General features: G+C 28.4%; 2 protein-coding genes across 3 annotated transcripts; one reads left to right on the forward strand and one right to left on the reverse strand.

Annotated features, from left to right (window-relative positions):
• The first annotated feature begins 12,329 nt into the window (after nucleotides 1-12,329).
• Nucleotides 12,330-65,072, forward strand: LOC107438533 (synaptic vesicle glycoprotein 2C). The gene is made up of 13 exons (XM_016050843.4): nucleotides 12,330-12,565; nucleotides 33,266-33,481; nucleotides 37,743-37,890; nucleotides 50,536-50,716; nucleotides 51,743-51,894; nucleotides 55,461-55,594; nucleotides 56,447-56,530; nucleotides 58,396-58,494; nucleotides 58,669-58,757; nucleotides 58,930-59,291; nucleotides 61,383-61,523; nucleotides 62,745-62,904; nucleotides 63,760-65,072. The coding sequence occupies exons 2-13, from the start codon at nucleotides 33,278-33,280 to the stop codon at nucleotides 63,938-63,940; spliced, it is 1,935 nt and encodes a 644-aa protein (XP_015906329.1). The 5' UTR covers nucleotides 12,330-12,565; nucleotides 33,266-33,277; the 3' UTR covers nucleotides 63,941-65,072.
• A 2,971-nt stretch (nucleotides 65,073-68,043) lies between these two features.
• LOC107438532 (venom protease) lies at nucleotides 68,044-113,823 on the reverse strand. Of its 2 annotated transcripts, XM_016050841.4 has the most exons (10): nucleotides 113,548-113,823; nucleotides 98,581-98,669; nucleotides 94,891-94,956; nucleotides 83,116-83,248; nucleotides 77,511-77,768; nucleotides 75,206-75,282; nucleotides 73,705-73,790; nucleotides 72,043-72,323; nucleotides 69,876-70,033; nucleotides 68,044-68,525 (listed from the first exon to the last, which is right to left on the reverse strand). In XM_016050841.4, the coding sequence occupies exons 4-10, from the start codon at nucleotides 83,219-83,221 to the stop codon at nucleotides 68,370-68,372; spliced, it is 1,122 nt and encodes a 373-aa protein (XP_015906327.1). In that variant the 5' UTR covers nucleotides 83,222-83,248; nucleotides 94,891-94,956; nucleotides 98,581-98,669; nucleotides 113,548-113,823; the 3' UTR covers nucleotides 68,044-68,369. The 2 variants fall into 2 exon arrangements, with proteins under 2 accessions (XP_015906327.1, XP_015906328.1); XM_016050842.4 differs by lacking the exons at nucleotides 94,891-94,956; nucleotides 98,581-98,669; nucleotides 113,548-113,823 and adding an exon at nucleotides 85,796-86,480.
• Nucleotides 113,824-144,179: the final 30,356 nt, after the last annotated feature.

Genomic DNA, 144,179 nt, shown 5'->3' on the forward strand with positions numbered 1-144,179 from the left:
TCTTGGGGGTGACCTCAAATATGTTAATTAATTAGTGCTAACTATTAATTAAGTTACGGAATCAGACACAAAAACGTACTTTCTCTGAAGAAACATATAATTTTTTTTACATATTTGGAATCTAGACCCTTGAATTAGGGGGGGTAGACAAAATTTGAAAGAAATTGGGTGGTAAATTGGGCCGCAATAAAGGTTTATATATTTGGCGATAGTCCAGAAAACCGCCAAAAAAAGTCGCCTGCGCAAATAAATATTTTAAGATAACCCATTGACTAATTCAAAAGAGGAGTGCTTAATTTTACTAGGTTGCTACGCAACCACGCTCTGATAGTTAAAAAAATTGAAATAATGTTCAGTGATTGCTCGGAGGGGTTTAATTTATTGTTAATAGAAAATATCTCGAAGTTTCCAGGCCATAAACAATTTTTTTAGGGGATTTCTGTACAAAAAGCAAAAAAAAAAAAAAATTATTTTAATCTCCTTTGAAAAGTAAATTTAAATCGATTTATAAATTATTTATGATAGTTTTTAGAATTTAAGTACTGGATAATATTTAAATCTGATATTATTTAGATTACACTGTTTTTACTATATTTATTCGAGGATTTTATACTTAAAATCAAATGAGCATAACTTATTATAGCTATATACAAAATTTTAGGGATAATCATTTTTACAGCTTTAATCGAGTCTTCTAGGCAAGAAAGTTAGAAGAAAAAAAAAGTGCTTGAAAAATAAAATGTAGATTATATAATAATTCTAATGCACATTCACAAGGTTTTCTATAATTTACGATATGACTCTAAAATTGGCACAGCTTCGGAATCCTTACAAATTTCAATTTTTAGTATTTCCTGCTTAACAAAATAAGGCATTTTCCTGATAACAAATTATACTACAATAATATGTTGGAAATCATGCTAAAGTAAAAAATTAAACTAAATAGTTTAGTATATTATCAGAAAAAAAATCTACTTGGTATCATAAAGAGTAAAAGATATAATGAAATAACTAGTGAATTACACGTGGTCAGATAATTTAAAATTTAATTTCACAACTAAGATAGTAGGACGACATTTAAGATACTGAGATATTTTAAGACACTAAAAAAATTGGCTACGTATTCCTCAGCTTTTTATGTTCAGTATCTTTATCCTCTTTGTAGTGACTTATAAAACATCAACACTATTTTAGATAATCTAACTTGAAGTCACAAGAAACAAAAAAAAAAAGACAATCAATAATATATATTCTTTTTTTAAAAAAAATAGTATGCTAAGTAAATAATCAGCTGTTTTGCATTAAATAATTTTAAACAGCTGAATGTTTTTAATTTCTTAACAAGGTTTTATTCTTAGCTAGCAGACAATAATTCTTTAAAAAAAACTTGACTAGAATTTGAAAAGGAAACCTAAATTAAAGAAAATCTAAATGAAAGTTCTAAAAAAATTATTAGTATATTAATGAAGAAATAATAAACGTAAAATGGTAAAGAATAAGAATTTTAAAATGTTAAAATTTAATTAAATAGTTGGTAAAATAGTTCTGCGATACACTTCCGGAAATTTCTTTTAAGATTAGGACGAGATAGGGTAAACCAACAAATGAAGGAGCATTTCATAGATATTTCTTAGAAATAAGATTTTAAACGTTTCAATTTAGATTGATTGGTAACAGTAGCTTACTACCTAACAATAGGAAGTCATCTAACAATGCATTTAGTTACCTGGTCTTTGAGTCTTCTCTAGAAAAAGTTTTGAATTTGCTAGTATCTGTTCAACGCCTTGTTTCTTTGGCAAAATTATAAGGACAGTGTTTGTTGTTATCCGTTTAAACTACAATTAATTGCATATAATAATGCTTTTTCTTCTCATTGTGAAAAAAAGAATTCAAAATGTGGTCATTGAAGTTACGTTTTATTTATTTTAAGCATCATAACATAAGCAAGTACTGAGATTAGGGGGTGTTTATTAACTGGATTACCGAACGATGAAAAACCAATGAATAGACAAGTGTTCCTTTACTGGCATTTTTTCAAGTTAATGAAAATAAAAGAAAAATTTTAATTTTCTTGTACCTTTTGTCATATTATAAATCAAAATTATGTTAAAAATAAAAAAACAACAACTTCTAACCAGTGAAGGAACAGGCATGTTCCTTCACTGAGAATAGATTTCCCAGTGAATGAATAGTATGTGTGAAATATGATTTTACATGGATAATTAGTAGTTCAGCGACATAGAGGACTCCTAAAATTCAGTTAAATGTTGTATGAAAAGTTCCTATAACAATTTCATTTAAATATACAAATTTAATTGCTAAATTTATTTAAAGAATTATAATAATAATTAATTTATTATTTATCTTTATAAATGTAGTGATTAGTTATTACATCATACCTTAGACTCCTTAATAAACTATGTTTATTAACTAAATATAACAACTAAATATAATAATAAAAGCTTGAATGGAAAATTTCTTTGCAGGATTTTGTGCCAATAATTAGCTAAATTATTATCTTATTGCCGTCTTTAATGTCCTAACGGGAACTGGTAGGAAAAATCCATTTAAAGACAATTATCTAGGTGAAAAATGGTTGAAGTTTTTTTAATGCGACATCCACCGATAACTCAGTGCAATGCGAAGATAATTTCAAAAGGCAAAACTTCCCTTAGAGAATAATATTTGAAATACTGGTTTTAAGAACTTCAGAAGAATCTTTAGGAGGGAAGTAGCCCTGGCATCCTTTTATAAAGTGATTGTATTTAAAATGCGAATGAAACAAGAGTTGAATACTGCCCTTAAACGGGAAAAATCTGAGGCCTTAAAAATTATAAGGATTTATATTCTAAAGTACCTAGGAAAGAAAAAGTACCTCCATTGGTAGTTTTTCCTTACAGAAGAATTCGTTGAGATATTACAGAATCAGTCCCTGCTACATATTTCATTGGAAAAAGCTATTCATGAAATGAAATGATGACCGCAGCAACATTTTACAAAGATATTGCAAATGTTTCTACCCATGGCTAATTAAAAATGCAATCAAATTCCATATTTTGCTTCTTCTGGATAGGTATAAATCTCATATCAATTTGAAACTGAGCAAGTTTTGTTCCTCAAAACAAATTTTCTGGTTTAGTTTTCTACGTAATTCTTGGAAATCTCGTTAGATCTTGAAAACAAAAGAATTGTAAAACAATATGTCTAGAAGATTTTACATCCATTTTTAAATAAGATTTGAGGCATCAACTGATGAAGTTAAAATGCTTTTATGAAATGCGATATTTTTTCATTCGATGTAGAAAACGTTGACTGTAACAAATGCACGCAAAACAGACACCAAGAGTTAATGAGCAAGACAACTTATCAACAAAACGCATGCTTCGAGAGTAACGATGCGCTATTTCTTCAGAAGCTTGAGAAGGAAATCTCACAAGTTATGTTGCAAATTTTTAAAGGAACATTGACAGAAAAGTTTAATCTCCCAAATATCCAATAGCCTGTGCTTTTCTCAATATTGAAGAATTTATTTCAAAAAGAACAATTGTATAATCAAATTTTGGCTCTGAAGCTGAGACAACTAACATTAATAATGAAAGTATCTTGAAAACTGATTTTGAGATAAGTCCTCTTGAGGCATTGTTAGTTGCAAAAACAATTGGTTTCATAAGTAACTACTAGATATAAGTCAATGAGAGATGGGTTTTACTCAAACTTCGAAACTCCTTTTTCTCATTTATTATCCAGTGAGGAATTCTGGAAATGGAACTGGAAAATCAAAAGAAATTTCGAAGATACATTTACATTGGCCAAAAATTTGGAAAAAAGAGGAAGGTTAAATTAAAAGAAAAAAATTACTCATGACGAAGAGAAAAAAAAATACTTAAAAAGATTTTAAAAAAAGCTTAAAAAATATGGGGAAAAGTGTAAACAAAAAAATGATCGAATTATAATAATTATAAAAACATCATCGGATTACACAATGATAAACATTCATAATTTAGAACGGACTATTAAACTGTGAGAAAAAAATGAAATTTTTTTTTTTAAAATTATGTATTCAAACATATTTTACTTTCCATTCCACGACTGAAAAAAAAGTATTATTTTCCACATTAACTATGGTTGTATGTCGTAATTCCAAGAAAAATCTTGTTTTTAGACATTTGTGTGGCCTATGGATTCCTAACGAGCATCAAACATTCTCAATTTTAAGTGTTCATTCTCTGGAAAATTTAGTGTTTATTCACTGGTAAGAACTGTTCCTTCACTTGGTCATCTTACTACTTATTATTTAAACCACCAAAAGCTTAAAACAATATTATGTAAGTTATCTAACTTTTTTTTACATAATTTGCATTTAATAACAAATATGTCGACACCATCATTTAGCTAAAATTACAAATTTTGAAATTTTTATGAATTTTTTTTAAAGGCAAGCTAAGCTTAAGTGTTCCTTCATTGTTTAGTTTACCCTATAAGATGCTGAGAAATTTGCGATGTTGTGAGAGATGTTTAAAAATGTTGACTACGTATTTTTATTAATATTTATAAAATATATATTCAAGAAATTGATAAATATATTATTCCAAATCTATGCATACGTATGTATATTACATTGAAATTGTATCAGTTATTGAAAAACAAAATAAAAAAAATAAAAAATAATCACATTAAATAAGCACAATCTGGTATATTCAATCAGAAGCACGCTTTTTTAAAACTAGACATTTGTTGAATAAAGTGCTTTCTATTCAAAATTCCCTACTAAATTGCAAATAAATTATTAAATGACTAAAAAAGAAACATCGTATTTGGATATTCGTATTTGTGAAAGAAATAAAAATGAAAAGATTAGCAAACGATTATTAGCGAAAAAAATATGAATGAAATTTTACGCTACGCGCGCGAAGTCAAGTTCCTCCCAAGTTTATCACATTTTAATATTAATCGCCCCAATTAGTTATTTCATTATTGTCGCCAAATTATTTTTTTAAAAATAATTAATTTTAATTTTTCTCAGCTTCTAATAAATAAAAACAGTTGAAACTTTAGATTTTTCAATTGAAAAATATGTAGATTAATATGGTATAAAAAAATTCATACCTTATAATTCAATATTTTTTCATCCTCACTTTAATTAAATAATAAAAAGTAATAAATAATTATTAAAAATTATTTTTTGCATGAAATTATCTTTGGGTAAATGAGTTTAATAAGTGGGTGCAATTTTTTTTGAATTGCTTCATTAGTTTTGAAAATATGACTGAAAACGCAAAAAGCGAAATTAACATTAAGGGGTACGAACTTTGAATCGATCTCCTGACCAAACTATGGGGACCACATTTCCCAGATTGCGGCTACCCCCTATATTTTGAAGATAAGAAATCCAAATATGTAAAAAAAAGTTCATGTTTATTCAGAGAAAGTACGTTTTTGTGTCTGATTTCGTAACTTAATTAATAGTTAGCACTAATTAATTAGCATATTTGAGGTCACCCACAAGAACCATTAAGATTGACACTTAGTTCGTGAAAATCCGATCATTAGAACGAAAGTTATTCAGGGTGATTCGTTTTTTTTTTTGCGGACTGTACAGAATAAAATTGGGTATAATAATCATTCATTAAATAAATAAATGACTTTGATTACATCCAACCACATTACAATCATACATAAACTTGGTATTATGTTAGTAATTGCTTGTCCTCTTTACAGTATTAGAGCAGTTAAAAAAATTTCTGGTAGCACTTCAATGTCCTGGAATTCATAAGCCAGGATAATGACAAATTCGCCATTTTATTGCATATAAGTTGACTTCAATATAATATTTTGGCCTGAGACGTTTGCATTTTGCAGAAAACAACAGGATTTCTTAAAATAACTCAGATAAATCTATGTAGTTTATGTTATTAATGATTTCAAGAAGCCAGGAAAATGACAGATTTTCTTGGGACAAACAAATATAATATATATATATATATATATATATATATATATATATATATATATATATATATATATATATATATATATATATATATATATATATATATATATATATATATATATATATATATATATATATATATATATATATATATATATATGTATATATATATATATATATATATATATATATATATATATATATATATATATAAATATATACACTGGTTATCATAAATTAAGGAAAAATCACAAAAATAGCGATAACTCTTTCAAAAGTAAGCCAAACCGTGCAAAATTTGCATATGTTGTCCACTAAGAGTAGCTGAGTAAAATTGCAATATGCAAATTAGTGGCGCTGCACTCGGCTTACGTCATCTGCCTGGAGCATAAAAGTCCAAGTTTGAGAGAAAGCACACAAATTTTACTGTGATTGCGACATTGAAAATCTGAGATAGCCAATTCGTAATAATGACCTCTAGGCATCATTTGCCTGAAGAACTACGATGGAGAGCCATCGGGAGACTAGAGGCAGGGCAGAGTCAATCAGAAGTGGCCAGATGGCTAAATGTGAGTCCATCTGTGGTTCATAGACTTTGGAGGCAATTTCAAACCACAGATTCGGCATCTAGGAGGTTCAGTCAAGGACGGCCAACTGTTACGACCAGTGCCGATGACCGATATTTGACATTAAGTGCACGCAGGAATAGAACCGCTACTCCGACACATCTTAGATCCTCTCTTGCTGCAGCCACCGGAAGGTTGGTGTCAACGTCAACTGTGCGCAGAAGGCTCCACGAAGGTGGTCTGTATGCGAGACGACCAGCCATTTGCGTGCCGCTCACATCACGCCATAGGAGAGACCGTTTGCAGTGGGCCCGACAACATGTCCACTGGACGTCAGATCAATGGAGGCCTGTTCTCTTTACGGATGAGTCCAGGTTTAGTCTAGAAAGTGACAGTAGACGTTATTTGATATGGAGAGAACCTGGGACCCGTTATCATCCATCAAACATCCGTGAAAGAGATGCATACGGAAGAGGCAGTGTCTGTGTTTGGGGAGGCATATCCTTAGGAGGGCGCACATACCTCCATGTCTTTCCAAGGGGAACCGTGAATGCTCAGGTTTATCGAGACAACATCCTTGATGCTTATGTGCGCCCATATGCCGGGGCAATTGGTGATTGCTTCCTGTTACAGGACGATAATGCAAGACCACACAGAGCTCGCATTGTTGATGATTATCTTCAACAGGAAACAATTACTCGCATGGAGTGGCCAGCTCGATCCCCGGACTTGAATCCTATCGAGCACGTTTGGGATGCTCTAGGGAGGCGTGTATCTGCCATCAATCCGCCCCCTCAGACCCTTGCCACGCTTGCAACTGCTTTACAAGAGCAATGGCTCTCACTTCCTATTGAACTGATAGACCGCATAATTGAAAGCATCACACATCGCTGTTTGTGCTGTATTGCTTCTAGAGGCAATCATATTCCATATTAAAGGTACTTTTTCTATTGCAAACCGATACTTCCAATTTGTTTATTTTATACATGTGCTAATTTCTATACTACTATTATTGTCTGATAATTTCTTTTTATGTTGTTTAATACCTTACTATGTGTTGTATATTGTGGGTAAGTTTCATAAAATTCCATGTGTAATTTCTTGAGTTATCGCGATTTTTGTGAATTTTCCTTAATTTATGATAACCAGTGTATATATACATAAACTGCTGTTTGTAGAAAATGCAACACCATGAAAGAATCATCAGAATCAAATGAAATTTAATGCAGAAACGACTTGTACTGATACAAATAAATGATGAAATTTTCAAAACAAAAGAAACAAATTAAGCGTCCGAAATCAGTATTTGGTGCAGCCACCACGCGCTGCAATAAGTGCTGCTATACGACGTGGCATGGAGTCAAACAGATGTTGAATATCTGCTTGAGGAAGAGAATTCCATATCGCTTGTATGCGCAACCAAAGTTCGTCTTTGGAAACTGCAGGACGCGGATCACGAGTGAGACGCCGACCAACCATATCCCACACGTGCTCAATAGGCGACATATCCGGCGAATAAGCAGGCCAAGGAAGAAGTTGCATGCGTTGTGCTGAACAGAAGTCTCTAACAGTCCGCGCAACATGTGGGCGTGCATTATCCTGCTGAAAGATAGCTCCAGGGATGCCTTGAAGGAAAGGAACGACTTCGGGCTGTAGCACTTCACGGACGTATCTGTTGCTATTGAGATTACCCTCAATTCGTATCAAATTGGATCGTCCATGATACGAAATCGCACCCCAGACCATAACTCCGGGTGTTCGACCACTATGTCGTTCAATAATACACTCAGGAAGGCAGCGTTGACCGGCATAACGTCTAACACGAACACGGCCATCATGGGTCCACAAATTGAAGCGTGATTCATCTGAAAAGACAACTTGGTGCCAATCAGCTCGCCAGTCTCTGTGCTCAAGAGCCCACTGCCGACGCAGCCGTCGATGATCCGCCGTGAGGGGAATCCTGTATAATGGCACCCTTGCACGCAATCCACGGCGCAGCAGACGACGACGAATTGACGAAGCCGACAATTGTACACCTGTAGCAGTAGACCAATGTGCTGCCAGCTGCCTGGAGGAAGCTGTGCGATCATTCACCGCCATGCGGAGCAGGTGTCGATCATCGCGCTCTGACGTCACCTTCTGTCGTCCAGTGCCTGTTTTTCGAGTTGTTCGGTGCTCGTCGGTCCACTGCTTCCAAACTCGCATCACTGTGGAACTGTTCCGCTGCATACGAGCTGCTATTGCGCGATAGGAAAATCCTCCTTCTCGAAGGCCGATTATCCTCCCTCGTTCAAACTCCGTAAGTTGCTTGAATTTCTTATTCTTCCGTCGTGGAGGCATACTCAGGTCTCACTAAACGTTTGCCACTAACAAATAATCATAGACTATTTTCAACGTCCCGCTACAGCACTTTATTTATACGCTTTCAGCATCAATTCAGAGGGCGCTGCTCGCGCCACGCACGCGCGATGGCTCTGAAACTTTATTAATTTGCATAATATCCTATAATTGACATTTGCTGCGAATTTCATTTGATTCTGATGATTCCTTCATGGTGTTGCATTTTCTACAAACAGCAGTTTAGATATATAACAGCAAATGAATGTTCCGTAATCAAATTCTTTAACCAATTAAAATGCTCCTATGTTTTTCGAAAGTGTTGCACTTAACGTTTTTCGTTTTTAGTGTTAATAGACAACGTGTTTTTTTCTTTTTATTCTATATTAGTTACGAAGTGCTTGAAACATTATATTTTCCTTTTTTTTGCATGTCTGAATACGTGTATGCTACTCAAATAATTTATTATGGCTAACTAATATTTAAAGTTCCAATTATTTACTGTTTGATTTATTTTAAATTATGGGTCTCTGAAAGCGATAATTAATGTTGATTAATTATGTTGGCTAATCAAAATTCTTAAAATACTTGCTAAAGTATTTAAAAGAAAAATGTAGAAGTATATAAATACTCGCAAACATGTCTGAATAGAACAAAATAGAAATAAAATAGAATAGAATGAAATAAGTCTAGATCAAAATTTTGAAACAAAATTGCATTGAAAATAAAATTTTGCATATATGTGCTTCGGTTAGTGAATTTTTTATTTCATTTTTAGTATCCTAAAACCAAAAAGAACTTTTTCTAAAATTTTAACCTAATAATTTTTCTTATAATGTTTTGCATGACAGAAAGCTATACTGAAAATTATTTTTATGGAAAACGATAGTTTCTCTTCTGTCTGATATTCTGTCATCGATTACAGCAAATCACATGCCTCACAAAGAGCGACAGGTAAATATTTATCCCTTCATACATCACTGGCTGCAAAAAAAAAAATGCTCGTGAAACTTCTAAAGTTCTTGTGCATGTCACGCAAAGAGAAAACACTAATCGATCCAAACAGAAATGATTCATTTTTGTCACGAGATCTCGATATAGGTTTTAATACGAGTAAAAACTCCAACACTAATGTCTAATAACCCTCTCAAATGATCTTTTAGTGATACTTCTCCAGCAGAGTGGTTCTATCTTTAAACTAATATCTATAGACGTAAATGAATATTTCTGAATGAATATTTAATAATACAATCTATAACCCATTCTTAACAAAACTACTTGAAATATTTTAAAAAGATATTAAAATTTTATTTTTAAGAAATCAAAACGTAACAAAAACTTTATCCCACAAAACTCATTGTAGTCTTATGAAAAGTTTCCATCTATTTGTAATATTTTAATTTTTCCCTAAATTAACATATAATAGAGCATTCTTTAGCATCCACAACAGCTCTTATACGTCTGTAACTAGTTTTCTTTTTGTAATTTTTGAATTCATTTCGTGCATCATTATTGTGAAATAAATGAGACGGCAGATTTTTTGGCTAAAGTGGGTGCTGGTAAGCCATTGGATGCACCTGATTCACTAACTTATTTGGAGCTGTTCTCAAGAAATAAAAAAGCTGAAAATGCTTCTTGGACCATCCCACCTGTTCACCAATGGTACCAAAGAAAGTGCCCAAGAGGTGCCTTATCATTCAAGTTCTGTACGCGGAACCAGACGACCATCACTAGGCTTATCAATGGACATTTCTGATCTCTGTCTTATTCCAATGAAAAAAGGTTTTTCCTAAATTGTGTGAAGTATGCTAACCATCAGGTTTCCCCAGAACATATACAAGATTGTTTGGGGCTTTCCAGACAAGATCTTTTCCCAAACCCAATTCTAGTATTAAACTTTCCTAGAGTGACAGATTTCATGAACTTGGTTGCTGTTGTTTAGTTCATTTACGTCGCACTAGAGCTGCACAATGGGCTATTGGCGACGGTCTGGGAAACATCTCTGAGGATCATCCGAAGACATGCCGTCACACTTTTGGTCCTCTGCAGAGGGGATGACACCCCGACACCCCCGCTTCGGTAGCCCGATGACCTGCTCGTCAAGTCGAGCACTTTACGGTAGCACAGTTTAACGAGGACTAATACCGCACACCCTCAGTCCCTACGCAGACTAATTCAAGTGATCATCCACCCGCACACAGACAGCAGCCAGTGATGCTTGACTTCGGTGATCTGCTGGGAACCGTGTCTTAACGATCAGTTCACTGCGGGACTTCATAGACTTGGATATATTCAACAACATTCTATATTCCTATTTTGAAGTGATTGAAACAAATACATTCTTGATTACAAATAGTTGCTGTTTTGTGAGTTTTAATTTTGCAATGCAGAATAAGAAAATAATAGAGTTAAAAGAACTCTTATCAATTAATGACTAAGTTTGGGAAAGGATAAATGTAGCACATTATACTATTAAAAAATATCAGAGTTCATTTGATTTGTTGCATAAGTTATGAATTGTTTGTTACGAATTAAATTTTTTTCAATTAAATAATAATTTTTAATCCCTAGTGTGTATGTTTTTTTGTTGTTTCAGGTTTGATAAGGATTCTCGAAATACATATTAAGAGCAGTCTTTAAGAACACCCTGAATATTGTAAATACATATAATATATTAGATGGTGAATTTATCATGTTTCATTTTAACAAAATCCTTACATCTCTATTTGTTTCATTTCATATGGGTTTTCTCCCAAAAGTTGTAACATTTGCTTTTTCATTGCAACTCTTGATACGTAGATAAAGCCTCTGCTTAAAATGTACTGAAATTCCTTTGCTAAGTATTTATTAGCCATTGAATAATATGGAAAAAAAATCGCTTTTATCATGAAAAAAAAATTGCATCTGAAATTTGGGAGAAAGTTGGGACTAAGAAAGTTAAATTAATGGTCATCAAAAACAGGTTAAATGAAGCAAAAGTACTTTCAGAACTCAAGTATTTCAAAATAAATCTTTCGTATTGAATGTATTTTTTCCGTTCTTTATAGTATAAGATAATACATAATAATTTCGTTATACAAATCATTTGTTGTTCAAATTATTATTTAATAATGAGCAAAATATTTTTGATACTATTTTGTGTGAATTATATGAGCAAGTGAACTACTTTGTTTTAAGTTTCAATTAGTTATTATATTAAAAAAAAAAGAAAATCTGAATAATTAGATTCTTTCGAAAAGTAGAGAAATTAGAAATATATATTTTATAGAGAGAATAGAGAAAGATTTTAGAGATGAAATCATTTTGAATATTGTTTTTATTATGTTTCTTAGTCTATTAGTAAAAACACTGATGAAACAAAGTTTTATGAATCAGTTAACTCTTTTCTGAATATCCAACTGCTCTGCAGGAAAAGAAACTTCAACTATGCCAATGATGTTCTCAAATATACATACTAATCCAACATTCCATCCTAGGCACATAACGGCGTTATTGATGACGTCATGAGCATCGATCCGGCGCATGCGTCTCTCAGCCTAAAATCAGGTGGAATCAATCGCCAAAGCGAGGTAAGGCAGCAGAATTTCCAGGTGTGTCCATTAACTTCTGATGTATAGTGAATATATCAAAAGGAAACTGAAAGATTTAAAGAACATCTGAAGAGAAAAACGCTCCCACTTGTTCTTCGTTTGATATTCATGCTATTAGATTGGTGAGTTTCTGTAGTATGTATTCTTCTTTTGAGAGTATATGGAGGCACATGTTATTCGCTTTGTTTACGTTTTGTGTATCGACCGTAAAAATGTGAGGCAAAGCGTTTAGTTTCGGATCTAAAAATAGCCAAATGATGCATTTTTTATTTGTAAACAACTATTAATTACATTCTTTTTTATGATATCGTTTCTTAGTGGTGTTGTTATTTTGATTATTGAGATTTAAAGTATTATTTCGTACTTAATGCTAATGTTTCATACAAAAAAATATCGATTCGAGTTTCGGTCAAGATGCAATTTTTCAAAATAATTTGAGATATTTGTATTGCATGTTGCCAAATTTTTCATAATCAGTGCAAAATTTATAATTTGAATTGATTAATAATTAATATGGGACTTACCTACATAGTTTAAATTTTCAGTAAAGGTCAATGTTCATATCAAGATAAACAGTTTATAATAGACATTATTTTCATTTATTTTTATGTAACATTATTTTAATTTATTTTTATGTAACATTATTTTAATTATTTAATTATTGTAATAATTCTTTTAATTATTGTAAAAATAATTTACATAACATTTTAGGTTAATTATAACTGAAACACAATATGCCGCTAATATTGATGCAGGGTGCTCCATACAGACTATCCTTAATATCTAATATTTAAAATTCTAGTAAAAGTGCAGCAAAAAATATCTAATCATTAAGGCTCATAATTTAATACTTAAGTGAAGAAAAAAAATCTGAATAATTTAATGCCAGTCTTTTTTACATTAAAAGTTTCAGGTTTTAGGTAAAGTTTTAAGAAGATTGCTAGTGAAAGGAATTTCATTCTCATTAGACAAATATAATAATTTCCGATGATTTTAACTCTTGCATTGCTTTTTCCCATCTCAACAATGATATGCCGAATATTTTATATGTTTTTCTGATATGTTGAAAAATATCACAAATATAAAGTTCGATTATGTTTAAAATTTATCACTTAAAAAGATTATCTTAAATTTATCTTTGAGACTTATCTTAGATCTACCTTCTTTTAAGGTAAAAAAAAAGTGCCTACCAAATAAATTGCTATGAAATATGATTGAATTACTATAAAGTTAAAAGAGAGTTAATTTCTTATGAGGCGTAAATTAGTTTTTTAAAAAAGTTGCTTAAACATTTATTTTTTGAAATCTGTAGCTAATAACCGTATATAAGCATTAAAGCGATAGAGATAAAATTAAGTAACTGCAGATTGTCGCACAACCACTAAATAGACATTTTTTTGCAAATTTCAAAAAACAATTCATGATGTTTTTAAAGATGCACCTAAAGCATTGCATGAGCATTATATTTAGTACAATATATTTATATTTAGCCCAAAAAAATGTAATGTTTAAAGTTATTAATGAGTCCCTACAGAAATTTAGTAGGAGGAAACCGAAAAAGTTTCTATTAATAGCCTCATCTTAATGGCGTGCCCGTTGAGAGAGATTATTAAGGGCGTTTTTCAACTAATTTCATTTATCACAAGATAGTAGATAGTTAATGACATTTCTATGCTTTGTAAAAATGTGGAAGTTTTACATTCTTATTCTTTGTTACAATGAATCAATAAAAACATAATGCCAAACAGTTTTTGATTTGATGCTATTAAATACAGAGTGGACAAATTATTCTAGTACATAGTTTTCGTTTAATATAACATTTTAGGTAAATTACAGGTAATTATATGCAATTAAATTCATAACTAAGTATGCAAAATAATATATAGTAATTGAATAATTCAAAAAATTAATTTTCATATCTTTTTCGATTTATTTCCCAAATTGATTTTCAAAATATTTCTTAATTTTTTTTAGAAAATTAATTTTTGAATTATTTTTTTTTTCACAAAATAGATTTTTAAATCAATTTTGATTTTTCACAAAACTGATTAAGTCGCTTTTGATTTGTTCACAAAATAGATTTTGATATAAATTTTGTTTTGTTCACAAAATTCATTTTCAAATCAGTTTTTATTTGCCCACAAAATTGATTTTCAAAACATTTTAAATTTTTTTTCAAAACATTTTAAATTTTTTTCTTACAAAAAATCCCCTGTGCAGAGGATCGAAACTTTGATGCCACGTCTTCGGATCATTCTCAGGTATGTTTCCCAGATCGTCGCCAATAGCCCATTGTGCAGTTCTAGTGCGACGTGAAATAAGAACCTACCTACCTCAAAAAATTGATTTTCAAATCACTTTTGCTTTGTTCATAAAATTGATTTTTAAATGACTTTTAATTCGTTCATGATATTAATTTCAAAATTACTTTTGATTTGTTCACAAAATAAAATTTAGAAAAAAATTCCTTTCTGTGTTATGCATTTCAACAAAAATTGCGGATAAACTGTTATTATACTAATCATGTTTTTCAATTAAAAATAATTAATATTGTTACCCACGTATCGTATAACAGCTACATCTAAAATGGTATAAACTTATATTTAAAATATTTTCATATTTCTGTAATTTTTCATGTGTTTTTTGGAAATTCATCATAAGACGGTCAGATAATATTTTTTTTTGCTATACTTACATTTTACTTTTGCAAGTTTATAAAAAAAGTGCGTACTACTTTTATAATAACCAATACATTTGATGAATATTATGAAGTTTTTTTCTAATCAGTTTTCCTAATCAATTATGAATTAATTACCTTTTAAATAAATTATTTACTAAATAGACTATTTTTTTTTAAACTTCATCCCAGTGTTAACGAATAATTGTTTCGCTTTCGATTTATTTTTGCAATTTCAGATATTCAGAATTATTTTTTTAAAAAAGAAATATTTGAATAATTTTTTATGAGTTTCTTATTAATCGAGTTTTTCTTCATTTTAATGAGTAAAAAATCTTAAAACGTCATTCTATGGAAAATTTCATATCTATGCGAGCAAAAATTTTACAATATTATTAAAAAATTCATTACATTTTGTTTGTAAAATGATATTAATTAAAAAATAGATTAAAAATAAATTCGTTTTAAATGAATAGTTTGAAATTAATTTTATCAAAAAGTTATTTCCTGAGTTTCTAGTTTAGTTTAAACATTAGTTAATTTATTTTCTATTTCAATTACAAAATATTTAATCGCTGATTTATAAATATTTTCTAGTTAAGTTTAAACATTAGTTAATTTATTTTTCGTTTCACTTAGAAAATATAAAATTTCAGACCTATAGATATTTTCTAGTTTAGTTTGAACACTAGTTTCAATCATTCCTTTCAAAACAATAAAAAGTACCTTTTTTGTAGCCTTTGCTTTCGTTTCTATTTTCATTTTAATAAATTTTTGCTTTTAGAAATTTTGATTATTAATTTTATCTCAGTTTTAGAGTTTTTTTTCGATGTTTTTATTGTCAGGTGACAGAAAAAACCTTCAGTTTAATGTTAAAAATTTAGTCACTATATGAAATGCAAAACCCTGTTTCTAGTTAACCTTTGACTATTTTTGTTTGGAAGCTTTCTGATTTTGAATAATGGATTTTTTTAGTTTCATCATACATAAAGCAAAATAATTCGCTAACTTCGCAAAATATATCACTTAATTCTAAAATAGATTAGGTTTTCTAAAGTATTTCGCATGATATTCAATTATGAAGCATATAAACAGATTAATAGTAATCTGAGAAACATATTAAATTTTTTTAAATAAAAATTACTTCCTAATAATAATATTAAAACTATTTTTCATATAAAATAAAGGGATTGAAGTCTTTTAAATCAAATGAATTATTTTCATGAATGATAAGTATGAGATATGCCATGTCTCTTTCTTTACTTTTCTGCATAGTTGTGATTTCCAAACACTAATCTCTATCAGCAAACAATAAAAATTCAAATAAATTGTAATTTTTACAAAAAACAGTTTTCATAAAATCTATCAATTTTGTATCGTATAATTCGAAAGTAATACAGGCATTGATATTACTAGGTAGAAGAAAGAGTTTTATCTTGTTATTTAACCATTGGATGTAGAGATCTTGCGGGTTTCAAAGTACTTTCTTCCATTAAAAGATTAAATATAGTATTAAAATACAAATATTTAAAAATAAACAATATAAATATAAGAAAATTAATCAAACAGCAAAAATAGTGAAAAATAAGTCAAACTTCATAAATATTGAAAAATTCACAAATAACGTTGGTCATTCTTCTAAAATAGTAATAGAAAAACAATATAAGCACCTTGCTTTTCTTAATTTATATTTTTAAGTCAAAAGTCATTGAATATTTGCTTCACATGAATACATTGAAAATGTATGTTTGGTTTTTTTAATCAAAAGTTAATATTCCAATATAAGTATAACTGAGGCATGTCTTTGGATAATAATTAAATTATCTTTTTTGTAATTAAATATTTATTTACTGATGTTTATATGAACAAATAATAAGAGTAAGTTTTGCTAAACTATGAAAATTTCATAATTTTTTTTCTCCAAAAAGAATTGAAATGTAAGTTTTGTAAAAATTTTTGAAAGCAGTAATAATTCTCTCGTGCGATCTCATTTAACTTAATTATAATTTGAAACGGTTCGACAAACAACATTGTCTGCACTCAATCCTCATGTTAACAAGAACAAATTTAATGCTTTAGTGATTCTGCTTAAAACATTTTTCAGATGATTGACGTTTATTATTTATTTTAAGACTGTAAAATAGATTTTAAAATTTAAAATAAACTTGCAGTAGACACAAGAAAAAACAATTTTTTTTTCGGAAGAAAAATCCTATTTTTCTTTTCACTAAAAGAATGGTCAAAACTAACACAATAGCATAAAATTTATTGTGTTTCTGGCTCCGTGGGTGCACCAACCGAAGTACTTTGGTAATGATTTTGGAATAATTAACAATAATATGTGGTTTTATATTATGTGATAAATTTTTATAAATGTGGTAGAATTTGGCAATTTTATAATGATACCTTAGAGCAGGGATGGGCAAACTTTTTTGGTCGTGGGCCATAACTCTAGAAAAAAAAAGCTTGGTGGGCCTAGTAAGAACTTCTAAAATAAAAATTCTAACTTCCGAAATAAAATACAGTCAATTCATCATTGAACGCATGGCACTCTACATCAACTTTGGGTTTTTTAGTTGCCATTTCGGGGTTAAAAAATTTTACAAATAACTCAAAAAAAGCAGTAGCCATTTTATACATTTAATAATTTCACCATTATTTACAATGACGTTGTATGTGTGCAATCTTTCCATACGCAGTAAATAATGTTAGAACTCGCCCCGGTTGAAAAATTCGCTCGTTGGAACTTAAAAATGTGTAGTCTGCCTCATGTGAAGTACAATTCACCTATATTAGATTCCATATGTCAGCTCCTCGAGAAAGACAAACACTAGTTGGAGCTAATCTACGGCTATTCTATAAGGAACTTCTGCTTTCAACATTTTACCAATTGAAGCTGTCTGTGTTAACTATTTCCATCAATTTATGTCTTGTCGAACAAAAATAGAGAAAGTAAAAAGGTCATCAGTACTTTGTTAAAAAAGAAAGAACAAAAATAGCTTTATACAAAGTAGACAAGAAAATGGACGTATAATGTATATTGTTTATATTCGCCATGGATCGGCAAGTTAAAATTCTGTCCGCGGGCCGGATAAAACCTTCCGGCGGGCCACAGTTGGCCCGCGGGCCGTAGTTTCCCCATCCCTGCCTTAGAGTATAGGGTAAAAACCATTTATTCGGTTAACTTACTTTCCAGTTTTTTGTTTTTTAATAAATTTGTGGTAATAAGAACTGTAATTTTGAAAGTCACAATGTTTGTTAAACCGTTACCATATGAACGAAAAACTTGCCGAATAAATGGTTTAAATACCGTATATTTCTTTTTTAATACTAGAACAAAGATTTTTTTTTTACCAAAATTATCATTACCATAGAGTGCGGTAATTTTACCAGAATTGTTTTTTCCGTGTTTCTAACAGTAGGGGAGAGTGGGGTCAATTGTAACAGGGTACGATTGTAACAGAGCAAAAATTTCGAGTGTCGGGTTCCAGATTTGGTTCCTAGGTGGCGCACAAGGTGTATTTTATAAATCTACATTTACACCCCTGATGGCAACCATTTTTATGTACTTTTGAAAGAGTTACATCACAAAAGATATTTTCACGCCACGCAAGTACTTTTTTTGGTATTAGAATATTATATTGTAACAAAGTAATTTTGTTTAAACAAATAAAAATTAGTAACCGAATATGTAAGTGGACACCTTAATTAACATTTCAATAAAAAAAAGATTAGTTTTGCTAATTAACTAGCATTGTTTTTAACAAATGAAGCTGAAATGGCGTCATGGGGACAATTGTAACAATAAGTAAAGGGACGATTGTAACAGCTGAAAATAAATAATCTTATGTTTATAAACCATTACTTAACTCTTTAAGAACCCCCAATAGTTTCCTATATCATTTATATTATGTTGCATGTGCATTATTTTATTTGTCACCTTTCACAACATAAATTAAAATTTTTCACCCCTTAAAGTTAAAAGTTTAACTCTTTAGGTCTCTGCTCATTATCATTTTTACTCCTAAAATATCACTACTATTTTGATCAATAAAAAAATATATCACAACTATGATAATATGTATAATTAACTATGTTTTAGTTAAATTTATGAACTGTTACAATTGACCCCGTAAGTGGGGACAATTGTAACAAGTGCACGACTGTCAAAAATTGTTAATAACTAATATAATAATATTTAAAATAAGGTATTTATTTTTTTTTCTAGTAGAGGATAGTCTACTTTACTCGTCTGTCAATTAATACTTATAATATATTGGATTTTTGTTAGTTAAAAATAGTTAAGCAAAAAGTGTTACAATTGACCCCACTCTCCCCTATTGATTAGATGTGTACCTATTTTCATGTAAAATACAAAAAGAAAAAATTTAAAAACTAATCACACAAAAATATTCAATTCACTGATTTAAAATGCTCTTATTTTAATCATAAGGTGTCATGTCAACCTTTTTGTGTTACCTTCTCCCTCTCCTGTCACAAACTGACACAATTTCACAAACCCTCTCCCTTCCTTCCAAGCATGACTTCATTTGCGGGCAATCCCATAAAATTCAAAATATTTTGAACCTAAATAACCTCTGGAATTTCTTTCTGTCATTCAATTAAATACTAAAAACAAAAAGTAATTATTTAAAACTATCTTTTTGGGTATACGACTACCAGTGTTCAACTCTATATCCTTGCAATTTCGAATCCAGAAGACAAGGAAACTCCTAGTATTGGGAGAAATTTGCCTTTGTGGTAGATATTTTGAGGGAACTACTGAGCATTTTATTGACATGGTGTGGAAAACCACGAAAAACTCCCACTTTTAGCCTGATGGCAAGGAAACTCTAAGCTCATCATCCGTCTATAACTGAGGATTTTTTACTCCAGCACTGTGGTCAATGCTAGCCGGGGCGGAATTCGTATTGACCTGCCATCGCTGGGATTCGAACCCAGTCACTTCAGTGGGAGGCGAGCGCTCTATCCTCTGAGCCACCACGGCTCAATTTTCATATGTTTTGGAAATGTTGTGATTAAAGAATATAGTGAAAGAAGAACTTATCTATCTTTTGATGGAGCAATTGGAACCATATTTCAATGATTGTAGGATAGTAGGTACCTAGTACAGTATATATTTGAGGATAGTATATGGTTACAATTGTATCTGTCTCATAAATCCAAATCAATTAAACAGAAGAAAAAGCACGCTTTTTCAAAGAAAGTATAATTTTGGGTTTGGTTCACAAATTGTTATGTAATTTGCTTGCTACATAAATTATTATATATTCGAATCTTTAAAATAGCATCGCATTGCTTGAGATTGCGATTATTACATCAAACATTTCTTAGGGGGATTCGTTTTTGCTGGAAAGGAGTTTAGTAAAAGAGTTTAATGAAAAAGTAATATAATAAATGAAAGGAGTGTATTAAATAAATAGTATAAGAAGCAAAATTAAGCAAAATTAAAATATTATGAATAATATAAATAAGTGTTACTGTAAAGGAAATTTAGCGAAAAAGAGTAACAAATGAATTACGAATCATTCGAATTAAAGGAATTTTCGTCATTGGTAGCTAAGAGACTTTTTTCAAACAGTGTATTAGTTACGGATAAACTAAATGTCCATGATCTTTTTCTATTTATGCCCTATTTTCCCATAGAATAATAAGAGGGTGGTGGAGTAGTATCTTGTTTTGAGAACGCAACGAACTGTTTCAAGCATTAAGAATATAAATTAATGACATATTTTAATTTTAACTTTGTTAAAGAAGATGGATTACATTCTTTACTTATGTACTTATTTTTCGAATCATTTATGCATTTGGAGAAAGACAGAGAGCATACATTATTACATTTTTAAGCATTTATATAGATTTCTATGCGATGTATCATTTTATTCTACATATATTCATTTCATGGTATTTTTAACTTTAAATGAGTTTGTATAATCTCACCATAATTACATTAATTCTTAACTTATTTTACCGTTCTTAACACTCTTCAGAAAAATTTTCGTAACATCATGTAAACTGTAATTAGAGCGTTTCTATGTTTTTCTCTAACAATTTTCAGTCCTTTATTCATTACTCAATTATGAAATTTCAAAAATGATTCTCAATCTTACGTATTTCAAATAATTGCTGTAAAATTGTTTCTTTGTTTCTCTTATCAGACAATAGTTTTTATGTTCTTGTATTCTAACTGCTTCTATTTATGATTCCTAAATCATGATGTCTGTCTTAAAATAATGCGAAAATGTATTAGCCTGGGCATCAGAAACTTTATAGAAGCTAAAATATAGTCTAAACTAATCTAAAACCTCACCAAAACAAGAAAGTTAAAATTTTTTTAAAAAATTCCTTAGTATAAAGTTTATTTAAAGGAAGGAACAGCACTAGTTAATATAATTACACTAACAATTACATTTTAAATCAGTTATTGTACTTTCTCATAAAGAATTCCAACGGCCCAATTTTAAGCATTAAAACTTAAAGATTTGTTAATTTTTTTTTTTACTTCTGAATATTTAAAGAAATTGTGCCAGTTGATTTCATCGTAGATGCGGGGTTGTTGTTCCAGGAAATAACTTAGGAGTTTTGGTGGTAAGTTAAATATTTGATATGTCTGCAAAATATCACATGGAAACAATATTATTTTTGCGAATTACACTATAAAAATTAATGTTTAAAAATGATATAAGTTAACTAAAATAGGAGTATAAATAATTCAATAGCTATATTGCAATTAAAGTTAACAAGCAATAAACGCAATAATAGAATTAATAAAAATCTCTACAAATTTGAAGTATCTATTAACGGTGAAAATGATCAAATTCATTTACTATGTTTTTTAATTTGAAACATAAATTTGAAATGAACTTGGCATAAAATTTGTCTTCTCTAAAAATAAGCCATATCATGCCAATATCTCATGACAGAAATAGGCGGGGTTCTGTCAAAAAGCGAATAGGTCCATAGATACGATGACATTTGAAAGTAGAAAATTGTTCTACCAATCGTGACTTTCTCTTTATATTTAGGTCAAAAGAAAAGCTTTATTACTTATAAAACTCTACTGATTTTGTTTTGAATTCCACGTCAATCCAAGTTTTTTGAGTAATTATAAAAGTAATCATGCGAAGTTTAAAGAAAATAAACAGTTTTAGTTTTTAGAAAAGCAGACATTTTTTTCACATCTTGAAAATTAACGATCTTAACTAATTCTTTGAAAGCATAAAAAATATTATACTTTTATTTATAAAGTAACAAATTTAGGAAAATATTGTAATTTAAATAAAAAAGAATTACTCAAATATCATTAGAATTTTCTGCAATATGTAATCAGTTACGAATTATATAAACAATAAGTATTTAAAAGAATCCTCCATCTTATTCATTGTTTTTATTATTACGCAAGAACCATAAATTTTTCATGCTCCCTTAAAGAGGGGAAGGGGTAAATTTTAAATTTTCTTAAAAAGTAATGTGTTTATTTTCTTTTAAATTTGTTTGAACTTTTTGAAGAATTACAGTTACCAGAATTGTAGCATATAACGAACAAATCCCCAAATTTCAATAAATTTTTCCAAAAATCTATTTTTCAATCTTGGCACACCAGTTCCGTGAAAACTATCAGCTAGTTATCATTTTTTGGTCATTAGTAATCAAATTTAATATAAAGTAGTCTACGAGTTTAATGGTTTATATATTTCCTTATTTGGCTTTTAATATAATTGAAAATTTAATATTTATACTAAAAGAGAATAAACTATTGATGCTAATAATTAACTTAAAAATTAATGAATAAAATATTTCTGTGTTGCCCCGTGAAGATTTTGATTATTCAGTATTATTCAATAATTATTATTTTGTAATATTCAAGTTGACGATAAAGTATATTAAAAGATATATATAAGTCATTGCCATTTTGTACGCCATTTAATTACAAGCACATCACTGTACTTTTTGTGATTTTGATGCATAATCCAGCATTTTTTTCGGTCGTAGCTTTGAAAGCAAAAATCAGTAAAAATTACAATTAGTTAATCAAAGATGTTGAAGCAAATCAAGTTAGGGTTGGACTATCGCATCAATGATTTACGTGATATAGTTACTATATCAAAGAACTATATTTGCTTCTTAATCGTAAACAGGCCTCAAAATTTATTTATTTCATATTTTATTGCTCGTCAAAGTCATGAGGCTAATTTTAAGTCAGCCCATAGGCTCTTTTGCTATTGAAATAATTAGTTTCTCAATAATTAATTCTTTAAACTTTGTAAACCGTAGTTTGACTGGTCTGAATTTTTCTGTGCTAAATTTCAGAAAAATGGAAGTTGTAAGATGAAGAGTAGTTGTCCACTTGAATCACCAGTTTTTATATAGAACAAAAGAAAATAAAAGCTGATCAAGCATAACTTTCTCTGAAATAAATATAAAATTAATTTTTTAAGCTGACAATACAATCTAAGAAGGGAAACCTCAGAGGAACTATAAACACAACATTTTATATTTGATACATATTTATCTGTTATTGCTTCCATTTATTCCTGCAGCTGATTCAAGCCTTAACATATAATAAAAATTTCTCTTATTGCATATGTCATCACCTTAATTGGTGAATTACAGACTATTTTGCTGTTCTTTAATTACCTCCTCTTTTTACATACATTTTCCTGTCTATATTTTTGACATAGCTTTTCAACACCTGAAATAGCTGAAAGTAAATACAGAAAAAGAGTGTTCTGTTTAATACATAATAAGAATGTGCGACGTACGAATAATAAAAAATGGTCACGTAACTTAAAATGCTCTTAAATAACTCTATTATTCAAACAAATTCTGTTATAATTCTGTTTAAAAAAATAAGTTATCAATGACTACGATGGGGGCCGCGATGGCTCAGGGGATAGAGCGTTTGCCTTCCACTGAGGTGATCCGGGTTTGAATCCCGGCGATGGCTGGTCTGAACGAATTCCGCATCCGGCTTGCACCGACCACAGTGCTGACATGAAATATCCTCAGTGGTTGACGGATCATGAGTTCAGAGTCCCTTTACCGTCAGGCTAACCGTGGGAGGTCCTCTTGATCTTCCTTTTCATGTAACGCAAATACGGATTAGTTTCCTCAAAAGGTCCTCTACGAAGGCAAATTTCTCTCAATACTTGATCCAGGAGTTCCTTTGTCTTCTGGAATGGGTTCAAAATTACAAGGTTACGGAGTTGAACATTGGTAGTCGTAAACCCCAAAATTGGGTCGGCTGTTCAAAGACGGTTATAATATTAAATAAAATCTAGATCAGTCAGAGCTGTGATGGTTCAGGGAATAGAGCGTCCGTCTATTAATGAGGTGAACCGGGCTCGAATCCGAGCGAGGTCTGGTCGATGCGAATTCCGCATCCGGCTTGCACCGACAACAGTGCTGACGTTCAATATCCTCAGTGGTAAACGGATCATGAGTAAGAGTTCCTTTGCCGTCTGGCTAACCGTGGGAGGTTTTCGTGGTCTTCCTCTCCGATGGAGGGCCGGAATAGCCCGGTTGGTAGGGCAATGTCCAAGGGGTCGTGGGTTCGATCCCCGCTGGCCGAAGACTCCTCGTGTAGTAAAATTATAATTATCAGGTGATACTTTACAGTTGTATTGTTTTCACTCGGATGAAACCGGTTTGCATTTGTTTACGCTCCTGCATCAATGGGTTAACATTGTAATGCAATACGTTAAAAATAAATACAAATGGGAAGTATATAAGTGTATAAAAACTTTCCTGAATAAAATCTCATTTTATGTATGTTTAAATGCACAAGTATTGCATATAAACTCATGCAAATCATGCAATTATCAAAAAAACTTCAGAGCGTCTAATAATTTGATCTAATTATTTTAACATACTAATATAATGCTTGATATAATAAATATTCCATATTTATATAATATATCGTCAAAATTATCCTATCGTCAAATTTGTATTATATATCGTCTAATTTAACCAATTGATACACTAACGTGAACAAGTTCAAACAAGTTTCCGTCACTTAAGAACAATAAAGCTATATACCTGATAATTAAGATTTTACATAGAATCTTACAGTGAGTCTAATAACTTGGCCAGGGACTTTAATTAAATAGTTGTTTGAATATGTAAAGTATTTTAGACGAATTTATAATGAAAAGGGTTTCTGATTCACAGTCTGTGATTTTTCACATTTGGAAAAGAAGTATGATATAAACTACCAGATTGTGAAAAATTTACCGTGTTTCTGGTCCTTTGGTTAAGCTAAAAGGCTCGGTAATTTTCAGCGCAGCGCTTTGGTAACTATTTTTTTAAAAAATTGACAATAAAATATTGTTTTATAATACTTGTCAAAATTTGGAAATTTTATTATGATACTTCAGAGCATGGCATTAATACTATTTTCTCAGTTAAATTAATTTTAAAAATTTGTATTTTTACTAAATGTGTTGTAATAAGAAACATAATTCTGAAATCCAGAATTTACTAAATGAATGGTTTAAATGCCATATTTTTTGCTTTTACTATCCAGAATTATGGTTCTCTTTACTAAAAATGTCAGTACGATAATTTTACCGAACTTTTTCTCCGTGCATAAAGAAATTTAATGGTTAAACATAATGCTTGAAAAAATAAAGAAATAAAACAAACAAAAACTGTAGTTAATATACATAAAATGGAAAACATCATTACATGAGATTTCATCAAGATGCAACATAATTAATTTGACATTGTATTTTTTGAATGATACTACAACCTTTACTTTCTTACCACACCACGACAGCTTGTAAAATTGCCAAAAGCGGAAATGCGGATAACTTAAGCTTCTTTTTCTAAGTTTTCTTGGTCTCATTCCAAAATGTAGCTTCGTGGAAAAGTCAATAGTTTTAAGTAACTATTAACTTAAGAATGAATTAACCATGTAAGTGTGGATTACGAAAATACAGATTATTATTAATTTGTCTCAGTACAGTGTGAAACAAAACATGCTTCGACGAGCAGGCTTTAATTTTTATTGTAGTTAGATTGCAAAATTTATATGACGCAGCCATTTTCTTAATAGATTTATTAGACAAAACTTAGTATTGAAATTATTGATCAGAAATACTTTAGGAACATTTAACTAAGGAATTAAAACGAGCTGTAAAAATCATTTTTACATTTGAAGCAAAAGTGAATTGGTAACGGTTTATTTATTATCAGAAGTCAAAGCCATCGCAGTCATTCATTTCAAATGTTTTTTTTTTAAATACTATGGCTCTAGTTTTGGGGGAAGCATATAAGTGTACAAAACAATAAATGTATGTGGAAGCATTAAAAATAGACATTAATAATACAGATGACAATGCATTTATAAAAATAGAATGAATAGTTAACAATACATTATTCATTGTCTGTTTCGTGAACTAAAATTTTGTATTATGAAATAAAAATTGCAATTTACAGTACGCAAAATAAAAAACGAACCACCCTGAATTACTTTTGATCAAATGATTGGATTTTCACGTTCTAGGGCTCAATCTTAATTGTTCGAGGAGGGAACTTCAAAAATGCTGACTAATTAATACAGACTGTATTTTAAGTTACGAAATCAGACACAAAAACGTACTTTCTCTGAATAAACATACCTTTTTTTCATATCTTTTTCTGATTTGGGTTTCCAGCCCCCGAAATATAGGGATAGCCGCAATCCCATGTGATATATGGTCCCATGAGCTGTAGTCAGGAAATCGGTTCAAAGTTTGGACCCTTTAATGCTAATTTTACTTTTTGCTTATTTCCCCATATGTGAAGAACTTTTTAAGCGTATCTTCGATAAATGTTTCGTCATAATTATAAAATTCGTTAATACGGTGATAGTTATATGCAAATAATAACTTTTAGTAAATATTTTTTGTTTTATATTATTTTATTTAATCTTGGTCAAAAAATTTTTTTAAATTAGCAAGATGTAAAATTTTTTACATCTTTTTAACGAATGCAATTTTAAATGACAAAATAAAAGCTTTGAGTGAAATCGGTCGAATAGTTCTTGAGAAATTGAATTTTGAAGAAGTCGTATTTTTAAAATTCGATTTCCTAAAATGTGAAGATCCGATCTTTAGATCAACATTTATTTACGGTGGTCAGTTCTTTTTACGCAATATAAAAGTTTGCTCTAGTCTAGTTCACGCAATAAAAACTAAGCCCATTTTGTTGATTTGATTTTTTTAACTTATTTCAGAGCTGCAACAATCGGATATCAAACTCCGACGGTTCACATTAAGGAGTAAATATCGCCGTAAAACGTTTCATTTTAAAATGATTAATGAACAATGAATTCCTTTAAAAATGCCTTAAATTAAAATATAACTTTAAGGGCTACCAAACAGCATGGAGGAGCTTCATAGAATGCATTTTTAAGTGATACTCGATTTTTATTTATTTATTTATTTTTTTGGGAATTTGTTGTGGGTTATAACGTGACAACTTTTGCTAGTATATGTTTTGAATAAACATAAATTTTATTTAATCACCGGCGTCAACTAATCGACAAGTTCATTATTGATCATTAAGAACCCATAATCTAAAAAAAAAAAAATGCTAAAATGAAGTCAATTAATGGCTTTTTGTTCACTTTGCTTGTTACTTTGCATTTGCTTGTTATTTACTTTTACGAATGTATTTAAAAAAAATGGAAATGACTATATGTACATTAGAAATGACTAAATGATATGCTGCATATTTTTTACACAAATGAAATGCACTCATGGCTTAAGATTACTCTCCGTGAGCCTTCAGCCAGTGTTGTAATTGCAGTCTCTGAGTATCACCTTTAAAATTAGTGTATCATAACAAGATTTATTACACATGAAGAAATCTAATGCTGTGAAAAAATGTATAAGATTTTAAAAAAAATGTAATTGTATAAGATTTAACAAAAAAGATGTGAAGATTTTATTATGTACTTTAAATTTAAATTTATTATTATTTTTTTTGCATATGTTTCGTACATTTTTACTTTATTGTGATATCGTACTTATAAATTAGTTCATAAAATAATTATTTGGTGAAGTCCGTGCTTGTAGATAAACACAAGCTTTTCAATTCAATAAAAGGTAATAAAATAAAATCTTATAGCGAATTTTAGATAAATAACTGTATAAATTTTAGATAAATAACTTATAGCAAATTTTAGATAAATAACTTATAGCAAATTTTAGATAAATAACAGTAAATATCGCGCAGTAGGAAACGATTATTAAAATGAAAAGGCTTATTAACCAAGATGAAAATTTCGAATTCGCTAATATTCAAACAATTACCTTAACACATAAGAATGTATTTACACATTATTTCTTTTACGCGAACATTACATGCTCCTTATATTACTATTTTTTAATAATTGATCATAACTTGACTTATAATACTTTAAATAACTTCTTTAAGCTATATTGTTTTAAAATTTTAGGTAGTTAAAAAAAGTTTTCATATTCTATATAATAAAAAAATTTTTCTTTATCAACAATTTCATTGACACCCAGAATGGCTTTGAATTAGAAAAATTGCATTTGAGTTTGATTAAAAGCCTTAAATTTTTTTTTGGAGTTTAACTTGGTTGCACTGATTTTTAATGTATTAACTTTTGAAAGTTTTTTTTATATATTAGAATTTTTTCTTTGCGTAATTTGTTCTAGTTTTTAAAAAAAAATAAATATTTCTTGAAAATCATATCAATAATCGATATTTGTTATTGCATTAAAGAACTACAATATCGTATATATATATATATATATATATATATATATATATATATATATATATATATATATATATATATATATATACATATATATATATATATATATATATATATATATATATATATATATATATATATATATATATATATATATATATATATATATAAGCGACTAATTTGTTTGAATGACACAACTGAAGGAAAAGTTATGGGATGGCCGTGAAAAAATAAAACAATTTAAAACCACCTGTAAGTTAAAATATAAGTCGGAAAACAATGTAATTTGCTAATTTCCATTAAAGTAAATAAAGCATATGAGGGCTTCAAAAGCATTCTCCAGGAAAAAAGCTTAAGATGTGAGAACTTATATAATTTAATACATTATATAAAACTATGGAGAACTCTTAATTCTTTATCCCGATAAAGTCAAATTTGAAATAGATTTGAACATATGTAAAAAGAGTTTATTTATTTATTTTTTACACTTTTGACGTTGATACTATTTTTCTCTTTAAGACTAGAAAATAAATTAGGAAATGAAAATTATAGGACAAAATAGGAAATGAGATTCAGTTTTGTTAGCATTCAGGTTATATTTCCTTAACCATTGAATACACGTTGACTCTTTTATTCCCTACTAAAGTTCTACTTTCTAATTAATTTGCTTTGAAAATCATTTTCAGTTTTGTCAAAATACTAATGATGTAAATTATAATCACATGTTCTGCTAAAAAATTTTCGGTGCTAGTTTAATGAATAGAGTACAGCTACCAACCATGTGCAGTAGGGAACAAAAGTTTTGGGAAGATAAGTTTTCTTGTTCTAATTTTTTAGGGAGCAACTGATTTTGGATTTAAAAATTCTTATTTTAACCGAGAATTTGAAAAATTGAAATTCGAAATTTTAATATGAACTAGTTTTTCAAAACTTGATTTGAAATTAATCATCACAAGTAAGGAAAACATATCAAAGTTTAAATACTTCGTCGCATATACTTCGTCTGTCTGGTCATGGCGTCAGGCACAATGTCTGGACAAGGAATTAACGAATCCTTCTTGAGTGGACTAAGGGATTTGTGTCCATTTCATCTGCAGATTCTGAAGGATTTTTGCTTTTGCAGCTGTTCTCCACTTTTTCCACCGATGATTCTCAAATGTAATCCGTTGGATTTAGGTCCGGTGATTGACTCGGCCAGTTCAAAGTTTTGACCTTCGAAATGTTTTTAAAAACATATTGATCCATAGTCCAATCGAAGTGTGTGAAGTGGAGAGGAACTACGTAAATATAATGGAAAGCTCTCCAGATCATTTTTGATCCATTTCTGTGTTTCGCTGTTGACTGTTGCTGCCGGTTGCTATTTGAGGGTTGAATAAAACGTAGGCCATCACTTCCGAACAAATTCAATTTGAATTCATTACTCCAATGTCGTCAATAGCCGATTGTGCAGCGCTAGTGTGACATAAATGAAGTACCTATCTACCCATTGAACCTTCTTTAGTTCTCTCTGCTCTGTGCTCCTTTGCAAAATTAATCGGATCATCCTACTCTTAGCTTGGATGAATGAGAGGTATTTTTGCAGGAACTCCTGAACACAATCCACCTGCATATAGACGACATCTTATGGTGTGTTTACTTTATATGAATCTTTTTTCGGTAGCCATCTCTTTGCATATTTGATTTGCGCTCTTGTTTTGTCCTTTTTTGGGTTAACGCGTCTTGACGCTAAGTCGTTTTTCAGTGGGACTCCTAATCTTTGTGCATCGTGCACACATTTTCCCTCCTTCCATTTCATTACTATGTGGCCAACAGTTGATTTTAGTATTCTGAAACCATTTGCATATAGCTTGCATAGAAGGAAAATAACGAAATCATTAGTTAAAAGGCAGGAATAGGATTCAAACCCATATATTTTGCGTGGAATTTCTTTGCTCTAACTACTGAGCTATGAGAGCACTTTTATTATTTTTATTAAAGATATTATATTTTACTTAAGTATTAAAAACATTAAATGTCTCTAAACGTTTTGTTTCTTTTTTTTCAAATTCTCGTTCGATATTTGTTAAATTAAGCATTTTTAATAATATTATTTCTGGCTCCCAATGTACGATGACTAATGCTACAAATCACTAATTTAAGAAATGCTTCTTGCATATAAAGTTAAGACAGAAAAACATATCTTCTTTAACACTAAACATGCCATAACTGGTCAAATGACCGTTTGAGAACGCTTGAATCAAAAATGGGCTTATCATTTTATCGTTTCGGCACATTTGACTTCATGACTTTTTCTAACAATTATATACAGTTAATATTCTATGATAATTTTTTTTACATTTTTGTTTTGTTTTAAATAATACTTGTCGTATACCTATTTCTACCATAACCGGTCATTTGACCGGGAGAACAATTTATTTCTTCATAAGGGGCTTAATTCATAAGGTGCTTTATAGCTTTCTTACGATGTAATGCGTGTTCAACGTATTGCATTCAATTACTTGCACATTGATGCAAAGACTGTTGAGTAGTTAGTTTAATCAGAAAAAATGTAAATTCAAATTTCAAGGAAGTACCTAAAATTTCAGATTGGAATTTTTGTGTAAGAAAAATTGATAAAAACTAAATGTTTCGGTAAGTAGCTTATGTTTTATTTTGATAGCTTTACTTCATTTCTAACTAACTGTTAGCATAAGTTCCTAGAAGAAATAATATTAATTATAAGAATAATTGTAAGAATTATGATTCTTATAATTCTTACACATTCTTATAATTATAAGAATAATTTTAAGAATTATAAAAGTAATAATAATTAGAAGAAATATGTTTACGGAAAATGTATAGTGAAAACACTCTGTATGTGTTATAAAATGAGTTGAGCAATGAATTAAAAATTCTTATTCTTTGTGTCTGTGACACATAAAAATTAGCAATATACAATTTTGTTTAATTAAAGTGAAGTTTTTTAAGTTTATTTCCTTCCTAACATCCATATTTCACACATTCAATCAAAAAACATCAAAAGTCCGATCGTTTGACCGGCTATGGTAGAATTAGGTATATATTAAGTGTTGGTATGTTTAGTGTTAAACTTTTGCTTCTTGCTGTATATATGATACATGTAAAAATACATTTCCTTTTTAAAAGAAATATTTTTTCACAAAAACCTTTGAGTCAAAATTGCTTTAGAAGAAAAAAAATTTCGTATTTTTAGTTTCTTTTAAACAGAATGCTATCTTTCAAATTTTACGCTTAAATTAAGCTATAGTTTTGCTAATCTATGTAGCTATTTAACTATTCCACAGTATCTGCCTCCTTAGCTCTGCTTTCATTAATGAATTAGAGGCGAAGGTTAACACAATTTCCTTGTTTCTCTTCATCGATTGATGAAAAGAGTGTAATGGAAATGCCTCCACATATTGGAGTTGCAGAAACAATTCTCAAGATAAAAGAGTGACGTGATTGATATGAGCACGCACTCTCCCTTAATGACATTACAAGTCTTTCTCCCTTGATGGTCATTTCTCCCTTGTCACTTTTTCAACATATCATTCTTTAGGTTTCGCATTAAGTCTTTTGGAATTATAATCACTTTTTTCTAACGTTTTCTTAACAATAATCTTTGCTGTAGATTCTTTGTTTCTGAATAAAATGTTAAATATGAAGGGAAAAATGTAATAATATGTAGTAGAAAATATTATCAATTCAGTTCAGTAAAGAATATTAAAACAAAAGGAAAGTGAAATATTTTAGGCTCTTCGTTGCCTTTATAACAAATCCTGTTCTAGATTTAGCATTGAGTCTTTTAAAATTGTAATAGTTTTCTTCTAACGTTTTCTTAGCAGTAATCTTTGTTGTAGATTTTAAGTTACTGGATGAAATGATAAATAAATATATATATATATATATATATATATATATATATATATATATATATATATATATATATATATATTTAATAACGGGGCAACAACCCCGTTATTTTTGGTAGTGTTTTTAATTCACCTTAGTAGGAATCATAAGCCGACAGATTTTCACAGGTTTTATTCATTGTAGTATGGTGTTAACAGAGGTCTGACCCACTCTCCCAGCTGGAGGGGGGTGGACTAATATCAAGACAGTAGGGGCGAAGCTTTGGTTGGCAATATCGTACAGCAAAAGTCACGCAAAAACAATTGCACTTGCATTAAGTACTAACAGAAAAGGAGGTAAAAAAGATCAGTCATCGCATACCTTGTATTTCTACGCATCACCGAAAATCATTTAATACTTCCTAACATGGAAGTGAAATAGGGAAAGATTTTAATATATATATATATATATGTGATGTGTGTGTGTGTGATTGTGTGTGTATATATATATATGCATATACATATATGTATGTTGTCTTTTCAGTCTATTTCTTCGATGACCCTGGAGACTCAAAAGGACGATTCCGAGTGTGCTTGTCTAGTCAGAGAAGAAACATTACCAGCGGGAGCAAATTTAAAATCTCCCGAACAACCAAAATATGACACTGCAAAAGATGCACTCTACAAAGGTGAAGAAGAAGAAGAAGAAATTGCTGGTCACCAATCGATAGCTAAGTTCCATGAACAGCTTCTTGAGCAGGTCAGTTCATTCAAAGTTATTTTTTGAAATTCATATCTTTTTATTCTACACGCAGCTCTAAATGTTTAGGAAAATGGTCACAGCTTAAAAGGACATTTTCTTAAACACGCATTTAGAGCAGGCGTTAATCTTCTTATATTCATTTTGAATTGTGTTAGTTTCTTTAAACGCGCTGTTTGAGATGCGTTCATTTTCTTAAATACACATTTTCAGATACAGTCCCTGGCCAAATTATTAAACGCACTATATAAGATTCTATGTAAAATCTTAGCTATCAGGTGATACCATACAGTTTTATTGTTTTTACGTGGCTGAAACCGGTTTTTCGTGTATCAATTGGCTAACATTTGTAATGAAATACGCTAAAAATAAATACAAATAGGAAGCATATAAAAAAAATCTGAATAAAATACATTACATTGTATGCAGTACATTGTAAATACAGTACATTGTAAATGCAGTACAGTACATTGTAAATACATTACATTGACCCATTACATTGTATGTTTAAATATAAAAGTATTGCCTATAAACTCGTGCAAAACATACGATTATTAAAACACTTCAGTGAGTCTAATAATTTGGTCTAATTATTATAATATTCTAATATAATACCTGATATAATGAATATTCTATATTTATATCATATATTGTCTAATTTATCTTATCCAATCGTTGAATTTATATTATATATCGCCTAATTTAACCAATCGATACACGAACGTTAACAAGTGCGAACCGGTTTCAGTGACGTGAAAACAATAAAGCATATCATAAAACAATAAAGCAAACATATCACCTGATAATTATGATGTTTACATAGAATCTTATAGAGTGTCTAATAATTTGGCTAGGAACTGTATAAAGATCCAGAATAAAAAATTCACTGACGGTGAACGTTACGTTAATAAATAATGAAAAATATTATTTTCATTATTATCAGTCTTCAAACAGAGAAATAGAATGATATTAAAGATAAACTAGTCTAAATTAAATATGAGTTTCGGGTAATGGTATCAAGAATAAATAGAACAAATCTATTATTAGAGCAATTCTGAAACTATAAAAGTATTTTGTTAATCGAAAATAAACGCTCTCAAGCGTAATGTTATCATAATGGAATAATCTTAACGATATGCTTCAAAATCATTCAAAGTGAATTTCAGTTTGATTTGTTTTATACATTTGTTCGATTGCACTTTTAGTTTTGGCATTTTCTGAAACTTTTTTAAAAAACTGATTCTTATGAAAATAATTTTTAATTTATCTGAAACAGTGAATTTCAGAACCACTAAAATTAGTATCTTTATTTTTCCATTATTGCACGCATTGTGAACTTAGTTTATTCTAAATATTTGTGAAATAAACTGTGTGAAACAAAAAACCGTAAGGCGGAGGACATACTTCCTTCTTAAAACTTCTGAAAATGGCAAAGGTGACATCAATTTTTTTCCGATCTGCTTCAAAATTAGACTATATAAATTACATTAATGAAGTTACTGTTTCAAAAATGAATTTTTATTTGTCTTAATTTTAAATTTTTAACAAATTTATGTTCTCATGTTAAGATTTAGTTTGGACATTAAATTTTGTCTGTTGATATTGCTTTTTAACTTTAAGAAAAAATAACCTGCTTTTTTTTAAATAAAAGCCAATCATGGGTTAAAACCATAATGTAGATACTTATAGTGTGATAGATTATATTTCAAAATAGTTACAAAGCCAATTTTACTTTTTTAAAATCAATAGTTCGCTATATCTTCATTATCACGTATTTTACATTTTACTTTAGGCCAATAATTTTTTATTATTACGTTAGACCGGTGTTTTCCAAAGTGTGGTACGCGTACCCCCAGGGGTACAGGAACAGTTTAGCGGGGGTACACGTTATTATGCGAAATATCTTGCAACAAACGAAAATTTCACAAAATTTCATTTAAAAACAAAGCTAGACACGAAAATTTACGATTACGTATTTTTCTATTGGCTATTTTTGCAGAGTTAACAGTTAATTTAACTTTTGGGCAATTTTTTTACAGTAAAAAATACATTCATTTTGTATTAGTGGTACACAGCATTACGAAAAATTTAGAAAGGGTACACAAAAGTCATAAGTTTGGGAAACACTGCGTTAGACCATCAATTTATTTTCATATTAGTCCTGATTGAGTCTACTATTGATAAATTGTGCTCTGTCATAATTTGATAAATTTTGTTCTGTCATAATTTGATAAATTTTGTTCTGTCATAATTTGATAAATTTTGTTCTGTCATAATTTGATAAATTGTGTTCTGTCATAATTTGATAAATTTTGTTCTGTCATAATTTGATAAATTGTGTTCTGTCATATGTAATAACACTTACAGTAGTTCAGCTTTGAATGGAATAAATTTTTTTTTATCTGTGTCGACATTGTCATCATTTTCGTTTGCTTACGTTTAAACAAAGAAAACAAAGCTGGACTCTGTCAAATTTTGAAAATTCTGGGATTAACTACATACTACATATCCCAGAGTGGACTGATCGTAAAACACAGTTTCCAGTAGAAAACCGAAGTCAAGCATCATTGGCTGTGGTCACTGTGCACGTTGGTGACCACTTTGATCAGGCTGCAAAGGAACCAAGGGTGTGTGGAATCAGTCCTCTTTAAACTGTTCTGCCGTAAAGTGCTCGGCTTCCCGCGCGGGGTTATTGTGCTGCCAAAGCGGGGGAGCCATCCTCTCCACATAGTATCAAAATTGTGATGGCATGTCTTCTGATCATCCTCATGGATGTTTCCCAGACCGTCGACAATAGCCCATTGTGTAGCTCCAGTGCGACGCAAATGAACAACTAAACTAAACTAAACATACTTCATCTGTAAAAAGAAATACATCAGATAATCAGATAATAAAAAAAATTTTATTATAAAAAAATTTCAACCAGACTCTCATACTTTGAATCATTAAACTTAATATAGTAGACTTTAAATAATTAATTAACAATAATAGTGCAAATTCTTTAAACATCAATCTTTTAGCTCATATAGCTTTTATTCACTTCACTTGAGCAAAAGAGAATGTTTGATGCTCTGGTTTTAAATTAATTGCTTAAATGTAAGTCTGATATGCAAGTTGCTCAAAATCTCTCCAATCGAGATTTCGACTATAATTAAATAACTTAAAATATGTTAGTAAACCCTTGATCACAAAAAAAGATAAAAAGTATCTTTTTTTTTCTTCATTTCTAAGTTTTTTTTGTTAGTACATCAGCTTTATTTTTAGTAATGAATTTAGGGAAGGAGATGAACAATGTTCGGAAAACAACCGAAACTTTAAGAATTCAAGAAGCATATCTTCTCTCTGTGACATGGAAGTGATTGCGGATACGGATAAGTAAGAAGTGATAACATGCTTTTAGAACACATAAAATTTCAAGCACGTATACCCAGAAATATGCGTTATTTTAATTATTAAAGAAATTGCCTAAAAAGATACACACATGAAGAACAATACTCTGAAGAAAAAAAGCATGGTTTTAACTACCATAATATGATAACATTTCTGGCTCTATAAGATAACCAAAAAGCTCTGTAATTTTTATGAAGTGCTTTGGTAGTGATTTTTGGCAAAATTAACAATAAAATATGGTTTCATAATATGTGATATAATTTGGTAATTTTATCATAGTACTTTAAAGGATTGTATAAAAGACATTTTTATTCAGTTAAACTTATTTTTCTCTTTTGTATTTTTTACAAAATGTGTGGTAATACGAACTTTAATTTTGAAAACCAGAATTTCCAGTAAATCGTTACTGTATGAACGGAAAAATTACCAAATGAATGATTTAAATATCGTGTATTTTGGTATTATTACCAGAATTTACCAGAAATGTCATTGCCATACAGTACGGTAACTTTTTTCTCCGTGGGGCAAATTAACATTTATGAGTGAAACAATTTAAAAAATTAAAGTAAAAATTTGCAAATGGATTATTGATAACCATAGCATTCGAGGGAAAGACCCGGATCATTTGGCCTCATAGGAGATTTATCTTTTGCTTGTCATTTTGGTCTGCATATTGTAAAAGCCGTAAGCAAAAGTTTAAAATTAGTAAAATGTGATAAGAATTATATGGTCAACCCCAAACATAAAATTTGTTACATATTTCATGATAATAATTTGAAAGTTGATTTTTAAGTATCAATATGCATGTTATTACATATCATAAATTTATAATTTGGTTTTTGCTCAAACTCTTTGTATTCTGTAATTTCAGGCTGGTTTTGGAGCCTTCCATCTGTTGGTTTTACTTATGGCTGGTTTAGGTTTAGCAGCAGATGCAGTGGAATTGTTTGCCATCGGTTACATAATTCCCAGTGCTGAACATGAGCTATGCATGGAAGAATCTCAAAAAGGATGGCTAGGTAAGCTGTTTTTCTTTAACTTTGCAACATCAAATTTATGCGGATATTTAATTTGTATCGCACATAAATATGATATCAAACATATCATATTTAATTTGCATTGAGCAACCCTGAAGTATTAAGTGAGGCATACCAGGAGTGTAAAATAAGTACAGCTTTTGAAATAAAGTTACAATTATATCAAATCTATGAAGAAACCAAAGTATTGCATACAATGATACCACATACGGAAAAAGATATTTGTTGCTAAGGTTATTTTTTTGTTGTATTTAGCCAATTTTTAGAAGAAATATTTTGTGACATAATGGTGAGATAGGCTGTTAAGTAACCCGAATATAATGGGATCACCAAAAATGTTTTAAAATGCTGCTCAAAATTAAATATTTATTTCGGAATGTCAACTGCAACAACAAATTTAAAATTTGAGGTTTCCTATTTTATCTATCATGAAACAAATAGATAATTTTCATTACTAATAATATAAATATTCCCGAGTGACCGTGGAAGTATCTCAAGAAGGGGGGGGGGCTTTCTTCCTCTGTGTATGCATATGCACCCCCGATACATATACTCTGCACCCCCGTTTCCGCAGCCCCTGATATTCACTGTTTTTTTTTTCTTAAAAAAACTGAAATAACAAAAGGAAAATGTAAGAAAAGTATATACATTTAAATTTATAGAAATAAGTGAAAATATTCTTAAAGAGAAATTATTTCTACCGTTGGCTTTAAATTGATGAGAGATACATATGGGCTTTTCTCCTTACGCCATAGGGACGTTATGGCACTTTCTTTTGGGGAGAGGGGGAAGAATAACTTACATTGTATCTAAACACTAAAAATAGTGACAACTGCTAGTGGTGTAAGGAACTAAAATACTAACTGTAGGTAACTGCGGTATAGGTGCGAATAAAAAGTGGTGCAATGGAACACCATAGATAACTCTTGGATCTTGGTGTTTCACTACTCCAAGAATCAACGATGATTCCTAATTAGTAAAGCATCAGGAATGTTCTTTTGGACTACATGGTGTAAAGTAGCTAGCTACTATAGTTTTTGTTATTCAGTCGCAATGAAATTTATAATTACAGTAATATAAGAGTCAGTAATGTTATTTCTACGATACAATATAAATTAAGAATCATTATTTCTTTAGAATGCATAGATACAATGTTTCCTATAATAAAATTAGTTTTTTAATCAAACATACTTCACAGCACAGAGAGATTAGCATAAATTCGAACTAGGCTTTAGAAAACCGAAACGAATAGAAGTTAAGCATTATCAAATTATTTAGTTTAGTTCCATGAATATTTATGTAAATCTTCATGGAGCACAATTATCTTTATTATACAACTAAAAACATACATGGATTTTATAACCGTTTATTTCTATTTCCGTGGAATGTTCAGCATCTTGCGAGGCGAAATCAAACTTGCATCTTCTCGTGCTCAAATCGTAAATATTCAGCTTCATATTCTTACTAAATATGGAGGTATAAAGAGCAATTATTTTTAAAACCAGGAATTCCGATAAACCGTTATGATAAGAAGCAGAAAAATCATGATATAGGTATACTGTATTAGGTATCTAGAGTACACTATATTTGTTATATAAGAGTACATAAGGTATATAGCGTAATTTTTTGACGATTCCTTGTACCAGTTGTTTCAATCAGAAAAAATAATTTTAACACACATATATGGCTTTTTTGCAATAGTTTTTCTCAGTATATTGGGACCATATTTTTCAGATCACCGATACTCCTTTTTCTTATATTTTTAGTCTCAAAAATCTAAATCTTTTAACAAAAAAGTATTTTTATTAATAAAAAGTAAATTGTTTTTTTAATTTCGTGACTTGAAATGCTGACCACGCCAATTATTTCGCATACAAAACTTTAAACTCTCGAATCATTCATATTGTAACTTAGTACGTGAAGATCCGATAGTAAGATAAGAAGTAATTACAGTGTTCTATTTTTATTTTGCGCACTGTACAGTGCTAAAAAAATAAATAAATAAACGAACCACATTGAGTAACTTTTGCTCTAAGGATCGGATCTTCAACCTAATGATTCGAAGAGATGACTTGCAAATATGCTAATTAATTAGTATAGGTGATGCATTAAGTTACAATATCAATTTAAGACGCAAAAACTTACTTTTTCTGAACAAACATGCCTTTTTTTTCGATAAATTTGGATTTCCAATCCCCATATATAAGAGTAGCCGCAATAAGGGAAACAGGGTCCCCATAGTTTGATCAAGAGAGCGATCCAAAGTTTGGAACCCTTAATATTAATTTTACTTTTTGCGTATTTCACCATATCTCGAAAACTTTCTAAGTGATTTGATTCGTTTATCCAAAGAAAACTCCATACGAAAAAAAAAAACTTTTAGTAAGTATTTATTATTTTGTTTAAAAGTCGTTAAACATTTTTTGAATTGTAAGGTATACAATTCTTTGCATCTCTTTAAATAATGTAATTTAATGGAAAAATACGAAATTTGAGCGAAATCGGTCGAGTAGTTAATGGCAAATTGAATTTTAAAAATGTCGTATATTTGCATGCTCACTAAACAAAAAGAAAAAAGTTCATAATTCTGAATAACGTTTGACTAAATTATTGGTATTTCCAGGTTTTTAAAGCATAATTTGCTACACACAACAGGCTGGCTAAGCAAAAGCGAATTTTTCCAGTGCAACAAACCAAACCAATATCCTGTAAGTGTTTAAATGTGAAGCTAAAGGCGCTAACGAAAATAGCCATTTACAGAATTTAGATAAAGAAAAAAATATTACTTTCCTGCTGATCATAAAAATTCTTTATTAGGACAAATAACAATGTGTTCAATACTTGAGGGGGAAAAAAGAATTAATAGCAAGCGAAATCGATGTTTAGGCACGATACAAAAGAAATAAAATGAAATGACTTTTCTTTCAACGGAAAATATCGTAAATCAATAAAATACAACTATTTGTTTCTATTGAAAGACGAAACAATGAATGAAGCTCACATTTATTAAGAGAATAACACGTTGTTTTCTTTATTTTAGAAAAGCATTACCTATGACTATATGTCACCGAAAACGCTTGAGTAAACAATGTGATAAATTTCTCAAACTGATAGTGCGATAGTTATGTATGTTGTATGTATTTTCATATATTTGTATATTTATGGTTTCTGAGTGCAGAAAATAAAGCCTTGTTTTCAGCAAGTTTATGCATAGTTTGAAATTATATAATGTTTGATACAGTAATTTAATTTTCTCATAATAAATAAAACTTTAATACTGAAGATTTAATTGTTCTATACTGATTTAATTGTTATTTTACAATATTCAAACAAACCCGTCAAATAACCATAAATAAGATGGCGTTCAAACTGTTAACTGTGAGAAAAATGGTTTATTAACTGCTTTCATATAATATGGTTCAACAAACAGAAATTTATCTCACCAACTAGGCCCACCCAGTAGCCACTTATTTCCTTGCAGCTGGGTACATATTATAACCGAGATGGTTAATCGGCCAATCTCATGACCCACTGAACGGTTATCGGAGGTTTGAGTTCAAGCGTTGACACCACAATATTTCCTCAATTTTCTTCACCTCATGAAGATCATTGTGGTCCCAGACTATTAAAATACGAAACTTCCATTCACGTATACACGGAACCACCATAAAGCTACTTGACAAAGAAAAAAAATCTAGTATTTCCCATATTTTACAATAGATGAAACAACCAGATAAACTAATTAAACCACATTCCACGGTTCATTTGATAAAACACAACTCAACCACAACTTAACCCATTAACCTAACGGAAAGCCTAGCTCCAATGTTCAGTTAAATTTCCTTATTTTTGCGGTTTTGTAAACACGTTAATAGTAAATGGTTAAAAAAAACTCCATAGTTTTGTATTCATGGTTTTTTCTAACTATATTAGTTGTAAATAGTTTCAAAATCAAAAAGGTAAAAAATGCTCTTTATTTTAAACTTTACATTTAATTAGATGGACAAAACAAGCTGCCGGTTCTTTTATCGTAATGTTAGAATGAAAAAATTCCAATTGTGCATAAAATGTGATTAGCAATTTACAATGTGATTAGCAATTTAGAAAAGCATGAATATTTTATCAAGGACCAGAAAAAAACTAAACATTAATTGGGGAAAGTATCTTTGAGGTATTAGCTACATTAGAAATAGCGAAAAAATATTGTAGCCGGCTTAAAGCCCTCATTTTAAGAAAAAAAAATTGCATTTAAAGTTGTTTGTCCTATTCCAGTTGCGTGCGCTTTGTCGAAATTTTGTATGCTTTTTATTTATGTAAATTTCAACATATCACCTTTTAATATAATGGCTGTATTTTCCTTTAATATGATGCAATCTTAATGGTTTCAGAAGTAAACTTCAAATAAACTATTGAATTTTAGTTAGGGAAAATTAAAATTAAGGCATTTAAATGTAATTTCGCTAAATAAACGTGTATTTTTTTGATGGATTCAGCTTTTTGAAACTCAGTGAATGAGATTTCCATAATGGGAAAAATATGTTCTAAATAGTTAAGTTATGAGAACAATTAAATGCTTAATTTTATTTTTACTTTTTGTGTTTTTTGTTAAATATTTAAAATTTACCAAACCACTGAAACTTTGGAGTCAATTTAAGGAGTATCTAATGAAAAAATAAATAATTATTTTTTGCAATGATAAAAAAATTATCAAATTTGGCCGTATAACGTTTTTATATGTTCTTAATGGCTCTCAAAAGATTTTTTCTTTTTAAAAAAAAAGTCATATTAGCATATGTTCCGTTCTCAGCACTATCAATGAATAAACATATCGGCTATAAGAATCAAAAAGTCTTACTCCAAGTATTGTAGAAATGCTTCTTCACTTAATGTATCTAATTATAATAAGTTCGCTATCCGAGCTTCAAGTCTTTATTTAAGAATTGCGAAATCTGATAGCAGAACTGATTATTAATAGCTCTATAATGATCTTTTAAGGGGAATATGTTTTTTTTAAGCAAGAAATATTTATTTTTGTTTCAAATACAGAGTGTGTAAGAAAATATATTACGTCATCAAGGATGAAATAAGTAAGGAAAAAAAAAACGAATTTGGTTGAAAACTTTTAAATATAAGGAACATTTTTACTCATTTAAGTATTCACTAGTATTTTCGATAATCTTTCGCTTTTTAAACGACAAGTTGTACAGATCGATGGTATAAAACCTTGTTTATTGAGTGTCAATAAATTCCTGAAAAGTCAGTTTTATAGCTTAGTCGGAATTAATTTTCTTCCTATTTTAAGAAAAAAAGGTCTTATAATTGAAGAAGGAGAAGGTATTTAGTGGTGGCTAGCCTATTTAAAGATTATCTAATGAAAAGTCATAAAAATCATATATTTTTTACATTTAACAATTATAAAAAATTATTTAATTTTAGTATTTAACATTTTTATATGTTATTAATGGTTCCGAAAGATTTTTTAAAAATATAAGTCCTATCAGCATATGTTCCATTCTCAGCGTTATTAATGAATAAACACATCAGCTATACGAATTGAAAAGTCTTACTCATTTCAAGAATTGTTGAAATAATTCTTTACTGAAATATAACAAATTTAAAAAAAGTTTTGTATCCGAGTTGTGAGCCTTTATTTACGAATTTAAGGATTTTTTTTATTCATTTTAAAATTCACTCGTATTTTCGATACTCTTTCGCTTTTCAAACGTCAGGTTGTACGGATTGATGGTATAAAATCTTGCTCAGTGAGGGTCAATAAATTCCTGAAAAGTCAGTTTTATAGCTTTGTCGGATTTAATTTTTTTCCTATTTTTAAGAAAAAAAAGTTCTTATAATTGAAAAATGCGTGGTAGTTAGTGGGGACTAGGACAGGTGAATATGGTTGATGTTGCTGAAGCTCTAATTCTAATTCCTATAAGTTTTGCATAGTCATTTGTGCAGAGAGTGGTCCAGCGTTACCGTGCAATAAGATAGAAGTCGATCAGTTGATAAATTTAGGCGGTTTTTCTTTACGACCACATCAGAAATTCGACAGGTCGGTAGTAGTATATTTCTGCTGTAATAGTTTGAGGTGCGCCAGTCTTAACGGTTATTTATCTTTTGCTTCAGGCGATCATCTGTTGTAAAGCTACCTGTACCAAATTTGGTGAACTAATTTGATACTACCTTCTGCGTAGTGACACGATAGTCTCATACGTTATTAATATTTCCTACGGTCTGCAATGCCAAAGTTCCATATAAGAACTCATATTTCATGATAGCACGCAATTCTAGCCGTTCCATTTCAAGTAAATTTAGGTTTTTAAATAAACTATTTTCAAAATTTTACGAGGTTACAAACGAGCTTTTTTTATTTTTTAAACAGCAGGTATTGAATTTTCCATATTATGCCTCGAAAGTTGCTGGAAGTGTTACTTAGTTAACGTTACCCAGTGGGCACCTGCAAAGCTATGATTTTACCCTCCCTACACTGCCACAGATACCCGTTCACAGTGAAGAGAACACATTCACACATCACAAAGCAGAGGATAACACCCAGGGAGAAACAGGGAGCACTGAGCTGGTTTCCAACCCGCAACCATTGGCTGCGTCGTCAGGCATGCTGATCGCTCAGACAAAGAATATACATGGGGAAGAAGTCTAGCTTCCATAGACATAATGTAAATCAGTCGTTCAAAGTTAGGTGCGCTCCCGGTGTAGAGAGAAAAAAACAACAATCAGGGGCACAATAGCGGAGTTATTGAAACGGGTTTAAACCCTTTTCTCATCCCAACCACTACTGGGGTAGGGGTGAAGAAGCTAAGTTTTCTCTTTTTATTTATTGTTGGCTTGTTCTGCATTTTCAAGCTATTCCTAAGCACTGTGCTATTAATTATGATATTTCTTTGAGAATACATTTATATTATCCTTGTTGATTAAATCTGCTAACACGTTTTGACATAGAAAGACAAAAATGGCGGTTAACGGGAGACCGCATGTAAAGTTGTCCAACAACTGGTTCACAGGTGACGAACCGGCGCATGGCTTCTAAATGCGCATACGCTGGATCTTCGTTCATTTGATGCCACGAGTATCAGAACCAGGGGGGGGGCTGACCCCCCAATATTAGGGGAACCAGGGTCCATTATTTCGAGAAAATATTTCTATTGTGTTTCTATATCATTTACTCTCTATTTTTCTTCGTCCTTTCATGTCCCTTTTTTTTTTACCTGCTGCAACTTATTCTATAATATTATTAAAGGAAAATTAATTAAAAATAATATACCCAAGAATTTCTCTACATTAAAAAATAAAATAAATGTGTAGAGCGCTACACGAATTGTCATTGTTACCCTTTCCTTCAATAAGCAATAAAACGCTCTTTGCACCATTCTTTTTCCCCACTTTCTTAACTGATAAAGATAAATAGTTGCCTCAATTTAGGCTATGGGAAAATGTCCTTTACATTTTGAAATTGTCTTATCGTATTTATGGACCTGTACTCCTTTTTCATGTTTTAAAAAAGGGGAATATCATCAGAAACATCTTTTTGTTGGTCTTAAGCAGGCAATTATCTAGAATTTCTAGGAAAACAGATGTATGAAACTTTTAGGGATTTAAATGGGAGACTCTTGTTGATAATTTCTATTTTTTGGTGATTTAGTCAAGAGACTTTCTCTAACATGCAATAATTCTAAATCTTCTCTTCCAAAACTCTCATAGTTCTATTCCACCATAATTTAAATTAACTATTTCCAGTTCAAAATTTTTATAAAAATAAATATTCTGTTTAATTAATTGTTTTAACTAATATTATTAGTTGTTTTTTCATCAATTTGACGTTTTACTCGAAACAATTCTTTTTTATTTATTTTATATTTTATTATTTTCTAAATAAATTGTGCCATCAAGAACTCCAGTTCTTGATAAAGTTTATCATTGAAATACAAGAATTCAATAAATAAGTCCATTTTTATGGGAGGTAAGCAAATATTTATTTTAAACTACTTATTCATATTTGTATGTTCACGTTCTGTTAGAATTGTTTCTGTTTCATAGCAATATATATCAAATTTACTGATATAGTACATTAGTTCATGACTTCACCGTTCATTGTTTGCTCATGAATTTATTTTTAAAGCACGGAGTTTGTTCTTAATTCATATTTATGAAATTAATGTAACTTTTAAATTTTCAAAATTATAAATCAAGACTTAGAATTTTTATGCCTTTTCAATAACTTTGTTCACATTCATAAATTGAATGACACGTTTAATTTTATAAAAAAAATTATATATTATTTAATAAATGAGTTTATATATATAATTTAATAAGCATATTTATATAAATATAGCTAATTTATATCCTAATGCAAAAAATTAACATCAGCTTAAATTTTAATTAATTAAAAGAATGAAGAACATTTTAAGTGCAAAAGTTTCATAGAAATCATCCAAATGATTTTAATATATTTAACAATAAAAACTGGGATAAAAAATAATTTTAAGAATTGGATAATTTGTTGAACTTAATTTACTGTATGAGTGTGTTAAGTGTACTTTATGTAATTTTATTTATTCTATTTTTATCAAAATAATATATTATTTTTAAAGTAATTATTTTGTGCTAATTAACGCTTTCAGAATTAGGTATTTTTCACAAATACTTTTTCTGAATTAAAAGTATTAATTTTTTAAAAATTTTAATATTGAAACTACAAATTCTGCTGAACGAGGAAGAAATTGAGAGCTCTATGCGTTGTCCTTTTTATTTCCTTGTGCAAATTTATGTAAAGTTTTTATGGTTACCGAAATGCACCACGTGATCCAAAAAAATCAAAATATCTCATCTTTTCTGTTTCTTTTTTTATGAATAATAAAAAAGGTATATATATTAAATAAATTGTGCATAAAAATTGTTCCGACCACCATTATTATAATTTATCATTTCCTCAAAATATAAATTCCAGTTTTGTTAATCAATTGAATAATTTTATTTTCCTCTTTAAGCACAACAATTTCGATTCTTAGAGCAATACAAGTTAAGCCGAAACAAGATGAGAAAAACGTTAAGCTTAATACTGCTTTAATATTCTGAAATATTCCACTATTATTTTCTCCATTTTTTTAATAGTTTACAGTATATATATATATATAAACTTCTTCTGTTCCTTCTTCTTAAAAATGTACACCATCCCGACGAAAAAATAATAAACTGAACCAAAAATACATTTTCGAGAAAGAAAGATCAATAGCTTTCCGAACATCTGTAGCTTATTATTTAAAATCCTCTTACCCGAATTCGGTGAAATCAAGCACTCGTATAAATTCTGCAAAAATCTGATTCCCAGTGCTATTTTTCTATTTTAAGAAAATGCGTAGAAAAGAGTTAAGAGTCTTAATCATTTTGCTAAATACTAAGTAGTGCTTAAATTAATCTTCATGTATTGATATTTTTAATATATATATAAAATTTCATTCGAAGAAACATTTAATTACTTTAAATTGGGGATTAGCGGACCAATTTAATCGGCTGTCAAATTCATATAGTTACGTATGAGGTGTTATTTTAGGTGTAGGTATGAGGTGTTTTTTACGGACCTTTTCTTCAAGTTCTCTTCTTTTTGTCCACCGTCAAAACAACGGGGTGGATTTACCAGATATTTAATTAATGTCATTTAATGTTTTAGTCGTTTCTATGATACAAAGCATTTTATAATCCCTGAATAAATTTTCAGTGTTTCATATATTATATATATAGTAATCAAACATAGAATACAAAAATTTGAAAGGTTCTAAAGTTCCTAAAGAGAAGATCCTAAAAAAGAATTATATTAGAAGGGTCCTAAAAAAACAAAATTAATAATTTAAAAAAAAAATAACGCTATTTTATTAACTGCGTGTACTGTATTATGTACTGAAAAAGGAAGAAATAATCATTCAGTGAAAAAAAAAACTAACAAGTGAAAACAAAAGTTGTAAATAAATGAAACATTTCTTAGCCAAAATTCCTGTTTTCATATACTTTACTGCGGTATCTGTTTATATACCAGCAGAAATTTGACTAATTGAACTCTGTTTTTTTCTTTTTTGTATACTACTATAATTGAAAAAATGTCTACCAGCTGAATACCAGTTTTTCGCATAGGATAGAGAATAGAAAAGAAAATTATCAATAAATCAATATTATACAGCAAGTATATATCGAAGCAATTAAAATTATCCAGCCAAAATAATGAAGTTTAATAATAATAAGTTAATAAATAATTAAGAATTAAGAAAGCTAAAATAATTCAATTTTTTAATGATTATTATTTGTTGTCCCTTTAGATGACTTTACGTTAATAGATTAAGCGAAACACATTTTTTTAAGAAGTTCAACTAAACAGAATAAAGATTTAACAATACATAGTTGCTGACATGTTCCATTTGGCATGCTACTATTGATCAAGCAGGCCAAAGCATTATAGTCAAAATTTAGCACATACAAATTTCTCCATTAATTTTACTCTCAAGGAAATTACTTTTGTTTTATTTCAATTACCATTGATAATAAAATATTTAGACTCATAGAAATGTTACAAAAGCTGAACTATAAACAAAATAAACACGATGCATGGTTTTTGATGAAACCTTGCAATAAAATGCCGTTTATGTTGCTTCTTGAGTTTACCTGAAGAAACAAACCAAAAAATATTCTATTATTAAAGATCTTGAAATAAGCTACGTTTTTTTTTTATATTTAAAATCATATTTTTCTGATTTTCTTCTGAAAAGTTTAGAATTTTTTCTTAGAAAATGACTCATTCACAAATATGAAATATTTTTTTTTAATTAATCAAGTAAAAATTTGTTGGGTGTTCACTGTTGGGCTTTCTCAAATTTACCACATTTGTTTTATTTTCTTTTACATTTTATTTTGCTTAACTATAATTATTCATTCATTTTAAATCATTGAATAAAGTGCGGAGCCGTAGTGGCCTATGGGCTATAACACTCGCATCCCAATGACGTGATCCGGGTTCGATTCTCAGCAATGGCTGGTTGATACGAATTCCTCACCCGGCTCGCAGCGACCACAGTGCTGACAAAAAAAATCCTCAGTAGTTGACCGATCGTGGGTGAGAGTCCCCAGGCTAATCGTAGCAGTTTTTCGTGGTTTTCCTCCGCAAATGTAGGTCATTTCCATCAAGAGTCCTCTACAAATTCAAATTTCTCCCAACACTTGATCTAAGAGTTCCCTTGCCTTCTAGATTGGGTTCAAAATTACATGGCTACGGAGTTGAACATTAGTAGTCGTAAACCTAAAAATTGGGACGGCTGTTAAGCGACGGTTACAAAATAAAAAAACCCAAATTGGTTTTAAAGTTTTCAATTCCGTTTATCTTCATATTGATTCTTAAGATTTTCGTATAGTTTTTTTCCACCCTTAAATAGTAGTTTGCGACCCTTAATTTGTATTTTTTCTTAACTTAATACTTAAAGATAATTTTAAAATTATACATGAGGACATAGATGACGTAGAACACTCTACATAATATCAAGTTGTTTTAGTTTTCAGGATTATGTATAGATATATAAACAATATATATATTTATATATATATATATATATATATATATATATATATATATATATATATATATATATATATATATATATATATATATATATATATATATATATATATATATATATATATATATATATATATATATATATATATATATATATATATATATATATATATATATATATATATATATATATATATATATATATATATATATATATATATATATATATATATATATAAAAGTTTATTTAGCAATTAGTTTCAATAAGGGCAAATGTTATTTTTTTCCCTCAAGTAACTTGAAAATAACAATAGAAGTATAGTCCTCCCCCGAATAAATTTTATATGGCGACATCAATGTTTGATGTTATGCTAAATTTGAGTCTGTTGCTTCCCCTGTAAGTACAATTCCCCTCGTTAGTTACATATTTGGGGAGCTGGATTTTTCCTTTCTATATTCTTTGGCTCAGGCACGCTGATCATGTCAAATAATGAGCTGTTAAATTAAGCGACGTTACTAACAACAAATTTCATCCTTACGATCTAATACAGAGCTCGAAATTTCCACTCGATATTTACGATAAAGTATTCAAGGCTGTAGAGTAAGTTTAATTTTTAAAAATGTTGAGTTTTAAATTAAACTATTTATACTTAAATTATCACGCAACAATGAAACGTCCCTTAGAAGTGTTTTGATATCAAACTATAGCCTTCTCCTTCTATTTAAAATAAGAAAGTGGTAGATCATTCACTTAATACTGCTGAAACTATAACTTCTGAGAACATAAAACCTTAAGTTTTTTTATTTGATTTAATATTAATATCGATACAAATATGCTTCGATTTTTAAGTTGCTTCATTCTTTAATTCGGTCACCATAGAAAACTTCATACTACATGTGTTAATATTTTAAAACTTGTACATATTTTTCATGAATTTTAATGTTTCATAGATGTATGGATGCGATTAAAAACTTTTGCTCGGATAGTATCTTTTCAACTGAAATTTCATGCCTTTATATAATATCACGTGATAAAGCGCATGGTTGTCTTTCAGGTACCATTTCATTTATTGGGATGACGATTGGAGCTCTTTTATGGGGAATAATGGGAGACAGATTAGGAAGGAGGCGCACTTTACTGACTGCTTTAGCAACCAACGGAATATTTGGAGTAATTGCAGCTTTTATGCCCACCTATTCACTTCTCATGCTAACTCGATTCTTCAGCAGCATTGGGTAACTATGCTATTACCTCTATTTTACCTATTTTTAGAAAGTTAAAAATATAATTCTAGCAGGAAACGAAAAAACTTCTAAGATATGTGTGTTAGCAAGACAACACTTCATCAGGGGGCACACTGCTTGTCAACACACAGCACCCTTTCTTCTAGAATTGTTTTCTGCTGTAATTGTATTTTTGACTTTCTAAATTAATGTAAGACAAATTTGGTTTTAGATGCTATAGACGCTTTTCCATTTTGATTTACTATTTTAAATGTTATTTACTTATGTTATCTTTTTCTGAATTTGTAAATTAGTTTCGTTCTTTGACTCTACTTTACTTATTATGCTCTACGTTTGATGGCTCAGGGGTATAGGTGCTTGTCTTCTAATGAGGTTGAACCGGGGTCGAATCCCAGCGATGGCTGGGTGATGCGAATTCCGCTTCTGGATTGCACCAACCACAGTGCTGACAAAAAATATCCTCAGTGGTAGGCGGATCATGGGTTAGAGTCCTCCAGCTGTTAGGCTGACAGTGGGAGATTTTCGCGGTTTTCCTCTCCATGTAACGCAAATGCGGGTTAGTTCCATCAAAGAGTCCTCCACGAAGGTAAATTTTTCTACTATTTGATCCAGAAGTTCCCTTATCTTCAGAATTGGGTTCAAAATTACAAGGTTCAAGAGTTGAACGTTAGTAGTCGTAAACCCAAAATTGGGTCTGCTGCTCAAAGACGGTTATAAAATGAAATACTCTATTTTAATTTCATTTTTATGAACAGACAAAAAATGTCCACTTCTAATCTAAAAGCTCACAAATCACGTGATTCCGTGACGAAATGATTTTCAAAATTACCGAAATGCTGCTCAAGGATTGCTGAATCATCAAAAGTGAGAGCTTTACTTCTGAGAGTGTAAAGAAAGCAAAATTAATCACTATAAGTGTTATTTATGATGTTATTTAAAAAAGTTACTGATTTTAATTTGAAGTAACATTACTTAACTTATTTTGGTCCTATAAAACAAATTAACTTTTATTTTCAGCATTGGAGGATCACTACCAATTGTTTTCACTTTTTACTCCGAGTTCTTAGTACGTAAAAGCAGAGGAAAACATCTTAGTTTTTTACTAGTTTTTTGGGCCCTGGGTGGCCTGTTCGTCGCTGTTCTAGCATGGGGTATCATTCCAAAAAGTGGTGAGTACCAAGTATTTACTGTTTTTTATTTTTAAATTAAATATAGTTTAATCTATCTTTCCTTATATCTAAAGTAAAATATTTTATTATAGATATATTTTTAGTAAAATTTTTCTAATATTTTTAGAATAGTTTATTATAGAAATATTTTAGTATTTTAAATTTTTCATATTGCAGCAGCTTTGCTTTAAAAAAGTTTAAAATGTATATTTTTAAAACCGAATCCGAATGTCCTAAAGGATAGGGTATACTTTGTTCTACGTTAGACTGAATCGAGAAACAACGTGAATAAAGTACAGAAATGGACATGTTCGATTCTCTTTAGCAAGAACCTTCTTCAGTGTCTAACCAAATGACATTAGAAAAGTCAGGAGATAAAGACATGCAAAGTGGTTTAGCCAATAAGGAAAGAGGAAAAAGTTTGAACTAGATAATAAAAAGAAGGGTGTTAAGAAACAGGTGAGTGGTGTGACCGAGGTTTGAATCCCTGCAAAGTTTTGTCGATACGAATTCTGCTCCCAGCTCGCACCGACCACAGTGCTGACGTAACATATCCCCTGTGGAAGACGGATTATGAGTTAGAGCCCCCTTGGTGTCGGGCTAAACATGGGCGGTTTTCGTGGTTTTGATCTCCATGCTACGCTAATGCATATTAGTTCCATCAGAAAAGTGCTTAGTTAAACCAAAAGTTCAACCATGAGGGCTAGTTTGTACCAATTCTTGATGTAGAAGTTTTATTTTCTTCTGGGTTGAGTTCCAAATTCAAGGCTTCGGGATTGAACATTGATAACTCAGAATTGGGTCGGGTGTTCAACGCCGGTTATAAAAATATACGATATACCACACTAACAAAAAAAATTTAACAAATGCCCCGCTTAATATCAGCAATAGCTCTCTAATGTTACTGAAGTTTAGTTTTTTACCACCCATTAGTTACCCTTTTTTTAGTTTTTTACTACCCTTGTTACCATAACAGCAGGCAGCTCTAGACTTTTAGTCTGGAAGAGTTCGGTTGAAAGCCAAACCGTATGTCCATTTCTGTATTTCGTTTGTGCTTTATTCAAGTTATGTTTCTCATTAGTCATAAACTAATGATTACCCACCTAAATTCATTTTGTTTTACAAGAAGCCCGAACTCAAAATCTTGAGAACAAAATGTACGTAATTTTAAGATGTGTGTCATAAATGGCACACTTGATTACTTTAAATAATAATAATTGACCATGACTGGTAAAATTGAAGCATAAATGAAAAAATACTTATCTGTCAATTTTTCAATCTCTTTTAAAAGTTGTAATACATGATGTGGGTCGACTTAATTATCTTTAGACCAGTCTTTATCTTTAAAGATATTCCTATCGATTAAATAATGCAAGTTAATAGTGACTAATAACTTGGCGATAACTTTACAGAAAGTGACCTTAAAAAGAAGGAAATATTAAAAAAAATTTTCGATGCCAGATGCATAAATTTTTTTGCAGACGTTATTATTTGACTCATAAATCAATATTTAAACTTATAGTTCCTTATAATCTTTTTAAGCAAAATGTACTTTCCAAAATGTGCTATCTTTTTAATTAAATGAAAACTTTCTTTATACAATATTTTTTTGCAGTCTCAATTTATCGCCATTTATTTTAAGAAACTAGAGATCGTTTATATCCGATAGCAGAGCAATTGCATATTAATTTCCTCCTTTGATTTTTTAAACAAATCAACAAATGGGGAAATATTGATCGAGGATAGAATGAAGATAGAATGAAGAAAGAATAAAAGTTAAAGATTAAACTAGAGAGGAAAATTTTTCGATTTTTATTTATGAAAAATGAGGAAAATTTCTCCTTCTTTATTTATTTTGATATCAAAAATAGAACACTTATTTAATTCCATTATCTGATTATAGTTATATTAGCTTGCAAAGTAATTGTGACAGTATAGAATGAATTTAATTTGAAGAAACTTTTAATAGACACGAATCAAGACATCATAAATAACAGTCTTGTTGATTTCTTTTTTTAAAATGAAAAGATTTTATTTCAATATTATAATCTGCTGGTTAATCTTTCTTTCTGGTTTGTTTATTGGGCTTACTATAAGCATCTGTTTTTTTCTTCGATCAAGCTAAATTATAATTATGTGAAATTCAAATTCAATTTAAACAAGAAAAAGATTTTGTTTATAATTTTATTTAATGTTTTCAAATTGTGTTAAATACATGTTGGATTAAGTTTAATTTTTCCAAAAATAATAATCTTTGCCTGATTTTGTTGATAGTCAAAATTAAATTTTTGTAGATAGTTCTGTAGATTATATCAGTAAGTTCTGCTACCAGGACAAGAGATATGTTGAATTATTTTGACTATTCTTGCCATCAAGCATTTTCACTAACTAATTTCAGAAAAAAATTTAGGAAAAATATATATTCATTTTCTTTCCTTGAAAGAAAACTATAAAATAGAATTTGTCTTTAATGCCACAATAGGCATTACATATTTCCAAGCTTTTAAAATTTCTTTAATTACTTAAACTTACTTTTTTAATCATCATTAATCAAATTATTATTAAATTAAATCAATTATAAAATTTTTATTAAAGCAAACATAAAATATATTTTGTTCTTTTCTTATCAATCTATGTAACGGCTAACTTTTTATTTCAATACTAATGTAGACTTATTAATTCACTATCTCGCCTAATCGAAAACAAAAATCTATTTATAACTCCTCATTATTAATTTCCTACCACAAATATGTTTTAATTACAAGGTTATCCTTATTTTCACACTCTTGTAGGCGATTCGCGATCGCCAAAGTATTTTTAAACCTAATATTGATTATGGGGGTTGGCATTATTTTGGCTATGTTATCTTTCGAATATTCGCCAACCTTGGATCTCTTCTCCATGCTCCTAACTGTCCGTTGGGAAAAAAATTCATTCACTTTCAATTTAAAATTTGCGGCGACTGGGGGTGCCCCTTTCGGGCCTCCCAGTCCCAGAAACGTTAAATATGATTCGCATTCAAAATTCTCGATGTGGAGAATGTTATCTTAATCAATTTAAGGGATTTCTTTTCTTTATTATTTTAAATATGGCCATTTTTAAAATACTAATATTTGCTTAATAAATAAATTTTTTACTTAAACGATTTTATTCCCTTCTTTGAGATAATTATCATTTTATTACATCCAAATTAAGATGTATATGTAACGGCCTGAAGTCAATGATGATACTTCAACTACCACTAAAATATTAGTAATGGCGATTAATGCCATCAGAGTCTTATTCGAAGAGCTAAATTTGAAAAAATATTTAAATAAAAACGCTAAAATATGAAAGTAATTTGAAACTAATTATGAGCTGTAAGAAGAATAAATTGAAAAAGAGTTATCCTAAAGCAAATAAAAAAAAAAAGAAGAAGAAAAAAATTGAAAAAAAAAATCGGCTATAAAGATTTCTATGTAAATTTTAACGAAATAATGTAATTTATTATCAAAAGCAAAATATTATAAGTTTTTAGTTTGAATTTATTCATTTAATATAAAGTTTCTTTTTTGTTTCTTTTCCAGGTGCTACGATTATGGACACTAAACGTCTTCATTTCGGAAGATGGAGAAAATTTTTGTTAATTTGCTCTATTCCTGCCATTATATCTGCTGTTGGAACAACTTTCTTACCAGAATCACCTAGATTTCTTCTTGAGGTTAGTTTAATAACTATACGAAAGTACAGTCCGCATTTTAAAAGCACGGCTTTTTCAAAATTCAATTCCTCAGAAACTGTTCAACCGATTTTGCTCGAACTTTGTATTTTGCAATGTAAAGTTACAATCTTTAAAAAAAAAATTGGAAACCTTGTAATTCAAAATTTTTTAATCTTTCTAAAAATAAAGTACAATCTTTGTCAAAAATTTTAAAATACAATCTTTATTAAAAAATGGAAACCTTCAAATTATTCAAATTTTCTTTTTACTATTATTAAATTAAGTAATTAAAAAATAAATATTTAATGAAAGATATTTTTCAATAGAATTATCTTTCGATAAACAAATTTTATAAATATGTACAAATTTTTTCAATTCTCTAAAAAAGATTTCGCGATATGGCGGAATACCACAAAAATGTTAAATTAGCATTAAGGGGTCCAAACTTTGAACCACAACTATTAAGACCATATTTCCCAGATTGAGATTACTCTCAATTTTTTGGGGGTTAAGAAATCCAAATCCGTCGAAAAAAAGTATGTTTATTCAGAGAAAATACATTTTTGTGTTTGATTTCGTAACATGAAATATAGCCAATATTAATTAGTTAGCATTTTTGAAGTTGCTTCCTCGAACTATTAAGATTGAGCCCTAGAACGTGAAGATTCGATCATTAGATCAAAAATTATTCAGGGTGGTCCGTTTTTATGCGCACGGCACAACCCAAATTATAATATCATATTTTCAAAATAAAGCTCTTGAATTGATTTGAAAATATTACAAAACAAAAATGACTTCAATTATTCTATTTAATGACAGAAAATTACATTTATTTCAAAATTCAATTCACAGATGGGAAGAAATAGTGAAGCTCTTTATGTCTACAAACAAATATTTTCTTGGAACAATGCAGTGAAAAGTGGTGAAGAATACCAAGTAAGTAATTTTTGGGTATTCATTATTTTCGCAAAAAACTAGCTTTTTTACCAAAAATATGTTACTTTATTTTAAATGCCAATTATTTAGATGATTATATTAATATTATTATCTAATAAGATTAATATTATTACAATTAGATTAATATTAGTAAATATCTATTCATAATATAACTATTATGATCTTCTATTCTTTCCTGTTGAATAGTCATGCCATTACAAATATGCAGAAATTACATTAATTAAAAAAAACTATTTTATTTTTAAAACAACTATAGTAAAAATTTTTTAAAGTTCGTAAAAATTCAAATTTAATTTTAATTTCAAATTTAATATTCATGATAAATTATAACCTATTTTAAGTGCATAAAAAATTTTTAACTCCACAATTAATTGCAAATTTATATTTTTTATAGCGAAAATTTTTTGTTAGAACTTATAATTAAGATGAATGGAGTAAAGGAATTATTTTACTTTTTAATTAATGGTCCAGGATAGCCTAAAGAGTTGGGCCGATGTTCAAGAGGACGTGAGTTCGATCTCCGTCAACCGAAGACTCCCCGTATAATAAATCATTACTGGTGTACGTTAAATAAGTCATGTCGCAAAGTCCTCCAATTCAAATAACAAATCAATACCTCTGGGGGTTCTGAATTGGAAATTGATTGTTCTCTGGTTTAGGTCAACATTGCGATCTATGGATGGATGAATGAATGGATGTATGAGGAAAAATTTTTGCATCTATAAAAAAGTTGTGACGTACCACTCTATAAAAGGGTTTTGACGTATGTGTGACTGAAGTAATATTTTTGGCCATAGATGGCAACACTTTAAACAAGAAACGCACTCTATGCCTTAAATTCGTTCGGGTTCACCAAAACTTGCTGGTATTGGCAAGTGGCATTAGAAACAACAAAACTATAGAACTAATTAATAGTTTAAGTATTTTGAATTCTATGAGTGCTCCAAAATAGTTTATATTAGTCAAATTTTGAAGAAATTGCAACATTTTATGTATAATAAAGTTATGCGCCGTTTCAAGTGCAATTCCTTTTTCATATTATGCAATTTTCAACATTTTAGGTTTTTTGCTCAAAAGTCTCAAGACAGCATATATTTAAAAATATTTATTTTTTAGAAGAATTTTTTTAATAAAACATATGTTTGAATTTAAATAAAAGCCTCGTTTAAAAACCACAAATGGTAAAAATTTTATTAAAAACCCATACGTGTGTCGGTGTCTCAAAGGTACACCTTCAGCAGTGGGAAAAAATGTAAGAATGTTCAAAACAGAGATGATTAAAACTCAACAGAGATAACGTCATATTGAAGGGGTAAATATATTGTTAAAAGATCCAAGAAAATGAAAATTTGAAAAAAATAGTGATTTTTAAATATTAGAGAAATATGGTACTGCAGTGACTATAGATTTTTTGATGATGTATTTACTCTCCCAAAATACAGATCAACAACTGAAATACATTTATGGATGATCTGAGTTGAAGAAAAATTTAACCAATGGTTTTCTGTCCAGCATGTTTTGAGAATATTGCTTACAATGACCTTACTGCTACTAGTTAATGACTTAACTGTTATAGCATATTTCTTTAATATTTGAAGATCCCTAATTTCTTAATTTTAATTTTTGGATCTTTTATCTGTATATTTATCCTTTTGGCACGGCATTACCTTTGTAGGATTTTAATCATCACTGTTTTTACCATTCTTGTATTTTATCCTATTAATGAAGGTGCATCATCGCGAAACCGTAACGCTTATAAATTTTTAGTAAAATTTTTACGCCTTGTGATTTTAAACGCGGTTTTAATTAAAATGTAATTTTATAAAGCATATGTTTGTTTGCAGCTAACAGAGATGGAAATTCCAGGAAGACGACCAACCGTCCATATAAACATTCCACCCAACAGAGGCATATTAAGAGAAATGTTGAGATCAATGGAAATGGTAAATAATTAGGCCTTCTGTGAAATGGTTTACACTTTGGTTTGTGAAAAGTTTCAGCTAAAAATAATATATGTTTCAATGTCAATCCATTAGACTTTCGTTTATAAATAAATGTAGAATATATGTTTTTATATACATCGAAGTTTATACTTCTATTAACTTCTGCTTTTCTAGTGTTGGAGCAACATTTCGAAAGTTTTTGCTTCCCCAAACACATATTTAACAGTTCTGCTTTTGATTCTTTGGACTACAGCATCTTTCGGGTATGAAGAATGTTCATTTATAATTTAAACTAAAACAGGAATTAAAACTAAAGTGCTATAATGTGGCATAATTAAAAATAAATAAATTTCAATCTTTTATTCGCAATTGCTGTAAATAATTAAATAATTAATATAAAAATTTAAAAAATAATAATTTTCGTTTCCATTTCAGATTTTATGGCATATCGATATGGCTTCATGAGTATACAAAAGTCATCGAAGATGCTAATTTCGATTCAAGAAGTCTCAAACAAACCAATTTAGTGATCGAGGATATTAGTTTTAACAATACCATCGAAAATGTGCATTTCTCAAATCTAACGTTCGTCAATGTCCGGTTCATACAAACTCTTATTAATCATTGTTCCTTTCATAATTGTTCGTTCATAAACTGCACATTCAGTAATATTAGGACGAGCAAAACATACTTTAAGTTTTGCGATTTCTATCAAACAGAGTTTTTTGACACTGATCTCTTCAAGTACAAGTTTCAATTCTGTACTCTGGTCTCATCATACTTTTTCAATACGAAAGGTACGTAAATCAATCATAGTGATTAGTTTAAAATCACTAAATGATAGTTTTATTGCTTAGAATTATTTAAATGTCTTCATTTAGTTTAATTAATTTTAATTAGTTTGATTTGCGTAAATATGATAATGAAGATTTTTTAAAATACTATGGACAGTAATAGGGAAAGTTTTCAATTAGAGGATTCAAAGTATTTTTAGAACACTTTTTAAAGGGAAGTATTTAAAACTCATTTTAGAGATCATCATCACCATGAAAGCAGGGTCAAAAGAATTAAAATAAAGAATCGAATCGAATTAAACTAAAAGGCGGAGAAAAGAGCTGCAACTTCTATAAGAAACCACCTTCAGTTAAATTATTAAATGACTTATGATTTTCCTTGTGCAGGTCACAAAATAAGAAATAGACCACTCTAAATATATTTTGATCTAATGATTGGATCATCTCTTTCTAATATTTAATCTTAATCATTCAAAGGGGTGACCTCAAATATGTTAATTAATTAGTGCAGATTATATTTAAAGTTATGGAATCAGATACAAAAACGTACGTTCTCTGTCTAAACATATCTATTTTTTTGTTGACGGATTTGGATTTTTGACCCCCAAAATATAGGGGGAAGCTGAAATCTGGAAAATGTGGTCCTCATAGTTTGGTCAGGAGAACTGTCCAAAGTATTGGAACTCATAATGTTAATTTTATTTTCGGAGTAGTTTTTCATATTTCGAGAAATTTGTAAGCGAATTGAAAAATTTTTGCTCACAACTATAAAATTCGTTTCTCTGAAGATAGTTCCTCGTAAGAAAAAATTTTTTTACTTGTAATTTTATTAATAATAGTTGAAAAAATTTTGAATTGTAAGGGATAAAACTTTTTGCATCATTTAAAAAAAATAAAGTTTTTAAATGGCAAAATACAAAATTTCAACTAAATTGGTCGAATAGTTCCCTAAAATCGAATTTTAAAGAAGCCGAATTTTTAAAATTCAATCTCTCAGGAACAATTCGACCGATTTCATTCAAATTTCACCACGTAAAATTGCATCGCTTAAAATTATATAAAATGTTTTATGCTTACAATTCAAAAGCTTTTCAACTTCTATAAATTTAAATAATAATAAAAAAATATTTGCTAAATGTTATATATTGCATGAAATTATCTTTGGATAAACGATATTAGCATATAACGATATATATATAACGATATTTATAGTTGTGTGCAAAATTTTTTCAATTCGCTTAAAAAGTTCTCGAGATATGGTGAAATACGAAAAAAAAAAGAACACTAAGGGGTTCAAACTTTGAGCCACTCTCCTGACCGAACTACAGGGACCATATTTTCCAGAATCCACCAACCCCTATATTTTGGGGGTCAGAAATTTGAATCAGATGAAAAAGAGGAATATATTTATGCACAGAAAGTATGTTTTTGTGTCAGATTTCGTAACTTAAAATATAATCTGCTCTAATTAATTAGAATATTTGAAGTCACCCCCTCCAGCCATTAAGATTGAGTTCTAGAAAGTGAAGATTTAGTGAAGACCCATCATTAGACAGGTTATATATGCACACACACATATATATATATATATATATATATATATATATATATATATATATATATATATATATATATATATATATATATATATATATATATATATATATATATATTCATTTTTGATTGTAAGTTAAAAAAACAAAAACGTTGAAGATTTTATGAGTGTTCATAGAGATATTTCATAATGAAGATTTATCACAATGACAAAATCAAAACTGAGTCGAATTGAATAGTAAAAGTGGTTGCTTTCTTTGTCCTCACTGGTTTTGATGACTTCAAATATGCTTCGATAACTTTTGACTGACTAATCTCAATATTGTTTCCTTAAATTTTGATAAATCTTTATTTATTTATTTTTTCCTTTAAATATTAATTTGGGAACTCAAAAGTGTGTATTTTTTGACAATGATTCTAAAACCATATACAATGAAGGGCAGTTATTTCCGAACTCGCCACATATTCAAAGTATTATTAATATACGTGTAGAATTAGGATATTATATTATCCTTCAAATTATTATTATTATATTTTTAGGTGGATGTGAGTTAGATTTTGACATCAACTTTAAACTCTCAGAACTTTTCTATGAAAATCTATTTGCTCAACTCGCTATCTTGCCGGGAGCCCTGATATCGTCTTTCATTTTAGATAGGATTGGTAGAGTTAAAACATTAGGTATGAATGAATTTTTAAATTTTTTAATTATAAATATTATTAATATCGCAACTTAAATTCTCTAAAAATTTTAATTCAATTTTTGAAACTCTGCCAAAACGACACTACACAAGAAATACACACGAGAATCACGATGGCCAATAAGTGTTTTTATGGTCTAAGAAAATATCTTAAGTCAAGCCTAATAAAAAGAAAAACAAAAGTGTTACTCCATAAATGTCTTATACGATCAGAGCTTACATACGCATGTGAGACCAGGACAATGACCCATGGAGATGAAAATATGATAGCTAGATTTGAGAGAAAAATACTGCGAAGCATTTTTGGTGGAATAAGTAAAAACGGTACCTGGTTTAGAAGATCAAACACGGAACTTTACAAAGCATATAAAGAACCAGATGCCATTAAATTTATCAAAATCAAAGGATTAAGTGGGCAGGCCTCATTATTGGAATGGAAGATAGCAGGACAACCAAAAAAGTTTTCTGTGCCAGGCCAACAGGTACAAGAAAAAGAGGACGACCAAACCGAAGATTTTTAGACTGCCTTGAAAAGAATCTACAAGTTTTAAAGATAATAAACTGGAGAACCTTGGCTAAGGGAAGAATGTCTTGGCATAGGCTTGTTGAGAAGGCCAAGGTCCATCCTGGGCTGTCGTGCCAATGAGGAGAAGAAGAAGAAGAAGAAAATATTATCTCTGAAAATTACTCTATAGAAATTTATTTATATTTTCTAAGAAGTAAAATCTTAGTTACTAATGCGAATTAATTTTTTATTATTCTCTGATCATCTGAATAATTACTTTTCTATTTTTATTTAAATCTCCCACTATCGAAACTTTCAATAGAATTATTGATTTTCAGCATTAAATGTTATTTTACATATTGCATTTCATTTTATTCAAAAGTAAAAAATTCACAGAGACATTTGTTTTCATAATACGACACTTTTAAAAAATAAAAATATTATAAGTAAACTTGAAAACCAGAATTTCTTTTAAACCGTTACTATACGAATGGAAAAATTACCAAATATATGGTTTAAATACCATATCTGTTTTCATTAACCATAATAATGTTTTTTCTCTCAAAAATTTCATTACCATACAGTTTGGTAATTTTACCAGAATTTTGTTTTCCGTGTACATACAATATATATCAGAATTTATTTCTTTAGTCTGCTATAAACTGTTTAATTTTTTTAATTTTAAATTTTTTTTAGGTGTATCTTTGTTGTTGTCTGGTTGCAGTGTTCCATTTTTGTGGCTAGCAACGAGAAAGGAAGCGCTCATAGCATTTGAAGCAGTTTTCACATTTCTGTCTGTATTTGGTTGGAATGCAATTGATGTTATATCGACTGAAGCTTATCCTGCCAACATAAGGTTTACTTTCTAAATTTGTTTGATAAATATTTTTTTGTTATAAAAATACACTGAAAGACTCAAAAATCACACAGAGGCACATTGTCATGCCCAGATACACAATCGTTCATGATTGATACACAACAAATTGGTGTCAATTAAAAAACCTGGAGAAAAACCAATTATTTTTGTTTTCATGTGTTTTTTATTCTCGATAGATAAGAAACGTAGTAATAAGACAGTCGATATATGGCGTTGATGCGGGTGACGTAACTCAAATTCGCCAAGATACCAATTCATCTCAACATATGATCATGTTTCTGGCATGGCCCTACTTGCGCTTACAATATTCCTCCATATTATGAGTGAGTTACTCCTTATATTCCTCCATATAATGAGTATAATAAAATATTCCTTTATAGGATATATGACCTATATGAAATTTCATTATTCCCTTCTAACCGACTATCTTATGATACCCCATCTATCTACATAAGTTTATCAATGTAATGTAAGCTTAATTTTTTAAGACCTAAACCCCTTTTTTATGTATTTTTCCGTTGTGGTTGTTTTTTTGATTATCATTCATAACGTATCTTTAGCGTTAAATTTAATAAACGATGGTTTTATGAACACTTAACTTAGATGTCCCAGTTAATGTTTCAAACCAAAAAAAAATATTTTTCTCAATCGCAATCAGTAATTTTTTTACAAATTCATTTATGGATTATACTCCTTTTTATGAATTATATATTTAAAAATTATTATGAAATTTTGTTGTATGCATTAAATTCTTAATTTCTGCTCAGATGTGTATACTTTAATAATGTTATATTTAATTAACTTGACAAAACTCGAACAATATTTTATTTTCAGGACGACAAGTTATGGAATCTTCTCAGCCATTAGCCGTATAACTGCAATACTCAGCAATTTAACATTTGGAAGTACTGTCGAAGCTTCAAAAATCATTCCAATTGTTATTTCAAGTACGGTTTTAATTTCAGGAGCCCTCTGTGTCACTAGGCTTCCAGAAACTAAAGATTATCTTGTCTAATGCGCACAAAAGATGGCTTTGCAAAGAAAAGATGCGTGCTAAACTTAAAAAACTATTTATGACTCTAGCTACGTATATCTTTCCAAAGAAAGACTCTTAATCTACTTAAAGACAAAAGTTGTAAAAATACATTCCTTTCGAGTACTTTGGTAAAGTATGTGTGAACTAAAGTGAAAGTGAATTTTGTGAAAATATGCAAAAGTGAATTTTGCAGAACGAAGCAAAAGTGAACTTTAGTAGCGTCGAAGTTAAGAGGTGCTGCTCTTATCATTTCATATCTGAAAGCATAAAAGCCATATACAGGGTGATTACGAACAGTTGTTGCAATCTTTGAGGGGAAATATGATATGTAGGCGAATTAAGGTTGCATAGCAACCAATGGCCAGAAACGTCACTATACGCCACTAGAGTTGCTTCCCTTTGATGAACTGACAATTCATGTGTATACGAGCCGGAAATTTTATTTATCCAAATTATCGCAATTTTATGTTTTATTAAGAATTGTTATTGCACATTATATTCAAATTGACTCATATTCAGCTGTTTTATCATAGTTTATTGATTTGGCGACAAACTTGCAGAGCTCGCCAATATATGGTTGCCAAATCAGTAAATTACAAAAACGCAGTGGTCGTGTTCAATCACCCTATATTATACTAACAATCAGTTTGGCGAGACAATCAAATTGATTTATTTATTTACAAACATTTTCTTGAAATAATTTGATTTTAAAATTTTTGCAGAATATTTAAACAAACTTTAAAGAATTTCGAAACCAATGAAGCTTTTATTATCAAAGAAATGTAATACGCACATAGCTTTGCGATGCACAGACATTGATCTCAGTCTTTACAAACGAGATCTGATTAGTGTGATTATTTATTTTCCTAAGTTGACTATTTATAAACCATGTTGATTACTTTCCTTTTTTATATTGTTGTAAAATATACTTCATGAAGTATTTTTTATGTGTAATGTTCAATATTGTCTAATGTTCAATATTGTCTGATGTTAAATAAATATACTATAAACACCCGCCATTCCTTGAAATATAAAATATTGGTACTTATTTAAGAAAAACTTATGTTCAATTTGAAATTGTTGATCAATAAAATAATAATGCATCAAACAATTCTTATGAATATTTGGTGTTACTTATTTAAACCCATACCCATGAACAGACTCGAATTAAATTTTAATTTTTACAAATTTCTAATAAATAAAGGCTCTGTGATTTTAAAAATTTAATCTCATACAAAATGTAAGCCTTAGCTTTTTTTTTCATTTTATTACGCTTATAATTTGTTTAACGCAAAGCTTTTACTTCAACAATTTTTCTTTTTTTTTAATATACCTTCTCAAATACTTTTCAAAATATCTTATACCTAAATTTTTAAGGATGCTCCCTTCTTTTCGGATTTCAAAAAATTTTTTTAAAGCTAATAGTGAATAAAAATAACTTGCCCAATCATATAGTAATGGAATCCAAATTGACACTAGCTGAAAACACGAATTTTATTAGTATGCTCAAGTGATCAAGCGAGTTTTCATTCTTTAAAAAAATCATTTTGTTTCTTACACTCTTTTTTTTTTAAATCGACATCTTAAAAGGAATATTTCTACTTGTTCATATCTGTAGCCGTACACTTGACTCTTTTATTATCAGAAACCAAATTACCAGAATTTATTACCAAATTACCAGAATTTATTACCAAATAACCAGAATTTATTACCAAATAACTAGAAATTTTCCACATAACAGATTATTACAATTATTTTCGCTGCAATATTTATTACTTCTACAACAATTCCAGATATTGCAGAAAAATTTAAAAACGATATGTATAAATTTTTTTTTCGCTGGAACTTTCACTGCTTTTTTTCAATTTCTTTGCCGTTCAGCAACCAGATGCAGGCTAATACAAAATAATGTCTTTAAGTTTTACTACGATGCATTGAAGGTAAATGAGTTAAAGTTTTAATGCTTAAGTTTAATACGTTTAACATAAATTGTTTTTTAATATTCTATTTTAGATTTTATCAATGTCAGCATATATCAAGCGTTTGGCTCATGATGTACTTTTTATTTATTTGTTTTAAATTATACTTGAAAGTAACTTTTCGAAACATGAAGAAAATATCTGTTCATGTTTTTGCAAATAATTATTCATTTATATTCAGTATATTTTTAGCGAGTAGAAAATTAAGAATACTTCTCGTATTTTCGTACATCTTCCAAAAGTATGAATGCTTCTCGCATCTTCACATGTTTCTTAAAAGGAAGAACACCTTCCTTATATTCATGTACAGTGTGCCAAAAAACAAAATAGATCACCCCAAATAACTTTTGATCTAATGATCAGATCTTCACTTTCTGGGTCTCGATCTTAATGGCTTGAAGGGGCGACCTCAATTATAATAATTAATGAATACAGACGATATTTTAAGTTACGAAATAAGACACAAAAACGTACCTCTCTGGATAAACATACCTTTTTTTTTTTGAAAGATTCGGATTTCTGATCCCTAAACTATAGGGGGTAGCTAATGGGGAAATATAGTCCCGTTAGTTTGCTTAGGAAAGCTCCCTCAAGCTTGGACCCTTTAATGTTAATTTTGCATTTTGTGTACTTCACTATATCTCGAAAACTTCCAAAGTGAACTGAAAATTTCTTGCACTCAATTATAAAATTCGTTTATCCAAAGATAATTCCAGGCAAAAAATAATTTTTAGTGAAAATGTATTATTTTTTATTATTTTATTTAATAATGATTGAAAAAAACTTGATTTGTAATTTTTCCATGGACTTATCTTTGGATAAGCGAAATTTGTAGTTAAGTGCAAACATTTTTCAATTCGTATTGAAAGTTTTCGAGATATAGCGAAATACGCAAAAAGTAAAATTAACATTAGGGGATCCAAACTTTAGAACGCTTTCATGATCAAACTATTGAGACGACATTTCGCAGATTGCGGCTACCTCTATATTTTGGAGGTCAGAAATCCGAATCTGTCGAAAAAAAAGTATGTTTTTTCAGAGAAAGTATGCTTTTGTGTCTGATTTTGTAGTTTAAAATATCATCTGCACATATTAGTTAGCATATTTGAGGTCACTTACTTAAGACATTAAGATTGAGTTCTAGAACCTGATCAAACGTTATTCACGGTGGTCCGTTTTTATTGGCGCCCTTTAACTTTCAGAAGTAAGAATACTTGTCGTATCTTCATTAAGAATACTTCCTGTCTATTCATATTCTCTCAAAAGTAAGAATCTGACATAGTTTAATTTTTATTATTGCGTTTTTGACATTTTGCCTTCCGTTCTAAAATTTTGAGGTTTCTTAACTTTTTAAAAATAACGTTTTTTACGGCAAAAAGAGATGGAAGAAGGGAGATCAGATGTCATGTACTTTTGAACGACTTGGAAACATGATTTAAAAACAGGATTTGTATAAAAATTATTTTCGTAACTAAGTTGCTAGATTACAGAATATAAAATCAAAGTATAAATGGAGATACGTTTTTAGGGCGCTGGATACGTTTTTAAGGCACGTTTATACTGAAGTGAAGGACCACATATGATTTGTTTGCTATCTTGTATTGTAGCGAAAACTAGATTCGTACAAGGTAATAGTATATTAGATTGGAATTCAAAGTTTATATTTAATAGAAGGTCAAATTTTAAACACAACATTTTAATTCCATGATTTTTATATATATTATTAATATTTATTGAATAATATTAATTATCTAATTGAATAGTTATTAAATTTTTAGCCACAGATATGAATACGTTTAATATTTAAAAGAAAAACTGGAAATTACAGAGGGAATGAAAACATGGGATTATAAATTTGTTATTTGAAATCACAATTAAAGATGCAGAATAAGAGCAACTAAAATATATCAAAAATTATTTTTATTGTATTTTCAGATATCAAAAATTATTTTTATTGTATTTTCAGATTTAAGCCAGCTTATTACGAGGTTTCTGTTTTATATCCTAAGGAAAAGAATACTTAAGAAATTATTGTTTATATATATTTACTTAAAATTCTTTTTGTGTGAGTTGTTCTAAAATGCAAGAAGTAAATGAGCGAAATTTTTTTAAAATATATATGTTTAATGGCAAGGCAACAATATACGTTGTTCAACAATCATGACAATTACATGTTGACTGAGTGCTATGCTTATCAAATCACATATTTTGATCTTTTACGTTTGTAGTAAACATTTAACACATTCAGAGGTCACGGGACTTTTATAACTTAAATTATCATTATAAACACAGAATCAATCACATTTGAACATGTTTTGATATGTTACAACATTAACTGAATTTATTGCCCGCAATAAAACCAGTTATATGAGTTATTTCAGTTCTTTGTTCAAATAATTAATGAAAAATGAGATCATGAGTTGAGTTGCTCAATATAAATTTGTAGAGATCCAGTCAGATGTGCTGCTAACCCTATGATAAATACCAGGTTGAAACTGCTTGGCACAGGAATAACCAGCTGATACAATGCCAACCAAATACCAAATACCAAACTGATTTATCATGAGTGGGCCACCAGAATCTCCCTGAAATTTCAATAAATTATTGGTGAGAAAAATTTGTTTCGAAATTATATTAGAAAATTTTCATTTCACACTATATATATATATATATATATATATATATATATATATATATATATATATATATATATATATATATATATATATATATATATACCGAAGAGCCATTACATTATGACCACTCTCCATCTATAACAATGGGCTCGCCCAGATTTTCATGGTTTCTCGCCCAGGAACAATGCTTTCATGGGGCACATTAGGACCCATAATCCTCATAGAACAATCCCTGACGTCTGTAAGCTACTTGAACATAGTTGCAGACCAGGTTCATCCATTCATGGCAACAGTTTTTCCTGCGGGGGATGGTGTTTACTAACAGGATAATGCACCATGTCTTAAGGGTCGAATCGTCGAGGAACATTTCAGTGACTTTTAAGTCATGTCTTAGCCTCCAAATTCACCTGACCTTAATCCAATATAGCATTTGTAGTCCTACCCTGAAAACCAAATTCGTGCTGCCACGCTACCCCCTCGCAATGTGAGGGAATTGCAGGACCAGTTGGTGAGCGCTTGGTACCAGATACCTCAGACTACCTATCAGCACCTTGTGGAATCAATGCCACGGCGGGTGATAGTAGTTCTGAGGGCTAAAGGTGGTCCTACATGTTATTAGCAGAGTGGTCATAATGTAATGGCTCTTCGGTGTATATATATATGCATAAGTATGTACATATATAAGTATGTATGTATATAACATGACATAAACTAATAAAAGAGAAATTTATTTTGGTGCACGTAAACAAATTACCGAAAATATCAAATGATCAATCAAAAAAGTTAATTTTTTAAGAAACTCTTCTGTGGTAATTATCTTATTACAGGAAAGAGTTGATGGATATATATTTTTATAAGCACAGTATAATTTACAAATTCTTGTTGTAGAATAATGCCTAATTCAAAAACTGCATTGATTGATAAGTTTTTTTTCTCTTTCTCGTTACGTTTACCTTGTTCGTTAAGTTGATACGTTTGGTCGTATTCAACAATAAATGTTTAAAAAATAGAAAAATGAGACGTTATTTAGAATTGTTTCCTTAAAATAATGATAATATAATCGCTAGCTATTTTTCTTTTAAAGTAGTCAGTTTTGTCAAAGTTAAGACAAATTAATTTAATTTTATCACGATAATAGTTGTACGAAAATATTTATAATATAAGTTACGAAAAATTTTGAATGCCAATTTTAACATAATTTTTATATTGAAAATAAATGCATTGTAATAATATAATCGTTTTAATTAAATTAAACAGCAGCTTTAAGCTGAGTCTTAGTAATAGAAAAAGATAACTTACTTGACAGGAATCTCTCCCGCCAAATTCATAACCAGCACACACCATTTCGTCATGAATTACTATGTTGATTCCACGCCTTCTGTGCCAACCTTCACACATTTTGTTATTTATTATAGGTACTGGTACATACTGCAAAATCTTCGGTCTCAGTTTAGAACCTAAAAGAATTAGTTGTAAAAAACAAAACAAGCATAGAGAACTTAAAGCTATCTTTTTAGTCCATTATTCAGAACAAAAAAACAAGCATAGAGAACTTAAAGCTATCTTTTTAGTCCATTATTCAGAACAAAAAAACAAGCATAGAGAACTTAGTTATCTTTTTTGTCCATTATTCAGAACGAAAAAGAACTATTTTACTTTGACCAATATAATTGCGTGAAACTGAAAACAAATAAAAGAAAGATAATTTCATAATTATGAATTTTTTATTATATATTTTTGCATCACCGGTGATATTATTTTTTATAATCTTTTATTTAAAAAAAAATCAGTTTTTCTTCACTGGACATGTTTGTAAATTATTAAAATACTAAGAGATCAGAGTGTTCTCATAGTTCATTAAGAAAAAAAAATCCAAAGCTCTCTCAAAATAAATACAGAATTCCTCTTTCAACAAATAGATGCTCCAAATTCGAGGAATCGGTTGTTTTAAATAACATAATTTTTTTTTATGATTTGTATAACAAAATAGTATGCAGCCGTAACTAGTTTTTAAAAATAAAGTACCTGATCTTTAATGTCATCTAATGAAAAAAGTTAAATAATCAGTTCTTGCTCAGAGGAATTAGCCTACAATTCAATGCAAAAGGGAGTACGAAAGCGTGAAAATATGCGCATCATATTTAGCAACATTTATTTATACCACTTACCTTTTAATAGCTAAAAATTTGGAAATTTGATTAGCATTAATTTAAACAAATGGAGTAGTTGTGCGTTTCATTATTAGACCAAAATTACAAAGACGAGTTCCAAAATGTTTCTTGAAGTCATTTAGGTAAACAAGGCTGGATACTTTACCTTGAATTATGAGGGTGTTGACGTCACATATTGTTTACTCAGATTTTATTTTCAAACTAAAAAGCTACAAACCATGCACTTACCTTGATATTGAGTTTCTGAGGACTGTCAACGTAAAAAATAAAAAAATTTTGTGGGAAAATTTATAGTGTAAATAAAAAAAAATATTGTTATAATCGTAACTCATTATAATTGCGCGTAATTTACAAATTCGCTTGAAAAGTTTTAATTACAATTATTATTTATCCTGAATTTTCTCAAAAACAACTCACTTACCCTCTTATTTTAAAAGTAGATGACATCTAAAAAGAAGATAATGTATAATATCGTCTATAAGATAAGTCACAAACATTTGTAATTATTTGTCGTGAGATTCAATCTTGTGTTTTATGCCTTTTGTAAGCCATAAACTGAAATTGCTGATATCACTGTAAATTTTCGGAATGAAAGAAAAGAAATAAACATTGATAAAGGAAAAAAGGGTATATTACAATATTACAAGCAAAGAACTGTTTCAATAGTTTGTTGTTTAACTATTTTAATTTGCACACGTGGTGTTTTTATGTGGTATTTGCATAATATAAGTCAATTACGTAAAATTTTTGCTTCCAGAATCTGCATTAGCTATATCTAACATTACTTCTTAGAAATTTAACTTTTTATAAATTTTACCACTTTTTTCTAATGAAAATCATAATTTTATACTATTTAAATTACAAAATTATCATAAGGAATTATTCAATTTTTGTTTCGCATAAATAAAACTAACTTATGTTCTCAATTATTTATTATTTTCTTAAAAATATGTGACTGAACAAATTGCGGTAGGTACTACTATTGTTTTTTTCAAAAAATAAATAAAAAATAAATAAAAAATAAATAAATTTTAGTAATTCAATTCAAAGTAGCCATTTATTTTTGTTAAATTATTTTTAGTATGAAAACTATAAATAAAAGCAATGGCATAATTGTTGTTTTCGTTGTTTTAAAAACATGAAACCTTCCTTAAAAATGTTTGAAAACGAATTTTTTTTTCCTTTTATATTCTCACACGTAAGATTTATTGAAATATACCGAACTGTTTTTGAAAACATTCCATATAAAAATGTAATAAGAACAATAAACTTCAAAAGAAATATAAATAAATTACCTGGCTCTAAAGCACCCCAACCAGCTGCAAATCCCATAACACCCAAAAAATCTGTTCCTTTTTCAGGTAAACAAATAGGTTTCATGTTGAAGCGGTATCCAACGGCTTTATCCAATAAAAGAACTGCAACATCAAACCTATCGGCTTGCGGTGTAAATCTAAATTTTGGATGCACTTTTACTTCATCAACACCATATGTTTCACTTGGTAAACCTTCTAAATCAGAATTTAGAATGTAATCTCCTAATGTCACTTTGATGTTACCAGGATTATGTTGTGTTCTAAAAGTAATGGTTACATTACATTAATAAACAAATGAACATGAAAGTTAGCAGGATAACTTAGGTTCTTTCAGTGCAAATATTTTAAAACATTTTATGTAAAGTTTATATACTAAGCTTCCAAAAATAAAGTCTCTAAGTTAGAACTAAAGACATTAGGACTCGCATATTGTTATTTAAGCGAGGAAGAACAAAATCTGCTATCGAAATTAATCTGTTTCAATCAAATATGTTTTGATGTTTCGAGTCCCCTTTCTTCAGTTATAATTCATAAGAGAACGATCGATCTCTAATGAATTATTACTGATTGAATTATTTTTCTCTTCGATAGAAAAAATTATTTTGCTTCCCATGAAGTGCAAGGGAGAATATTGTATCTTGGATTAATTGAATTTTTTTTTTTTTTTTTTTTTGCATTTTATGTAGAATCTAATAATTTAATTAACTTAAAAATTTTGTGAGAAATTATTAGTGAAATTATTATTTGTGAAAAAATACTGTAAAGTGAGGAAATTTGGTCCAAGATAAAATAAGGTGTTGTACCTTTGACCACCATATGTTGTACCTTGAACCATTGAATAATCATGGATAACACTCATTCTGAGTTCTTATCTTCTAGACAAGACAGTGGATTGAAGTTGGATATTTATGTAACAAAAATGATACCTAATGAAGTTTTCAAGTAGTCTGCATTAGGTAAAATAAACCAAATAATATTTTACTGGATAGAAATACTAAGAACATAGAAGTTTGAAAAGTTCCCATGTCCTCAGCAAAATATATTTGTTCTAAGAAGCGCTCATAGAGAGGAAGACCACGAGAACCTCCCACGGTTAGCCTGATGGCAAAGGAACTCTTACTCATGATCCGTTTACCACTGAGGATATTTCACGTCAACGCTGTAGTCGGTGCAAGCCGGATGCGGAATTCGTAACGATCAGCCATCGCCGGGATCGAAGCCCGGTTCACCTCATTGGAAGGCGAACGCTCTGTCCCCTGAGCCATCGCGGCTCTGACTGATCTATAGCAATTTTCGCTGATTTGAAGATAAATATGTGGTAAAAAGAAAATAAACTTGTGGTAGTGAGTGTTTCTTATGAAATAAATGTGCGAGTGTAACAGTGAAATATTACATTCACTTTCGTAAGACATTTTTCGTTAATGCTACAATCTCATAGCTTAAAAATAAGCTATTTTTGTAATCATTATGAAAAAGTTTTAAAAATTATAAATGATTCATTGTTTGAATAAGTTATTGAGCAATAAATTATTGTATTTTGTTTTACATCACTCAGTTTTGCATTTAGAGCTAAAAATTTTATACAACAAAACTATATTACACTGGGAGAGCTCGTCTTTTAAGTATATGTTTTTAACTTACTTTGCAACACAATGTCCTGCTGTAACGACATGTCTCCAAGCGACCAGAGCACCCCCACATCTACTTCCACCAACTTGTATAAAAGCCTAAATTAAACAACAGTATTCATTAAATTACTAAAAACGGTACTTTAATTGCTTTTGTAAGCAGAATAATTACAAACAAACTTTTAAAAAACATGCTTAGACACTGTAAATAAAAGAAATGGAGATAGGCAAAATAGTAAATAAATCGCGCGTAAGCCATTAATTAATTACTTTAAATACAATTACAATAATATTTTTTAATGAATTGATCAAATTTTGATAATATCAAAATTTCAAAAACAGTTAAAATTATTTTAAGGTTAAATAAAGCATAAACAGGGTGTTCTGTATAAAGCGCATTAACCCTACATTCTTAGAATCGTCATTAAAAAGAAAGAGCAAAAAATATACATATTGAAGATGCGAAATAATATTTAATCGAAGAATTAACTAAAAAATTACCGAAATCTGACCAATTACTGTTGAGGAAGGAGAGAGTACAAAACACCAAAACGTGTTTGATTGCATGAGGAAAGAGAGAGAGGACTTGAACACCTTCAACTTTAAACACCTTCAACTTTAAACCCGGAATCAAACTGTCTTTGAAGTTCCCTTTACTTCTTAATAGTGATTTGTCAGATTTTGGCTGTGTTTTCCTTTTCACACTGCTTAAATAGTAATTTCAGACCCACATAAGTATATCCTTTTTTTATCTTCCTTTTGATAAAGTTTCTAAAACTAGATATTAAATTTAGTACTTACGGAAAGGCCAACATTTGGGGTGCAAACGAAAAACTTTCCAAATTTTTTGAAAAGGCTCTTAAGTGACCTCGATTTGCTGTTTATTTCATTTTATTTTGTTTATTTATAAATTTTTTGAGTACTTAACAACCATCAAAGCAAATTTGATCGATATTGGAAGGAACAAACAATGATAACAATGAAAACAAATCATTATTATTATTTAACGATATATGCTTTTACATGAATCTTAATAAAGCATTTATATATGCTAGTTATTTTAAATACTGTTTTGTATAGTAAATGTATATATTTTACAATTAAATTCCTTTTACATTTTAATCTCACACGGACTAAAAATTCTGGTAAAATTACCGTAATGTATGCTAATGAAATTTCAGGTTTAAAAAAAAATTATTTAAGTAAATGAAACCAAAATACATGGCATTCAATCCTTTATCTAAATACAAAACTGAAATGTAAACTGAACTAAATTAATGGGGTTTTTATGCCATATTGTAAGATATCATGATAAAATTACCAAATCTATTACATTTCTCAAATTGTATCAAGCGTTATAAAACCAGATTTTAATGTTAATTTTACCAAAATCATTAACAAAACATTTCGGTAAGAATTACCAAGCTTTTTGGTACTCCCATAAAGCCAGAAACACTGTAAATGTTACCATATTCTGGTAGTATCGACCATCATTTTTTTCTTAGTGCACTTACCAGCCATGGGAATTGTCCAAAAGCTGCATCTTCACCGCCTACAATTCGACTAGTAGACATTGAACTTCTTCCACAAACTATATAATAGCATAATTAATAAGCATAAGTTATAGAATTTTACACAAATTGCTATACATTTCGGCTTATTTAAATAAAAACCACACAAAAAACTGTGCATTTATAAAATTATAAAACTAGAAACTACCTAATTTGTAACATTTATATCGAATGTCACAGAAATGTGCGATGATTTAAAATGTCAATTAATAAAATTTTTTTCCAGCAAATTGCAACATTTGTTGCGAAGTTCATAAATAGCCTGTAAAAAGCTTAAAATAATGTTTTATGATTGAGGAGAGACCATTGCAACTGAAATACTTTTGGACTGTTTTATGATGGAAGTGAAACCAATGCAACTAAAATGTTTATGAGCAGTTCTCAAAAGATGGGAGCATAACCTAGTTAATGAGAAAGTTATCACATTACAGTCTCTAAAGGTGTGTAATTTTCATACCAGATATGTAGAAAATTGCGTAATCTGCAGGTGACCTGTATCAAAGATATAGAACCTACAGATCAACAATATCTTGTCTTTTAATGTTTTATATTATATTATACGTGGGTTTACAGCGCAGTAAAGCAGATAACAGATTTTTTAGTTTCTTAAGCAGAACGCAGCGAATATCTTCGAACGCAGCGAATATCTTAATATCTTCACGTTTTTGCACCATTGGTGTTTCAAATCATTGGGGATTTTTTGGAACATTCGATATTTTAATAAACTGTTTAATTTCTCTTGAAAACTGAGCATAAAAAAGGCAAATTACTCAAGGTAAAAATAGCTTAGTAAATAAAGTAAAAATATTTTGATAAGTAAAGTAATAATAAATTTGAGATTTGTAAGATCAATGTTGTGATATAATGTCTCGTGTCATAGTTACACCTTATTCACTAAACTCTAGGGAGTTATATTTTGTCGTGTTGACATTAAAATTTAGACTATGAGAAAAGAAAAAAACTTCGTAACAAAAACTTTTTTTGTTTCTCTAATCACTAGTTTTCACTTTTCATTTCGACACTTGACAAATCGTATAGATACACAGGAATGGATGAAATGAGTCATAAAAATTACAGAATTAACTTAACACTTTAACGTCAACTGTCACTGGTCTTAGCTCGTTAAAATTGGACTAGAGTTTCCCTAAAGGGCTATTAACAATGGTCTGGAATTCATTCCTTTAGGATGATACAAAGGCAATATACTCATGCAAAGGCGCATTATGATAGAAAAATTTGGATTACTTCTAGATGTGGTAGTAATCACCCGGTTTTTGCAACACGTTCCACAACTGCGCATGTTTTTCCGGTCCCAAAACCCCCGGAGACATCACTTTCTCCGATTCCATTCAAAAGTGGATTTCGAATGAGGGAGTATTCTCATTCGATGCTATTCGCCCGTGGCAAATAGTTCGTTTTGCATGTAGTTTCTAAACACTCTCACGCGCGTCTAAGAAAATCGGATGCAGCGTGAATGACTCATAAGAAGAGTGCTTCGGTGGCGTAGTTAGTTAAGGAGCTGCTTACACTACTAGTGAAGAGCTAGAGATCATGAATTCGATCCTGCCAACAGAGAAAACCACTGGCGTATATACGCAGCAACCTGCATGAAAAATTTGGCGTGATTCAGATTTTTCTCCTTGGTCATGGGGAAGTTTAGAGAGAGGGAATAATATTATTAGACAATATTATTGTTTGAACAAAATTGTGCTGCTTAAACTTCAGCATGAAATCTAAGTATAAATTTAGTATGAACACAATTCGCTGTGGGAGGATGCAGCACTTCGCATAAACATTATTATGTTATTACGAAAAAAACAAAAAATTAAATTACTTTTTTTAACCTTAATACCAGCTCAATTTATGCCTTAACTGGATTTTTTTCTCGATAAAGGTTGTTATTCGTTAACGAAGTTCAGGAAAATGTATGTATTTAAAGATACTGTAGCAGCAGGTCGTACTTAGCATAAAAAAATGTGAAATAATCAAAGATCTCCATGAAAAATATTATTAACAATAAATAATTACTATAAATCATTAGATATCCTTCAATTTGAAACATACATTTCAGTTCAAAAGAAAAAGAAATAATTGAAAAAATTAACAGTTAAATATCATAATTCTGAAATGTAATTTAGATCAAAAAGTAGTTTTACTTAGTGATAATCAATATTTAAACACAGTATAATATTTAGATACTGAAAATAAAATACTGATATAGAATTTAAAATTGTTATAAAAAATTTACGAGGATCGTTGCGAACAGGTCCGTAATAGAGTTGACTGATGTGTTGGTCATCTCTGCTATCTTGGCTGCCGCAACAGAAGAAAAAAGGCCCACAAGAAGTGCCCACAGAGTCCCCAGTCCACCAACAAGAGAGGATGAAAGAGCATTGAGTATTTGGAGGACATCCAGAAAATAAATTCACTTTTTTTGGTTTTAGGATATTTCGAATGAGGTTGGATGGTCGAAGTCTTGAAAACTTTTCATCAGCATTTACTGATCCTGTGGTATAAAAAATTACAAATTAAACAAATGAAAAAATTATTATTTTCGAAAATATGAAACGAGGATTTTTAAAGTACTTTTAAGAAAATAATGTCGATTTAAATGAATGTCTTAACAGTTACTAAGTTTATTATTTAGTTATTCAAAAATTATAAGCTCAATTTAGAGGCCATGTGAACTACTTTAGAAACCTACGAGCACGAAGAAAAATATTCTCACAAAATTACCGTACTAATTGGTTATAACATCTGCGCTTTTTTTTTTAAAAAAAACAAACAAGCAAACATAATTTTGGTTAATAAAACCAAAATATACGGCATTTGAACCATTCATTTGATAATTTTTTTTTTTGCTCATATGGTTTACCCGAATTTTTGATTTTTAAAATTATTGTTCTTATTACTACACAATAACATTTAGTAAAAAATACAAAACTGAAAAGCAAATTGCAAAATAAATGGTTTTTATGCCATGTTCAAAGGTATCATGTTATAATTACCAAATTTTACCACATTTACCAAATTTTATCACATATTAAAAAAAAAAACAATAATTTCAAAAAACGAATTTAAGCTTTGTAAATGGTAATTGAAGTTATGACACCAGCGAGTAAAAAACGAGTTTCACTTTAATTTAGTTGTTTATTTTTAAGATAGAAAAAACGCAAATTGTCGTTATGGAAGGTATTATTCGTTTATTTATGAGTCGATTCAATATGCTTGTAATCATAAAGTAAAATGCTGTCATTTGTGTATTGATGCATCACATTCATGCATTCCCTGTTAATATCAACAAATCAAAACTTCATTGCCGTTCAACAAAAAATTTAATTCTATTCTTGATATTCTTAATAAAGTTGAAAATTGTAATCAAAATAAAATAAAATATTTACATTCAGAATAATAATTATCAACAAACACATTGATATAATAAAGTAAGTTATCTTTAATGCTTTTTCCCTTTTTATATGATGGAATAAGTATTCAAAGAGATAATTAAAAATCTGAAATAAAAGTGAAATTAAAAAAAATTCTAAATTTAACCTCTCATTCGTACTATGCCTCATATTAAATTTCTAAATTTGATGTAGAAAATTCCTTTTCTTTTTTTGGTTTAAAGTTTAAGTAATAGTGTTACAATTCAATTTTCGTTCTATTAATTCTGTAAAGCTTTTAATTTTCTTAAATTTGACTTAATTATTAAATATGTTTTAGCCGTATTTGGAATTTAGGAATTTATTAAAATACAGCTGTTTACTCTAATAACATTATTTACAAATGATTGAATTCTCAAGAGATGGCAGCACCATATCTTCTGCGATATTTATGTTTGGGGAAGCCTTTCAGTTAAAAAATTGGCTGAAAATCATAATAAACCTAAAAAAAAAAGAAAGAAAGAAAAAAAAGAAGCCATATTAAATCTCTTATTTGGACTATGTATTCTCCACATATTAAATTTCTAAATTTAATGTAGAAAATTTAAAATTTTTTTCAGATAAAAATATAATTAATAGTGTTAGAATTCAATTTTATTAAAATTAATTTGGTAAATTTTTGATTTATTTCGCATTTGATTTAATTATTTAATATTTTCTTGTTGTATGTGTTAGGAATTCATTAAAATATTGCAATTTACTCTAATAATTTTATCTGCAAACGATCGAATTCTCAAGAGATGGCAGCACCACATACTCTGTTTTATTCGTATTTATTATTTTACATCTCCAATTTTGTTTAACACAACCTGTGCAAATTCTTAGGGAAAACAATTATAATAATATTGAGACCAGAGAATTAAGTAATGCACTCAAAAGGCTGAATGCCTGTCAATACCTGAAAACTATTCACTCTACTAACACTATTTTCAAATGATATAGATATGGTAGCTCGAGAGATGGCAGCACTACATATTCTGCTTTTTTATTTATTTATTTAATTAAAAAAAAAAAAAATAAATAAATAAACTATCACTTTTATGTTTTAAAAACTTTCAATATCTTATAAACTTTCTAACAATATCTTTAAACTTTCAATAACTTTTCATCATTTTTTTCTCACACGAACTATATAAATGCTTAGGGATTATAATAATGGATCGTTCAAAAAGTACGTACACAAAAATGGAGAAATTTTAAACCCCTCCTCCCCCTTCGTACGTTACCGTACATGAGGTCGTACCCCCCCCCTATAGTACGTACATTTTATTAGTCTACCCCCTTTTTGATGAAAATTAAAATAATTATGTTTTTAATAAAATTAAATATTTATTTAAAATAATTTATTCATATAAATTATTTAAACAATAACACCCAACGGGGAAATACCACCAATCGGGGAAAGTTCGGTGTTTGCAATTTTTTATTTTGCGAGACAACTTTTTTTGAGAACTGATTTACTCATTCTAACAAGTGGTCGCCGTGTGAAAAAAAATACAAGAACAAACATATGTATAATACGTGCGTAGGAAAAAGTCAAATTTAAATTTGTCGTATGCTTAATGTACGTACTTTGTATAATAACTCCCTCCCTCCCCATCGTACAAAACCGTACAAAATAACAAATCCCCTCCCCCCCTTTCGTGATGTACGTACTTTTTGAACGGCCCCTAATAATGATATTGAGATTTAAGGATTTAGTAAACCACTCAAAACACTGAAAGCTTAATAAAATACTTTTCTAATTTTTAATGAGTATTAAGGCGCTATTAACATTAGGGTTAAAGGAATTATTCATATTTGGCATGTCAGCTAGACCGTCCCAAAAGTAATTAAACACCTTGTGATATATATGCTCAGATTCTTAAGCCAATTGAAAAGTTCTGATTAGAATCTTTTTTTCAACTTCTCAATTTATTGACCGTGTTCCTTTTGTTACTATATTAATTTTTGAGAAATTCTATATTTTCTATTCATTAATGACATGTAAAAAGACGAAAATAAATGTTAAATACTAATAAATAGAACGTAAATATTAATACTGTAGTTGCTTAAGTTTCCACGTGGGTTTTAATATTTAGAAAACTATACGTATCTCCAAACAATTTAGAACGCTATGTAGCTCATAATCTCTTATAATTATGAGTTAAGTAGTATTACTACAGATTGCAACACCAAAATTCAGTTTGGTGATTGATTATATCCTTCATATTTTAATTAAACATTCAAGAAGTAATATTTAATTGGAGTAGATAAATATTAATTTTTGAGAAATTCTATATCTTCCTTACATTTTATATTAATGACATGTAAAAAGATGAAAATAAATTATATATATATATATATATATATATATATATATATATATATATATATATATATATATATATATATATATATATATATATATATATATATATATATATATATATATATATATATATATATATATATATATATATATATATATATATATATATATATATATATATATATATATATATATATATATATATATATATATATATATATATATATATATATATATATATATATTTTCTTTTGGAATAATGACTTTAAATCGCTACCGTATAAGTATTATAAGTATTATATACTAATTATAAGTATTTTGAGTTAAATTTTATTAACATTTTGCTTATTGACGTGGCTGAAGATATAAATTTAGAACTATGAATCTTTATATATTTCTTCCTGATTTAATGAGAATAATTGGTAACTTTTCCGTTTTACCACTAAACGATTTAAGATTAACTCTAACTAGACATTCTATTTTTCGCAAAAAAAAAAAAAAAAAAAAAAAAAAATTAGTATTTACATCTCTTTAAGAAATTAAATTTTTAAATGAATGAAACGCCCCACGATTGATAATTAAAGCCACGTTAAGATAAAAAGCAAAAATTAAACTTTCTATTTAAAGAACAATGTTAAATCGAAGAACAAAAGATACTTTAAAGAGGGAAATAGTTTTTACTGGTCATATTTATAAATATACTATGTAATATTCTATGTCATCACCTATAAAATATATAAAGGCATCAAAACTCATTTGATTGCAAGAAAACGGGGAATTGAAATTCAATTATTAGAAACTCCACCAAATTTGTTCTGGCAATCAAACTGTTTTTAATGCTTTCATTCCTCAATAAAGATCAGATAGATTTTTATTACCAAGAACAATAAAGGTTTGAAACAACATTGCTCAACAAACCAAGATTCACTGCTGGCTGTATCGTTTATAAAAGAAGAATGCATGTACGATTGTGACTTTTACTAGACAATTTTTGACATGAATTTCAATTTGGATTTGAATAATATACGTTAAAAGTTGTAAAAACGAAACACTCAGTATTATATAATTGAATATATGTAGTGGCCTCACAAAAATAAGCACGAGCAAAAATCTGCACTATGCTAATGTGACGCATGGTTGGTAGGGCGTTGGACTCGCGTTTGTGAAAACGGGAGTTGGGATCCAGCGACTGAAGAATCCCAGTGTATTAAATAGTGGAAGGTTCACGTTAAATCTGTCGGGATCACAAAGTCCCCCAAGTTCCCATAACAAATCAAAAACTCTTCAGGATTTCCTTTATCTTCTGGATTGGGTTCAAAGATACGGATTTTTGTTGGTCGTAAGTACCAAAAATCAGTATTGGTAGTCGTAAACTGAAATATGGGCAACGATGGTTATAAAATATCAAAAAAGAAATCTTGAAACAAAAGAAAATGATACTTTTCAATTTTACAATATTTTTATTTATTTTTTTATTTTCTATAAAAGAAAATTGACTAATATGAATTGTACACGCATTGTTTCCTTAAAGTCATGATGTACTTTTGGCTCGTCGCAGAGCAAAAGTAAACCATCACTTTACGGACACTCTGTATATGAACACTTTTAAAATAAAAAAGAATAAAATTTACATTGGGTCTTTGGGAAATATGTGCAATTGAGAATTTGAATAATATATATGCGTTTTATACGAAACTGAAGAATAATTAAGAAATAAATAAAAACAAAGGAGAATTTGAACACATAATCCCAAGAAACTGAAGCGTAAAGTGATATTTAATAGTGTAAAAATTTATTTTGCTTCAAAAACTTACGAAGTTGATAAAAGTCGACAAGCTCTTAGCACTCAAAAAATCCAACTCTTGCATGTGTCAAACAAAAGATTAATTTTAGCTTTTCTCTTTTGTCTCTGGTTTATTCTTTTGTTCTCTTGATTGATGTGGAGAAAATCTTAAAGATGGGTGCCCATTTTTGACAGCTCAAAATATGCTGACTTTTTCCATCTTCGTAAGATTTTGTATCTCTTTATATAATTAAATATAATTGTTTCTTCTTCGAACTCGACAGTAGTTTAAAGCATAGTTAAGAAATGAACTTACTTTTACGGAGAGTTGTTCTATTGCTTTTTAATTCGATGTCTGAATGAAAGGAATGCTTCGGGACTGTTGTTATTAGGAGTAAAAAAAGAAGAACAGATCGCATCATGCATCCGACTCATGTGGAATGTTGTATCTGAAATGAATAAATATTATATAAATAAGTATGCTTTTTTAATGCTTTTTTATAAATAAATATGCTTTCTTAAATTCTACATCTAATGCTTATGAATCTTGTTACTTAGTTTTCGAGCTCAGTGAACCAATTCATAAGCTATATCTTTCTTTTGAAAATCGTTTTTCATTGAGAATAACCATTTTATTTGGCAAGAAAACGATCGGGTTTCAGCTTTATTAATTAGAAGTTGAAAGGTATATTATCAACTCTAAATTTATTTAGAAACAAACACACAGATGAATAAACGAGAATATTAAAAAATTAGTAAAATAATTTCTTCCATTATTTTTAGTAATTTAAGTTAAAATTGAGATTGAAATTGAATAAGTTGATATGGATAATTACTATGTAACATTAATTTGTATTTGACAAGAAACAACATTAACCCATTTAAAAATGATTTTGATGAGTTACAACTTTTATTTTTTAAAAATAAAATTCTTAAATATTTTTCAAAATATTTTATTTTCATAATTTTTTCTTCTTCTTTTCTTATTAAACCATTACTATATTTTTGCGATGTCTTCTCTTCATTTTTGACTTATTTTAGGCTATACGTGCAACTTATGAAACATACTATTTTTTTAAATTTCCATATTATTTTTTAAATTTTCTTCGTTTTCTTACTCTTTATGATGCTATGATGCTATGATGTTTATATATATATATATATATATATATATATATATATATATATATATATATATATATATATATATATATATATATATATATATATATATATATATATATATATATATATACCGAAGAGCCATTACATTATGACCGTCCTGCTAATAACATGTAGGACCAACTTTAGCCCTCAAAACTGCTAGCACCCGCCGTGGCATTGATTCTACAACGTGCTGATAGGTAGTCTGAGGTATCTGGTACCAAGCGCTCACCAACTGGTCCCACAATTCCCTCACATTACGAGGGGGTAGCGTGGCAACACGAATTTGGTTTTCTAAGTAGGACCACAAATGCTCTATTGGTTTAAGGTCAGGTGAATTTGGGGGCCGAGACATGACTTGAAAGTCACTGGAATGCTCCTGGACTATTCAACCCTTATTACATGGTGCATTATCCTGTAGATCAGTGTTTCCCAAACTTACCTTTTTTGTGTACCCTTTCTAAATTTTTCTTAGCGCTGTGTACCACTAATTAAAAAATTAATGTATTTTTTACTATAGAAAAATTGCACAAAAGTTAAAAATCACAACTGGCTGTATGCACCACTAATTATTAACTGTTAACTCTGCAAAAAATAGCCAATAGAAAAGTACGTAATCGTAAATTTTCATGGCTAGCTTTGTTATTAAATAAAAGTTTTTGAAATTTTCGTTTGTTGTAAGATATTTCGCATAAGAACGCGTACCCCCGCTAAACTGTTCCCGTACCCCTGGGGGTACACGTACCACACTTTGGGAAACACTGCTGTAGATAAACACCATCCCCCGCAGGAAAAACTGTTGCCATGAATGTGTGAACCTGGTCTGCAACTATGTTCAAGTAGCTTACCTGAAACCATGAAAACCTGGGCGAGCCCATTGTTACAGATGGAGGGTGGTTATAATGTAATGGCTCTTCAGTGTATATATATATATATATATATATATATATATATATATATATATATATATATATATATATAGCACAATAAATAAATACAAAAAAAAGACAATAAGAAATGAGAGAAAAACGGTGAAATTTAAGAATATTTTTTTTTTTTTTTTTTTTTTTTTTTTTTAATAACGGCAGGCACTGAACTTTTCGTTCTTCGCCATAGAAGATGCCGGAATTGTTACTCATTTAGCGTTACCCAGTGGGCACCTGTGAACCAAAGTCACGGAGGCGAGTAACGTTACCCACGCCATACTGCCACAAACCCGTTCATAGGGTGGGCCACATTCACTCATTCACACAACAGAAGACAACACAGAGAGAGAAACATCCATGCCCAGAGCGGGATTCGAACCCGCGGCCATTGGCTCCGCAGTCAGACACGCTAACCACTCGGCCACCTGGCCGGCAATTTAAGAATATCAATAAGTATTATTTGCCGCGTATAAGGTGCAAGTATATAGAACTCCTAAAATAGATTCAGAGAAAATCCAGAGAAAGCATGAAAAAAATTACAGAATAATGAAAAAAGAAAAAAAAATTTTTTTTTCTTAAAAAATCAATGAAAATCCGGGAAAAAAGATGTAAGAAGACTTTTTGCGGTTATACTCGTGTGAGCTGATGAAGAGATTACATCTGTTTTCCCCGGATTTTTATTGAATCTTTTTCCTTCTTAAATAATTTTCTTCTTCTCTTTTTTCATTATTTTGTAGTTTTTGCCATGTTTTCTCTACATTTTGAATTTAAATAAAACTATTTAATAAGACGAAATAAAACCATTTTTTAATCTAAAACATAATAAAATTATAATGATCTACATAGTTAAATATAAGCTTAACATAACAAAAATAACTTTAAATGACTTTGACGATAATAACTTACTTTGGCTTTTATAATTTTGGAGAAAGGTTTCCATTAGAGAGGAAATATAGCTGGATAACGTCACAAATTCTATTTCACTTAAACAAATTGCATCTCCTATATATGCATTTACAGATGCGAATAAAATATATCGCTCCTACAAATATATTACATTCTTTCAACATGACTGTAACTAAGTAACCGTAGTCTTTTTAACAGCACCAATTAGTTCAAATATTTATGATCGAATATTCTAATATTATATATTCTCAACATCATCAACTATTTTTGAATACTTAATCGCTTGCAACTATAGCATCCACTTAGTAGTATCATTAATATGTGTCCATAAGTTGTTGAAAGATGCATACGAAAGTCAACCTTTTCTCTCAGGTTAAACAAAACAGAAGTTGCATTAAAGTTACACCATCTCTTCCCGGTTACAAAGGTCAACTAAATTTTCCTATCAATTTCTTTGCCCTCTGATAAACACGTTGCAGTTTAGAATCATCAGTAAGTTGCTTACTTGGTAATATCCAGCTGACTAAGTGACTTAGGGCAATTGGTTCTGTTGTTTTAGGTAATGAGTGAAAAAAGAAGTTGCTTTAACCTCTATTAGTAAATATATCTTGAGGCTATGATGCATGTTTGGCAAGGTCGTTTATCGTCATACACTTACGAACTGGTTGAATAGATTTTTTAAAATAACATTCTATTACTTGCTTCGGATACCGTAATTTTTTTTGTTGTGAGTTTCGTTGGCCATCGACTTTTAAAATTGTGTTATCTTAAAAATAAAGAGTTGATCTGATCTATAATTCACTTAATACTTCAAATTTAAAAAAAGTTACATTCCGGTTAATTTTTAATAAAAATGTCTTTTATATGTTTTGTTAATAATATTTTTTTTTAAAAATAAAATCAAAAGGTAAGCACTAAATTTTATAATATGATTATAATACTTCATGGTGTTGCTTACAATATTGTTGTATATGGTATTATTTATTTACTTGTTGTACTTGTTTATGTTATTACATTAGACATTTTTCTAATTAGCCATCGCAATAAATGTAATATTATTGCATTTTTTCGAATATATTCTATTAAAGATTTCAGCGTCTGTATAATTTTTAATTTTATTACATTGTTTTAATTTCATTTCACAGTTTAGTTTTATTATATAATTTTTATTACACAGTTCGTGAGATTAAAACTACAAAGCAAAATTAAGTTTAGTGAGTGAATGCTAGAAAAAAAAAATGAAGATTCTTAATTTTTAGAGATTTACTGCTAGACTTTAAGATTCAGAAACACGATTAAAATTATTTCTTAGCAAAAGTTTCGTATAAAATAACAACAATTTCATAGTCCAAACAATTTATTTAAAGATAAATCTTTAATTTCTTACTTTGTATGACTTATAACTTCAATTAAGAACAGTAATAACTCTGTAAATTAAAATAGCTAATAGCAATAATAATAATAATAGTATTAATAATAATAGTTAATAATAATAATACTAATAATAGTTAATAATAATAATAATAATAGTTAATAATAATAATAATAATAATAATAATATTAATAATAATAGTTAATAATAATAATAGTAGTAGTTAATAATAGTAATAATAATAGTTAATGATAATAATAATAATAGTTAATAAATTAATTAAAATTCTGCTATTACTTTCTAAACATACAGTGATCATTTGTAAAAATATACTTTGTAATTCCCATTTACCAATTTATCAAACGTAAAGAATGCCCTCTTTAAAAAAGTTCTAAAAAGAAGCAATACCCTTCGAAGAAAGACATTTTATTTGAAGCATTATATTCTTTAATATTTAGACACAAATTTGAATTATTACACCAATAATTTTAACAAATAACCTCACGTAAATTTCCTGCAATTCAAAATTTCATGATAAAGTAGGGTTCATTGTGTACCAATAATTCTAACAGGGAGTAAAAAATAAACCATTCATGCATAAAAAAAGGTTCTTGTAATTCTATTTTTATGGTGGGTGAAATCAGGATTTTTTGTGGAATAATCGCTCACATAAACAACCAGGTTAAAAGCTCTTCATCCAAAGAAAGCAATGAAAGGTCAAAATTTTCTCTTTAATTTTTTTCAAAATTTTCCTTTTAAAATCTTCGCTGGCTGTCGATCCAGATTCTCTTCTAAAGAAATGTAATTTTCCCCTATTTGCATGGAAAATTGAAAATTTTGTATAATTTCTAGTACTAATTTTTACCTTAAAATTAAATTACCCGATCCTAGAATTTTTCCAACTAGGTGTGTTGCAATGGATTTTATCAAAATACTTCAGCAATTACGAGCATGCTAAAATGTACTCATTTTCTTAAGCTAAAATATTTAAGTTTAACTCTTTATATATTTTCAAGAATTAATTCTTATGCTTATTATTATTATTAGTATTACATCACATAAACCCTAACTCCTGTGCTGTTATAATGTAGCGACACAGGAGTATAACTAATGGAGGTAACATATGGTAACAACCAGGTAACATAACAAAAAGATAATTAGAAAAGTGAAAAATCAAGCAAGCTCTTGGTCAACGGTTAATTCAGGTTAGCCCTGTCTGAATTAGTAAAAAAAAGGTCAAGAACCATGCATTAAATAACATAATTAATCATAGTTAAAAGTTCGGGAACCATACAATTACACCCTAAATGTAAATTTAAAAATATTTGTAATGAAATATTAATTATTATTAAAACAAAGACATATTGATACAACAAAATCTAAATTAAAAAAAGCAGTTAAGAGCAGCAGTTAAAAAAATAAAATCCATACACAGAAAATTGATTTTGAACGCAAGTCTTAGTTGACAAATGTCATGACAGCTCTTGCGTTTTAAGTAAACTAAAAAAGCTCCCTTGCTTCAAGAGCATAAAGATAAGAGGTATCTAAAAACCATCAAAATAGAAAGGATTTAATCTTACACTCAAATATGCTATCTACGTTTTAACCACGGCACGCGACGTTTATAAACTTAAGAAGTTGAAACATGAATGGGTAATTAACGTTGATTGTTAAGCTTCCTGACTCTAATGCGTTGGTTTCTCACATCACACAATTCTGCCTAAATAATTAATCGATTACTGTGCTGTCTTAGTAAAAGTGTACTGATTTTCTTAAATCATCACCATCGCTTAGAATGAACAATAACTAAAGCTTGTCATCAATTATATCTTTTGCTTTATTTGCTTGACCGCACTTGATCAACTGTTTTGTGAAACAATGATCTATATCAATTGAATAGTGCGAAAAGTTTTTAATGCATTCTGACTTTGAATACTAATGCAGACGGGGTAGACGATCGATCTAATTTTAAGTGATTGGGTTAAAAATTGCTTACTTGTGTAAGTTGATTGCCTCGTGCTGACTAGGTAAGGGTGATAATATCTCCAGTTAAGGACTCTTTCAGCCTTGAATTGAATTTAAATTGGCTTATCTTTTGATACTTGTAGACTTTTTTTATGACCTCATTGAATTTGTTTTTCATGATCAGAGATTATAGAACTCAAAATTAAATTAACTCGTATTTATAAGTTCAAAATTAAGAATTAAAAAAATTTAAATTAAAAATTTTAAAAAAGAAAAGATTTTTCAGCAGAACTCATAATTTTACTAAAGTTTTAAAAAGTTTCAAAGTTGCTTAAGTTTTTTTATCATTATTTGAGTATCATTTCCTAAAAAGCTGATATATGTTTTTGCTAAAACTATTTTAAAAAATGATTGATATTTCCTAAACATGACATATATATATATATATATATATATATATATATATATATATATATATATATATATATATATATATATATATATATATATATATATATATATATATAATATATATATATATATATATATATATATATATATAATATATATATATATATATATATATATATATTTATATATATATATATATATATATATATATATATATATATATATATATATATATATATATATATATATATATATATATATATATATATATATATATATATATATATCAGTGTTTTCATCTCAGAAAAAAAATGGGTGAGAATTTCTCACCCTTTCTCAAAAACAGGGTGAGATTTCAAAAAGTTAAGTGAGATTTCAAAAATTTAAAAAAAAAAAACGTAAAGAGACTTGAAAAAAAATAAAATTTCTTTAATTATGATGCATTTTTAACATCTTCTAATTTTTAAAGCATTGAATATTTTTGCTGCATCATCCTATGGAAAATGTTCTACATCTACTTTTTCATCAGCTATTCTCATTAGGTTGCTCAAATGCGTATTTGTTTCGTTTTGATCGCTTCTACCCACATTTGTTTCATTTTCATTTGTCCGTTTCGGAGTAGAAGATATTGGCTTTACAAGGTATTTGTCCATCTTACATTAACGAGCAAAAACTTTTAACGTCTTACATGAAGAAACCTTACCTACGGTAAACACGTGGTTGCAGAGAAATGCGTTCTGAAAGAGGTTCCATGGTTCTGAAGGATGGTGTTCTGTTGTTCTTAAAGGTTCTGAACAATACTGGTAAATAGGGAATGGGCAGATGTTGAAAATAATAAACAGGGATAATGGGGCAGATGTTGAAAATAATAAAAGATTCAGGAAGAAAAGTGAAACGGATTTTATTCTAAATGGCGCAAAAGAGAAATTTTTTTCAAAATGCGAGAAATTCGCTAATTTTGAAATTTTTTTATAGATTGCGCGAATTTCTCGCGGTAATCATTTTTTAATGCGAGAATTTAAAAAAATATGCGAGATTCTCGCGTTCTCGCGCTGTAGTGAAAACACTGTATATATATATATATATATATATATATATATATATATATATATATATATATATATATATATATTCAGTTACAGCTGTAATTCAGTTATTGTTTCGCTCTTCAAGGTAAATAATTATTTAAAAATTTCCCCAAAAAAATCTGTTAACACTTTTAATTTATTTCATTAAAAAATTTTTATTAAAAATTACTTTTATTATTTCTTAACTAGAGTTGTAAAGCTTTAGTTAAAATTTTGTTTCACTCTTTTTTTGTGAAAATCAAATCAAGTGGATAAGGAATTGAACACAAATATAATGTTCAATTCATTATCCTCTTGAACCAAACGTTAAGCATTCATTTTTAACATGTATAGCATATGTAAGAGGACAGCTGCAATCTATTTGCTGTTTGTCACTCAAAATTTCTTTTTGAATTTTAGCATATTGCAATTCCATACGTAGTAGCATAATAATACACTTTATTGTTAAATAGCAAATTGAAATAAAATTTTTTATGGTTGAAAAAATAAATTTTAAGTTTGCTTTTTATTTGTCACTTAATTCTGTTATTTTAATAATTGGGTATGCTTATTAGGTATATAAATAGTCACTTTTCATTTAAATTTTTTAAATTAATCGATTATTAATAATCAGTTTTGATTTAGCTTTATTGAATTAACCGATTATAAGCTGAAACGAATAAATGATACCTTTGAGAAGTATGACTATTTAGTTGTTGAAATTTTAATATTAAGCTTTCAGCGTGGATTAACTTGGATAACTTACAAACACATAACTTATTAGGGTATTTAATTACTAAATTAGAATAATTTTGTAAAACATTTTTATATTTAAAATTTTTCTCTGCATTTTATATATTAAATATGATTATTTCTTTCTTGCACTGAAGGAAAATTTGAGAAGACTAATATTTTCAACATAAGTGTTTTGTTTTAACTCAAAATATACAATTAAAGCATGTATTACTGAAATTTTACTAAGGCCTTTGCCTCTCGTCAGATATTTTATATTGTTTAATCAAACTACTTTTTAAAATGAAATCTCAGTAAAATTTAATTAATAAAATTATATTTTATTAACTAAATAAACAGTAAAATTATTCTTTTAATCCAGTTACTTGTCTATAAAACAGTTTGTTACATAATTCAAATACAATTTAACTGTTAATTATAATTATAAAATTTTGAAAATAATTATAAAAAACATTTTTAAAATTATTTACTCATGACAAAAATCTGAAATAAATTAACTTCAGTTTGATTTTACTAAAATTTTATAAGTTACAAAAAAATTGAAGATTTATTTTAAGACTTTGTCATGAGTTGTTGGGCTCTGGTGGTAATATACTTTAACTATAAATTAAATAGGATACACGTATATTATTTTATGTATGATTTTAAATGAAAATAAACGTTTAAATTCTAATAAAAAATACTAAAATGTTTTAAATTAATATTAGCAAATTTGGCAAATTTATAAAAGTTGTACTATTCCCCCTGATTAATAGGTTGAGGTAACCATAGTGAATTTTTTTTTTGTCATTTCGTTATATTTGTGTATACTTTAAAAGGAATTGTCTCAAAAAGTTCGATATTTAATAAGTAGAATCTCAAAAAGTTCAATATTTATTGAGTAGAACCTCAAAAAGTTTGATGACTAATAAGTAGTCATTTCATTTAACTGGAGTACGTTTTAAAATGAACTGTCTCAAATAGCTTGAAAATTTAATAAGTAGAATCTCAAAATGTTTGGTATTTAATAAGTAGAATCTCAAGAAGTTTAATATTTTATAAGTAGTCATTTCATTAAACTAGTGTTCCTTTGTATGGTTTTTAAAAGCACAGTTTATTTTTATAAACTGTCTCAAAAATTTTGATATTTAATAAATAGAAATATCAAAAAGTTAGATTTTTAATAAGTAGTTACACTTCTGTAAATTTTAGTATGAACTGTCTCAAAAAATTCGATATTTAATAGAAACAAAAGCTACGGTTTGAAGCAGTGAATGAACCTATGTTTTCAAAAGCAAAAATAACAGTTTACTTTGTCTTCATAGGAGAAACTCTTTTTTTTTATGAAAATGAATCATTAAGCTTATTTATTTTATGCACTTGTGATTTTTCAAGCAAACTAAGAGTGAAGCTCTATTGTTGTGCAACTTCTGCATTTTATTGTTCAACAATGCATTCAGTAATCAGTAGAATAATGTAATTGTTATCTACTGGCAGGTGTTAGAGATTAGTATCTACACTCCTACTTTTTTCTAGGTTGATATAACCTTTCTTTATGCAGTGGGCAGCAAAAAACAAATGTAGTTTAAATATTTGCAAAGTTTGTGATGTCAGTAAGACCATTATAAACATCCTGCGGTGAATCCTCATTTTAATTTTGTTTTTATTCGTGTGTCATTAAAAATTGCAGAAGTAGGATGTTCAATATATCACAAAAACTCTTTTATTATAACTGTCAGTATGAACTAATGATCTAGAGAAGAGAAAAAAGATCGGAATGTAAAATAAAAGAAAAATTCAAAAAAAAAAAAAAAAGTACAACTATGAGCGTTAAACTAGTTGCTTGAATAAGAAATTAAAATTTTTTTGGGCAGTAAAGTTTCTATGAATGTTTAATTAGAAAAAAAGTAAGGCATTGTGAACTAGGAAAGTCAAGGAATTTAAGGCTCTAAATTTTGCTACCAATGGCATGATTGTGGTAATGTGGTTAGCATTAGAAACAATGGAGACAAGCTGGTATCTTTGGTAGGTGAGCTTCAAGTTGTTAGTAAGGGCCGATTTTCAGCCATTCATCTTTACAATTTAGAGCTTTAAACAACCTGGCCAGCGTGGCTAAATATAAATATGATAATTAATAATGAAAACAAAAGATTTAATCTTGTTTTGCCCAGTTAATTTATTTCCCATAAACTATATTAATTCAACTAAAGATTATTTTATCACTATTTAAATTTTTTTATTGAGTGTTGTTTCCACAATATTAAGACTAGTAAATTATTAAAATTTTCCTCTCTATACAAAAGGAAAAAAATTATATTATATTGTATATTTTAAAAATACAGCGTGAACTTAAAGTCCTATATTGATGCATTTTCGGCCTTCGTATATAGTCAATCAAAATTAAAATTGTTTAATGTTTATCGATTATATTTGAAACGAAACTCAAATGACGAAGGTGTTAAGTGACGCTCTGAACACAAATGACATAGATGTTAAGTGACGCTCTGAGTACAAAGTAGTAGTTAAAGCTCTGAATGCTGATTTCAAATAGTTATGCTAGATTAAGATTAACATTTGTCCTCATGGTTTCAACATGTTTGGAATAATAGAAGTGCCCTAGAAGAGCAGAATAAGGCATTGATGACAAATAGGGAGGGTGTAATTCTGAAAGATGATAACGGTCATTTGACAGCCTCACAGCGATAGCTTCAAATCTCGGAATACGAAGTTGTTTTCAAAAGCTTTTTGTGAATATTTACAACGAAATTTTTAACAACGACATTTTATAGTTACATTCAGTTTCTACAATTATTTCTGTTGCTAAGTGCTTGCAAATATTTCTGTGGCATGTCAACAAAATGGATTTTTAAAGGGGGAGTTGCTAAACTTATTATAATTTTCTCTCATTGGTAGCATTCAATTTTAGAGCTAATAAAGAACAAAAAATTTATGTTTTTATTGATGCTCTGACTAATTAAGTTTTACTTAAGTCACATTTAAATTGGGTCCCCCTAGGTAGCTGACGAAGTGAGCATAAAGCTAATGATTTCCCTTACCATATCTCACCAAAGCAAGCCATTCACCTTACCGCCTTTCATTTGAAGATATTTCATAGTGAAAAAACGGCTTGGACATCCTGCTGCATAAACGGACTCTGCCCGTAAAAACCTTTTAGTATGTTATCGTTACATATCAATGATGTTTATTTACGGAACTTTGCCTTTTAGTTTGAAAAATGGGTTTTGTCAGTAAAATTATAAGGTACATGGATATGGCAATTATATGGCATTTGCTCGTAAAATTGTATGGCTTAATGGAATAATTCAGTTTGGTTTTTAAATTATAATTTTCACTTGATACTTTAAATGTACTAAATTTTTTTTTAAATGACCCATTTTTTTTTAATCAAAGAAGTTTTTTTTTCTCTCTCCTGTTTTTTATAAATCTTCTATTTCTCGCAATTTAAATTTGACACTAAGTCAAATCAAAATAATTTTTTATGTGTTAATAGCTTTCTTTTTACGTTTAAGAAAAGAGGAATGACTTACTTATTTCTTAGGTATAGCCTTTTCAGAAATGTAAATTCAAGATGCGCATCATTACCTGGAAGCTACCTAAAAATAAAAAACCACTATTATTTATCGTGCAGTAAATTAATAATCTATAAATTTCATCCTAAGTTTGGATTTCATGATCAAAATTTACACTTTTTGCAGAGATTAAAAAATTGCATATCTTATAATCCAAACCTTTTTGATCATTATTAAAACAAATAAAAACGATAATTATGAAAAAATTTACATTTGATTGAAATTATTTTTAAATAATTTTAATGGGCTTCTGAAATCAACATTGAATTTAAAATCCTTAACCATTGTAATTCAAAGCAAAACTATTACATTATTATTTATGTTAATCAGATTTAATTATAATAATATAATATTTTATAACAATTTGATCACGCATTTAATGTTTATGAGTAAATTAATTAAAAATTGTCTTCTTAGAAAACAAATGTTCAAAGGATTGTTTAGGGGAAGAAAAAACAATATAACTTTTGTTATACGGAATTATTCGTTAGAGTTAGCTAAGTAACTAGAGATTTTAATTTTCATCTATTAACTTTTTTTGCACTTTTATAGAATTATTTAAATGACTAAGGAATAACTGTACCAACATAAAATCCTTATCAAAAAAAATGGCAGTGAAGTTAATAGATGAAAATGCTCTTAAAAATGTGCATTTTTATACGTTCACGTTCAAATAAATTAAATAATGGAAATTAAGTATATTTTTATTGTTTTACTTAAAGATATTAAGATTTCTTCTAGTAGCATTAAGAAATGTTAGTATGGAAATTTACAAAAATAAAAATTCTGCAAACATGATTAAACTTAACCTTCCTAACTAACCAATATCAAATAGTAAGCTTATTTTAAAATTAAAAATAGCTCATGAAAAAATATTTTAAATTATTCTTGTATTGCTATTTTCGAAGAAAGTAAAATGGGTTAAATTTAAGTTAAAGTTTCAATTAAAGTTTCTGTTTAGTTCTGAAAAAAATGATCAGTGATAATTACACCCATAAATTTTCTATGAAAACGAGTCTGAATGTTGATTTATTGGCTATGTCAAAAAAATTTACTTTTGGGAAATTAAAAAATATACAGAAATATTTACTTAAAATGTTTTTGATTCAATATTTTAACTTCTGTTTTGAATCAAGATGCTTCAAGCCTCTTTTTGACCTATACCCCATACTATAATTTACTAATAACTATTTTTTTTTAAATAAACAATATATTTTATCAAATTAGTGTCATTATTAAGATGAAATTCGTTCCAAACCATAATTACATTAAGAGGTTCGATTTAATTTGTAAGGTTACACCTAAAGTTTTTTTAAAATTATTTTTTAATATTTTAAATACTATACCCTTCTTAAATTTAAAAATAATTTTTGTTCCAAATTTTCAAAACAGTTTAAGTTTTCAAAATTTAGAAAATGAATGAAATGTTTAGGTCATCAAAATCCAGGTTAACACAGAAAAAATGAATGTTTGATCATTAGAGCATGAATTTTAAGATAATATTCCATACTAATTGCACTCACGTAAGGGCGAATTTTCGCAGTGAAAAAACTAAATTATTGCCAGACATCTAAATAAGAACTAATAGATTAAAACCCTAAAAAAAATTGATAATTACTATGTAAACAGTGTTTTTACCCATTGAAACAATGGCAGGAATAAAACAAGATTAAGATAGACAACTATTATAACCATTTGCATAATATTATGGTTTGAAATTGCTATTTAAAGTACTTTTTTGTTGTCTAGTAGACAAAAAGGATTACATAGCAATCTAAAAATAACACAAAATTAATCCATCCTCTTGTACTTACAAAATAAAATTCAGTAATATTTTAGAAATGGTATGTAATTTCATGATGCATAATTTCTATAAATTGTAATATATTAAAGAAGAGAAATTAGTTAGCATTAATTTGTTATTCTGAACTATTTCAACTAAGGCAAATTTTTAGATTATAAAATTTGATGTAATTAGTCTTAAAGTTTGATTATTATCTGAGTTAGACAAAATTTTCAGTTCAACTTAATCAGGCAACAAAACGTTCATACTGGTTTTACTTTTTATGAAAGAAGTTTATAGCAATCAGATAAAAAACAAGCAAAAGCCATTACAGAAAAACAGTACATTTTACAACAAATATAATGATTTAATTACTTATTTAATGCTTAAAATTTTTTTAATTCTATTAAATGAGCTTTTAATACAAAAAAACTAATTATGTAATATTTTATGAACTATGAATGGAAAATGTGCTAGGCTTTTTTACTGTTCATAAAAAAATAAATAAATAAATTAAAAAAATAAAAACACTAGGGAAATAAGGATTAGTTAAATCAAATATCTCTATATTCGTAAGTTCTGTATTACAGTATCTTTATTTTCTTTTTATATATAATCATTTTTAAAAATATTGATGATAGCCAATAATTTCGAAAGTTTGAGATCCTTTACATATATCTTATGTTTTAGAATTAAGATTATTTGTTACTTCAAGTAGTTCCTTAATAATATTTGATACAGGAATCAGATTTTTACGACTACCTTTATAATTCAATGTTCTAAACTTAAATATGCTAAATTTATTTAGATTATGTGTAAAATCATAAACTCATGCTCAAAAACGCAATTTCGCTGAATAAACATGCCCTTTCAACAACAGATTTAGTCATTTCGATTGGCTGCATTGTGCATCAAAGAAATTTATTGTAAAACCATAATTCAGATAATAAAACGAAAAAAATACGACAAATTTTTTAATCATCATTAGGTAATTTTATAATGTAATACAATAATGGTTTAACGGAAATTCGGGTTTTGAAAATTATAACACACATTTCGTAAAAAAAGAAACAAAATTAAAAAATAAATTTTATCTATTTTTACGCCATACTTTAAGGTAACATGATAAAATTATCAAATTTGACCACATGTACCAAATTTTATCTTTCACTATGGAACTTTTATTTCTCAGAAAAGAGCACGTTTAGTGGCAAAAAAGTCAAGTTACGATTAGAATGTCGATAAATCGATCTTTCTTATGTCAAAACTATTGAAAGCTTTCCAAAAAATTTCGTTTATTGAGATAAAGTACGTTTAGTCATCAATTTCTTAATTAAAAACACTTTCGTTCAAATTCAAAATCCGAACACAAGATCAAAAGGTTTGTTATTTTTGTACGCTGTACATTGATGTAAATAGCACATAATGTCAAGAAACTGTTCATGAAATGTACACAAGGAATTCGATTTACCATCTAAGTGACAAACTAAAAATAAAGAACAACTATGATGAGGTTATTAACTGTTACTAATTTGTTACAGTATTAGTTTTTAACAAATGAATGAAGAAACAATTCTTTATTTTTCCTTCATAAACATGCACTAATAACTTTTTGTGTAATATCACAGAAGGATACCTATATCCAGTTTTTCTTTATTATCTTTGAGCATTGTTACACTTATTTACAAAAAGACGTTTAAATTTTTAAAAACTTTTTTTTGAATGCAAAGAATCGTTTTTCATTTTTTACACCTTAATTAATTGCCCGTGAAAATTATCGTCTATTGTATATAATTTAGTTGGTCAGTTGCTTAAATAAATATATTTTCACTATTCAAAAAAAAAAAAAAAAAAAGAATGCTTACCGTTGGGTGCTTTTGTTATCAATTTAAGTGTTACTGTCATGTATTAGTTGAGTTCAATGTAACATAACATCTTCGTCATAGATGAGAGCCTTAAATAAATAAAAGAGTAATTATAGATCTTAGTATACAAGTGAAATAAAATTAATGAATATTTTTTTAAAAAACGTTCATATTTGAGATGTTGACAATTCTGCTAATTTATTCTAAAATATCTTTCGTAAATTCGAAGAAAAACAGTGGACTATTTTTTCTTAAACCATGAAACTCATTATTAAAAGCGCAGAAGTTTTTTTCTGCGTCTGTGCTTAGCTTGAAAGAGACCGTATTCTTTAAAAATATATAGGTGTTTTAAAGTTTTTAGATAAATACTTAGGCAATTTTTAAACAGAAGATTATTTGATAATTTTGAAAATTCCACTTTCAAAGTAAATACGCAAAATTATGAGGTTTGAATTTCGGGTGTTAATTTTCTTCCAGAACGAAACATATTTTGTTTTTTACGCGGCGAAAAAGAATAATCTTAAAATTGCACTACCATTTGGAAATAAAATTTCTGGTAAAATAAAAGAAAATCAAAGAAAAATATAAATCTGCTTAATGAAACCAAATATAAGTTATTTGAACCAATCATTTGATAATTTTTTATTCATATTGTAACGGTTAACTAGAATATATGGATTTCTAAATTAAAACTCTTATTACCACACCTTTAGTAAAGGGTATCAAGATGAAATAAATAAATTATGGCATATTTATCAAATTTAATTACCTACATACGAACCATGTTTATTGTTAATTTTACCAAGGATATTTCCATAAAGCTTCAATAAAACTTACCAGGTTTTTTGTGCTCCCATAGAGCCAGAAAATCGTTAAATTTTACCATATTCTAGCAGTTTTGACCGTACTTTTTTATCTCAGTGCAATGAAGATTTTCGTCTTTCAAAAATCAAATGCTCGTTACTGTTAAAACCTGTTCTGTTTTTCTGGACAGTATTGTTTTCTATACGGATATTTATTTTAATACTAATTTGAATTTAGGAACAACAACAATTATTATCAAGTGTTTTTCATCCGTATACGGAACTAATTCAAAGTTCAATTCACCAGAAACGCTCAATTTATTTTTGTTCAAATTCATTCTAATCAGCATTTATCTGCATTTATTTAACTCAGTTCATAGCAATAAGTTTGCACTACTTTGACTCATTGCAACAATGCCAATGCCAAAGAAGTGTCAAGAGGATTGGAAAATACTGGAGAATTTTTTAAATAGAAAATGACAGTCATGGCATGGAAAGACTCGAATTTTTGAATAAGTTTAAAACTATTCTTACGACATTGTTCCTAGGATATACAGGAGTTGATACACTTAAGTGAACAGTGCTATATATATATATATATATATATATATATATATATATATATATATATATATATATATATATATATATATATATATATATATATATATATACAAGGTCCGGCTATTAATTTCCAGGACTGACGTAACTGTAGGAGAAAGAAAAGCCGGAAGATGGCGCTAATGATTGCATATTGAAGAGTGTTCTCTTGCGCATGTGCAGTGCAATCGGCGCCATTCTGAAGTGAATGGTTCTCGTGGAAAAGCGCATTAAAACGGAGCTCTTAAATTCCTGTTGTCGAAGTGAAATGGAGCAAAGAATTAACATTAAATTTTGCTTCAAATTGGGCAAGACAGCTGCAGAAACCTACAAATTGTTAAAACAAGTTTACGGCAAGGAAGCATTATCTCGCTCAAGAACTTTTGAATGGTTTAAACGCTTTCGAACGCGAAAGCGTGGAAGATGATCCGCACACAGTTCGTACGCAAGCCGAAAGCAATTGAAAAAGTTCGCGTCCATGCATTGCGTTTGCCTGTGAGGCGATTCTTAGCTCAGCAAGGTGTCGTTGAGTCGCAGCATCCACCATACTCGCCAGACCTAGCACATACTTTTTCCTGTTCCTTAAGCAGAAAAATTCACTGAAGGGAACAAGATTTCAGGATGTCGAAGCCTTCACGAAAACTGTAACGTTACAGTGTGCGGATCATCTTCCACGCTTTCGCGTTCGAAAGCGTTTAAACCATTCAAAAGTGCTTGAGCGAGATAATGCTTCCTTGCCGTAAACTTGTTTTAACAATTTGTAGGTTTCTGCAGCTGTCTTGCCCAATTTGAAGCAAAATTTAATGTTAATTCTTTGCTCCATTTCACTTCGACAACAGGAATTTAAGAGCTCCGTTTTAAAGCGCTTTTCCACGAGAACCATTCACTTCAGAATGGCGCCGATTGCACTGCACATGCGCAAGAGAACACTCTTCAATATGCAATCATTAGCGCCATCTTCCGGCTTTTCTTTCTCCTACAGTTACGTCAGTCCTGGAAATTAATAGCCGGACCTTGTATATATATATATATATATATATATATATATATATATATATATATATATATATATATATATATATATATATATATATATATATATATATATATATATATATATATATATATATATATATATATCTATATATATATATATATATATATAAAATTTATATCTTAAAATAGATTTCGAAGAGAGAATGCTCTTTCACAAAGAGGCCATAGAAATTCAATACTCAAACAAAAAGAGATTATTTTCTGAAAGGAATTGAGAAAAATTCTTGGAAATAAACTGATTAAGAAAATCCTGGAATCTTTATGGAGCTATCTGTTATAATGAATCGAGATGGTCAAAAGCTATTTCTGGAAATTCTGGGAAATTATATATATTCTGGGAAATCTATTTCTTAAAGAATTTGCAGTAAGATGTTGCATAAAATCTTAAAGAAACTAATTTGTGCGTCGTCTGTAGAAATTACTTGGTTATTCTACAAATAAGATCACTTTATATATATATATATATATATATATATATATATATATATATATATATATATATATATATATATATATATATATATATATATATATATATATACAGTCAAATCCCGCTATAGTGAACCTTCAAGGGACCAAAACTTCAATTCACTATAACCGGGGGTTCACTTTATCTAATTTTTCTGAACTGCTCCCTTTTGTTACACATTATTTAAATAAATGACCAATAAGAAGAAATACAAAAATGATTAAAAAACTATATGTAGTAACGAAAAATGTGTTAACTTTTATCTTTTATTACTCTTCGTCTTGCGGACAGGAATAGGAAACTGAGATAGAAGAAGCAAACAAGAAAAAATGCTTATGGCATTCCAATCAATAGATGGTTTTATAAATCGGCATATGTATTTTATATAAAAATTTCAAAATTACCAAAAAATGAAAAAAAATCTGTCAAAGACAAAAAAAAGTTCATAGAATCCAATTTCCTCTCTTCTTTTGGTTCACTACAAAAGTTTCAAATATATATATATATATATATATATATATATATATATATATATATATATATATATATATATATATATATATATATATATATATATATATATATATATATATATTTGAAACTTTTGTAGTTTGAACGAGTTACCTTGTCTAATAATTTGATATTGAAAAAGAAATAACGTCTAAAAAAAGAATCTGAGTAAGTTGTTAAATGTCAGATTTATCTCCCAATCATTTTGTGTAAACAAAGCGGAAAAAGAATAACAAAGTGCTACACCTTACACAGGGTGGTATGATGCAACAGGATTTACACTCTGATGGACAATCTGTTGGTTGACCTAGAGAAGCGAGGCCTTGATTTTGGTTAGTGACCTTAAATGCATCTTTACTTTCATTACTTGTAATGGACAGCAAAATTTGATGCGTGTAATAATCATTATTTATTTTTGTTTGATTTTATATTGCTCTTTAGTTTCTTAAGTTAAGTACTTTTTTTTAGATTAAGGGGTTATGCGCACTTTCTATAAAATGATTTTTGCTTTTTCCTTTTACATGATTTTTTTAAAATAATTCTGACCAATATATATATTTTATTTTATATTTTATTTTATTGTTCACTAACATCGTATTATTAAAAGTATAAATCACATTCATCACAACTTTAATATGTGATTATTGAAATTTATTAAGAATGTTCCAACTAAGTTAGCTGAAATTTAGCGGAAAAAATTTCCATACCTTAAGCTTGTTTTAGAAATAACGATTTCAGGTATCATTTTATTTTTCATTACAATATTATTATTCTCCTCATCACTGAAGACTAGTATATAAGACAAGAGTATTTTGCTGCCAGAAAAATGGAGTTATTTTTAATATTTTCGTATTTTAGTGATTATCGTAATTTAGATTATTCTTAGTTTAGTAATTAGCCAGGTATTTTCTGTATATTCATAAAATATAAGAAAAATTTTAACAACAAGCAAAGATATTTTTTCTAAAGCAAATAATAAATGCCAAAAACACGGAAAAGTTTAGCATATTTTGTTAATTTTGATTGTACTTTTTATAAGAGTAAAATTATACATAAATTAATATTTTTTTATCGCAGGAAAATAATACCAAAAATAGCCTACTATTTCCACTTTATTTTATATTTAAATTTTAAAAACAAAAATGTATTACGTACATGCATTTTGGACATGAATATGACATATGGTAACCGTTTAATGGAAACTCTAGTAATCAAAATTATAGTTCTTATTACCACTCATTTAGTAAAAAATACGAAACTGAAAGGCAAAGTTAACGGAATACATGTTTTTTATGCCCTTTTCTAAGGTATCATGATAAATTTACCAAACTTTATCACATATTATCAAATTTTATCACATGTTAAAAAACCATATTTTATTGCTAATTTTTCGAAAATTATTACCCAAGCGCTTTAGTAAAATTTACCGAGTTTTTTGATGTTCCTATTAAACCACATATATTGTTAATTTTCCCATGGTCATTTCCATAGAGCTTCAATAAAATTTACCGGACATTTCTTGTGTTCCCATACAGCCAGAAACACGATTAATTTTACCATACTCTGGCAGTTTTTACCATACTTTTTTTTCTCAGTGTAGGTCTTGAAAATTCGTTTGAATTGCTAGAGAATGATATGTTAATTATATTTCGAATTACATTCGAATTGCTTTGAATTTGTAGAGAAACACTAGAATAAATACATTACTTTAAAAAAAAAAACTACGTTGATGAATAAAGTCGAATTTCAGAAAACAAATTTTGTATTGGGAGTTTTCAATCTATGTGAGATGACTTTGCATTCAAAGAAGAACCAACAACGAAGGAAATAATATGAAGAAATATAAGAAAACTGTAACCATTGAAGCTTAAATAAATAAAATAAAGTAAAAGCTTTATCTGAAGATTAAATGATTCATTGCCTTATAATTTAGCTATAATTATTTTAACAAAATAGTTAGGCTAAGAATTAATGAAGCTTCAATTTATAATTAAGAATCAATGAAGCTTAATATTTACCCTTTACTCCTTTTTAATTATGAGAACCTTTTAAAATTATAAATGAATTTGAAACTAACTTATATTAATTTATATCTTAAAATGTTATGGAAGCTAAGTTGGTTTTATGTGATGCGTATATATTTAAAAAGATTAAGAGAGAAAAAGAAGTTTTTTTTAAATGAAAAATCTGTAATTTTAAGGCGAAAATAATGTCATGAACTATATTCACCGTAATACTATATTAAAGTTTTAATTATGAAAAACGTAAAATCTCTTACAATAATTCTAGAATTATTAACTATTTTGATTATTTTTATTCTAATTTAGCTATTTATTCTACGTTTACCTACACTCATTTTTCTCTTAACTTTTCAATTTAAAATATTAATGAAGTGAAACATAATTTAACCTGAAAAGTTTTTACCGCTGCATTGTAACCTCTAACGCAGCAGTTACCAGATGGCGTTCCGTGGGGTAGTGTTACAGAGGCTCCAAAATTTAGCATTTTTTTTAAAACCAGTAATGATTTTTGAAATCTGTTATTTGGATGCAGAAGTCCATTATTTATTTGGCATTTATATCTTTTATAAAATTATTTCAACGAAATTAGAATTAAGAGATATGAATTAAGAAATAAGAATTAAGAAATACGAATAAGAAATAAGAATAAGAAAAAAGAATAAGAAATAAGAATAAGAAAAAAGAATAAGAAATAAGAATAAGAAAAAAGAATAAGAAATAAAAACAAGAAAAAAGAATATAATAAGAATTTTTTAAAAAAAAATATCCTTCTTTTTTACAGGCTACTGCTATGTTGTTCCCCTTAAACACAATAATACATATTGTTCACTTATCCAGTTGAGCGTTATTGCCAATTTTGTGTAAATCGTCACTTTTTTTCCCTTGTATTTGTATTAGATACATATTCATATTTTAAAGCAATTTAACTGAAATGCAAAGTTAAGTTATTCACAAGCATAGGATGGAAAGTAAAATACTTTCTTTAAAAAAATAAGTTCCACACTCTGCATCCAAATAAAAAATAAATGAATGATTATTTTGAATCAATAATCAAAAATTAAATTTTACTTATGAATCTGAAATTTCATTAATTGTTTGAATTTTTTATTGATAAATATACACAAAATTATCATTTAAAACCACTCATCATAAAAAAAATAATTGTAAAATTTCATTCACAAATTTCAACAACTGTTGTAAATTAATAGCTAATTTTGATTGAAACTTGAACAATCTAACATTTTTTTAAATAAATTTTGTAGCATTTGTTACATTTAGCTAGTGTAAATCGAGTTTAAATTGAAACGACAGCTTCTCTTAGTATTTGTTTTATCCATGCCATCAGTAATATACTATATCTTTCTAAAAATTAAGTGACATATTCTTTGAAAAATTATTACGTTTAAATTCAAGTAAAAAATAGTTTTTTGGACATTCTGCATTTATTTCACCCTTCCGAGTGCATTAATAACCTTGGAGCAGATGTTTCTCAGTACTTGTGGGACAAAGTTTACATTTTAATTTATATAGTTTTGAATGCGGTAATGCTATTTTTATTAGGTTTGAAATAATTTCTAATTCCTATAACATGCAATCCAATTTATTTCATGTATGTTATTATTATTTTTTTTTACAAAACTACTATAGTTTTTATTATCTGCCCCCATAATATTTAGCTCACGTATTTTGTTTTGTCTATATTTTTAACTTTCATGGAAGCAATACATTTTTACAGAAAATTATTTTAACAATTTAATGAAAACAAAATTTGCAATCACATTATAAAAATCCAAATGGAGTCTTAAAACTTATTGTTTAATTCTAGAGCATGCTCTTGATTTTATCAGCTTAAATATTTATTACAATCGAGGCTATAAATCAATCAAAGATTATGTATTTTATCGCCAATTGAGTTCAGGGAATTTAAAGTAGACTCTTTTCGTAAATCGAGCAATCTTTGATTTGCTTGAGAGAGCAATGCTAAGTAAAGACACGGATTTTCCCCAGGCATCAAGAATATCGTTTTGAGGCGAAACTTAGGCCGTTATTTTAATCATGAGAAGTTAGTTTAGCGTGCCACAAAGACTCAATAAGTAGTTAAAGTACTTTTTTTCTTCCTTTTTTGAGTCCTATTTTTATGGTTCATATCTGAAAACAAAAAACACACAAACACATATTCATATTACGCTTATTTAAGTAAAAGTTTAGTTTTGCAACATTATTGTGCATACAGGATTTTTAAACGGATTTGCGAAAATAAGAATTTATGAGAATTTATAATGCGAAAGAACAAAATTGTCTGTTTTCTTCTTTGCTTGTTCTTGCAACAAAAGTTTGTTAAATAGATGTTTCATATTTCATAGACGTAGACACTTTAGAACTAACTATTAATTTTCATATCCGTTTATCAAAAATTTCAGTTTTATTTCATTAACAAACATGAACAGCTCATCTACTTAAATGTATGCAATAAGTTCACATCATTAACCTTGTAATTTTAAACCCGATTCAGAAAGCAAGAGAAATTGTGAACCAAGTATCGAAGCCCGCTTGCCTTCATGGGGGGCTTTTTGAGTAAAATGCCCGTTTTTAAATTACACTGAGGCTGAGAGAAAAAAATCTTGTAAACCATCCACGTTTAAGTAAAATTTTGATATTTTAGGGTGGGAATTTAGTCTTCAAAACCCCTACTTCTGTGAACACTTTGCACTAATATTGTGGTAAGTGCACGCTTAGAACTGTAGACAAATTGACCTGTCACCACTGGAATTGGAACTTAAGTCATTTGAGTAGAAAGACTAGGCTCTATCTGTTGAATTACTCTTGCTATAAATAATTATGTTTTTCACAAATATAGGCAAGTGCATCACGAAGTACTAAGGAAAAATCAGTGTTTATTGTAATCTACACCCAATTACTGTTTTTCGCTGCTTAAGAACAGGCGGATTGTTAGGACATAATTCCTTGATTCGTTCTCAATAATATGATGCAAAATTTTTATTACAATGGTGCTAAGTATTTTTTTTGCTTTTTAATAACGGAGAGGAAGCAAAAATATTGACGTGAGCAGTTTATGCGTAAATAAGGGGTTTATTAGAATCGATGAAAAAGTCTGCAAGAATAAATTTTATCCACGGAAAGAAATTTTGGATCCAATTACGGTAAAATCCATTTTTACCGGAATTTGTTACGGAACAAAAAATATGATATACCGTAATTTATACGTATACTTATTTAATTAGAGTGATTCAGTGATTTTACGGTAATTATTAGTGTAAAAATTGCGGTAGAACATTTTACGGTAAAAATGGATTTTATGGTAAAATTGATTTTACGGATGACGCATTCAAATTGCTAGTACTTTATCGTAATTTGATCAAGATTTTTTTACATTGTAGTCATAATTAAAGTAATTTTTTCGAATTTTCTTATGATTCTAAAGCGTGTTTTAAATAGGGAATTTTAGGTTTGTTTTGAAAGCAAAAGAATAAAAATGAAATTTAAACTCAAGCAAAAGTAATCATCACTCAATTAAAAAAAAATATTTTCCGATTAATAATCAAACTTTAAGTCAAGTAAAATAAGCATATGAATTGCTTAAGCGAGAATCAAAACAACAATTACAAGTGAGCTGGTTTCCAAATCATAAGAAGGACACGTTCATTGTCACTCATTAATCTCTATGTATTTTATAATATGAATCCTTTCTAGTATAGGGCTATCTGATAATGATTTTTTTCAAACTATAAAAATTTATGCATTTTAAAATACCGAATTACTTTTAATACAAAGATAAAGTCTTGCAAACTTTACAAAAAATTATTCTCCCTGTGGTCTGATTTATTGAAAGTATACAATGCTTCAAAACAAGCGTACTATAGTAGGAAAATAAATTTGGAGGAACAAAGCACTTTCCTGTGAACCGAAAATAATTTTCAATGCAATTACAGTGGCAAAAACTTAAAATTTTTAAGGCAATGTAATTCTTTTCTAGATTTACACAATGTAATTTCTAGATTTAGAATGTAATTCTTTTCTAGATTTACACAATGTAATTTCTAGATTTACAATGCAATTCTTTTCTAGATTATGTTAATTTTGAAAATATAAAGTGATCAATATAAAGTGATAAAAAAATCATAGTATTTAGCAATAAGAACTTCTTGAGGTACTTTTTAAGTGAGAATTTTTTATAAGTTCTGAAGGGATAACGCATTCATTTCATTTTTAGGAAATGTTTGGGAAAGTATAGAAACTGCACCTTTAAGAATTAATCCATCTAACAACTGAAATACTTTAACTATACGATTCTTTTTAGATCCTAAATGTGATTAAAACTTTGTGCTTGTTACTTTGAAAAAATTGATTTTTTAGAAGATAAAGTTGCTATTAATATAAATTATATATGTGGCAAAATTAATTATATCTTATACATGACACAAATTATTTCAATTTGCAAAATAATTTCTTGTACTATTTTAAAGAGCTCATTCATTTTTTTTTCAAAGTTTACAATAGATATTTTTTTTGCAAGTGTGAGCATAGATTGCTACGCACACTTTTCCTTTGAAATTTTATAGTAAATTGATTTGATAACAATATGTTTTTTGTTTTCATTATTTAATGTGATCATGGTGCTCATTTTGATCTACAGTATGGGTCTAGACAATTTTAGTCAGTAAAGTTCAATTTTGACAATTTTATTTTGACTAATCTTATGGAATATAAGTGAGAAATTAACACTGTTTTTCTTATATAAATCTCAAAAGTAAGAGCTAAATGGCCAAAATATTGTGTTTCAGCTCTAAACGTTGATTAAAATAACTGAAAAATGTGATATTTTACGCTGTTTCAATTGCTGTTTTATGTAAAATAAAAGCAATAAAAGCATTGACGAAAAAAATATCTCTACTTAACACTTTTTAACTCTAGAAATTAGAAATTAGATACAAAATGGCTCTTGAGTAAAGTGTTGATAAACATTTTAATTATTATTTTCCAAAAAATATTGTTTCAAAGTTATTAATATACGTTATTATTTTTTTAATAATTTAAAAACGTGTTTCTTATAGTGTCTAGTTTTATTATAATAAGAAAGAAAAAAAAATTGACTAAGAAAAATATTATTTTTTCCAAAGTACCACTTAAATTTGAAATGCGTTAAAATAATGCAGAAAAAAGAAAGCCATTGGTTTTAGTTCCAGGTTTACTTTTTAGAACAAAGAAAATATCGACGAAGTAATTAGATTAATTAGCAATTTGCCATTTATTTATACGTAATCTTTTAATATTATAATGTGTATGCCATCTGTACAATGTATAGAGTCATAAAAAATGACCTGAAAGATAAAATATAAATAACACAGTTTTATTTCATTAAATCAAAAATATTATCACTAATTAAGAAAGAAAATGGGTTAGCATAATGGAAAAGTTTCAGTTTTTGAGTGAGCTTTTTAATATGGTGTTAGCAATTTTTTAAGCAGCAATTTTTATGGCTTAAAAAAATACAATTGTAATAATTTATCGTTTATGATACTTTAAGCTAGCTGAAAACTTTTTAAATTCTGATTACATTTTCACTTCTTACTTTCTCAGCTTTTTTTCACGCTTATAATGCTAATTATTCAAGAAATGCTAATTGTTTATTATTTTGTCTGTTAAATTACGAACTTCAGGCAAAAAATGCAATTTCTTTTATTTGGAATTAGATTTCTAACACTTAAAATATGTAAACGGCGGGAATGTTTCACAAATGCCGTCAAATGAGTAAGCTTTTGCAATTTTCCTTTTTCTTTTCTTTTAATGATCTAGAACTAAATCTAGAAATGGTATTTTGTTTTTCAATGATCTAAAACTAAGTCTATATCTAGAACTAAGTTTAATTCAATCCAATTATGAAACTTGTTTAGTCAAAGAGAAATTCATGCAAATAATTTTTTATGGGATAAAAGTATAGCGATGCAATTGAAAAGAAAAAAAAAATTGTTTTTGTGTCGCATTTTGTTAGTAGATTACGCTGTGTGCTAATTAAGTTTAATTTTTGAGGAGTGTTCTTTGAACCATTAAAATTGCTTCATAGTTCGTGATAATCCAATTAATCAGTAAAAATATTCGAGATGCAACAGTTTCGAGTGCAACTGCAATCTACAATGATTTTGCACATATAATATAAATATTTTTAAAAGAATTATTGTCACGTATTGAAGTATTGAACAGATGTAGGTAGATGTTATATCGCTGTCATAGGTATTATTCTCAATTTTAAGTTAATGCTAACAATTGTATATCATGAAAGGTTTGATTGGATTGTATTATTTGGAATATAATATTGATTAAATATAATAGCTTTATAAATATTCCATTCAGTTTTTTTCATATATTTTTGTGACCCTTAGCAAAAGCAAAAATATTTTTATTAAAAATTGTCATAATATAACAGCTCATTATACTGATACTGATAATGGTATTATGATGCAAAGTGTTAAATTCATAATTAATTATTAAAAAAATGCATTCTAGACAGCAAAGAACAATGTTGTGTTGGGTTAAATGGGACAGTATTTTTGTAATAAATTGAATTAAATTAAATTAATTATATCGATATACTATCTTTTAGTACAAGTATTTTTCATGTATATAGAAAATTAATTATAATCTTATTTTGAGTAATTTCTTTCAATTTTTCGCATTTAGATCTTCAAGGAAAAAATTTAACTTTAAATTTATATCAATTATAGCAAAGAAACATCAAAGTAATTATGTCCTTGATAAAAAATGATATCTTTAAGATAACTGAAACAACTCGAACTTGCTTCGTAATAGTTCTTTTTTTTTCTCCACAGTTAAAATCCATTCCATGACTGATTAGCTAAATAATAAACACCATGCATAGTTGCAGAAGATTAAATATTCTGAAAAGAGGCTCGAATTTAAGAAAATATAAATTTATATATCGTCACTTTTGCTATTGTCCTTTTTAAATTTTTATAGCGCAGATAAATACTATTTTCATATGATTTTGATAAAATTTAATTTCATTTTCATTAGTGTAGAATTTTATTAAATTGAATAATGTGGATTGTGTAATTGAATTTTCAAAACCTATAAATTGTATAATTATGTACATAATAACAATAAATGAATTTATATAAACATAAAATTGAAGGTAAGAATTTCAGTTATCAACAGAATTCATCATTTTTCAAAAATTACGAGTTTCACTATTTCACCATTTTTCAGAAACCATAAAAAAAAATCATCAATGAAGAACATCCACAAAGCATTAAAAATCAATACGCTTGTCGATAAGTATGATCATCGGAAATGTTCCCAAGCTACTAAAAATATAACGAAAAAAACTCCTTCTAAAACTTTTGTCTCATAGTGATCGTACTTCCTAAGAAAAATCTCATATTGCCCCTATCCTACACTATAATATATGAAAAATCTTGTTTTAAATTTAGAATGAAGTGTAAATGATAAAAAACACTCACAAAAAATCCAAATTTAACTTTTTTTTAAAAAAAAGAATAGTTTAATGATTAATCACAGTTTTAGGTAGAAAATTTTTACATTTTATTTAAAAGTAAAGTTAAAAAAATTCACTTATCTTCTTGCTAAATATTAATTTGCAAAAAGAAAAAATGAATTTTTTTTCAACTTAAGTTTCTGAAAATGCTTAGATAAATTATCAACAAATTTATAACATCGCAAGTTAAATATTAAAAAAAAAATCCAATTCCGGAGAATGAGAAACACATTATCTGAATATTTAAAATAAAATCTAAATAAAATATTGTAATAATTCCAAAATTATAATTATTAGACGTTCATAATAAAAGTATTCATTTTAAAATGTAATAACTATAGAAATTTGTTTATTAATTACGTATCCTGAAAATACAAAAAAAATTTTAGGTGAACTAGTTTACTGTAATTTATTTACCTATGTACAGATGTACACTGTATTATTATAAGTTTAAAAAAAATACTGGAATGTTGAAAAATTTGGAAAAAATATTTTTACATAAAATCTATGTTTAAAATTAAATTATAATGAAAAAAATTTAGGCTGTAACAGGTTTGCAAAAACATTAAATGTGTGTATACCAACATGATAAATATCCAAAATTTTGCATTACCATTTATAAATGAAAAAATCAAATCTTCTTACGCTAATTTTTTTTTATTTCGCTTCCAAACTGCATTAATTTTACTATACTTATGACGAAAAAATGAAAAATTTTAAATTATTCAATTTGAATTCAAGTAAAAAAATAAATGAAAATTTTAATGAAGAAAATTAGGCTGTGACAGGTTTACCAAAAAAACAATAAAAGTATATATACCAACATAAAAAGTTATAAAATTTTTAAATAAGTAGGATTGTCTTACAAATATACCAAAAAGATATGCAAAGTTCCGAATCACACAAGTTTTTAAAATATAAAAATAACTCGATGTTTTTTATTGATTATTTATAATGTAATAGCTGCTAATGATACATGTAATAGATGCTAAAAATATGTTATCACCTTTACAAATGAAAAAAAAATCAAATTTTCGTGCGTTAAAAATCTTTGTTTTCGCTTCTGAGAAAATCTTACTCTCCTTATACTTATGATAAGAAAAAGAGGAAAGTATTTTAAACTAAAATAAATTTAAAACAAACTCATACTAGATTATATAAACGAATCATATTAGATTTTAAAATATAATAAGTAACTGTCTAAATATTTGATATAAGACTTGACTTTTATTGAGTAACATGAATAGATACCATAAGAATAATTTTAAAAATATTGTATTACAAGAGAAATAATCAAATCTTTTTACGTTAAAATGTTTTCTTCCGCTTCCAAAAATGAATTACTTTCACTACACTTACTATGAAAAAAATGAAGAACCTTTGAAGGATTCAATATGAATTAAATTTTTAAAAAAAATGAAAATTGTAATGAAAAAAATTAGAATGTGACAGGTTTACAAAAACAATAAAAGTATGTATACCAGCATACGAAGTTACAAAATGTTTGAATAAGTAGAGTTGTTTTACAAATATACCAAAAAGATATTTAAAGCTCCGAATCACGCAAGTTTTTAAAATATAAATTTATGGATTATCATTAATATATACTTGATGCTAAAAATACTTTATCGCTTTCACAAATGAAAAAAAATCAGATCTTGTATTAAAAATTTTTTTTTCGCTTCCGAGAAAATCTTATGCTCCTTATATTTATGATAAAAAAAAATATAAAAATATTTTATTGAATTACATTTATATAAAACTTGACTTTTATTGAATAACATTCATACATACCATTTAAAAGTACAATTTCAAAAATATTGTGCTATATTCACCGATGAAAAGATCAGATCTTTTTACTTTAAATTTTTCTTATTCCGTTTCCAAAAATGCATTACTTTAACTATACTTATGATAAAAAAAGATGAAAAAAATTCCGAAGTTATTCATTCCGAAGTTAATTTGAAATTTACTTACTTGAGATTCAAATTCCGAGATGGGAGAATTGAAAATCGAAACCATTCAAATATACTGTTCACCGTATCAGAGAAGGTAAAACTGAAAAATCCCCCGTTACTGATACACAGAAAGAGAGGAAAAAAAAAACTGGGCCAAGTTCAGTTTAAAGATGACGAAAGAGCACCTCTCCTTCTTCAATTCTTTTGGCTGAATCGACCTGATTCTTCGTCAAATCACTCACTCCAGTTAGATGCTGTTGCTGTGGCTATCGAATAGAATGAGATGATTCAGAGTGGAGTAGATATGTGTTTCTAGAACCCACAAGTAAAAGGTAGAGTCAATTGGGGGAGTGAATTAAAAAGACCTACTTTTTTCGGCCTATGGGATGGTTGCGAAGTTTGGGTGAAATTGTAAGTGATTCCTCCGGCTTTAACATTTCTGGAGGGTATTGTACGTCAATAGGGTGACACGATAAATATGAGGAAAAAGAAATAAAACTTGGATGCTTCTTTTTTTTATTTTTACGAATTATTGCACAAGTCTCCTTTTGGAGTTTTCTCTTAATTGTGGCTAGAGGCTTATTTGATGGTTCGAGACAAAACAAATTGCTTGTCGCCAAACCAATTTCACTGGTTTGTGATTTGTCAAAAACGTGTCCTGCTACGGATGTCATGAGTTTGATCTTATTACTTTATGATGGTTTTTAACTATATTAGGTTATTGCGTCAATAAAATTTTTTACTCGCTTTTTACTACAGTTATAAATTTTAGGTTTGAGACTGATTCAAAATTGCGAATGAACACACTATTATATCTCAAATTTTGAAGAAAATCTAATTCTTTTGATTAAGTCTTAATGTGGGACAAGAATTCCTAAGAAATAGTTACGAAATAGACTGCGATCTTAAAATAAAGTCATTGTTTGAAGTATACAATACAGGTTGCGTAAATACACAAAAATTTAATACTCAGAAATTATCAATAGCCTAAGAAATCTAATAGTAGTTCAAAAAATAACAAAGAAAGGATGTTAATGGCCTATAACATAGTATTATTAACTTAGACATAACTCTCAGTTCTTAGTACTTCCATATTTATAACCAAGATAATATAACTTAATTGCAATATCTTAGATGTGATGGGATTTTAAGCCTATGTTATTAGTTAAAATTATTATTATAATAAGTTGTTCTTAGACAAAGATGTATACATTTTTTTGAATAAATACAACATTTTAAGATAAAATCAGTTTAAATACCATTAAAGTCATTAGACAGACATTTATATCAAGTTTTCAGTTTTTCTTTTTGTTAAGATCTATAATACTTAAAAAATTCCAATACTTTAAATTTCTCAGCTTTTATAAAAGGAAAAAAAATATGAAAACCTTTAATAATACTTAAATAACTTCAAGATTTACATTATTTCTTCCAAACCTTTCAATTTCTACTAATTTTAAAGATCCTAATCTTAGATACAGTGCAGCCGTAACATACAATCAAATACAACACTTGCCAAAATTCATCTTACGTTATCATCTTATGTTTTTATTCATCTTATGTTTTAATGTTGTCAAATTTTAATTTTTTCTTTTAACTATGCTAATAACCGTGCAAGTTTACTATTCTTTTATCATTTTTCTTCAATGTTGCTGCTACCTTTTATTTATTATTATTTCTTGTATATTTTTGAAAAGCATTGATGTGTTAATATCAACTGGGAATATATATGTATTTAAATTCTTGTGCTGCAAACTAAGTTGCTGGACACCGAAATGTGACGCCGGGACCGGCAATTGAGGAAACGGTGTGTATGGAGGAAACTGTATATAGCGACCATCGAGAAGGGTGATAACTTGTCCGTCAAAACTGTCCTAAAAATTCTCTTTCAGATATAGGGCCTAGTGATATGACCTGCTAATCATTCTGATCAATATTTTCCCATTTTAGAAGATCTCCAATATTTAATTTTCTAAAAAAATTTTCTTGATTATAAATACAGTTTCATTATTTTGCATTCCTTTCATTTTTTAGAGAATCTTTGTCAGTTAATCTTTAATTTGAAATTTAGTATACAGTTGTACTTCTATTTAACGAACTTCCCTTTTACAAATAACTCTATTTTGCGATTTGTTTCAAGGAACCAAGAACATTTTGGAAATTTCTTCGTTAACTAGCTTCCAAATAGCGAAGTGAATCTTCTATTCAAAGAACTTTTTTTGGAGATCCACTTTTCGTTTTTCCCAAAATAATTCAGAGCATTTCAATCTTGTTAACGCATTTTGTGGGGGAAATGACCTTGAATTAATTTTCGAAGTCACTTTATTTTTAGAGAAAGTAGTAAAATCCCTTTTCCTCCATCTTTGCATTACAAGCAAAAAACTTAGCGGATCAGTAGCAATTAAACTTCAGAACGCATGAGGAAATGTACGTTTAAAATTACTTTTTCAATAAATACAACTATAATTTTATACATAAATTTAGATTCTTTTAGTTGAAAATGTACGTAGCATGATAGTGTAACACTATTTAATGTTTTTCTCTATTCTTGCTTACCATGCAGATTTCTCTTATGATTAAGATTAATAAAATCAATAGTGGATACTAGTTTACAAGATAAAGGTGTATCAATTGCTTTTCAATCATGTATAGTGTTTATGAATTTAATACCTGTTTTGTGTTGTTTAGGTATTTCAATAAATGATTTTCTATTTAACAGATTTTCCATGTAACGAACTTATTATCGGGATTTAGCGACTTCATTAAATAGAGGTCCGACTGTATTATTTTAAAACTAATTACTTTGCGATATTTACATGATAAGTTACATACATGATATTGTTATTACTACCCCGATTTCTGTTTCTTTTACAGACACCGAAAGTTTTAAGAAACATATACCCAAATTTATTAAAGCAGACAATTTCCTTAATCATACGAAAAAGGGGAAGGCATTCCTACCAGGTGGATTGATTCTATTGATAGAGATCTTAGGAATCTGGGAGTCAATTGATGACAGAGAAGATCATTGGAGACGGATAGGAAGAGGAGAGATAGCATTGGCTTGTGACAAGCTGTAGTGCAGAAGAAGAAGTTACCTAATTATATATTTTTCACAAAGTCGTTGGCTAAACAATACAAAGCAAAACATTTGGTTTGATAATTTTCTTTTTTCATAATTGCTTGCAAGACAACCATAAACTTCAGAATTCATCATTTGCTTAAAGTTTATTATATACAGTCAAACCCCGCTATAGTGTACACGGTTTATAGTGAAATCCCGGATATAATGAACGAGCCTTACTACCCACGTATAAGGTAATTTTTTGAGGATATAATGAACCAAAAAAAAGGAAATTGGATATTATGAATTTTCTTTTGTCTTCGACTGATTTATTTTCTTCATTTATAATACATATTCGTAATAATTTTGAAACTTGTACTTCAAAATAAATACATAAACTGATTTTTAAATCATCAATAAGCATGGAATGTAGCAATAAAATTTTTTTCTTATTTGCTTTATTATTGAATAGCATTATTGAATTGGTTCAGCATTCAAAGAAGCCGCAATCTTCCTGTATCTGGATAAATGCTTCAAAGTCAGAGCCGATGAATTTGCTAAGCGATTTGTTGAGACTATTTTTATGTGCTCGAATGACTGGGTTCAAAAAGCGGAATAACATAAATTCAGGAAAAATCATCCGAGAGTCGGCAAGTGTTTCCATATCTGATGTTGACGATTGCTCATCAGCTAACGATTACTAATTTTTTTTTTGTAAGCAAGACGAAGAGTAATAAAAAATAAAAGTTAACACATTTTTGTTAGTATGAAATATTTTTCAGTCACTTATTTTTATTTCATTTTATTGGTCATTTATTTAAATAATGAGTAATAAAAAGGAACCATTAGTTAAAATTGCTTGCGGGAACGGATATAGTGAAGTCCCGCTTATGGTGAACCGAAATTTGACTCTTTGAGGGTTCAATATAGCGGGGTTTGACTGTATTTGTATTTAAGGTTACTGGATACCACAAATGCATTAGATTCTCAAGTCAAGGCTATAGGTTCATTATTCAAGGCTATTCAGAATTCACCATAAACTTCAGAATTCATAAAGTATCCATTAACATCAGAATTCACAGTTTGTTAAAAATTTACTATATGTTTGTATTTAAGATTTTCTAGATACCTCAGAGGCGTTAGATATTTTAAGTATTGTGGAACTTCGATGGAACAAAAAAAAATTCCTTAGTTTAACAATAACAACTTACTTAAAGAGAATAAATGCTGTATAAATAATTTTCTTATTTTCTTTTCAAAATGTTTATTTATTTCTTTTCCCTTCAATGAACCATTCATCAACAAAATTAGCACCAATTTTAGCCGCTTTTTCTATTTATATGAAGAAGCAATTTTGAGAAAATGCGTTTTGTTTTTGGCGGCTACTTATCAGTAAATAATATTTTGAAAATAAGATCTTTTGTTGGAATAAAAATGGCGCAATCTAAACAATTTTTGGCGTCGATACTTTCTCCATATAAAATGTAAATGATGAAAGTCAAGGCTATTCCATTAATAGTGATAATCTATGAGTAGTTTCAGTATATTTATTGTCACTTATACGGAAAAGAATATCAATTGCTTCATTATCAGCTGCAAGGAAGGCTTTTGTTTCAACTTTAAGAAAATCACGATGTAGAGCAAATTACTCTTTGGTTGGCCATTATGCATTGCTACATTCTAAAAGACAATGGTAATGGCTCTGAGAAAGTAATATATATGATTTAAAATAATGTTATTTTTCTTGCGAAATTAAATATGCAAAAATAACAATAGCTAATTTAGAATACTGATGTCAATAAATTATTTCAAGTCATCAGTTTGAAGACGTATGGACATTCAACCTGTATTAATCTTGTTACTGATTAACCAGATGAATATTTCATTTAAGAAATTTTGTAGCTTATGAGTTCTTTGATTAAATGGTTTTTGTGTACATGCGTAATAAAATTATAGTTAAGGAATATTATAAAATGGAATTCCCAGTTATCAATCTTTTGCGTTACGGAATTTTCTAATTTTTTGCAGCCCTCATGTAAAAGCAACGAACAGATCAGCTTTGTAACACAAGTTTATATGTATTCGAAAATTAAAATACCTATAACTGCAATAAGGAAAAATAACATTTAATTTACATTTTTGAAAGACATTTGAAGAAATGGGAGGTATATCAATAGAACTAGTCAGCAAGAAAGAATTTTTTTTTAATCTAACAACTTTTGAAACAAATTATTTCCAACGACTACTGGTCTTATACTGTAAGCAATTCCAGATCATATAACGGTAAAGAGTACCGACGCTCAGTGTGCCGGTACTTTTTATCATAGAGTCCGTTTTTACCGAAGCATGCTACGGAGCAATAAATCTGATATAACGTAATTTTTGAAAATATAATTACCATAAAATCGCTGAATCACTCTTAATTAAATAAATATTCCTGCAAAATTTGCTGTAAAAATGGATTTTACGGTAAAATTAATTTTACGGATGGGGCATAATACAGTAATCTGATTCAGACAATGTTCAGTGCGCACAAAAAATAAATAAATGAACGGGCCACTCTGAATAACTTTTGATCTAAAGAGCAATTTCTCATGTTCTGTGACTCAATATGAATGGTTTGAGGGGGTATATCTCAAATATGTTTATTAATTAGTGCAGACAATATTTTAAGTTACGAAATCAGATATAAAATCGTACTTTTTTTGAATAAACATACCTACTCTTCGATGGATTCAGATTTCTAACCCTCAAAATATCGGGGGTAGCCGCAATCTGGGAAATATGGTCCAAATAGTTTAGACCCTTAATTTTAATTCTATTTTTTTGCGTATTTCCCCATATCTTAATTGCTTCTTAAGTGAATTGAAAAAGTTTTGCACGCAACTATATAATTCGTTCATTCAAAGATAATTCCGTTCAAAATTTAACTTTTAATAAATATTTATTATTTTATTTATTAATAGTCAAACAAATTATGAAATATAAGGTATACAGTTTTTACAGAATTTTAAAGAACTTAATGTTGAATGGCGAAATACAAAACTTGAGCGAAATTGGTCAAATAGTTGCTGAGAAATCAAATTTTAATTACACTACTTCTGAAATATTCAATTTTTCAGAAACTATTCGACCGACGTCATTTAAATTTTATATTTTTTCATTTAAACTTGTGTTCCTTAAAATAATGTAAAAATTGTATACCTTACAATTCAAAACCTTATTTCTTAAAATCTTATATCCCTTTTATTATTAATAAATAAAATTAAAAGTTACAGTTTGCATAGAAATATCGTTGAATAAACGAATTTCATAATTAATCCCAAAATTTTGTCAATTCGCTTAAAAAGTACTCAAGATATGGCGAAATACGCTAAAAGTAAAATTAACATTAAGGGGTCCAAATTTTGGGCCTCTCTCCTGATCAAACTATTGGAACCATATTTCCCAGATTGCGGTTAAACCCTACATTTTGTGGGTCAGAAATCCAAATCCATCGGAAAAATATATATGCAGAGAAAGTACGTTATTATGTCTGATTTCGCAATTTGAAAATCGTCTGTACTAATTAATTAGCATATTTGAGGTCTTCTTTTGAATCCTTTAGATCCTGTAGATCAGATCTTTGAATCCTTTAGATGTAGATATTCAACGTGGTCCGTTTTTTATTTTGCGAACTACTTATATATTCCTTGACAGTGATTATGTTCTCTTATTGTCACTTTTATGTCCTACTGCACCACTTTCGTCAATTTTTTTTGTCGAATTTTGTCCAACTTTGAACCCCATATAACCAGTATTGTACTAAAACAAAGTGAAGTAGTGTTTATGAGCCATAGGAGAAAATCGAAATGATATTATTGTAAAATAAATCAGGACAGTTGGTGTTGCAAATAACTAATTAGAGTAATTTTAATAAGACTCCTTCAAATTTACTAAATTTTAATAGACTGACAAAGACCATTCTATTAATCAATCAATCATGAATATAATTAAAAAATAAATAAATGGCATTTATGTTGAAATAGCTCTCTTGGTACATCCAATTAAACACTGTTATACACTAAAATTGTATTCTATTGCAAGTTCTTTTATTGTTGTTACTAAAAGGGAGTGACGTATTTGTTACACCAAAATAGTAAACAATACTTAGAAAGTTATTTCAGTTATAAGTTGGGATCATTAATGTTTCTTTTTTTAGAATTTTTTTCTTACCTTTTTTTCTTACTTTTTTTTTCGCATCCTTACAAGAAACGCGAATTAACTTTTACCGTTCCACTTCAAGAAGTAAGTGTAATGAAATGTTCCTTCTTGTTCTATTTAACTGAATTCTTTTTTAACTTATCATTATGAAAAACCTAAACTTTGAGGCTTTTGTATTTGTGCGTTGTAACCATTAAGGCAATGAAACTCAAATGATTTTTTAATAATAAGTTTGTTCAAGTTTGTTTGGAAATACTTGTTTTGTAATGTTAAAGGAATTGAAATTTGAAGGGTGAGGTTCGCAACTCGATAAACTCTTCCAAGCTAAAGAAATATTATTCACGAAAGGTCTGATCAAAACTTAACTTATATAAGGCCTCTTTTGTTTAAATATTAAATAGTTTTAACTCAAAAATTAGTTTTTTCCAACTGTTTGAGTTAAAAAAAGAAGAATAGAATTTTAAAATTGAATTTTAAAATATTAATAAATATTAATAAAATTAAATATTAAAATTAAATACTAATAATAAATTGAATTTTGAAATATAGGCAATTTAAACTGAATTCCTAAAAAAATCGGCTTAGCGGTATTTTGAACCAAATATCGTTCAAATTTCAGTAGAGTGCTAAGTGGCATCATGTTTTCATTTAAATCGAAACATATTATTGCGTATTGTCTATCTATCTAAAATACTCCTCTGGATACTCTAAAATACTCCTCAGTCTGGAGTTGTATGCTTCTATGGAAACAAGAAATAGCCCACATCAGGGAAGTGGCTTTTGATACTTCTCTCGCCAATTCCTGACAAAACTTACCCTAAATTGCAACCCTTTTGGAAGTAGTTCAGTTTTGTGACGATAGTCATCTACAGGGTTCTATACAAATGGTGAGGGGTGTTCTTTAGATAGACAGACTATATTTAAGTTTCGGATGGCTTATTTTGCTCTATAATTTAGTTCAACTTGGCGCATTTTTAAAGTCACGGTAAATTTGCTCGACATTGGGATAAAACTTGCACCAAATATTTTTAAACAATTTACATATTATTCAAAATAAGTATCGTGCATTTTTCAAAATCATAAATATCGTTAAATGACGCAATCGAAGCAGGAAACAGTAAGTGTTTAAGATTTCATTATAATACTTGAAAATTTATACTTGATTAGTACTTGATAATTTAAAAACTTTATTTACTTCGTGAATCCGACGTCAAGAGCGTTTTGAGAATAGGAGCGTTTTTCGAGAGCTCGAAACATGTCGACTTTCATAATTTTGAAACAGATGAAGTTATATAATCATTAAGTATATTTTTAGCTTCGGTTTCTTGGGATTTTTCTTTTAATGCATATTATGGTTTGCGTAGAAACGATTTTTTTTATTGTATATTATTTGAGTGTGATAGGCAAAACTCCATAGCTCTTCTTGTATCTTGTACGAATTTAAATAATCATAATATGGATATTTAATAATTTTTGCTCTTCAAAGTGATGCTTTAAATGTTTTCTGGAAAGATTTTTATGATAGTTATACGCAAAAACGATTGACAATTGAAAAAAAAACAGTTGTATATTTCTGTTTTGCAGGAAATATTATTACGAAAACTCAAAAATATTCACCGGTCATATGCATTTGAAGTTCCTGTATATTGTTGAAAATTAAAGAATATCAGAGTATATTTTAAGTATACTTTCGCCATTCTCAATTTAAAGGTTATTTATGTAAAGATGAACATGTTTATTAAAAAAACATAAACAAGTACCGTATCAAGTGTAAAAAAACAAACAAACTACAAGCAAAAATCTATATCATTACAAAAATCTATCTTAAAATCTTTTTTATTACTTGCAGAAATAAATAAAAAAATTTTTTTCAAGGTTTTCTAAATTGGAAACATTACTCAAATAATTTCGCTCTCTGCCACAAAGAACAAGGCAATTATGTCGAGATAATTATGGTAATTCTATTCATAACTTGAATTTACTCGGTTTTTAAGGGGTTAAGGTACTTGCTAATTCCATCTACATTAATTATTCTTTTTATTGATTGTCTTTTCTGAGAAAAAAACTCTTAGTTGAGTGTTAAGGGTTAAAATATTAGCGAAATCGGATATTTGTGCAACATTGTAATTCTTTAACGATATTTTAATATTTTTAATTCTAATACTCGTAAACTGCTGGTTACAGCACATTTTAATTTAGATACGAACCCCACCAGCGTATGGGGATCATTCTTTCGATGCGTTCAGAGAAATCTATTCGAGTATTTGAAAAAAAAGTTTAATGATATTGAAAAATAGTGATAATAGATACGTGTGATGTGTACATCACTTTTCTAATGCTACAAAAAAGTATTGTTAGGTCATTACTAACAATACTGACACTGAATTATCGTTTTCTTTCCTCATAATTTCTTATTGCTTTTTAAATCTATATCTTTTTTTAGATGATATCTAATTAAAATTCTAATTATATGTTTGCTTTTTATCGTTTATGATCACAAAATTATCCGTCACATTAGTTGAGGAATAGTCAATAACCATTAAGCATCTTAACAGTTAGAAAAAAAACAGTTAAAGTGAAAGGAATAGTTAATTTTTCATTTAATAATAATTAACAAATGTAATACGTATAAAAGTTATTAGTCATCATGTAAATAATTCTATATTAATTTTAAAATATTCCAGGACTCCTCTGGACAGGGTCAAAATAAGGAATTATATAGTATTAAATGACTATATAGTATTAAAACTGAGCATAGTATCGTTTAAAATAACATATCATGAATATAATATATGATATATTATTCTCATAATATAAGTATGATGTACCATGAAGATCTGAGTATAGTATTATATAAAATGAATTGCACAAATCTTTATCTTTAAATTTACTTTAAGAGCTATACATAATTTGCTCGTCAGAAAAAATGGCGAAGAAATTAGGATTCATATGCCGTCATATCCAAAGACGTGATAACTGGGTAATATACAACGAAGTATTGATAATTTATTTATTGATTATATGATTTATATGATGCAATTTAACCCTTTGACGCAAATGGGACAGTGTTCTTTTTATACATTTTTTCTGAAGCTCTAATTACAAGCAACAATATATTTTAGTACTTTTGTTGATAATAAAAAACAGTCCAATAATAGTTACTAAAAATAACTAGATTATTGAAATTTTATTTATACTAATATGTAAAATCTCAAAAAATTAGATTTTAATCATATTCAAAAATGTATCAATTGATTTTGTAAATAGAAGAAATTTCAATGATGGATTATTGTTGATCTTAGATCTAAATAACTGCAAATAAATGCATATTTGAAAAATTATTGTTTAGAAGAGAGTCATTTGTGAAAAAATGAAAAAAAATATTGGCGTTAAATGAATAATTTTACATTCAACGTAGAAAAAGACATCGGTGTTTCATACTGTAATTCATAACCATAAATTACTGAAATGCTAAATAAAATATTTTTCACTTGTTTTGACTTAAAACACAAAATAATGAAAAAAAGTATGAAAAATATTTTTATAAATATCCTGCGTCAAAGGGTTATGTATTTATACCTTTGTTAGATTGAAAAATAAATTAATAGTTTTAAATCTTAAAACCCGCTTACCATTGTCTGAAATAACTGCTTGTGTAGTTCAATAAAATAGGCATTTATGATTCCATAGGATGTTTCTATCACATCCAAATGACATATTGTTGCATTATACAGTTGACATTATATGATTTCCAGTGGTCGGAAAAGCTACATTATTTTTGTAATTTACTACAACTACTTTTTTTAGTAAATATAGTTAACCAGGGCCGGGATAGCCTGGTTGGTAGGACACTGGCCCCATGTCCAAGAGATTGTGTGTTGAATCCTCGCCGGCCGAAGATTCCCCGTGTAGTAAATGGTAACTGATGCACGTTAAATCTGTCGAGTACCAAAGTCCTCCATGCTCCCATAACATACCACTGCGGGTACTGATCCAGTTTCCTTGACTTCTGGTTTGGATCGAAATTACAAGGCTACGGAGGTTACCATTAGTAGTCGTAAACCAAAAATTGGGTAGGCTGTTGAACGACGTTTATAAAATATAAAATATAGTTAGCCAGAACTACTTTTTTTTAAAAAAATAATGCAGTGATTACAAACTACTTTAGAATTGTAATAACTACTTCACTTTTTAAGGAGACGAACTTGCGTAAAATGTAAGGGAATTAAGAAATACTTATTCTTGTTTACTTGAGCTTGTTTGGTATTCCAAACCATTTTTTTTCTTCGAATTTAATCATTTCACCTTTAAATTTTTATGCCTTTCCCGACAGCTAATATTTAATTTAAGAAATGCGAAATTATGAAATAAATTAAATGTTTTAATTGTTTGATGCTCTTTTATTTCCTCTAAAAAATGAAGTACGTCGAAAATACGTTTCTTTCCTTCGAAATAACGTCAATGTTTCACGAGTATACATACATTCGCATGTGAAAGTGAGAGTTAAGCGATTAATTATCCATTTTTTTTAATTGGCTAGTTTAAATATTAGTTATACGTAATTCCTGTTTACGCTTAGCTGTAGGCACAGGGTCATTTTCATTGCATCCATTGACGAACCCGCGAAGATTGATACCCTCCAAATTCGAAAAATTAGTTACGTTAGAGTCGTGTTTATTTACAAAACTAATGTTTAAATTAGTTTTTTTTAAATTTCATTTTATAACCGTCGTTGAACTACCGACTCAATTTTGGGTTTACGACTATTATTGTTCATCTCCGCAGCCTTGTAATTTTGAACCAATCCATAAGACAAAGAAACCCCTGGATCAGTACCCTCAAAGGTATGATCTGTTATGGGAACATGGAGGACTTAGTGATTCGTCAGATTTAACGGGCATCAATCACCAATTACTACACGGAGAGTCTTCGGCCGGCTGGGATCAAACCCACGACCTCTTGGACGGGCCCAGTGTCCTACCAACCATGCCATTCTGGCCCCAATGTTAAAAGTAGTTGTCAGGAATCGCTACAAACGACTGTTTTTCTTCTTCTTTCTTCTTTTTTTCTTTTTTTTTTTTTTGTATCGCACTACTCACACTTCTTTTTTTCTTAACAAAAAATAGCACACTACGCTACAAACTACTAAAAAAGGGAAGCGACTATAGTAATTTCACTATTTGTAGTGCGCTACTCCTGACCTCTGATAAATACTATAGCCACTATAATGAAATGAAATGGATTATATAGTTATATTTTATACGTTTGCATGAAACTAAAAACAAGATAACTGACACATTCGATTTCTTTAACATCATATCCATCTATTGTGGACTGGTTTTACTATCAATGGATATGTGGCACATTCTACGTTCATAGATCCGTGGAATCTAAGATTTTAGTTGTCACAGAACTTAAGCCATGCTATAAGGTATTTTTGGAAAGGTGTGTTTTTTTCCGCGCTGAATAACACGGGCTTTGATAGCTTTTAACTTGTAAAATAGGCTAAGGGTAGAGACAGGAAAAGCTGGTCTGAGGCAATTAAGCGTGATGTCCGTAATAGCTGAAGGGCCTAAGAGGGAAATTGTTTCCTTCTTAGAAAGCTCATCTTTTTTTTTTTTCTTTTCTGAGGGTTGTTTAGAAAGAATGGTGTTTAATCTTTTGTTCAACCAAGTATGACTTGTTGTTAGTTAAATATTATGTCCTGGAAGTCTATACCTTGTTGAGACTTGTTTACATTTATATTTAGTGGATTATTATACCAACTTATAACATTTCATTTGTTTCAAATACATACGGGATAAGAATGCTTTACGATATAATGATACTCCACGTTAAAAAAAAGTATTTTATTTATTTATTTATTATTGAAGTCCCGTACCTTGTAAACATAAAAAATATATAAATTTTTTTAAAGCTATAAATCCCACTACGTCCAAAGTTGAAGAGGTATATACACTTTCAACTTTGAATGATTGAAAAAAAAATTATGGTCAAAACTACCAGGAAAAATTTACCGAATTTATAGCTTGATGGTGTGACACCAAAGAACTTGGTAAGTTTTACGGAAGAGTTTTTATAACGATTTTAGTAAAATCAGCAATAAAATATGTTTTTTTAATATGTGATAAAACTTCACTATATGTAATTTTATCTTGTTAACTTAAAGCATGGCATGAAAACTTATTATTCGGTAAAATTTACTTTTCAGTTTTGTATTTTTTACTAAATGTGTGGTAAGGAGAAAACCAGAAACCAGAATTGGAATCCCGAATATCCTGTAAATCGTTACTATATGAATATAAAAAATGCCAAATGAAAAGTTTAAATACCGGGTGATTTGTTTTTGCCAGAATTATGTTTATCAGAAATGTCCTTACCTTACAATACGGTACGAAACGGTTAGTAGGTTTTTTTTTCTTGAGCAAAAAACAACGAAATTAAATTTTCTAATATTTGCAGTTTTCTAATTATAATGTTGTTTTAAATACGAGAATTGAAGTTAAAAGAAATAAAGATACGTGGTATGAAGTAAAGAGAGAAGTAATGACTATTTAAAGCTACTATATTTCTTTAAGAAATTTTTCATGTGCAATAAATTTCGCTCATTGACGCACTTCCATGAAATTTTTTGAAAAAAATTTCTTCAGTTTTCATAATTCTTTTACTGTCTAGAGTTGAGTTATGGTTTTTATATAATTTATCTCTCAAGCAAAGCATTTTAAAATTTAATTTCTCTCTCACAAATTGTTCAAAACCTAGTTCGTAAAAGCATAGACACCTGAGTACCAAATTTCTTTAAATTTGAAGTGGAGTGGCTAAAGTTTCGATTGAAACTGTTATAGATTTATTATCTTTCCAGTTAAACTTATTTTTGAGAAAAAATACCAGCTTTGAGACCGTAAAATCTAGTGTAAGCATTTTAATTGGTCTATTGAATAGTTACATATAGTGCAATAACTAACACATTTCCGAATTCCTTCATATATAGAATGTTCTGATAAAACTGGCCTAATACATTTGTTAGAAACTTTGTCAAAAAATAAGAAAATAGGCAAACATATTAGAAGTATCAAATTAAGATTTAAACCTGGAAAAATTAAAACGTTATCAAAATCTGACAAATAACAATGGGGAACGGTGAATTAATTGCCGTGAAATGCAGAAGAGTTGATACACTGTAAAAAAAAATCTGATTTAAATTATGGTACCTGAGTGCTGGCGGAACATGTTGCGGAACGAAAAATTTGATACACCAGAATGTTTTACAGTAATAATTACCGTAAAACTACTGAATTACTCTAATTAAATAATGTTACCGTAAAAAGTATGTGTAATAAATATTAGTGTAAAGATTACGGTTTAATATCTTACGGTAAAAAGGGAATTTTCAGTAAAAATGGATTTTTAGGTAAAAGGGATTTTACGGATGATGTACCTAAGAGTTCCGTTACTTCATATTATAATTTGATCCAGAATTTTTTACAGTGTAAGCAATTATAATACCTTCAAATATATCTTACCATCAAACTTGCTTTGATCTTTCTCACCATTTTTTCTTAACTAGTGACTTAGCAGATTTCAATAGCGTTTCTCTTTTGCACTCTCTTTGCTCCCTCAATGTGTCTATTGATGTTTTTTGTTTTACTTATTTATTTCCCTTTTTTAAAAAGCGTTTAAACAATAACCCGTTATTAGCAAGGAAGGTCTTGTAGGTTAAGGCTCCACTATTTTGTGACCAATGGCATGATGATGGCGATGTGGTTCGCACTGCGCACAAGCCGTCTTCACTTCCCCGAAAAACTAGCACCCAATAGCCTAAATGCTACAAGCTGCCACTGGGAATAGAACTCCAGTACTTCACAATTACAGCTCAGTTCCTTAATCCTTGAGCCATCGTGGCCTTTCTTTTTAGAAAGTAAAGATGGTCATTAAGGAATATTTAGTATATGAGACAAATGAATATAAGTATTTAAAAGTACTGGAATTTTCCTTTTCTTCTCAAATGGGACCATAGTCTCGCTTTGGACTGATCGTTAAGACACGGTTCCCCGCAGGTCGGTGGCCACTTTGGTCAGCCTGCGATGAGTCCGAGGATGTGCGGTATTTGTCCTTGTTAAACTGTTCTACCGTAAGGTGCTCGTCCTCGCGCGTAGGTCGTCGGGCTATCGAAGAGGGGGTACCCTCTGCAGAGGATCAAAACTGTGATGGCATGTCTTCGAATCATCCTCAGGGATGCTTCCCAGACCGTCACCAATAGCCCATAGTGCAGGTCTAGTTCGACGTAAATAAATTACAATTGCAAACAGGAACATAATGGATGAGAAAAATGTGGTACATGAAACGAAGAAGCTGATTATGAAAATGAGTATATAATTGCAGTGTGAAATTAAGCCATATTATTCTTCAAGCTAACGGAAAGAAGGACATTAATTACGAAAGTGAAGTTTAATATTATAGCGTGAAATTAAATCATTTTACTGTGAAAATTAAATCTTTTTGAACTTTAAGTTCACAGTACTATTGTTATTGTTACCCTAGCATAAAAATCTAAAAACAATTTTGTTCATTGCCTTGTTCCTAGACCAAAACCATATATTTTTTCGTCAAATTTTTCAAGCTAATGAGAAAATCAAAAAATATATGTGTTTTTATCTTTTTCGAAAAGCAGTGCAGATCTTTCTGTGTTCATTGATTAATCCAAGAGCAAACATTTAAAAAATAAATTACTTATCTTGAACATTTAATTTTTTGGCTAGAATGGGGTTTTCAAGGATTGATTCAACTGCAAAAAAAATAAATAAATGAATATTAAAAAAAAATAATTAATTAATTGTATGGATAAAACAGTATGGATGGTCCCGACCCCCTATTACTGTAAGTGATATTTGGATCAAAAAACGCAATATTTCCGGATTATTATGTCTCTTTCTTATTAGCAAAGGTATCATTAAACAATATTTAATCCTCTTAAAGCTCAACGGATGAGTAGAGTAAATATTGTTTTAACGACTTTCGCATTTTAACTCACCCTTATTTGGAAATCTTACTCCTTTTCTTATCTTCCATTCAAATTATGTTATTTTTTCTATTTTTCTTCGTTTTGACATTTTAGTTCATTTCTTATTTAGTTGATTTGTGCTTAAAGGGGTAAATATTTCATCAGTCAGTTTAAAAATAAATTGAATTACATAAATGTGAGGTAAACCATGAAAATAATGTAATGGGTTTAAAATAAAATCACTAATCTGTTACGAATTCCATTTTGATATCAAAACAAGTTTTTTTTTATTTAAAGAAGATCGACTGCATCGAAACTCTTGATAATCAGTAAAGCAATAAAGCGGAACAGAAAGATTTGCATCATGATCTGAAAATGTTACGTCGAGTTACACTTGAATGCTAAATAATAGTTTATAGAAGGAGCGTACAAAGTCATTTAGAGGATTTGGTTTCAAGGGAAAGAAGATACTTTTTTTTTCAATGTCAAACGTAATGATTAGTGGTTAAAAAGAAAACTCTGTTTGTGATTTGCTCAATTAGACTATTACAGAGTACTTTTCACTTTTGAAATTACTAGTTGTAAAAATCTGTAACATTCAATCAAAATTCGAAATAAATTTAAATTTGAAACTGTTCAATGGCTTGCTAATTGCTGTCATTTACAAGCTTGTGTCATAAATGTTATGAAAAACAAAATTCAAAATAAATTTTAGTTTGAAACTGTTCAATGTTTTAATAATTGCCGTTATTTACAAACTTGTGTCATAAATGTTATGAAAATCAAAATTCAAAATAAATTTTAGTTTGAAACTGTTCAATGTTTTAATAATTGCCGTTATTTACAAACTTGTGTCATAAATGATACGAAAATCAAAATTCAAAATAAATTTTAGTTTGAAACTGTTCAATGTTTTAATAATTGCCGTTATTTACAAACTTGTGTCATAAATGATACGAAAATCAAAATTCAAAATAAATTTTAGTTTGAAACTGTTCAATGTTTTAATAATTGCCGTTATTTACAAACTTGTGTCATAAATGATACGAAAATCAAAATTCAAAATAAATTTTAGTTTGAAACTGTTCAATGTTTTAATAATTGCCGTTATTTACAAACTTGTGTCATAAATGATACGAAAATCAAAATTCAAAATAAATTTTAGTTTGAAACTGTTCAATGTTTTAATAATTGCCGTTATTTACAAACTTGTGTCATAAATGATACGAAAATCAAAATTCAAAATAAATTTTAGTTTGAAACTGTTCAATGTTTTAATAATTGCCGTTATTTACAAACTTGTGTCATAAATGATACGAAAATCAAAATTCAAAATAAATTTTAGTTTGAAACTGTTCAATGTTTTAATAATTGCCGTTATTTACAAACTTGTGTCATAAATGATACGAAAATCAAAATTCAAAATAAATTTTAGTTTGAAACTGTTCAATGTTTTAATAATTGCCGTTATTTACAAACTTGTGTCATAAATGATACGAAAATCAAAATTCAAAATAAATTTTAGTTTGAAACTGTTCAATGTTTTAATAATTGCCGTTATTTACAAACTTGTGTCATAAATGATACGAAAATCAAAATTCAAAATAAATTTTAGTTTGAAACTGTTCAATGTTTTAATAATTGCCGTTATTTACAAACTTGTGTCATAAATGATACGAAAATCAAAATTCAAAATAAATTTTAGTTTGAAACTGTTCAATGTTTTAATAATTGCCGTTATTTACAAACTTGTGTCATAAATGATACGAAAATCAAAATTCAAAATAAATTTTAGTTTGAAACTGTTCAATGTTTTACCAATTGTTGTCATTTACAAACATGTGTAATAAATGTTATGAGATATGTAATGTTATGAGTTGTGTTCCTGAAAAATCGAATTTTAAGGAAATCGTAATTTTAAAATTAAATTTTTCAGGAACTATACAACTTATTTTGCTTAAATTTTATATTTTGCATAAGAAATTACATACTTTAAAATGCTGGAAAAAAGTCAATACAATTCAAAATGTTTTCAACTAGTATTAAATAAAATAATAAAAAATAATAAATATGTACTGAAATTTTTTCTCTGCATAGGGTTATCTTTGGATTAATGAATTTTATAAGTGCGTGCAAATATTTTTCAAGTCGCTTAAAAAGTTCTCGAGTTATGGTGAAGTACGCAAAAAGTAAAATTAATATTAAAGGGTCCAAACTTTGGACCGCTCTCCTGATCAAACTATGGGAACCATTTTTCTCAGATTGCGCAATCTCCTACATTTTGGGGGTCAGAAATCAGTCCGAATCCATTAACAATAATATTTATTCCTCAATAATAACATGAGTCACATAGACTCTAACCAGTTAGGTTTGAACCACACAGGTTTCAAGTTTTACCTAAAAACAACCAGTTTCACTTAGAAACTACATCAACTGACTAACTCTTCATTTACATCGAGAAAGTTCGTTGCTTTTTGTAAACGAGAGCGACATCTGGCGTACTAACAGAGAGGCTGTAGTCTCGCATGTTACATATATATATATATATATATATTCATTCCTCATATCCTAAGAACTTTTCAAGCCAACTGAAAAATTTTTGGAGCACAATAATAAAACTCGTTTCTCCGAAGATAACTGCATTCAAAAGCTTCTTTTAGTAAACAATTATTATTTTGAATTTCATTTAATTATAGTCGAAAGAAATTTGAATTGTAAGGTATACAATTTCTTACATTATTTTAAGAAACGTAATTTTACTTGGCAAAATACATAATTTGAGCAAAATCGGTCGAATAGTTTCTAGGAAATCAAATTTTAAAAAATTCGTATATGTCAAATATAGTCGTATAATCATATGGCGAAATAAGCAAAAAATAAAATTTACATTATGGACTGCTCTCTTGACTAAATTTTAGGGACATTATTACTCAGATTGCGTTTGCTTTGGAGGTCAGAAGTCTTAATCCATCGCAAAAAAGGTATGTTTATTCAGAGAAAGTACGTTTTTGTGTCTGATTTCATAACTTGAAATAACGCCTGTACTAACTAATTTGCATACTTGAGGTCGTCCTCTTGAACCATTAAGATTGAGTCTGAGAATGTGAAGATCCGAATATTAGTTCAAAAGTTATTCAGCGTTGTACGTTTTTTAATTTGCGCACTTTACCCTTCTACTGATATATTTCTTGATGGTGGTTAAAAAATGTCTCTTGTTGTCACTTTTATATCACACTGTGCCACTTTCTTCAATATTTATTGTCCAATTTTGTCTAACTTTGAACCAGTATTGTACCGAAACAAAGTGAAGTAGTGTTTATAATATAAAACATAAACTTATAAACTAAAATGATCTAAACTAAACTAATCTAAAGAAACTAAAGTTATGAACTAAAATTATCTAAACTGAACTAAACTAAAGTTATAAACTAAAATGATCTTATTCTCTGTTGTAAAATAAGTCAGGACTGTTGTTGTCGCAAAGAACTAATTAAATTAATTTAAATAAGACTCCATCTAATTTATTAAATTTTAACAGATTAACAAATAACATATTCTATTGTATTAATCAATCATAAATATAATTAAAAAATAAATAAGTAGCTTTTACGTTGAATTAATTCTCTTAGTACAACCAATTAAACACTATTATGCACTGAAATTTTATTCTATTGCAAGTCGCTGTACATAAGAAAAAGAAGAATATCACTGAAACAATAAAACATCAAAGCATATTTTTTAATATAATAAAAGGTATATTTAGATTATTAGATTATATTACTAAAATCTTTGATAAATTCGCTAAAATTGTTGTAAAATCAATAAAAAGAATTTCGTTGACATAATTTTTCTTACAAAATGTGCTTTTTAATTAATATATAGTGACTTTTTAAAGAAAACAAAAAGAATATCAGAGCAATCAGTCACAGCACTTTACGAAAATAATTTTTATATATCATTGAAACGAGTTTTAAAAGTTAACATTTGACACAGGTATAGAGATAAGACCATTTCTCTTATTTGCGACCAAAAGTTAAACAACAGGAAAATGTTACAAACTCATCAATTTTTTATGTGTCCGCGGAATTTCACGTAATAATAATATGTTGAAGAAATCGCCTAAGTGGTGCCTCAAAAATGACGTCAACTTGAGGGAAATCCGTGAACGAAGGTGTTTAAGGATTTGGCCCGTTTTGGCCTCTCTCTTGACCTACAGGCATGATTGAGGGTAGGGTTGGTGCCACAAAATATATGAGAGTCACTTTTGATCTGATGCAGCATAAATCATGGCATGTCACAAAACTGGATGAATATCCCAGTAGCATAACATGTCCCAAATACTGACTTTATTATAACATTTTAAGTGTTCAAAAATCTCTTGAAAAGGAATTAGGATGAATTGTTTATATTTAAAAGAAAAAAACTAGAGCTCAAGAATGTGAAATATAGAATGTTTCTTTTTTGGAAAGACAATTTCGTTTAGTTACTTAATCTGAAGATTTGCATAATTGTTAAGTTTTATATGAGTTTATAAACATATTATCGAAAGGTTAGACAATAAATATTTTTCTTTTATATAATTTCATTAAAGATATTAATAATAATGTTAAAAATATCTAAAAAGCAATGTATTAATAAATTGCAAAATAAAAATAACGATGAAAAAATATTTTTTATCAGTACATTAATCAGCATTTATTTAAAAAAAATTAGTCTTCATTTTAAAACAAATTATTGTGAAATACCTAAGAAACAATAAAAATAAGATTAAAAGAAAATTAATTTTGATTCTCATAACAACAGTCACAGTTTAAAAAAATATTAGAAACGTTTAGAATAGACATTAAAAGTATAAAACAAAGTATAAAAGTAAAATATATTGATCCAGCATTTTTAAAAATTTATATTATCGATAACGCTACAAATATTACAGTTTGAAAATATTTATAATATTTTTTAATAATATAAGAAGTTAATAAATATGACAGCACGGATCCCTATTACAGTTCCAAAAATAGCTGTTCCAAAAATAGAATACGAATAAAACTACACTGTACAAAAGAAAAATTATTAGCGGATACTGTGAGACTTAACCATTAAATTATCAACTGTTTATTTCCCCCAAATTAAATAGAAGAGGTTAAATAAGAAAATTATAGCGTTTACAGAATGAGGAGTATGTAGATTTTTGTGTGACTTTTCTTTAGATAATTTGACAAAGCGGCCTGCAGTAAGTACTTTGTAAGAAAAACAATTGATGCTAGTGAATACGATGCCTCAACTAAATCGGTAGTCTAGATGGCCAATGGTTGCTTATTGAAGGTCAAACGCAATCAGTTTTACAGAGTAAAAAATTCCGGATCAAACTAAGATAAAAAGTACATCAGGGTGTTGGTTTTGCTCACCGTAAACTCCATTTTTACCGGAAAATGTCACGAAATAAAAAATCTGATAAACTGCAACATTTACAGTCATAATTACCTCAAAATCACTTAGTCACTCCAGTTAAATAAATATTACTATCAAAATTACGTTAGAATATTTTACGGTAAAAATGAATTTTACGGATAGTGCACTTTAAGTGCCGGTACTTAATACCGCAGAGTAGTACAAAGTAGTGGAGTGTCCAATTCCAGACAAAGTGTCAGTTCTAGTTTTGGGATGCTGGAAATGTTTACCGAAGATCGCGACTAATTTGTATACCAGAAACTACACAAAATGATGACAGGCATTTAACACTAATGACCAGAAAAATATTCACTCTGAATGTCATTTAATTGCAAAAGCACATTCAAGAGATACCAGAGTATCTACTCAAACTGCTCAATACATCATAGGGGTTTGTATCCTCGGAAACCTATGGTTAGCTTTGAGTTGTTAGGAACTATGGTGCTGAAACAGAAGATGACCAAAAGAGCATCTTAGATAAAGTGAAATGAGTGTTACAACGGGCTTTGCAAGAAGAGACGCATTTCAGTCTGCAACCTGGCAATAGACTGATAATCATTTGTAGAGTACCTGATAACGCGGTACATGAAAAAATTCTGCATTTGTACTTGAGAGCGTCCAATTTAGTGGATTGATAGTCACAGTAAAAAAAATATAAAAAAAAGGAAACTAAAATAAATAAAAACTGTAACACTACTACTCTGAGACAAAAAAAAGTATTCTTAAAACAACCAGAATAATTTAAAATTCTGACTCTATAGGAACACCAAAAAGTAGTGATTTTTACCGAATCACTTTAGTAATGATTTTCATAAAATATTCAATAAAACATAATTTTATAATATTGAATAAAATTTGGAAAATGTGTTCAAATCAAATTTAAAAATTTGATCATGATACCTTAGAGTATGGCATAAAAATCATTTATTTGGTTGAGTTTACTTAACTTTTTTACTAAATGTGTGATAATAAAAGCTATAATTTTGAAATCTTAAAATATCTGCTAAACCGTTACCATACGAGCGAAAAAATTATTAAATGATTTAAAAACCAGATTTTTTTCTTCGGTTAGAAACTCTCAAAGAAGCTGAGATTCTATAAGCAGCTGTTCTAGTGACTTTACTGTATTAAACTTATTTATGCAGCGAATAAAAAGTTATGAATACAAAACCATGAATATGTTTACCATGAAATAGCCCAGATACTCTCCATGTCAATAATTGCCCGGTATTTTTAAAAAAATCAATCGTTAAATTGGTTAAGTGATAAGTACTTTAAATGGCCTCTGCTATTTACAATAAAAACAGCATTTTACATGGAATCAAATAATTGTCTACCTGAAAATCAAGGGCTTTTCTGTAGCGCTTTCGCTACGAGAATATGTATTCTTTGCTTAGAAATAACACATCAACGTTCACATTATTTTCTTCATTTTGGTACATTTTAATTAAAATTTATTTGCCAACTGTTTTAAAAATAACAGCCAGTTTAAGGATGTCCTGATTCTAATAGTGTAAGCAGCTTGTTTATCAAGTTACAACTTTATTTGCAACAATCTCGCGAGAGCAGTGAGGAGGCAATTTTAATTATGGACACCCTGTTGTTGGTAGAAGGAGTAATCGAGTCGATCAACCAAAACTCAATCCGGATTCAGATAAATGATCAGCTTGAGGGAGAGTGCAGATTAATAATTACGTACGAATAACTAAGTGATTTTTAATTTTATGACAATTGTGTATACAGGATATAAAAATATTGAAGAAGATTTATTTTGTTAGAGGAACTTAAATAATTACTTTTTAAAAATATCGTAAAAAAATAAAATAAAAATTTATTTGTTATTAAAGTCCATGGATTATTATTGATATTCATTTGGGTTAAACTCAGAGGTTAATATTAACCTACTATTTATTCAATAAAATTATAAATAAATTTAATTATTGATAAATTATGTAATAAAATAAATTATCGATAAATTATTTAATGAAATTAATTATTGATAAATTAATTAATAAAATTGATGCACACTTTTAATCTTGTATTTGCCCACCCAAACAAAATTTTATTCCTCCTTATATAACACTTACAAAATGGAAAATTTTTTAAAGTATAACAATGTTTAAATGTATGTATTGAACTAATATTGAAAGAATGCATGTAGAAAAATATTGAAGTAGATTTGTTTTGTTGGAGGAACTAAAATAAATATTTATTAAAAAAATCGTAAAAATTTAACTAAATTCGTTATTAAATTACGTAAATTACTATTGACCTTCACTATAGTTAAACTCAGAGGTTATTATTAAACTCTTAAATATTCGATAAAATTGATTATTTAAAGTTATTTAATAAAATTGATGCACACCTTTAGCTATGTATTTTCTCCACCTAAGCAAATTTTTATTTCTCTAAACAATACTTGTAAAATGGTAAAAACTAAAGTTATAACGGTATTTAAATATATGTATTGAACTGAAAATGCTTGTATAGAAATATCAGATATTGAAGTAAATTTGTTTTGTTAGTGAAATAAAATTATTACTTACTGAAAAATATAAAAATTTGAAAAAAAGAATTTTTTATTAAATTTCATATGTTATTTTTTACCTTCCATACCAGTTGTAAACGGTTTCAAACTAACAAAGGTAAAATTGTTCCTAACAGTAAATCTTGCGGTTTATTGGAATTAAGAGACTACTGCCGGTTATTTTACCGTAATTTTAGAATAAAAATTCTGACAGTGTAGTAGTTTAGTGATCAGCTAGAATCCGGATCATCACTGCCATCAGACTGCGAAATTTGATTCAAAAACAATCCCTTCTTATTGAACTTTTACAGAAGCTTCTCCATACAATTCTTTTTACAGATAACTAGTATTTGTTATTTCATAGCAATGATATTATAATTACTTGAAACATGTTATTTCAAGTACATGATTCCACCCGGGGGTACAATAAAACATGTTTCATTGGACCCCGTTTGCAAGCCTGTAATAATACCCCACACTGAGCTGTAAAATGAAATAAGAAATATTTATGAACTTCTGACATTTATTTATTTTCAATTTTGTTTTTGAAGCTATGGAGACAGTAATAGAAAAATTGCATTGCATACAAGAAATTACAATCACTTACAAATACAAGGAAAAAACACAATTGTTTTCGAAATGAAATTTTACCTTCAATGATGAAAATCCGATAAATTTTATTCGCCTGTGTTGTAAAAATGAGAATGTATCAAAATCACATCTGTAACTAGAACATATGGATGTAATATTCAAATATTTGAACAACTCAATGTGACTAATTTAAATGATTTTAGACAGAATTTGTCATTGTACCCCGTCTTCTTCTACAATCTCAACCAAAGGTTTAACTTTACGTTCTCCAGACTAAAATATCAGAGAAACTTCAAAAAATCAAATCATTACTTCAAGTAAAACTTCAATTGGTAAAAAAAAATTCTTAGAAAATTGCCAAGTAACCTTACATAGTTTTCAGTTCTTACATTTATATACGTTCTACTTCATTTATAAGGAATTAGATATTTTTAAAATGCTAGATGCAAGTATTATTATATTATAAAATATATTATATAAATTTTTTTTTGGATAAAATACAGCGAAATGTACTAAAACAAAACTTTTTATTGCGAGGCTCAAACAAACATTTTCCTAAATAAAGCAGCTATATTTTGAAGGGTCATTATTGCAACAATTAACCTTATTTTTAGGATAATAAATTCAATTTCATCGAAAAAACACATATTTATTAAGAATAAGTTGCATGATTTTGTAGTTTATTATGTAATCTGCTGTTTAAAGTATAATTCTTGAGCCTTTAACATTGTATATTAAAGTGTGAAAACTCGATGATTAGATCAAAAATTGTTACAGGTGATTCCTTTTTGCAAAATTTGGATACTTTACCATAATTATATACCCTTTTCAAAAGAAAAAATAAACATAATGTTTTTTTTAAAATAATTACCGCAATATTTTTTAGAACACGTGCTTTGACTATTTTTTAGTGTAAAAGCTCATGAAGGTTTAATTTAATTGAAAAGAACTCATAAAAAAACGGTAAATTTATTTTCTTCATAAAAAAAACTTAGATTAGAAAGTTACATCCGCTTTCTCTTTTGCGTGATTCGGTAAAAATATTCCATGATGAGATTAATGTTCAGAAAAATATTTTCAAGTCTATTTAGTTTCTACGCACGTAATACACCGTATTTCATAATCTCTATGAAATTAGATCAAGTCGAAATGATTTTAATGCGCAGCTAATGTAAGCGAATTTTATTTTAAGAAATGAGATGTTTTTGATATTAAATATATTTTTTCAGATTAAATAATTTTTGAACATTAGATATTTTTAATCTCTAAATATTTATTCGGTAACATACTCTTTATGAAATCAGGTTAAGTCGAAGTCAATTTTAATGGAAAACTAAAGTTAAAGAATTTTATTCAAAAAAAAAAAAGAAATTTGATGCAATTGATGTCAAAGATATTCGAGCACGGAGAAAAAATCTTGTAAAATTTCCATACTATATGTTAATGAAATTTTTCTATATATGGTAATGGTAATGACATAATTCTGATTAATTCTAATACTTATTTGAGCCAAAATATACTGTATTTAAACCATTCATTCAGTAATTGCTTCGTTCATATGAAAGCTGTTTACTGGAAAATAAGTTTTTCAAAATTATAGACCTTATTACCTGACATTTAGAAAAAATAAAAAAGCGAAAAAAAATTTACTGAATAAATAATTTTTACCATGCCCTATGGTATCATGATGAAATTACTCTATTTACTAAATTTTATCCTATGTTATAAAACCATATTTTAATGTTATTTTTACCAAATTCATTACCAAAGCCCTTTGGTAAAAATTACTATGCTATTTAGAGCTCCCATAGATGCGAAAACACTGTAAATTTTTCCATACTCTGGTAGTTCTGATCATACCTTTTTTTTTCTCGGTGCTAGATATATAAGTATATTTTAAATATTTGGTGTTTTCCACCTCTAATTCAATTGGAGTCATTTTATATATTTTGTATAATTTATTTTCCTGAAATCACTGTTTCCAAATAAGAAAAAAATAACTGTTCATTCTGTACATAACTATTTATAATATGGTTCAGGTTTGGAACTTGGCAAAAATAAAACCAATAAAACTGCAACTACTAAAAACAATTAGCAGAAATTGAAATTTATTGTTTCAGTATACAATTAGATATTTATTTGAGTTTCAAATTAATATAAAAAAATATTATGTTATTATATTGTTTTGCTTAGATAACAGTTATATTTTAAGTCCATAGAAGTAAATAAATTCCATAAGAATAAAATGATAGAGTGCTTAAAAATATTGGTTAGTAAAAATTCTAAAACTCGTTTTTCAAAGAAAAAAACATTTAATCCTTATAAAAAATACTTTTTTAATAATAATTTATAAATTTTCTAAAATTTTTCTTTTATTTAATTAAATATTGAAGATTTTTTTGTTGCAAATTTTAGACCATTTGAGATGTTTTCAAATTCTTAGAAAAAGTTTTAAAACTCGTTTTTCAAAAAACATTTCTTCCTTTTAAAAAATACTTTTTTAATAATAATTTATAAATTTTCTGAAATTTTTTTTTTATTTAATTAAATATTGAAGATTTTTTTTTGCAAATTTTAGGCCATTTGAAATGTTTTCAAATTTTTTACATGACAAATTTAAAATTTGATTAAAATTTTAGAAAAAATATCTTCAATTTCCTTTTTTGAGAAATCTTTAACCCATTCCGTCAAGGCTTTAAATTTTACATTGTATTCAATAATATTAAATTTTGTATATCCTTACAATTTAACAATGAATCTATCAATGTTAAAAATATAATATGACTAGATTTAAATACTACTTTTTGGAGTTAGTTTCTCAAAAATTATTCACAACCAATTGCGTTATAATGCTGTAATTTTTTTTTTGAACTTTTTATCAGTTTGTCAGTATTAATAGTATATCAGGGAGTTTATAAATTGTTATACTGCTGTTACGATTTATTGTTTTGCCTAAATTTATATCTGTGATGAAAATAAATTAAAATTAAAATGCATATTATTGATAAATGCATATTAAATAAAAACTAAAATTTTATATAATTTTTTTTAATTTGCAATTTTTTACATAATTATATTTGTGTTCGGAATTTTATCAAACCTTTTTTTTTAAAAAATTAATAAAAAAGCGTTTATAGTAACTTTTGATTTATAAAATCAACTAGCTGCTACCTCATTATGTTTTTGAATTGTTTTTTCGTCTGATTTTTCTGAGATTTATCATCTCTAGTAATTTAGAGCTCCTTCAATGTTGGTTATTGTAAATTAGAAAGTTTGGTGCTATGATTTGGGTGAGGGCGATAAATTAAAATCGAAACATCTAAACAATCAGAGGAGAAAAAAGATATCAATCACCTGTTTTTCCATCGAAGTTAGGGAAAAAATGTCGAATTACAATTTTCCCCATTTTAAAGTTTCACTTACTAGTGTTTTTCCAGTATTGTTAGTCCTGTTAGTCTTATTGCTTTATATAGATGCTGAGAAAGGAAACGAAAACTTTATTACTTTTTTCTAAGTCCATAAAACAATCCACATAATAGTAAAAAAAATAAACATTTCTTCCATATAAAGGCAGCCAAATTGCTTTTTTTAATGTTATTAAACGAGATTAATGGATCGATTGATAAAACATTTTAAGTTGTTAATGATGTTCTAAATAGCAGAAATATATAAGAGCTTCATTTATTTAAATATTGAATTTTGGTTCATAGCAAATATAAAATTATAATAAATCTTGCTGTATAAAATTGTTGCCATTATTTGTTCTAACGATTTTAAATGACTGCTGTTTTAAGTTTAAAAAAGAATTCTGAAATGGAGATTTTTTTTTCTGCTAGGAAGTCGTTAAAATTACAATTTAAATCGCAGCTTTTAGCTATTTGATATTTAAATTATTGACATTTATTACTCCAACTTGTTACTCCAATTATTTAGCTCTTTCATAATTCATTAGTCATCTTTTCGAAAGTCTTTTACAAAAACTAGTAATTATCATAAAACGTCAACTTTGAGATAAGGATGAATTTTGAAAAATTCAATACAAGCGGTTATCTTCCATTATTTTACGCTAATTCATTTTATAAATTTTTTCATGTTGAAGACAACAAATTTGCTTTCGATGGTTTTGTAATTAACGAAACACACAGACCGCAATCAGTCTGAATAAAATTACGCTAAAAAATCAAAACATATAATAAATGTGTAATAAAAAGTTTTTTAAAGCAAACGAGTTTAATTTATTCATTTGAAATCAAGAAGCCGTTTAGCAATTTACAAAGGACTACTGCTTCAAAAGCTTTAGTGGAAATCATCAGCACTAGTGTTTTTAAAACGCCCAAAGTTAAACTACTACTGCTTCAAAAGTTATGGAGGAAATTATCAGTACCAGTGTTTTTAAAACACCCAAAGTTAATAGTTTGGTCTAGCTCAGGAATAGTAGAACAAATTAAACTTTTTTGTCACATTACGAACTTTAAACTCAATGACGGGTTTAAACTTTGAGGGAGACTTTCAACTCCTCGAGAATACAAACATAGAACTGTTTTGCTAACAATATGGCTTTAAAACACAAAATATACGAAGAAAGTACGTAATTTTACAGTGTACGTAATTAGAGATAAAATTTTTTGTTATGCAATGCAATAATTATTTCGTATATAACTGCAAGGAAAGCAATAGCTTATAAAAAAAAATAAAAACAGTCATGGGCATTAAAAAAACAGTAGCATAAAATAATTTCAGAAAATAATTTTATATTTGATGGAAATTAATCAAACGTTGTTGTCTTGATTAAAGCGTTAGGTTATTGCACTTAATTGTACGAATCTGACAAAATATCAATGTTTCTATAATTAAAATCCCGCATCACGATTTCTTGAAATCACTTGGACGTTATTAATGATTTGATGCAATCTATTACATAGCTCAAGGAAGTAAATTGCCTCTTACTTTTATAGTTCTTTTCACATTTAAATAATACTTTTTTCTCTCGGTTTTATCAGATCTTTCCATGCAATTTAAACCTAATTAGTATTCCCAACACTCTGGGAAGCCAATCAATTTTTATCCTGAGGCCGTTCGACTTTCTACAAAAGGTCGGCGCGCTGTGGAGCCTCTGTTTTAATCCTAGGCTTATGAGCAATAATTTTTAATAGTTATCTTTGTTAACCATTGGAGTTTACTAAGTCAAAAAATAAGGTCAAGCATTTCAGGCCCTTTAAAATAAAATAGAAAGGTGCTTTAATACACAAAGTATTTCATTTTCAATTAAAAAGTTTCAAATTGTATTTTCCAGTTTCATCTTTTAACCTCGTGTGTACCAAGACCCTAAGGTATAACTGTAGTTTTCACCCAGTTTGTAACAAGCGTTTCTTTATAGAAAATGAAATATTTTAATATTTTGGATTGGGATCGCTGTGTAATTGAAACTCTAATTTGGAACTTATTTAATGCATTTCATAAAATTTAATTTGTTGAAAACAACAGATTTGTTTTCTATGTTTTTTTAATTAATGATGCACACAGATCACAATCAGTATGAATAAAATTTCGCCAAAAAGTAGAAAAAATATAATAAATGTGCAAGTAAAATGTTTTTAAAACAAATGAGTTTAATTAATTTCTTTGAAATCAAGTAGCCGCTTAACAATTTTCAAACGACTGCTAAAGTAAACAACTAAAATATTAGTTAACATCACTCTTTCTTTTTTCTTAAAAATGTTTTTCCACATATTTTTTGTGTTTTAATTATTATGTAGTCGGACAATTTAGATTAAGTTCTTGAGTTAAATCAGTGTTTGATTTGTCCTTCACGAATAT

Source organism: Parasteatoda tepidariorum, chromosome 11 (genome assembly GCF_982258835.1).
Source record: "Parasteatoda tepidariorum strain Cologne lab strain chromosome 11, Ptep-v5.0, whole genome shotgun sequence".
NCBI classification, from domain to species: Eukaryota; Metazoa; Arthropoda; class Arachnida; order Araneae; family Theridiidae; genus Parasteatoda; species Parasteatoda tepidariorum.

Bases quoted from the DNA above. Each gene is read 5' to 3' on its own strand.
- LOC107438533 (XM_016050843.4), top strand. From the start codon at position 33,278: ATGACCCTGGAGACTCAAAAGGACGATTCCGAGTGTGCTTGTCTAGTC. The intron at 55,595-56,446 runs GTTAGTTTAATA...TTCAATTCACAG, and splicing joins CACCTAGATTTCTTCTTGAG to ATGGGAAGAAATAGTGAAGC. The intron at 56,531-58,395 runs GTAAGTAATTTT...GTTTGTTTGCAG, and splicing joins AAAGTGGTGAAGAATACCAA to CTAACAGAGATGGAAATTCC.
- LOC107438532 (XM_016050841.4), bottom strand. From the start codon at position 83,221: ATGATGCGATCTGTTCTTCTTTTTTTACTCCTAATAACAACAGTCCCG. The intron at 75,283-77,510 runs GTAAATTTTTTA...GCTATTATATAG, and splicing joins ACCTGTTCGCAACGATCCTC to TTTGTGGAAGAAGTTCAATG. The intron at 70,034-72,042 runs GTAATTTATTTA...TAATTCTTTTAG, and splicing joins TTGGGGTGCTTTAGAGCCAG to GTTCTAAACTGAGACCGAAG.